We start from the raw sequence: 124763 nt of genomic DNA, 5'->3' as shown, positions 1-124763 counted from the left end.
TAACACAAATTCAGCAAAATGGGAGCTCAGGAGATAAAAAGAATGATACAAGAGGGAGATTATGTTTCTAAGAAAACACTGACTTAATTGTCCCAGTCTTATCAATGCAACACATCCTTTCTTGTTTATCACTTTACAATCTTTTGCATGAATTTCTTTTAGAAGGAAGTGTTAAATCTTTGAGTATAAAATAACTGGTTTTAATTGCCAGATTTTCTCAGAGCAAACCAGGCAATAGCACGCCTACATTATCCTTCATTTACAGTGACAACTGATTTTGATTTTCACATTAAACGAAAATCTATTTAAATTCTTGGAATTCTGAGTAGAGAAAAATTTACACATTTAGCTTTATTAGAGTAATTAACCATAATAGAACTGTTTAAATTGCCAGGGAAACCCAGTCTACTATTTTGTCCCCACCAACTCCCTGGAAGGATTAATTAGTTCATGTAACTGAGAAAGTCCAATGTAGAATTGGCTTCAGGGATTCAAATGAGAGAATCAGAACTCTCCTCTAAATTGGCCTCATTTTCTCCATGAACCTCACCATAATTAGGGAAGAGAGTTGGGGAGGGGGGTGAGAAAGGGGGATGATGAGGAGGGGAAGGGAAGAAGGAGAGCATGGATTAAACTCCCAGAAAAGTACTCTGGTCCAACTTGTGTGTCACATTTCCTATCTTGGAACTTTCTCACTTGATATCTACTCCCTGATCATTTTGTCATCTGTTAACCCCTTTTTCCTTTATTACCACTTCCACCCAACCTCCTTCTCATTCGGGGTTATAATTGTTTAAGACAAGCCTATTGCTTTGTGGTTATAGGCTGCTCAGATCAAGTACTGCTCAGATCAGGTAGCTATTTAACCTGTTTGAGAGTTGTCTAGAATGGATGGAGCCAGCACTTGACTGCTTGGTTAAGAAACAAAAATATTAAGGCCTAGGGAGGTTGCTACCAACACTCCCTTGGGCCACTGGACATACTTGTCTGTTCTGTGTACTAGCAACTCTTACGAGAGGAAAAAAACAATTACAACTCCTTTATTACTCTTGAGTTGCTAAGAGCAGATCTGTTTGAAAGAGAGTATGCTGTTGACATTTTTCCCTAAGCGTTTTAAAAAATAGTATTAGAAAATGCTGATGAATTTTGTCTTTTAAACAGCTCATAAAATTTAGGAATAAAATTAATTTTTAATATATTAAAATATGTAATGTATATAAGCAACAGGTGACTCATAAATGTGATTCTTCCAGTAAAATTGTGTTTTATACAGCTGTATAGGAATTTGGTGTTGAGATCTACTTCAGTACTTCAATTTTCAAATTTAAAAAAATGGCCAAGAGAGGTTAAGTGTCTTGCCCTGGTTATATAGCTTATGACAACAAAACAAAACCAAACAAACCAACCCTACACCCTTGGGGGGTCTTAGGGAAAGCAGAATAACAGCAGAGGACTTTGTCAGGAATTAGGTGGGAAGAAAGAAGACAGTAACAAGGCAGTCTTACAAATTTAATCTCAATTTCACTTCACATTTATGCTTTAGCTAAGATGAGCTGAAATTTTTCAAATAAACTGAAAAGGGCAGGTGTATGTGGTGCAGGATACACCAGAGGAAGGCAAGTTTACGTAATAATTTATCCTAATATAACGAAATTCAGGTTTCAGATTGACTGGGTCTATTTCCCCACTTGGAAAGATCCTTACCCAAAAGCAGGTTTATAAATTGCAGTTCTTCAGACCACTTATCCTGTTCACTGATTACTTGATGAGAATTGAAAACACACAGAGATTACCAGCTATGTGTCCCAGGTAACGTGGTTACCTCACATGTAAGGTAACTTTAAAAACCACGCCTGACCGGGCTCAGTGGCTGACGTCTGTAATCCCAGCACTTTGGGAAGCTGAGGCGAGTGGATCACCTGAGGTCAGGAGTTCGAGACCAGCCTGGCCAACATGGTGAAACCCCGTCTCTACTAAAAATACAAAAATTAGCCAGGCATGGGGGCGCACGCCTTGTAGTCCCAGCTACTTGGGAGGCTGAGGCAGGAGAATTGCTTGAACCAGGAGGCAGAGGTTGCAGTGAGTCAAGATCGTACCACTGCACTTCAGCCTAAGCGACAGAGCAAGACTCCATCTCAAAAAAAAAAACAGCACACCTGCCTCTCAGCTGCAGTTTGGATCACGTGTTCTCTCAACATTCTTGCCGTTTTAATTTGGTGAAATGCTGTGTTCAACTAGATCTCAACTTTGCTGAAGCACTGGCCTGCCTGGGACCATGGCCTAATGTGGCCCATTGCAAAACACAATTTTGTTGATGTCTCATTTTAAAATTCATCCCCAAAACATTTTATTTCAAATTGTTCATTGCTGGATTTAATATAAAACTTTTGTTTTGTTATTCTTAACTCCCTAAATCTTTAAGCAAAATGGATGCTCGGGAAATGCGTTTCTCCTGAGGCTGCGTGTAACCCCTGCATGTTATTCCCCATGGGTTTGGAGGAATGTGTGGAGGAATGTGTGTATGTGTGGACAGCATCTTAAGAAATAAGGTGATCATTATAGAGTCATCTTCAAATTTGTGTAAGTTTTCTAGATAATTTGCAGTACAGCCTTATGCTTAAGGAATATTGCAGTAACAAGGAGATGTGTTTCAGGAACTTTGTTTCCAGAAGATGTATGTGGGAAGATTATATGGAAAATGAAGATAATGAGTTTTAAAATAATACACAAAGTTACAATACCAGAAAAAGCAATTAAATACTGTACAAAGTAATGACAAACATGCTGAAAACAGTCTTGAGGAAGGCTAAAATGGTGATTCCATAAACGTTGACTGAATGAATGAATGAATGAATATGGTTAAGGCAGTGGTCCTCAACTGGGGTTTTACTCTCCAGGCTCATACAGAGTGGCTTCTTTGGGTCCTGTAATGGATCCTGTTCTTAACCACCACCTCTAGCTGGGACCTGGGGTGCAAGAGTCTTATCCTAATCAGTCCCCAGACGGGAGAGGGCAGTGCTTGTTTCCTAGCCACTGTGAAAGGCTGAAAGCTGTTAAGGAGGCTTAGTGTTATTTCAAGCAGTCTCCCTTGCCTCTGTGAGTAGTTTTTCCATATTTATGCTTAAAACAAACAGAGGAAGCTTTTCATTCCAATAATGAAATAAAAGGCTAAATTCAAGGTAACATTTTAGTGGGAAAGATTGTCAAGGATAACAAACCAACAAAGGGGAATAGCTCGTATTAGCTCTTTTCTTCTTTTGATTAGAGAAAAAAGTCAAAGAACTACTTTTGAGGCTTGAAGTGGCTAGACGACTACCCCAGAGGACACAAAGAAAGAGGGTTCACAGTGTTTCTAGGGCCCTTCCTGTTTTCTTTGAACTTGTGTGGGAATGTGAAGCTGTGGTGAGAAGTAGCTTTGAAATGTGACCAAAAAAAATAAAAAAGAAAAGACTGGTTTTAGTATGGTTTATTTTCTTTCAAAGCATTTGTATTAATGAGTTGGATGGTAAGAGGTGATTAACATTCCAGACCAGTAGATTTCAGAAATGTCTTCCAACAATGAAAATAACTTGTGTTAATGCTCCCGGCTTTCACCTTTCCTTAGGCTGACTGAGGGGCGGGAAATAGCTTTGGAATCTGTACTGAGGACCAAGCAAATTTACAGTTCGAAAGTCAATCCTATTTAATTTTCCAACTTCTCCAGAATACCGTTTCCATTTAGCTTCTTGAGAGCATTTATGGAGGGATTACTATGTGCTAGGTACCATAGGGGGTAACCGTTGTGAAGACGTGTGGCACAATTCCTGTATTCAAGGTGCATATGGTATAGCAGAGGAGAGAATCACAAAAATGTTACGGCAAAATGACAAGAAGCCTCATGAGGCCTACAGGAGCAGGAGGGGGCATTGGTTCTAGATGCTTGAGTATATAATTTTCCATAAATGGGGACAGTGCACAGGAGGATGAGAAAGGGATGAGAAAGCAGAAGCACAGGGTTTCTGTGATAATTCCTATAGGGAAGGGGGCTGGACCGTAGTGTATATTGGTGGGGGTTGAGGGAGATACGCTAGGAAACAGGCTGTGAGCACTGACAGCTGAGGTGAGGAATTGGACTGCACTGTATGGATAATAATCAAGGAGAGTTTCTGAGCTGATGATACTGATGAATAAGATCAGATCTGGCTTTTAGGGGTGAATCTGTCTGCACTGAGGCTATGGTGGGCAGAGAGTAGGATGAAGAGGTAGAGGTTCCAACAAAAACATGCTGGGCACTTTCAGCATCACACTCCAGACATCTTCGACCTTGGATTAATAATTTATAAGTAATATATTCAACTTAAAAATTAATGTTCACTTTTGTGGTTACATTCCCCTTGTATCCTCTTGAGTTTTACCGTTCTTAATTCTAGTTTCATCTTTACAATTTAGCTTTTAAACTTTGGATATCATTTAAATTTTTTTCTGATCTATTTTCTGCTCATTGGCTAAGGAGCCTTTTTCCTGTCCTGAGAATATGAGATTCATTGCAATTAAAGAGCCTAGTGGTTGGCCGGGCGCAGTGGCTCAAGCCTGTAATCCCAGCACTTTGGGAGGCCGAGACGGGCGGATCACGAGGTCAGGAGATCGAGACCATCCTGGCTAACACGGTGAAACCCCGTCTCTACTTTAAAAAAATACAAAAAACTAGCCGGGCAAGGTGGCGGGCGCCTGTAGTCCCAGCTACTCAGGAGGCTGAGGCAGGAGAATGGCGTGAACCCGGGAGGCGGAGCTTGCAGTGAGCTGAGATCCGGCCACTGCACTCCAGCCTGGGCGACAGAGCAAGACTGTCTAAAAAAAAAAAAAAAAAAAAGAGCCTAGTGGTTTAATGTGATTATTCCTTCTTGTTTTCTGAGAAGTCATCCTTGTCTTTTGTGGACCAGTCAATCCTGACTTTGATTTCTAGGGAAAATACACTGTGAGTATTTATTTCAGGAAAGACACTGATCCTAGATATTCACTTAGGGGACGAATTTTCCTTATTCCAAGGAAAATTGTATGATGGAAATTTTTTTTTTTTTTTTTTTGAGACGGAGTTTCACTCTTGTTGCCCAGGCTGGAGTACAATGGCGTAATCTTGGCTCACCGCAACCTCTGGCTCCCAGGTTCAAGCGATTCTCCTGCCTCAGCCTCCCAAGTAGTTGGGATTGCAGGCATGCGCCACCATGCCCGGCTAATTTTTTGTATTTTTAGTAGAGACGGAGTTTCTCCATGTTGGTCAGGCTGGTCTCGAACTCCCGACCTCAGGTGATCCACCTGCCTTGGCCTCCCAAAGTGCTGAGATTACAAGCGTGAGCCACCATACCCAGCCTGTACGATAGAAATTAAACTGATTACCCTTGTGGACTGAATGAGAACCTCCACATTCTCATTCAATACAAGCATAAGTAGGACCTAGATATCTTACCTTGCTGAAATCTAGCAAGGCATACGGGCTGCCTGGTATACAGTATATAGGATGCTCCCTCCCACCCCAGGCAAGATGGCATGATGCACTTACTTGTCCTTCTCTGGGAAGATAATGAGCAGTGATGGCAGATTTCTCAAGGGTCCCTAATGATAGAGTTGCAATTCCGCATTCTTTTTCCCTTCTCAGAAATTTCTGAAACTCATTTAGTTAAAAGATTAAAAAAACACATTGCAAAGGGACTTGAAGTAATTGGGACCCAACTCACCTTCCTAATATAAATAACTAGAAGTAGACAAAATATGTGAAACAACTGCTCTCAGAAATTGGACAACAGACAGTACAGGCCTTGATCCCCAAGAGAAAGATAAATACCAAGGAACTACAACAAAATGTTTCAAGTTTTCTCCTTGGAGGCTGTATTAGTTAGGTAGGGCTGTCATAACAAAATACCACCGACTGGGTGGGCTAAACAACAGAAACTTGTTTTCTCACAGTTCTGACAGCCAGAAGTCCAAGATCAAGGTGTTGTCAGGGTTAGTTTCTTTCTTTTTACTTTTTTAATTTAAAAAAATTTTTGTGACACAGTCTTGCTCTGTCGCTCAGGCTGGAGTGCAGTGGTGTGATCATAGCTCACTGTTGTAGCCTTGATCTCGCAGGCTCAAGTGATCCTCCTGCCTCAGCCGCCCAAGTAGGTGGGACTGCAGGTTTGTGCCACCACCCAGCTAATTTTTTTTATTTTTAATAGAGGTGAGGTCTTGCTATGTTGCCTAGGCTGGTCTTGAGCTCCTAAGATCAAGCATTCCTCCTGCCTTGGCCTTCCAAAGTGCTGGGATTATAGGTGTGAGCCACTGCATCTGGCCAGGATTGGTTTCTAGTATGGCCTCTCTAATTTTTGTAGAGACAGGGTCTTGCTATGTTGCCCAGGCTAGCCTCAAACGACTGGCCTCAGGTGATCTGCTTTGGCTTCCTGAAGTGCTGGGATTACAGGTGTGAGTGACCGAGCCTGGCCAAGGGACACTTTTTAGACTAAGGTACAGATTGGGGGATCCCAAGCACAAAACAGTCATCTCACTGAGTTGAAGAAGCAGATTGGAGTTCAAGAAGGTGATTTGGAATTGGCATGGCAGACAACTGTAGAGAAGAGAGCTACGCAGAGAAAGAACTCCAGAAGTCTGCACAGGAGTTTCTTTTGAGTACTGCTGAAATCCCATGAGCTAGGCACACTTTGCCCTATGCATCTCCTCCATCTGGCTGTTCCTGAGTTGTATACTTCATAATAAACCAGAACATTTTAAGTAAAGTGTATCCCTGAGTTTGTTAGCCATTCTAGCAAATTATTGAACTTGAGGGTTGTGGGAACCTCCGATTTATGTCTGATTGGTCAAAAGTTTGGGTGGTCCAGGACCTGCAACTGAGGTGGGAACAGACTTATGGAACCAAACACTTAACTTGTGGGAGCTGACACTAACTCCAGGTAGATAGTGTTATCAATAGAAATGAATGGAATGTCAGGACACTCAGCTGGTTAGTGTGGGAACCCTTCCTCCCTCAACACACACATTTGATATCAGAAGTATAGCGTGAGTAGGGAAACAACTTTTAAAAATTTTTTAAAGTATTTTTTACTGTTTTATTTTTATTTTTTAATTAGAAGTAGAGATGAGATCTTCCTGTGTTGCTCAGACTTGTCTCCAGCTCCTGAGCTCAAACAAACCTCTTGCCTTAGCCTGCCAAACTGCTGGGATTACAGGTGTGAGCCATGTCCAGCCAAGAAAGTTTTCTTTTATGGTTTTAAAACTTTTTCACTTTGAAAGCCTCATAGTGATCCAGAAGTAACCCAACAGCCTCACAGAACAAAGTCTTAGATCCATTGACAAAAATAACAGAATTCAACACTCCTCAATGTAGAATTTGCAATGTTAATCCAGTAAAAAATTACTAAACATAAACGCAGGAAATATGAACCTTAGACAGAAGAAAAATCAGTAAATAAAAACCAACCCAGAGGCCAGATGGTGACTCATGCCTGTAATCCCAGCACTTTTGGAGGCCAAGGTAGGCGGAACACTTGAGCCCAGGAGTTCGAGACCAGCCTGGGCAACATGGCGAAACCCTGCCTCTATTTAAAAAATTTTTTTTGGCCGGGCGCGGTGGCTCAAGCCTGTAATCCCAGCACTTTGGGAGGCCGAGACGGGCGGATCACGAGGTCAGGAGATCGAGACCATCCTGGCTAACACGGTGAAACCCCGTCTCTACTAAAAATTCCAAAAAAAATCTAGCCGGGCGAGGTGGCGGGCGCCTGTAGTCCCAGCTACTCGGGAGGCTGAGGCAGGAGAATGGCGTAAACCCGGGAGGCGGAGCTTGCAGTGAGCTGAGATCCGGCCACTGTACTCCAGCCTGGACGACAGAGCGAGACTCCGTCTCAAAAAAAAAAAAAAAAAAAAAAATTTTTTTAAATTTAATTAATTTAATTATAAAAGAAACCAACCAGAAATGACAAAGATGATGGAATTAGCAGAAAAGGATTTTAATATAATTTATGTATATGTGGTCAGATATTTAAAGAAAAACATGAATAGAACAAGAGAAATTAAAGATATTAAAAAAGAACTAAATGAAACTTCTAGCATTTAAAATACAATATTTTATGTGAATAATTTACTGAGACTTAACAGAAAATTAGATACTGATAAAGATTCATGAACTTGAAGAGAACAAAAGAAACTATGCAAATGGAAGAAAGAGTATAAAGACTGAAGAATCAACAGAGTATCAGTGACCTGTAGACAACATTATGAGCTATAACTTACAGGTAATTAGAATCTTAGAGGAGGCAGGGATCAGGAAAAAATATTTGAAACAAAATAATGAAAAATATTCTGAAATTTTAAAAACTAGAGACAGATTCTCACTATGTTGCCTAGGCTGTTCTTAAACTCCTCAGCTCCAGTGATCCTCTTGCTTTAGCCTCCTGAAGTGTTGGGATTAGAGGTGCAAGCCACTCACTATGCCTGATCATTTTTAAAAAGAATTTTTGTTTGAGACGGAGTCTCACTCTGTCACCCAGACTGGAGTGCAGTGGCGCGATCTTGGCTCACTGCAACCTCCGCCTCCCGGGTTCAAGTGATTCTCCTGCCTCAGCCTCCTGAGTAGCTGGGACTACAGGCGCGCGCCACCACTCCTGGCTAAATTTTTGTATTTATAGTACAGAAGGGGTTTCACTGTGTTAGTCAGGATTGTCTCCATCTCCTGACCTCGTGATCTGCCCACCTCTGCCTACCAGAGGGCTGGGATTATAGGTGTAAGCCACTGTGGCTGGCCAAAATTATTTCATTGAGACCTAATTCACAAGCCGCACATGCTAATTCACTCATTTAAAGTACACAATTTGATGTTTTTAAGTACATTCACAGGTTTGTACAACCATTGCTACGACCTAATTTTAGAACATTTTTGTCCTGCCTAAAACAAGCCTCTCCAATTACCACAGTCAATTTTAGAATATGTTTATTAACTCAAAAATGAAAGCCTGTACCCTTTGGATATCATTTCCCTATCTTGGCATCCCTGTAGCCTTAAGAAACCTCTAGTCTATGTTCTGTATCTACACATTTGTCTATTCTTAACAATTCATATAAATTAAATCATGTAATATGTAGCATTTTGTGGCTGGCTTCTTCCACTTAGTGTGGTATTTTCAAGGCTCATAAATGCTGTTTCAGTTATTAACATTTCATTTTTTTAATTGCAAAATAATATTTCCATGTATGAGTATATCACATTTTATTTCATCAATTGGTGGGCATTTGGGTTGTTTATTTTTATTTTTATTTATTTATTTTTTTAGAGAAAGGTTCTTCCTATGTTGCCCAGGTTGGTCTCAAACTCCTGGGCTCAAGCAATCCTCCCACCTTAGCCTCCCAATGTGCTGTAATTATAGGCATGAGACACTGTGACCAGTCAGGTTGTTTCTTTTGGGCTGCAAGAATAGTGCTCCCATCAGGCGCAGTGGCTCACATCTATAATCCTAACACTTTGGGAGGCCAAGGTGGGCAGATCACTTGAGCCCAGGAGTTTGAGACCAGCCTGGGCAACATGGTGAAACTCCATCGAAAAATATAAAAAATTAGCTGGGCATGGTGGCACACACCTGTAGTCACAGCTACTCGGAGTTGGGGTGGGGGCTGAGGCAGGAGGATCACTTGAGCCCAGGAGCTTGAGGCTGCAGTGAGCCCTGATTGTGCCACTGCACGCCAGCCTGGGTGACGGAGTGAGATCCTCTCTCAAATAAATAGATAAATAAATAACAAAATAAAAATAAAACAAAGTGCTCCCAAGAACCACAGAATGTGCATTCTCATGTGAACAAAGAACATACACAAACATTAACCACATTCTCAGTCACAAAGCAAATCACAGTAAATTCAAAAAAGTCAAAATCATCCCAAGCATCTTTTTGTACCACAGTGGAATAAAAATAGAAATCAATACCAAGAGGAACTGTCAAAACCACACAAATACATGGAAACTAAACAATTTGCTCCTGAAAGTCTTTTGGGTAAACAACAAAATTAAGGCAGAAATACAAAAAATTATTTGAAACAAATGAAAATAGAGACACAACGTACCAAAACTTCTGGAATGCAGCAAAAGCAGTGTTAAGAGGAAAGTTTATAGCACTAAATGCCTACATCAAGACAATAGAAAGATTAAAATTAAAAGCCTAATTTCACACCTAAAGGAATTAAAAAAAACAAGGACAAACTAAACCCAAAGCTAGCAGAAGAAAAGTAATAACTAAAATCAGAGCAGAACAAAATGAAACTGAGACCCTGAAGAACCATACAAAGATTAACAAATGAAAAGTTGGTTTTTTGAAAGGATAAATGAGATTGATAGACCACTAGCTAGATTATCAAAGAAAAAAAAAAAAAAAAAGAGAAGATCCAAATAAGCACAGTCAGAAATGACAACAGTGATAGATATAACAACCAATCCCACAGGAATATGAAAGATTCTCTGAGACTATTATGTACACCTCTATGTGCACAAACCGGAAAATCTAGAGGAAACGAATAATTCTCCGGAAACACACAACCTCCCAAGATTGAACCAGAAAGAAATTGAAACACTGAACAGACTAATAATGAGTTACAAAATTGAATCAGTAACAGAAAATCTACCAACCAAAAACAGCCCTGGACCAGAGGGAGTCATGGCCGAATTCTACCAGATATACAGGAAGCTGGTACCAATCCTACTGCAACTATAAGAGAAAAGACGAGGGATTCCTTCCTAACTCATTCTGTGAAACAAGTTTTTTTTTTTTTTTTTTTAGCAGTATCATCCTGATACCAACATCTGGCAAAGACTCAACAAAAAAGAAAACTACAGGCAATATTCCTGATAAACATAGACACAAAAATCCTCAACAAAATATTAGTAAACTGAATCCAGCAGCACATCAAAAAGATAATTCACTATAATCAGGTGGGCTTTATCCTTGGGATGCAAGAATGTTTCAACCCATGCAATTCAGGCCAAGCACACCGGGTCATGCCTGTAATCCCAGCACTTTGGGAGGCTGAGGTCTGTGGATTGCTTGAGATCAGCCTGGGCAATATGGTGAAACCCCATCTCTACTAAAAATACAAAAATTTAGCTGGGCCTGGGGGCATATGCCTGTAGTCCAGCTACTCAGGAGGCTGAGATGGGAAGACTGCTTGAGCCTGGGAGGCAGAGTTTGCAGTGAGCTGAGATCGGCCACTGCATGCCAGCCTGGGTGAGAGTGAGACATCATACCAAATGGGCAAAAGTTGGACATATTTTCTCTAAGAACTGGAATAAGATAAGGATGTCCACTCTCACTACTCCTACTTAACATAGTACTAGAAGTCCTAGCTAGAGCAATCAGGCAAGAGAAATATATAAAAGGCATCCAAACAGGAAAAGAGGAAGTCAAATTATCTCTCTTTGTTGATGATATGATTCTATACATAGAAAATTTTAAAGATTCCATGAAAAGACACCTAGACCTGATAAATGACTTCAGTAAAGTTTCAGGATATAAAAAAATCAACGTGCAAAAATCAGTGGCATTTCTATACACCAATAACATTCTAGCTGACAATCAGATAAAGAATGCAAGTGTATTTACAATAGCTACACACACACACACACACACACACACACACAACCACACAAAAGTATTTGGGAATACATCTAACTAAGGAAAGATCTCTACAAGAACTAAAAAACACTGCTGAAAGAAATTATAGATGACACAAACATGGAAAAAATATTTCATGCTTATGGATCTATCATTAAAAAGTCCACACTGTCTAAAGCAATCTACAGATTCAATGTAATTCCTATCAAATTACCAATGTCATTTTTCACAGAATTAGAAAAAACTATTCTAAAATTTATATGGAACAAAAAATAGCCCAAATAGCCTAAGCAATCCTAAATAAAAAGAAGAAAATCACACGGGCACATTACTTGAGAGTCTTTCTTTTTTAATATAGGTCTTTACATCTACAAATTTTCTATTGAGCCCTGCTTTAGCTGCATCCTATGTTTTGGTATATTGTGTTTTGTTTTCGTTTATCTGAAATGTATTTTCTACTTTCCCTTGTGATTTCTTCTTTGGCCCATGTGCTATTTAGGAATGTATTGTTTAATGTACCATTACGGCCGGGCGCGGTGGCTCAAGCCTGTAATCCCAGCACTTTGGGAGGCCGAGACGGGCGGATCACGAGGTCAGGAGATCGAGACCATCCTGGCTAACACGGTGAAACCCCGTCTCTACTAAAAATACAAAAACTAGCCGGGCGAGGTGGCGGGCGCCTGTAGTCCAGCTACTCGGGAGGCTGAGGCAGGAGAATGGCGGAAACCCGGGAGGCGGAGCTTGCAGTGAGCTGAGATCTGGCCACTGCACTCCAGTCTGGGCGACAGAGCAAGACTCCGCCTCAAAAAAAAAAAAAAAAAAAAAAAAAAAAAAATAATAATAATAATGTACCATTTACAATAGCATCAAAAACAATAAAATAGGAATAATTTAACCAAGGGGATGAAAAATATGAAAACTATAAGATATCGATGAAAGAAATTGAGGCATTAGCTGGGTGTGGTGGCTGGCATCTGTAATCCCAGCTACTTTGGAGGCTGAGACAGAGAATTGCTTGAACCTGGGAGGCAGAGTCTGCAGTGAGCTGAGATCACACCACTGCATTCCAGCCTGGGTGACAGAGCGACACTCTGTCGAAAGAAAGAGAGAAAGAGAGAGAGAGAGAAAGAGAGAGAGAAAGAAAGAAGAAAGAAAGAAATTGAGGAAGACACACATAAATGGAAAGATGTGCCATGTTCTTGGATTGGAATAATTTATATATATATAAATTATTATATAAATGGGCTATATATATATGTGTGTGTGTATGTGTATGTGTGTATATATATATATATACTTTTTTTTAGAGACGGAGTCTCGCTCTGTCGCCCAGGCTGGAGTGCAGTGGCGCGATCTCGGCTCTCTGCAAGCTCCACCTCCCGGGTTCACGCCATTCTCCTGCCTCAGCCTCCCGAGTAGCTGGGACTACAGGCGCCCGCCACCACACCCGGCTAATTTTTTGTGTTTTTAGTAGAGACGGGGTTTCACCATGTTAGTCAGGATCGTCTCAATCTCCTGACCTCGTGATCCGCCCGCCTCGGCCTCCCAAAGTGCTGGGATTACAGGCGTGAGCCACCCCGCCCAGCCAATATTCTTAAAATGTTCACACTATCCAAAGAGATCTACAGATTCGGTATTATCAAAATTCTGATGGTATTTTCCACAGAAATATAAAAAAGCAGTTCTAAAATTCATAAGGAACCAACAAAGACTCTGAATATCTAAAGCAAACCTGAGGAAGAAGAACAAAGCTGAGGCATCGAACTTCCTGGTAAACAAGCAGGAAGCTATAGTAATCAAAATGGTATGGTATTCATATAAAAAGAGACACATAGACCAATGGAACAGAATCAAGTGCCCGGAAATAAACCCATTCATATACAGTCAACTGATATTTGAAAAGAGCATTACGAATATACAATGGGCCAAGTGTGGTGGTTCACGCCTGTAATCCCAGCACTTTGGCAGGTCAAAGTGGATGGACTGCTTGAGGCCAGGAGTTTGAGACCATCCTGGCCAACATGGCAAAACCCCGTCTCTACTAAAAGTACAAAAATTAGCTGGGCATGGTGGCATGTGCTTGTAATCCAAACTACATGGGAGGCTGACACAGGAGAACTGCTTCAATCAGGAAGGTGGAGGTTGCAGTGAGCCGAGATCGCACCACTGCACTCCAGTCTGGGTGACAAGAGCAAGACTCTCTCTCAAAAGAAAAAAAAAAAAGCATATATATATATATATATGTACACACACACACATATAATGAAGAAAGGATAATCTCTTCAATAAATGGTGTTGGAAAACTGGATATCCACATGCAAAACTATGAAATAGGATCCCTGTCTTACACCACTCACAAAAAATTAACTTGAAATACATTAAATATATTAATGTAAGACCTGAAAATGTCAAATTCCTATAAGAAAACATAGGGAAAAATCTCCTTGACCCTGGTTTTGGCAATGATTTTTGGCTATGACACCAATAGCACAGACAACAAAAGCAAAAATAAACAAGTGGACCTGAATTAAACTAAAATTTTTTGCACGGCAAAGGAAACAACCAACAACGCAAGCTACAGAATGGGAGAAATATCTGTAAATCACATATTTGATGAGAGGCAAGCATCTAAAACATATAAGGAACTCATACAACTCAATAACAACAACAACAACAAAACCCAAAACAAATAATCTCATTAAAAATGGGCAAAGAACCTTAACAGACGTTTTTCCAAAGAAGACATACAAATAGCCAAGTACAGAAAAATAGTGCTCCACGTCACTAAACATCAAGGAAATGCAAATCAAAACCATGATAAGATGTCACCCCACTCATTATGATGGATATTAACAAAATAATAAAAGATAGCTATTGATGAGGATGTGGTGAAAAGGGAACCCTTGTGCACTATTGGTAGAAATGTAAATTGGTACAACCATTATGGCAAAGGGTATTGAGAGTCTTCAAAAAATTAAAATTAAAACTATCATATAATCCAGCAATCCAACTTCTAGGTATGTATCAAAAGGAAATAAAATCAGTATCCTGAAGAGATATCTGCACCCCCATGTTCATTGCAGCATTATGTACAATAGCCAAGATACGAAATCAACTTGTGTCCTTTGACAGATGAACAGATAAAGAAAATGTGGTATAGACTTATACAGTGGAATATTACTCAGCCATAAAAAAGAAAATCTTGCCATTTGTGACAATATGGATGAATTTTGAAAGCATTATGCTAAGTGAAATAGCACAGACAGAAAAGACAAATACTGTATGATCTGAAATCTGATCATGTATTTGTGCAATCTGAAAAAGTCAAAGTTATAGAAATAGAGAACAGAATGGTAATTGCCAGGAGTTTAGGGGTGGGTGAAATGAAAAGATGTTGGTCAAAGAGTACAAACTTAGTTATAAGATAAATAAGTTAAAAGGATCTAATGTACACATGGTAACTATAGTTAATAATATGGTATTAAATACTTGAAATTTGCTAAGAGAGTAGATCTTCAATGTTCTCACCACACAAAACATTGTAACTGTGAAGTGACATATATATTAACTAACTTGATTGTGGTAATCATTTCACTATATATATATATAAAATTATCAGGTTGTACACTATAAATACATATAATTTTATTCATTTTACCTTAATAGACATGGGGGATGAGGAATGACTGAAAGCCATCTCCACCCCAGCCAATTTATTTTTATTTTTTTAGAGACAGGGTTTGTCTGTGTTGCACAGGCTGGTCTCGAACTCCCGAACTTCAGTGATCCTCCTGCCTTGGCCTCTCAAGTGCTGGTATTAAAGACGTGATGCACTGTGCTCGCCCCAACCAATTTAAATTTGGAATCTCTGGTGGTAGAACCAGGCCGTGTATGTGTGTGTGTGTGTGTATAAAAGTGTGTGCATATATAAAAATACGAAATATATGTATGTGTTTTTAACTTACATGGAAATTTAAAAATAAATATCAAAATAGAATTGTATAAGGAACCCTCACGTACCACTCACCTAGCTTGAAAGATGATCAGTTCATGATCATTCTTGTTCCATTGATACTTTCTTCCTCTTTCCTCCCCTGCTGAATTATTCAGAAGCAATTCTCAAATATCATATTCTATTAATTTATCAGTATGTGTTTCAAAAAGAATGACCCCTTACAAAAATAAGCACAAAAGCATGATCACATTTTAAAATTTAATATTAATTTTATCAGTGACATGGGGAGAGTTTCAATTTCCCAGGCACCGGGATTTGAAAGGCTCCTAGGGTGATTCTAATGTGCAGCCAGAGTTGAGAACTACTAGATGCTGATCCGTGCTCCTCAAATTTACAGCGAGCACACATTTCGAGGGTCTGAGATTCCACATTTCTAACCAGCTCTTGCATGATGTCCATGCTGCTGGTTCAAGGGCTACCCTCTGAGTGGCAAGGCTATAGACCACAGGGTCTTTGGGGGAGTTGATGTGGGTGTGTGTTGATAGGACTAACATGCCACCAAAATGGCATAAAAGTTATTTTCAACTGAACATTTTTTAGTTACAGCAGATGCAGAAATAAATCTTATCTGCATGTCCCATATCTAACTAAAGCAAAGCTCCCTGAGAATTCAGTTGCCATAACCCACTGCCTACCCTCTCCAAGAGAGTCTTCAGAGAAGCAATTGACCTTTAAGACAGTGACATTCCAAGAATATTTTGTAAATGAGCCTCTCAGAATCTTCCATATATTCCCACTGAAGCCCCTTCTCACCTAAATCTTTACCCTTAGCTGTTGGGAAGTCTGTCCTTCCTTCCCACCCTCTCTCCTGCTCTCTCTCGGGTGCTTGCACATGTGTAATACACTTTTTTCCAGGTTCCACGCTCTAGGATATAAGGTGGTAGAGAAGAAAGTTTTCCTCCCTACAGTGTGTGCGGGGTGTGTGTGTGTGTCTATATAATAGTCTCTGCTTTATGACCAGAAAGAACCTCCATTTTGCATCTTGCAAGAGTAGGAAAATTGGTTATACTATACGTGGGGTGTCGACTTTTCTCTGGATGTTCAGCCAATGTTTTCCCCTCCGAGGGTGGTCTAATTCAGTGATCTTCAAATGGGATCTGAGGACCTTCAAGGGTAAAGGCTTCTTAGGGGATCAGTTGCCATGGGCTGAGTATCATGCCTTCTCTAAATGTGAGTGGGCAGAGACTGTGTGTGTAATAAGATGTAGGCTCTTTCTTCATCTCCCATTTACAAAGAAAGGCAGACCCCCTCACCGTGGTGTCTCACTGAGGGGCCGTACCAGGTACACAACCCTCCAAGGCTCCACCCAAGGGGTCCATGTTGAGAAATTCAATGACCCTGGTGATTTGGTAACATACATGTTAAGCAGTTTGTAATTCTTTGAGTTTAACCAAATTTAAGGAGAGTGAATCATACATTTCCACTGAAATTTTACTTTCATTAAAATTTGCTATGTTGTTTTGATGTTATGTGCTAATAATAATTGTAACGTTAATCAAAGGATTTTTTTGAACACAGAGCCTTAAAGTCATAGAAAGTAAACTTTTACATTTTAAAATTTTAATATATTATTTTTGTAGTCAAGAAATATGAGATGATCAGTAATAGATTTTCAAGCATAAAAATATATCACAGCTCAAATAAACTTCTTTGGAGGAAGTAGGATGAAACTGTAAATTCAAAAGAAAATAAAAGGAATGTTGCAAAGTTTCTGGCTGTTAAAAAAGAGCTAGTTCATATACTTTTTAAATGGATAATGTCAAATATTATATTACTGTGGTATTTAGATTCCACTGGATTCATTTTGGAAGGTAATGTTTCTTTCAAAATGTCAAGATTTATAATACATTGAAAATGACTTCATGATGAATCATTAAAGATGTCAATTGAAAAATGTGCAATGGGGAACATGCACTAAAATGTTTTCTTAAGGGCATAAAAGGGGAAAAGTTTGAAGATCACTGATCTGGACTGATTGCTTCCTTCTGGGAGGCTAAGTGCCATTCACTAGAATGTAATTTATTTTAAACCATGTCTTTGTTTTACATATGCTATTACAAAGAGAAAATTTAATGAAGTAGAAATTGATCCATACTTTACAATTTTATTTGTTTTAAGACTGATAAACATTAAACACTACAAAAACTTAAATGTGTGCTTAAGGAAATTGTGTGGGTAAGTTTTATGTAGCACTTTCTGTTTATTCTCTGTGAGTAAAGGAGAAACAAATATGTTTGTGTGGTACAAAGTGGGTAAGAAAACCTAAAAGGCACGATGAGGCAAAGGCCTAAGATGAAGGCTGGCTTTGGGATCTGAAATCCGGCCACAGTCCTCCTTGTTTTATCTAAAGTCCAAGAATTGTCAAAAAGAAAATCCAGGAGGGATATTCATTCTAAATTTTAAAACCTTTTCTTCCTGGCCTACCAAGTCCTTGTGTTTGCTTTCTAGGTGCCCATAAATACAACCCCATTATAATTCTATTTGGCTAATAATTTATATTTAAAATACCAGGTAGGTGAAATCTCTTCATGGCTTTTGTGCAAGGGCCTGAAGCGGGGAGAAAAACAACTGATTGGAGATTCCTACCTGGAGCCTTCTCCAGGGAAACTGACAACCAGAGAAATCTGTGGCTAGGATTTCTAGGACATCTGGAAATTCCCTTATTGTTCTTTCTCGACAATATAAAATGGTATATTTGCAAACCTATCTGAATCACCTCAATCTAGGCCGCTTTAAACATTTCATTTAAAAATGTAATCACAGATTTTTAAACTAATTACCCAATTTGCAAACAAATCCCAGCTACTTCTGGTCTTGAACATGGAGCAAAGGTGTGTCAGTAAGGCCAACATTCTTAGGTTGACAGAGACAGGTTAACACATTGGCTGGCTTCATTCACCCGCTGCTGTGCCCACACTGAGTTGGATGACTTGATGGGAAGAGAGGGTCCTCACCTCAGGGTTCACTTCCCCAACCCCAGTGTCCATGGGTTTTCAGGAGGCTCAGCCTGTGAAAAAGAACCAATGACAATGCACACCCTGGCTGAAGTGACATCTGGCCAAAGGATTCCAACAGAATGAATTTCATCAACATGGAGAGGATAATCCATGGCACCAATTCTGTGCTTTTTACAGGCAATGGTTACCAAATGAGTCAAAACATGGCCTAGAAGTAGAGCCACGCCCAATGAAAAGCCTGAGTTCACACGTGCTACGGGCTCCACTGACCGCCCTCAGCAGCCCAGCACCCAGTCCTCTTGCTCTGGGTGCAAGGTGAGGAGGCAGAGTGCACACACTGGCTCCGGTGTCCCCAGCCTCGCTGGCAATGGTAAAAAGGGCTGCCTTTCTTTTGCAGCTTCTTCTAATCAAAATACCAAGGGTTATTGACCTCCAGTCTCAGGGATGTGACTTGCAGTGCAAATTTTACCTCTTCAGTGCAGAGAGTGGTCTTGAAATCTCGCCAGTGTGTGGCCCTCCCTCAGTTCCTGCCACCCTGGAGAGCCAGGATGCTGAAATGCATAAGGTAAAAGCACTGAATCGGATCTGTTCCCCGCTGACCTTTAGTTACGATCACTCTGCCCTGACCAGCTGGAGTTGGGCCTGTGTGAAGCCAGTGATTTCCAACACACTGAAGAAGCTATCTGAGTCCAGTGTGAAAGCCAAATTCCTTCTGAATCTGTGATTTGGTGAAGCTCTATCTGTGAGGTATTTTTTGTGTGTGGAAGACTGAAAGTGAAGGGAAACAACTAAAAAAACAGACAAAAGCAGTGTACCTTATACTGGTTTCTTCCAACATAATGCCTGTGCCAAGAACTGGGCAGGACGGTGGCTCAAGCCTGTAATCCCAGCACTTTGGGAGGCCGAGACGGGCGGATCATGAGGTCAGGAGATCGAGACCATCCTGGCTAACACGGTGAAACCCCGTCTCTACTAAAAAATACAAAAAAATTAGCCGGGCGAGGTGGCGGGCGCCTGTAGTCCCAGCTACTCGGGAGGCTGAGGCAGGAGAATGGAGTGAACCCGGGAGGCGGAGCTTGCAGTGAGCTGAGATCCGGCCACTGCACTCCAGCCTGGGCGGCAGAGCCAGACTCCGTCTCAAAAAAAAAAAAAAAAAAAAAAAAAAAGAACTGGGCAGGAGAGAAACCAACAAAATGAATGTAATAACTTATCCTGAGGCACTCCCTCCATGCTGGCTTAGAGATCTCGCACACACAAAAACGCTCCTGTTTATCAGAAGCTGTCTCTCAGTACGCAGGCAGTTCTTCCCAAAAGCCCATCATGAAATAAGCTAAAAACAGGTGCAAGCGATGTACCGGCATGGGTTCCTGAGACTTGCCTTGCAGAAGTGGCCTTCCAAGTCACTGACTCTTGAAAACTCCAGAGAAAAACAGCGCAAGACGTGGGCAACAAAAAAATCCTGGTGCCTGCACCAAGTTCTTCTCCCAAAGCATGTTTTACTCATATAGGGCAAATTTCTGTCGGGGCCTCAGCTGCCTTTAGGAGAGTAAGGATTTGCAGGGGCACAGAGAATGCTTGTCAGTGTCTAAGGAGGAAACCCTGCCTCACTTATTTCAAATCTTACTTCTGGTTTTCTAAGCAAATTCGTCTTAGGATACAAAGCACATATTAGAGCTTCCTTCTTGCCTTAATGCAATTAAATTTGCAGCCATTCTGCAGAAGAACTGAAGCTCTTGGGTGAAAAGAAGGCTTAAATCATGCCATGAGATGTATGGGGGGAGGGGGCATTTGGGTATAGGTATTTTCCTGAAGGAAGAGAAAGGGGTGAATGTATTGGCAGCTGAGCTGTCCCTTCAAGGGGATATTGTGAAATAAGCTCAATAAGAACCTCTCCTTCAGAAGCGTGAAATGTTCCCAGAGGGGACAGGAGGATTCCTTTGTTGCAATGATGCAACCTCAGGTCATATGCTACGCACGTGCTGGAGCGTTTTCCTGAGTAACCTGAGGAAAATGTGGCAACAGAGAAAAACACTTGGCAAATACACGTAGCAGGCAGGTAGTGTTCACCTCCCTGGTTAAAGGAAAGGCACCCCACACATGCTCTCAGGAACTCTCCCTTCCACCCCTCCTCTTCCCCTACCCCACTTCCACCCCAGGGGCCACCGGAAGCAGCAGCAGCAAGCCCGGCTCCTCATCCCCTGCCATGATGTCTGCAAGTGGCTCTGGCTAGAAGTGGTGCTGATGAAGGGCTGTGGACGAGGGTCTCTTCTCCAGCCTCTTCACGTGGCAGGAGTGACAGAACAGGTGGTCCTCCAGCGGGTAACAGCGGTGGCCATCTTCATCATTGAGCTCCAGACCACAGTCCTGGGAGGAGGCAGACATGTCCAGGGGAAGCAAATCAAAACAGACTGCAAGACTGACCTGAAGGTCACAGTCCCCAAAATCAGCAGAGGGTGCTGTGTTTTTCTGTATAGGCAGGAAATGCCGGTGCAGAAACACAGCTCCCGCCCAGTGGAGGCCTGTCCAACACAGGAGACACAGCCACATAACACTTGCTGTGAACCACTTAAAATGTGCTGTCAGTGTAAACGCAGATTCCCAAGACTTAGGACAAAAAGAGGATGTAAAAATATTTCATGGGAAAAAGGAATGAGAGCATGTCCTCTGCAGGGACATGAATGAAGCTGGAAGCCATCATCCTCAGCAAACTAACACAGGAACAGAAAACTAAACCCCACATGTCCTCACTCACAAGTGGGAGTTGAACAATGAGAACACATGGACACAGGGAGGGGAATAAGACACACCAGGGCCTGTTGGGAGGTGGGGGTTGAGGGGAGGGAACTTAGAAGATGGGACAAAAGGTGCAGCAAACCACCATGGCACACGTATAATGTATACCTATGTAACAAACCTGCACACATATCCTATTTTTTTTTAGAAGAAATAAATTGTGGAGTTACAAAAAAAATCTCATGAGTAATTTTTTTATATTGATTACGTGTTCAAAAGATAATATTTGGAATTTTTTTTTTTTCTTTTTTGAGACAGTCTCCCTCTGTCTCCTAGGCTGTAGTACAGTGGTGCGATCTCAGCTCACTGCAACATCCACCTCCCGGGTTCAAGCAATTCTCCTGCCTCAGTCTCCCAAGTAGCTGGGATTATGCACGCACCTCCACATCTGGCTAATTTTTGTATTTTTAGCAGAGACAGAGTTTCACCATGTTGGCCAGGCTGATCTTGAACTCCTGACCTCAACTGATCTGCCTGCCTCGGCCTCCCAAAGTGTTGGGATTACAGGTGTGAGCCACCACGCCCAGTGAGATTTTTATTTATTTTTAATTTTTATTTATTTATTTATTTTTGAGATGGAGTCTCACTCTGTCACCCAGGCTGGAGTACAATGGCGTGATCTCAGCTCCACTGCAACCTCCGCCTCCTGGGTTCACGCCATTCTCCTACTTCAGCCTCCCAAGTAGCTGGGATTACAGGTGCCCACCACCACGCCCAGCTAATTTTTTGTATTTTTAGTAGAGATGGGGTTTCACCGTGTTAGCGAGGATGGTCTCGATCTCCTGGCCTCGTGATCTGTTCACCTCAGCCTCCCAAAGTGCTGGGATTACAGGCATGAGCCACAGCGCCTGGTCCTTGGTTTTTTATTTTTTTAAGACAGGGTCTTGCTCTGTCACCCAGAGGAGAGTGAGGTGACGTGATCCTAGCTTCCCAAGTAGCTGAGACTATAGGCACAGCATGCCTGGCTAATTTTTGTATTTTTAGTAGAGACAGGGGTCTCACTGTGTTGCCCATGCTGTTCTCAAACTCCTGGGCTCAAGTGATCCCCCTGCCTCGGTCTTCCAAAGTGCTAAGATTACAGGTATGGGCCCATGCCTGGCTGGATATTTTGAACTGAATAAAATAATTAATCTCACCTGTTTCTTTTAACTTTTTAATTGTGGCTACCAGAAAACTTAAAATGATACCATGACTTTAATTTGTTGCTCTCATATTTCTTTCTTTTTTTGAAATGGAGTCTCGCTCTGTCGCCCAGGCTGGAGTGCAGTAGCACAATCTCAGGTCACTGCAACCTCCACCTCCCGGGTTCAAGCAATTCTCCTGTCTCAGCTTCCCGAGTAGCTGGGACTACAGATGTGTGCCACCATGCCCACTAATTTTTGTATTTTTAGTAGAGATGGGATTTTGCCATGTTGGCCAGGCTGGTCTCGAACTCCTGACCTCAAGTGATCTGCCAGCCTTAGCCTCCCAAAGTGCTGGGATTACAAGTGTGAGCCATCGCACCTGGCCCCTTCTATTTCTTTTGGATAGCACTGGTCTAGAAAATGTGGAGAGGCCTGTTGAGCAAATGTCCTCACCTTTTTCTCCTGCAGTGACCTGGGGCACCTGGGGTCCCACAGCAACGATTCCCACCCATTTCTTCAGTGTTGGCAGTGGGACAAGTCTATATGAAGGACACCCCCGTTCTCTACTCACAAGGTCACCAAATGAATGTAATCTACTTCCATGGGTGAATTCACTTAATTGTGGCTGAAGTTTCATGGTCACCCTTCACAAGGGCTGGTGAGGGGCGATCCCTAGCTTTCCTAACCGTCATCAGCTACTAGTGCTTCTTCATCCTGGATTGGGACACGGGGCAGGAAGGGGCAAGCGGACCCCACCTGCCTTCACACCACCAGCTGACATGCCTGTTTCCAGGAGGGCCTTCCTGATTTCCAGGGCTTGGCTGAGAAACGGGCTTCTGGCAGACAGAACAGCCTACAAGCTGGAGGGGAGGGTGTCCCTTCCCCAAATCGCACACCTGCCTGACAATGTGGCCCCCAGACAGGACCTGAAACCCATGCTCTCCACCACCCTCCTAGCTCTGCAGCTTCAGGGATAGTAGCTCCAACAGTTGCAGGACTTGATAGTTCTGAATGTGCAAAAGAAAGACCTTTATACCTTGAGCATTTCCATCTTCTCCTATCTACCCTAAGAACCAGCCTTCACTCCATTTCCTACAGAAGTTCTAGAGGGCTGAACCTTGCCAGAATCTTGTTGACTGCCAAGAGGTCAACCCCAGTCAATGCAGGATGCTCTTCTCTTGGATGTCTACAATGGGCTCTGGGGGCTGGGTGGGGAGGGGCCTACCTCGCAGTGGTAACACTCCACATGGTAGTCTCTGTCCATGGACACGACACGGATGGTCTCATCTGAGCCCTGGGACCAAAGAAAAGCAAGAACACGCCGGAGAGACCTGTTAGGGGCCTGTCGGGCTTGATGTACCACAGGGTGGGGAGGGAAGAGGGTTTTGGGGTAACAAGTAGGTGGCCTCGGGAGAAGGTAATCAGGAGTACTTGTTGGAAAAAGAATACATTTAAGCTGATGAGAGGGAAAGTGGGAGGGACAGGAGCCCTTCCTTCTGGAATGTTGGAGTCAACACTGAAAGAAAGACTTACATGGACATTTATTTTAAAAAATGAATAAAAGACAAGTCTTTCTGCTCACCTGCTAATCTAAGAATTAGTATCAAGTAAGGGAGTTTGACCTGATCATGGGGACAAACCAGCACAAGAAGGGTACTGGGGTGGGGAAGCCAGTCAACAAGGAAGGGTGAGGACGTGACTTCTCTCAAAGGTGAGGTGTTTTTTTTTTTTTTTTTGGAGACAAGGTCTTGTTCTGTCACCCACTGGAATGCAGTAGCACCATCATAGCTCACTGCAGTCTCAAACTCTTGGGCTCAAGCAGCTAGGACTACAGGCACATGCCACCACGCTTGGCTAATTTTTAACAATTTTCTGTAGATATGAGGTCTTGCTATGTTGCCCAGGCTGTTCTTAAACTCTAGGCCTCAAGCAATTTTCCTGCCTGCCTGGGCCTCCTAAAGTGGTGGGATTACAGGCGTGAGCCACTGCACCAGGCCAGAGTTGAGATTTTTAAAAGGATACCTTAAAAGATGTAAGGACAGGACATGGATCTTGTAAATGAGCCCAGGGAGATATTCATGTCTTAGAAGCCCCTGGGAGCATGTCTGGAAAGGCATCTTACCTCAGGTGGAAGGATGGGAAGCCCACAGGCTGCACACTTGGGGGCCAGCACCCTGCGGGGAGAAACAAACCAGCAGTAAATGCACACTGTGTTGTTTCTGGGAGCAAAGCCCAGAGACAGACTTGCACTTGGAATCCACATAGAGCCTTCCTCCATGCTGCCTCCTGCCCTTTGCTCTCCTCCCTCACAGAATGTCTGGAACCTGGCTCACTTTGTGGAATATGCCTTAGTATTTGTTCCCCAGCTGCAATGAGGACATTGGCTGCCTCTCACTCTTTTGGGGACAGCACTAACCTATTTGTTTACACTCCTCATGGTGCCTAGCACAGGCCCAGGCAAACCAAGATTGGTGGGAACCAGCACTGCATAGGGGCCTTGTGAAGTTAGGTAATGCTGAAGCCACAGGGCTTGGTGGATTCCTCCCGAGGCCTAGCCAGGAATACGATTATTAGTTTTTTGTGCTCTGGTTTTTTTTTCACTAAACATGATTCTTTAACCTATTCCTGTCAATGCTGGCATTGACCAACCTCCCAAGATCCCTACTGCACCCCTCAAAACCATTAAGCCTTTGCTGGACTGTGATCTAAGGGCAGCTGGCAAACACAGTTCTGTCAGTTTCCACCGCTCACTCTACTGAGATCAGCTTGGCCTACACGAATGGGTCCTGTCTGCTCCCGTCCCTTCTTACTTGTGGTAATCTCGGACACAGTAGATCTTGTTCTCTGAGTCCACGGTGAAGGGCACCCCATCCAGACACTCATTACAGATGACACAGCGGAAACAGCCGGGGTGGTAGGACTTCCCCAGGGCTTGCAGGATCTGGAGGAGAGGCCAAGACTCAGTGGGGATTATAGGGAAGGATGGAATGGTGGAAGGGGAGAGAAATACATCAGTCCTAAGGATTACATGAGCAGTCACACACGGAGTACACTTACCCCCGAGTTTCACCTAGGAGAAAAGCAAGAGGTGATGGGGTGGGAAAGGCAAATCTGTTTAGATGAATACACAGAAGAGACCACCTAAGAATCTTTTTTCTGCAGCCTCTCACAGGGTCTCTGAGCTGGGAGGGAAAGAGGGCTCCTTTCCAACCCTCACCCAGAGCAGGAAACTCTTGCACAGTTCTTTATACGAAAGAGATGCTAAGGGAGGGATGGGCCAATCCCAGGGCCAAAATCCACCATGGAGAAGTGGGAAACGATGCAAAGCAGGGCCAGAGAAGGATCCATCCTTCCCAGATTTGGGAAGAAGCAAGTACTTGGAAAAATGGAAAGAAATTCCATGTGGAAATGGCAGAGCTCAAAAGGAACCCCTTCACTTCTGCCTCTTGGGTGCCCCTTCTTGCAGCTTTGACTCTGGAGCATGATGATTTAGAAGTTCTGACTCAACTCGATGACCTCAAATCCAAGTGTAATAAGTAAAGTTTCTCTGTTGTTGTTTTTAAATGCAATAGAGAGAAAGCCCCACAAACTTCTTCCTCTCAGTGTCATTTAATCTGGATCTGGATGGGATACCTGGAACTGCCAGAGCCAACCTGAAACCAGGACAGATCCAAGACATGGACAGCAGGAAAGAGAAGAGATGGAAAGAACATCCTTGGTGAGGTCCATAAGTAACTGATTTAACTCATCATGGAACCGCATACTTCCAAGCCTCTTTTTAGGTGAGATAAAATATCATTCCTATGAAGTCAGTGGTCCTCGAAGTGTGGCCCCTGGACACTTGTTAATAATGCACATTCTTGGACCCCATCCCAGATATCTTGAATCAGAAATTCTGGGGGTAAGCCTCGGCAGTTGGTATTTTAATAGGGTGATTCTGATATATATTAAAGTTGGAGGATCATTGGTTTAGCTCGAATTGAGTCTGGGTTTTTTCTATAATTTGCAGTTGAAAGCATCTTCACTGACTTCTAGGAGATTCATTTCTGCAATTGCCTGTGTCATGAAACCTAGCAAAAACAACTGAACTACAGAATCAACACGAGCAAGGTCACACCAAAACATGCATCTGCGAAGAATGTACAGAACGGTCATCAGCATCCAGCAGTGAGAACCACACAGAAAGCCTTCAAACAGGCTGAAGAAAGAGGATTTTGGATTTAGGGAAGACTTGTCAGTATACTGTGAGACCTGTGGGGAAAGAGATGCTGTGTTCCAGCTCCTTCTCCTGGAAGCCTCAGGCAGATAACTCCACATTGCACAAGCTCCAGCCAGGAAGGCAAGAGGAGGGCGTTGTTCTATTCCAGCTTTCCTCTGAATGCTCAGCTTTCAGGCTTCCTCATTCTCTCTTGGGTTTCACTACCCTTTGAGGACCCTCTCAATCTGCAGTAAGGCAAAACAGGAAGAACAACTGGCTGGGCTTCCAAAACCCATTTGGTAGTTTGGACCTTGGAATGAATTTTCCCCAAGATGAATGCTGTCTTGGCAGAAAGAGATCCTTAAATTAATTGAATTCACATTGTGCCTAAAGTAAGATTGGAAAAAGATGCCATTTTGCTGCATTGTGACTAGCTGTAATACTTTTTTTATGTGAGACTATGCCTGGTTCTAACCTGCAAGCCCAGAATGTACCCCTCTATTAACAAAAGGGTTTACAGGGAGACAATTTACACAGAGTTAGACAGCTGGGGTTCTGTCTAGACATTCACTAAAAGTTTTCAAGTCTAGAGAAGACCCGAAAGACTGAAGGTTCAACTTCATACTATCCCATATGGTAGAGATCTCACATCAAGAAATGGAGACTATTTCCCCCTCCCCTTGAATCAGAACTGGCTTTGTGACTTTCTTTAATTAACAGAAAGTAGAAGAAACAATGTTCTGAGATTTCTGAGTCAAAGGCTTAAGAAGACTGGTAGCGGGGGGCGGAGCAAGATGGCGAATAGGAACAGCTCCAGTCTCCAACTCCCAGCGCGAGTGACACAGAAGACCGGTGATTTCTGCATTTTCAGCTGAGGTACTGGGGTCATCTCACTAGGGAGTGCCAGACAATCAGTGCTGGTCAGCTGCTGCAGCCCGACCAGCGAGAGCTGAAGCAGGGCGAGGCATCGCCTCACCTGGGAAGCGCAAGGGGGAAGGGAATCCCTTTTCCTAGCCAGGGGAACTGAGACACACAACACCTGGAAAATCGGGTGACTCCCACCCCAATACTGCGCTTTAAGCAAACGGGCACACAAGGAGAATATATCCCACACCTGGCCGGGAGGGTCCCACGCCCACGGAGCCTCCCTCATTGCTAACACAGCAGTCTGTGATCTAACCGCAAGTCAGCAGCGAGGCTGGGGGAGGGGCGCCCGCCATTGCTGAGGCTTAAGTAGGTAAACAAAGCCGCTGGGAAGCTCGAACTGGGTGGAGCTCACAGCAGCTCAAGGAAACCTGCCTGTCTCTGTAGACTCCACCTCTGGGGACAGGGCACAGCTAAAAAACAACAAAAAAGCAGCAGAACCTCTGCAGACGCAAACAACTCTGTCTGACAGCTTTGAAGAGAGCAGTGGATCTCCCCACACGGAGGTTGAGATCTGAGAACGGACAGACTGCCTGCTCAAGTGGGTCCCTGACCCCTGAGTAGCCTAACTGGGAGACATACCCCACTAGGGGCAGTCTGACACCCCACACCTCACAGGGTGGAGTACACCCCTGAGAGGAAGCTTCCAAAGGAAGAATCAGACAGGTACACTCGCTGTTCAGCAATATTCTATCTTCTGCAACCTCTGCTGCTGATACCCAGGCAAAAAGGGTCTGGAGTGGACCTCAAGCAATCTCCAACAGACCTACAGCTGAGGGTCCTGACTGTTAGAAGGAAAACTATCAAACAGGAAGGACACCTATACCAAAACCCCATCAGTACGTCACTATCATCAAGGACCAGAGGCAGATAAAACCACAAAGATGGGGAGGAAGCAGGGCAGAAAAGCTGGAAATTCAAAAAATAAGAGCACATCTCCCCCTGCAAAGGAGCGCAGCCCATCGCCAGCAACGGATCAAAGCTGGTCAGAGAATGACATTGACGAGATGAGAGAAGAAGGCTTCAGTCCATCAAACTTCTCAGAGCTAAAGGAGGAATTACGTACCAAGCGCAAATAAACTAAAAATCTTGAAAAAAGAGTAGAAGAATTGACAGCTAGACTAATTAATGCAGAGAAGGTCATAAACGAAATGACAGAGATGAAAACCATGACACGAGAAATACGTGACAAATGCACAAGCTTCAGTAACCGACTCGATCAACTGGAAGAAAGAGTAGCAGCGATTGAGGATCAAATGAATGAAATGAAGCGAGAAGAGAACCAAAAGAAAAAAGAAGAAAAAGAAATGAACAAAGCCTGCAAGAAGTATGGGATTATGTAAAAAGACCAAATCTACGTCTGAGTGGGGTGCCTGAAAGTGAGGGGGAAAATGGAACCAAGTTGGAAAACACTCTTCAGGATATCATCCAGGAGAACTTCCCCAACCTAGTAGGGCAGGCCACCATTCAAATTCAGGAAATACAGAGAACGCCACAAAGATACTCCTCCAGAAGAGCAACTCCAAGACACATAATTGCCAGATTCACCAAAGTTGAAATGAAGGAAAAAATCTTAAGGGCAGCCAGAGAGAAAGGTCGGTCGGTTACCCACAAAGGGAAGCCCATCAGACTAACAGCAGATCTCTCGGCAGAAACTCTACAAGCCAGAAGAGAGTGGGGGCCAATATTCAATGTTCTTAAAGAAAAGAATTTTAAACCCAGAATTTCATACCCAGCCAAACTAAGTTTCATAAGTGAAGGAGAAATAAAATCCTTTACAGATAAGCAAATGCTTAGAGATTTTGTCAGCACCAGGCCTGCCCTACAAGAGACCCTGAAGGAAGCCCTAAACATGGAAAGGAACAACCGGTACCAGCCATTGCAAAAACATGCCAAAATGTAAAGACCATCGAGGCTAGGAAGAAACTGCATCAAATAACGAGCAAAATAACCAGTTAATATCATAATGGCAGGATCAAGTTCACACATAACAATATTAACCTTAAATGTAAATGGACTAAATGCTCCAATGAAAAGACACAGACTGGCAAACTGGATAAAGAGTCAAGACCCATCAATCTGCTGTATTCAGGAGACCCATCTCACATGCAGAGACATACATAGGCTCAAAATAAAGGGATGGAGGAAGATCTACCAAGCAAATGGAGAACAAAAAAAAGCAGGGGTTGCAATCCTAGTCTCTGATAAAACAGACTTTAAACCATCAAAGATCAAAAGAGACAAAGAAGGCCATTACATAATGGTAAAGGGATCAATTCAACAGGAAGAGCTAACTATCCCAAATATATATGCACCCAATACAGGAGCACCCAGATTCATAAAGCAAGTCCTTAGAGACTTACAAAGAGACTTAGACTCCCATACATTAATAATGGGAGACTTCAACACTCCACTGTCAACATCAGACAGATCAACGAGACAGAAAGTTAACAAGGATATCCAGGAATTGAACTCATCTCTGCACCAAGCAGACCTAATAGACATCTATAGAACTCTCCACCCCAAATCAACAGAATATACATTCTTCTCAGCACCACATCGCACTTATTCCAAAATTGACCACATAATTGGAAGTAAAGCACTCCTCAGCAAATGTCAAGAACAGAAATTATAACAAACTGTCTCTCAGACCACAGTGCAATCAAACTAGAACTCAGGACTAAGAAACTCAATCAAAACCGCTCAACTACATGGAAACTGAACAACTTGCTCCTGAATGACTACTGGGTACATAACGAAATGAAAGCAGAAATAAAGATGTTCTTTGAAACCAATGAGAACAAAGATACAACATACCAGAATCTCTGGGACACATTTAAAGCAGTGTGTAGAGGGAATTTATAGCACTAAATGCCCACAAGAGAAAGCAGGAAAGATCTAAAATTGACACTCTAACATCACAATTAAAAGAACTAAGAGGCAAGAGCAAACACATTCAAAAGCTAGCAGAAGGCAAGAAATAACTAAGATCAGAGCAGAACTGAAGGAGATAGAGACACAAAAAACCCTCCAAAAAATCAATGAATCCAGGAGTTGGTTTTTTGAAAAGATCAACAAAATTGACAGACCACTAGCAAGACTAATAAAGAAGAAAAGAGAGAGGAATCAAATAGATGCAATAAAAAATGATAAAGGGGATATCACCACCGACCCCACAAAAATACAAACTACCATCAGAGAATACTATAAACACCTCTATGCAAATCAACTAGAAAATCTAGAAGAAATGGATAATTTCCTGGACACTTACACTCTCCCAAGACTAAACCAGGAAGAAGTTGAATCCCTGAATAGACCAATAGCAGGCTCTGAAATTGAGGCAATAATTAATAGCCTACCCACCAAAAAAAGTCCAGGACCAGATGGATTCACAGCTGAATTCTACCAGAGGTACAAGGAGGAGCTGGTACCATTCCTTCTGAAACTATTCCAATCAATAGAAAAAGAGGGAATCCTCCCTAACTCATTTTATGAGGCCAACATCATCCTGATACCAAAGTCTGGCAGAGACACAACAAAAAAAGAGAATTTTAGACCAATATCCCTGATGAACATCGATGCAAAAATCCTCAATAAAATACTGGCAAACTGGATTCAGCAGCACATCCAAAAGCTTATCCACCATGATCAAGTGGGCTTCATCCCTGGGATGCAAGGCTGGTTCAACATTCGCAAATCAATAAACGTAATCCAGCATATAAACAGAACCAAAGAAAAGAACCACATGATTATCTCAATAGATGCAGAAAAGGCCTTTGACAAAATTCAACAGCCCTTCATGCTAAAAACGCTCAATAAATTCGGTATTGATGGAACGTACCTCAAAATAATAAGAGCTATTTATGACAAACCCACAGCTAATATCATACTGAATGGGCAAAAACTGGAAAAATTCCCTTTGAAAACTGGCACAAGACAGGGATGCCCTCTCTCACCACTCCTATTCAACATAGTGTTGGAAGTTCTGGCTAGGGCAATCAGGCAAGAGAAAGAAATCAAGGGTATTCAGTTAGGAAAAGAAGAAGTCAGATTGTCCCTGTTTGCAGATGACATGATTGTATATTTAGAAAACCCCATTGTCTCAGCCCAAAATCTCCTTAAGCTGATAAGCAACTTCAGCAAAGTCTCAGGATACAAAATTAATGTGCAAATATCACAAGCATTCTTATACACCAGTAACAGACAAACAGAGAGCCAAATCATGAATGAACTTCCATTCACAATTGCTTCAAAGAGAATAAAATACCTAGGAATCCAACTTACAAGGGATGTCAAGGACCTCTTCAAGGAGAACTACAAACCACTGCTCAGTGAAATCAAAGAGGACACAAACAAATGGAAGAACATACCATGCTCATGGATAGGAAGAATCAATATCGTGAAAATGGCCATACTGCCCAAGGTTATTTATAGATTCAATGCCATCCCCATCAAGCTACCAATGAGTTTCTTCACAGAATTGGAAAAAACGGCTTTAAAGTTCATATGGAACCAAAAAAGAGCCCGCACTGCCAAGACAATCCTAAGTCAAAAGGACAAAGCTGGAGGCGTCACGCTACCTGACTTCAAACTATACTACAAGGCTACAGTAACCAAAACAGCATGGTACTGGTACTAAAACAGAGATATAGACCAATGGAACAGAACAGAGTCCTCAGAAATAATACCACACATCTACAGCCATCTGATCTTTGACAAACCTGAGAGAAACAAGAAATGGGGAAAGGATTCTCTGTTTAATAAATGGTGCTGGGAAAATTGGCTAGCCATAAGTAGAAAGCTGAAACTGGATCCTTTCCTTACTCCTTATATGAAGATTAATTCAAGATGGATTAGAGACTTAAATGTTAGACCTAATACCATAAAAACACTAGAAGAAAATCTAGGTAGTACCATTCAGGACATAGGCATGGGCAAGGACTTCATGTCTAAAACACCAAAAGCAACGGCAGCAAAAGCCAAAATTGACAAATGGGATCTCATTAAACTAAAGAGCTTCTGCACGGCAAAAGAACTACCATCAGAGTGAACAGGCAACCTACAGAATGGGAGAACATTTTTGCAATCTACTCATCTGACAAAGGGCTAATATCCAGAATCTACAAAGAACTCAAACAAATATACAAGAAAAAACAAACAACCCCATCAAAAAGTGGGCAAAGGATATGAACAGACATTTCTCAAAAGAAGACATTCATACAGCCAACAGACACATGAAAAAATGCTCATCATCACTCGCCATCAGAGAAATGCAAATCAAAACCACAATGAGATACCATCTCACACCAGTTAGAATGGCAATCATTAAAAAGTCAGGAAACAACAGCTGTTGAGAGGATGTGGAGAAATAGGAACACTTTTACACTGTTGGTGGGATTGTAAACTAGTTCAACCATTATGGAAAACAGTATGGCAATTCCTCAAGGATCTAGAACTAGATGTACCATATGACCCAGCCATCCCACTACTGGGTATATACCCAAAGGATTATAAATTATTCTACTACAAAGACACATGCACACGTATGTTTATTGCGGCACTATTCACAATAGCAAAGACTTGGAATCAACCCAAATGTCCATCTGTGACAGACTGGATTAAGAAAATGTGGCACATATACACCATGGAATACTATGCAGCCATAAACAAGGATGAGTTTGCGTCCTTTGTAGGGACATGGATGCAGCTGGAAACCATCATTCTTAGCAAACTATCACAAGAACAGAAAACCAAACACCGCATGTTCTCACTCATAGGTGGGAACTGAACAATGAGATCACTTGGACTCGGGAAGGGGAACATCACACACTGGGGCCTATCATGGGGAGGGGGGAGGGGGGAGGGATTGCATTGGGAGTTATACATGATATAAATGATGAACTGATGGGTGCTGACGAGTTGATGGTGCAGCACACCAACATGGCACAAGTATACATATGTAACAAACCTGCACGTTATGCACATGTACCCTAGAATTTAAAGTATAATAAATAAATAAATAAATAAATAATAAAAGAAGACTGGTAGCTTTGACTTCCTATCTCTTGCTGTAAGGAAGTCTGAACTAGACTACTAAATGATTAGAGAGGGGCCTGGAGGGTGAGAGGTCATCTTGGATGTCCCAGTTCAACTGTGCTACCAGCTGAACAAAGTTAAGTAAGAGACCCCAGTCAATGCCACACAGAGCAGATGAATTGGCCTGCTGAATCCTGACCTAAATCCTGACCCACAGCACGAAGCTTGATGATAAATAAGAAATCACTGTTGTTTTAAACTATAAAGTTTGAGGGTAGTTTGTCATGCAGCAATAGATAAATGACATATCCTGAGGTTATCCAAAGAAGTCGTAGGATTACTAGAACTAAGAACAGGGTATAATCATACTTATAAATTCGGACCATGTTGACTTCATATGCACTAGGTTTGTCAGGACACTAAAAACAAAGTCAGGCCGGGCGCGGTGGCTCAAGCCTGTAATCCCAGCATTTTGGGAGGCCGAGACGGACGGATCACGAGGTCAGGAGATCGAGACCATCCTGGCTAATACGGTGAAACTCCGTCTCTACTAAAAAATACAAAAAAACCTAGCAGGGCGAGCTGGCGGGCGCCTGTAGTCCCAGCTACTCGGGAGGCTGAGGCAGGAGAATGGCGTAAACCCGGGAGGCGGAGCTTGCAGTGAGCCGAGATCCGGCCACTGCACTCTAGCCTGGGCGAAAGAGCGAGACTCCGTCTCAAAAAAAAAAAGTCAAATTCTGCTAAAGAAATAGAACCCTACAGAGTCTAGAAGATACCCGGGAAGGAGCGGTAAGCATATGTAGCTTCTGCCTACCTTCCACTGTGAGCATGGCGGAAGGGCCACGTTTCCCAGGGAAGTCTTGGCTACTAAAGAGGACACGGCTCTAACAGGACTAAGACCTCTGCTGAGGTCTGTTCAAGCCTGGGTGATAGTAGATATTCACCATAAATAGGGAGGACTCTGGGTCACTGATGTTTTATAAACGTTAGCATATAACCAGCAGAAATGAATGTTTATGTCCATGAAAGACATGCACAAGAGTGTTCACAGCAGCTTCATGCATAAATAGCAAAAAACTAGAAACCATCAAATCCCCATCAACATGAGATGGAGAAATAAATTGTGCTATATCCATACAATGGAATTTCACTTAGCAATACAAATCAATGAACTACCAACACAGGTAACAGTATGGATGAAGCTCAAAAACATATGTAATAAGACCTGAAAGCATCTATACTATAAGTTTCTATTTATATGAAGTTCCAGAACCAGCAAAATGAATTTCTGGCAATAGAAGTTGGAATAGTGGTTGCCTTTGTGGGAGTGGGGTCTTAAGTGGGAAGAGACAAGAAGGAACTTTCTGGAGTTTGGGAAGTGTTCTACACCTTCATCTGGGTGGTGGTTACAGGGGTATATGCACATGTGAAAACTCGTTCAGAGGTACACTTAAGATTTGTATCTTTTACTCTGAGTTACTTCTCAATAAAAAGGTAAAATTTAAAATACTAATGATTAGAAATTATCTTCTCTAGAATGAAATTAATGAGTCAGCATAGAGAGGGATTTAACTCTTTCCAACTAAAAGTATGTTATATAATCATTTCCTCTAATCAGTATGTTAAAGAACTTCTTAAAGGCTGATTTACAATGGTGAACAATTTGACCTTGTATTCATTAACCTCATAACCTAACCCTCTAGGGAAAAATTGTCTTCACCGAAGACCTGAAACCCAAGATCACCTCAGAGAGCCAGTGACTGAGCAAGGAATGGAATGTATAAAACCTGGTCCTTGCTCTGCTGTCTCAGAACTAAATGACAGGCCCAAAAAAACTCATCTTAGTAATGGTGTGAGCTGGGCACAACACAGGGAGAAAAACTTTGCTCCTCTGGCTTCCTCCATTTGACTCCAAGGTAGCTGAGATTTCTGCAGTGAAAACCGACCGTATTTAGCATCTCACCTGGGATGCCACAAGGATCACAGAGAAGCCAGAGGGAGGCCAGTGTGATTCAAACAGCCCAGAGGAGGAGAAAGCATTACCGGAAACATGACATCGTGTGCTCTAGATGGTTGAAGATGTTAATTCCAATAAAAGCCAGCAATGTGGGTTCTATTAGATCAAGCAAGCTGCACTTTATAGGGACGTCTTTTTTTTTTTTGAGATGGAGTCTCACTCTGTTGTCCAGGCTGGAATGCAGTGGTGCGATCTCGGCTCACTGCAACCTCTGCCTTCCGGGTTCAAGCAATTCTCCCGCCTCGGCCTCTCAAGTAGCTGGGACTACAGGCACACACCACCACTCCCGGATAATTTTTGTATTTTTAGTAGAGACGAGGTTTCACCGTATTGGCCAGGCTGGTCTCAAACTCCTGACCTCGTGATCCGCCCGCCTTAGTCTCCCAAAGTGCTGGGATTAAGGCGTGAGCCACTGCGTCCAGCCGTAACCACAAATCAAGATAAGAAACACTGTCCTCAATTATTAATATCTTTTTTCTCTAAACGCCACCTCCTCCACCTGAGATGCTGTTCTCCTCTTTGGCTGACCTACTCACCATGTCCATGATCAGATGTCCACAAAGAAAACACCTGTCAGCCGACTGCTGGAAACCAGAGTACTGCAGAAGAAAAAGAAAAGAAAGTTAAACCCAGACTGGGAAGACGAATCAGCCACCTCCCCACCAGCCAAGAGGATTATAAGGAATTTCTCAGAAAGATGTGTCACTCTGTGCAGAATTCTGTCATTCCCCAAGTACAACACAGCTGTGGGCTGAGTCACAGAATATCCTCTGCCACAAAAGCCATCACAAATACTAGTACCACTCACTCTAACAATGACTGTGTCTGGGCACCTACAGCATGCCAGGCTCTATGTAAGGGACTGCATATAGAGATGCTTTAATCCCATCTCAGTAGTTCTCAAAGAGCAGTTCCCTGGCATCACTTGAAAGCTTGTAAAAAATGCAAATCCTTGGGCTCCACTCCAGACCTACTGATTTGGAAACTCGGGGGGTGGGTTCTGGCAATCTGTGTTTTCACAAGACTTTCAGGGGATTCTGATGCATTCTCAAACCACCACTCTAATGCTTATGACAATTCTGCAAGGTCTACATTATTACCCAGAATCCTCAAATAGAAGCAGAGGGCAGCTCAGAGAGGTTAAGTGACCTTTTCAAGGTCACACAGCCAACAAAGGGTAAGGACAGGAATCAAATTCAACTCCGGTTTTGGTTAATACCTTTTATAGTTAGCTTCAAAGAAACTTGATAATTACCTACTTTACCTTACCTAAACACATACACACACAGAGTCTTGAAAGACATGAGGTACTTTCTTCAAAAAACATACTAGATGCTACACACTAGACTAGAAGTTTGGGTATAACAAACACAACTTACCTGGGGGAAACCTAATGAAAGGAAGGTGGGAAAAATTAAAAAGGGAAACTTTCTGCAACTCTACACCATGTGGTGGAGGTTTCTGTCATCTGGCACCTACGCCCCATTCTGGGGGTAATAATTCTTTATTTTCATTTGGGATCCAGCCCCCAGCCCCACACCACGTGGCTCCCATCACCATGTGGGCTGGCTCCACGCCAGGGCCCAGGCAGGGCATTGACAGACCTGGTCCCTCAGAGCCTTGCACTCCTCCAGCACTGATAGTTTTTCCAAGGGCGGGCATGTGGCCCAGTAAGAGCCAATGAGACTCCAGGAGATGTCTGTTAAGGATTCCGAAGGAGGGACTGGCACTCTTGCCCGTTGGATGTGAAACTGAGAGAATGTAAACTCTGGGGTCCTGCCAACATCTGGCCATCACACAGGACCTGAGACTGAAGCTACCACTGAGACACAGGGCCAAAAACTGTGGAGAAAATGACTCCTGAGGCACTGCTGGAATAATTTCCTTTTTACTTAAGCCCGTTTGGGTTTGCTTGTCTGTTTCGGGCCAACAGGAGTCATAATGAATCAACTTTTCAGTGAAAACCAAATAGAGCTTTTCTCCAAGGGAAGGCAGGGAGAAGCTGGCCCTGAGCCCATCTCTGCATCTCACATTCCTCATCCCTGAGATGACAGGGTCATTTCAACCACCATCTATCAAGCACCCACTCTGCATGGCATCGTGTTAGAATCTGCAGGTGTGAAGGTGAAGACACATGTTCTTTCCACCCTGGGAGCTGTCAGTCAATGGAGGAGAGACTTGTAAACAGACATAATGCTCAGGACTAACAGCCCACAGCCCTGCCAGGGCAGGTCCCGGGCGTCATGGCAGCACAGAGGAGCTCCTCCATGGTGGGAGCAGGAGGGACAGGAAGGCTGTTGGGGGGCTCTGGGAAAATAAAGGGGCAAGACATTGCAAGCAGGAAATGGCCCAAGCAAAGGCATGAAGGCATGAGGTTGCACAGGTATGGGAAGCTGAGGAGTCCAGACCTTGGAGGGCTTCTGAGCGTGCTTTCTACCCTACACATGCTGGGACCAAGCAGGCCAGGTTTATGCCCTATAAGGCCTCTTGATGCGGGGGTGTGGAGGCCGTTAAGCTAGGCTGGCTGAGCCATGCCGGAGGTATGAACGGAGGCAGAACTGTGGAAGACATGGCAGCACAGAGTTCAACGCCTGGCTGCATTCAAGGAGGTGGGGTTGAGGACACACCTAGGAGGCAATTCTCACAGATCAGGACCCAAGGCAAGGGTCTTGGTTCACACAAGTATGGTGAGAGGCTGGTATGTGAGAGGCTGGGACACAGCCCAGGGGACATGTCCAGGGGCCAGTGGGATGCCAGCCGCTGGCCTCAGAGGTGCGGTAGGGCTAGAGCTCAGGTCTGGGAGTCACTGGCACATGGATGAACTTTCAGTCCATGGGAGAAGCTAGATTCCCAGAGAGAGTGGGATGAGAAGAAGAGAGCCCAGGTCTCAGTCCAGAGGTCTAAGAGGAGGAGTCCAGGATGGTGGAAGAGGCAGAACTGCAGAAAGCAGCAAGAGGATAGGCCAAGTGACCCCACAGTTTCTTCAAAGTACAAGGCTGTGTGGTTTGCCATTGGCCTCAGGAACACGGCCACCCCCATGTATCTACAGAAGGAAAGGCAGGGCCCCTCTCTCCAGCAGTGCAGCTTCCCTGTGCGCTAGCCCAGGTCCCCCCAGGCCCCTGCCCTCTGACTCTGGCCAGGACATGCAAGGAGAGGCTTCGGTGACACACTCACCAGGAAGTCTTCTTCACAAAACACTTTGCCGTTGACAAAATAAAAGGCTTTTCCTCTCAGCTTCCGGCCTAAGGAAAAACACACAAAGACAGAGCAAAAAAGAAAAATTTTAATATGCAGTGGAAAAAGTGCAAAGTGAAAAGCAAAATCTTTAGGCAGAAATAAACACGTAAAAACCGCCAACTGTCAATGACACTTTCCAGTTCCTAAAAGATGCCGTGGCCCTCGGCGAGAGGCAGGCAGGCTGAGGCTGGGAGGTAGGGTGCCCTGGCAGGTGCTATTTGGCAAAAAGACTCAAGGGCTGACTTGGAAGTCATCCTACGCTCACCTTCCAGCACCTCCTCTCTGCTTGGAAAGACACCAGCAAAGCATTTGGTGGCGGGACAGCAGAGGCAACACAAGAGGGCGTCTGGGCAAGTCTCTGGTGAAGATGCAGTTTCCCACAGGCATTTAGGATAGTCACCTTGGACATACGCTTCAGGACCACTCTGACCGCCTATCAAGAGAGTCCTATACATTGGTTAACTATGATTTTCCTATCTTTTTCTCGCCTAAACTGTAGAAAACACACATTGTTGGAAGGATATTTTTGTTTTCTCTTGACCTAAAATGAGTGAGCAGGAGTGGGAGAAGTTCAAAGCACCCTGATTCCTTGGAGGGAACTGTTGCTTCCATAAGGCTAACACAGGTAAACATCCTTTATCAGTCCCTCTCATCTCTTATGGAAAACACAATGGGGCTGTGAGCTCAAGGTCGGCAGAGGCATCATTAGGGTGTCCCGGGATCCCCTACTTGGCAGTATTCACAGATCTGAGGGCATTTCCAGTGCCAGGCTCAACACATACTCAACAGGCAATGCGGGGGCTTCGGAAACTGAATGAACTCTCCGCGAAAAGTTAAACAAGCCCTTTGGGCCAGGGTCCACAACATGAAAGTAAAATCACCAACGTCACAAACAGTGCCCGAGATACAGAGAAACCCACCAGACAAACACTGGCTGCCCTCACCTGGTGACGCCCACAAGAGGCAAAGCAGCGCAGAGCAGATAGCGACAAGACTGTCAAAGAACACTCCTCAGACCTCAGAGAGGACCCTGAAAGCATCAATGCAGCGGAAAAGGCATAAAAAAGGAAGTAACTTTAACTACAAATACAAAAACCTCCAGATGGATGAAAGCCCTAAGTATAAAAAACAGAAACTAGTATAAGAAACTACAGGCTGGAATCCCAGCACTTTGGGAGGCCGAGGTGGGTAGATCACAAGGTCAGGAGATGGAGACCATCCTGACCAACATGATGAAACCTCACCTCTACTAAAAATACAAAAATTAGCTGGGTGTGGTGGTGTGTCCCTATAATCCCAGCTACTTGGGAGGCTGAGGCAGGCGAATCGCCTGAACCCGGGAGATGGAGTTTGCAGTGAGCTGAGATCATGCCACTGCATTACAGCCTGGTAACAGAGCAAGACTCCGTCTCAAAAATAAATAAATAAATAAATAAATAAATAAAAAGAAAAAGAAAAAAAGAAACTGCAAGCTTTTTAATTTTCTATTTTGTGATATTTTATTTATTTTTATTATAAGAAAAGAAAGTCTGACTTCAGCATGGAGAATGATTTTGTAGATAAGACATAAAAAGCACATCACATGAAGGCTGACTGAACAATAGACATCGAAAATGTAAACTTCTATACAAGAAAAAAGAGCATAAGCAAGGTTTAAAAGATGAAAATGCTGAAAATCCAGCCTGCTCCCCAGCAGGGAGGCAGAGGCAAGGGTCCCAGGACAGGGCTTGAGGCCGCATGGAGAGCGTGGAGAAGGAGGTGGCAGAAGTGCTCAGCTGTCCTGGCTGCAGGTAAGACATGGAGGCAGGAACAGAGGTGCTGAAGAGCCAAGAGACTAAGGCTAGGAAAGAAATGAGGACTCTTGGCTGATCACCCACTTTCATGCCTCTGTGCTTTGCTTAACTGGATGGCCCTTTCCTTCAGACCTGGCCAGACCCTTCTGATATAGTTTAGATATTTGTCCCCCCGCAAATCTCATGTTGAAATATAATCTCCAATGCTGGAGGTAGGGTCTGGTAGGAGGTGATTGGATCATGGAGTGGTTTCTCATGGTTTAGCACCATCTCCCTTGGTGCTGTTGTGGTGATAGTGAGTTCTCGTGAAATCTGGTCGTTTAAAAGTGTACAGCACCTGGCCGGGCGCGGTGGCTCAAGCCTGTAATCCCAGCACTTTGGGAGGCCGAGACGGGCGGATCACGAGGTCAGGAGATCGAGACCATCCTGGCTAACATAGTGAAACCTCGTCTCTACTAAAAATACAAAAAACTAGCCAGGCGAGGTGGCGGGCGCCTGTAGTCCCAGCTACTCGGGAGGCTGAGGCAGGAGAATGGCGTGAACCCGGGAGGCAGAGCCTGCAGTGAGCTGAGATCCGGCCACTGTACTCCAGCCCAGGCGACAGAGCCAGACGCCGTCTCAAAAAAAAAAAAAAAAAAAAAAGTGTACAGCACCTCCCACTCTCCCTCTCTTCCTCCTGTTCCAGCTACATGAGGTGCTTTGCTTGCTCCCCCTTTGCCTTCCGCCATGATTGTAAGTTTCCTGAGGCCTCCCCAGAAGCCAAGCAGATGCTAGCATATGCTTCCTATACAGCCTGCAGAACCATGAGCCTCTTTTCTTTATAAATTACCCAGTCTCAGGCATTTCTTTATAGAAATGCAAGAATGGACTAATACATCTTCTTTGCTGTGGTGGTCATTGCTACCAGATCTAGTGTTGTCTGAATGTTTCCCCGGCCCTCCTGTTGGTTCCTATAGGACTTTTTAATACTTTGAGTATATGCTACATTCCTTGAGGATATAGCTAAGTCAGCGTCATACTTGGAGGGGAGAGCTTGGCAATACTCTAACAGAGTGCAGTACATGTTGAGTTAAAGAAAAAAGGAAGAGTAAGCCATGGATCAGAAGATGGCCAAAGCACATATAAAATGATAGTATCTGGCCGGGCACAGTGGTTCATGCCTATAATCCCAGCATTTTGGGAGGCTGACACGGGAGGATCACTTGAGATCAGGAGTTTGGGACTAGCCTGGCCAACATGGTGAAACCTCGTCTCTACAAAAAATACAAAAATTGGCTGGGCGCAGTGGCTCAAGCCTGTAATCCCAGCACTTTAGGAGGCTGAGGCGGGTGGATCACCTGAGGTCAGGAGTTCAAGATCAGCCTGGCCAATATGGTGAAACCCCACCTCTACTAAAAATACAAAAAAGTTAGCTGGGCATGGTGGCATGCACCTGTAACCCCAGCTACTCGGGAGGCTGAGGCAGGAGAATTGCCTGCACCTAGGAGGTGGAGGTTGTAGTGAGCCGAGATCGTGCCACTGCACTCCAGCCTGGGTGACAGAGGGACTCTGTCTCAAAAAAAAAAAAAAAAAAAAAAGCCAGGCATGGTGCCATGCACCTGCAGTCTCAGCTACTTGGGAGTCTGAGGCAGGAGAATCATTTGAACCCAGGAGGTGGAGATTGCAGTGAGTCAAGACTGGGCAACAGAGCAAGACTCTGTCTCAAAAATAAATAAATAAAATAAATTAAAATGCTATTAGTATCTAAGACACAAAGAACACCAATGAATCAATAAGAAAAAGATAAATAACCCAATGGGGGAAATGAGCAAAGGGCAGGAAGAGAAAGTGCATAGAACAGAAAACCTGTTATACCTTAGGCAATAACCAGGATTATTAATCATAACCCCAATATCTATAATAAAAAGATGCTCTACCCTATCAACAATCAGGATAATGTAAACTAAAACCACAATGAGATTCTATCTCACTTTCATAGACTGGCAAAAATTACTAAATCTAATAGCATGTCTTGGAAGGTGTGGGACAAAAGGAGCCCTTTCACACTGGTGGGAGTGTCATCCACTGGGATGACTACTTGGGAACAATTTGTCAAGGGCCAATAGATCTGAAAACCCACATAATCCACAAGACTTCTAAGGTTACCCCTTGAGAAGATTAACCAAATATGCATGAGGACACACATGTATGGATGTTCACGGCAATGTTGTTATGGAAAAACTGCAAGCGTCTTCAGTGTTCACTAGATATGAGAATTGATCAACAGACAAAGAAACTGGAGCTATATTTACTGGATGCGATACCAGACAGCAGCCAAAATGAAAGGACTAGATCTATGCATATCATTATTAATTGAACTGAACACCAGTGCAAATAAGGCAAAATGCCTGAACATACACCAATGATTGTATATGTGTAAGTTTGAGTGTGCACACACATACACAAACTAGTACTGTTTTTTTGTTTTGTTTTGTTTTGAGATGGAGTCTCGTTCTGTCACCCAGGCTGGAGCACAGTGGCACAATCTCGGTTCACTGCAACCTCTGCCTCCCAGGATCAAGTGATTCTCCTGCCTCAGCCTCCTGAGCAACTGAGATTACAGGCACTCACTACCACATCCGGCTAATTTTTGTATTTTTAGTAGAGATGGGGTTTTGCCATCTCTAAAGAGATGGTGGCCAGGCTGGTCTGAAACTCCTGACTTCAAGTGATCCACTCACCTTGGCCTCCCAAAGTGCTGGGAATACAGGTGTGAGCCACCATGCCTGGCCACAAACTAGTACTATACGTTTTTTATTGATAGTAGTATATATGGTAACAGTAGGAAAATTTCAATTCATAATAGCAGCTGCCCTAGGGAAGGAAGGGAGAGGACGGGAAAAGGAATCAAGATGATTCCAATTTTTATATAACATTTTATTTCCTTTATAAAAATACAGAACCAAAGCTACAATGTAAAAAGGTCTGTGCATTCTGAGTGATAGGTAAATAAGGATTATTTCCTATAGTACTTTCCAGTAGGTTTTAAAATACACACACAATTTTTATATAATATTTAATTTCCTTTATAAAAAATACCAAACCAAAACTACACTGTAAAAATGTCTGTGCATTCTGGGTGATAGGTAAATAAGGATTATTTCCTATAGTTCCTTCCAGTAGGTTTTACACACACACACACACACACACACACACACACACACATTTTCATGAAACACCATAAACCAAAAGGCAATAACAAACTAGAGCAAACATCTATACTATATGACAGAAAAGGATTTAACTCTAAGATGACAATAACTCAGGTAACATTCCCATATAAAAAATGGGTAAAGAATAGGCAGACAAACCACAAAAGAAGTATAAATGATCAATAACTATAAAATAAAATCTTTAGCTTTCCTCATGATTTAAAAAATATTGCTGCCAGGCACAGTGGCTCACACCTGTAATTCCAACACTTTGGGAGGCCAAGGTGGAGGGATCATTTGAACCCAGGAGCTCAAGACCAGCCTAGGCAACAGAGCAAGATCTCATCTCTACGAATAATAATAATAAAAAAACATTAGCTAGCTGTAGTGGGGCATGTCTGTAGTCCTAGCTACTTAGGAGGCTGAGCTAGGAGGATCACTTGTGCCTAGAGATTGAGGCTGCAGTAAGCTGAGATCACACCTGTGCACTCCAGCCTGGATGAAAGAGACTCTGTCCCTCCAAAAACAAACAAACAAACAAAAACAAAAAACCCTATGCTTTACCTATGGGACTAGCAAAGCTTAGAAAGAATGATAACCCCAGTGTCAGTAACGACACAGACAAACAGGTACTTGTTCACACTCTGCAAGGGATAGCAGAAGCTGAAACAAGCTCTTAGGAGAGAAATTTGGTATTAAAAGTCAGTGGAATTTAGAAAGTTCAGATATTTTCTCCCCAAAAATTCTGTTTCAGGAATTTATCCTAGGGAAATCATCATCTCAGCTTTATTTATAATAGCTTGCTAAAAATGAGCATCAAATGTCCAACTCCTATTAAATCATGACCCATCCACATGTTGGAATATTATGCAGCCATAAAAAGATTGTTTTCAAAAAAAGATTTATTGACAGGGAAAAATACTTAAAATATTTTAAAGGAAGTATGCAAGTATGTGGGTTAGTTATGAACACACTTACATGTATGATGGCAGAATTATGTGTACACTCATACACATAAGATGTAACAGTTATGAACACACTTACATGTATGATGGCAGAATTATGTGTACACTCATACACATAAGATGTACACCAAATTTTAAGTCATTATCTTTGAGTGTAAGAAATAGGTGATTTTCAATTACTGTTTTTTCCTGTAATAATTATGCATTATTTTTACAACCTGAAACGCAGTTTAATGGAGTAGCGGAATGTGGGTGGGGGTGCGAGGAAGGGGCAATAGGACTTACACAGAAGGCCACAACTCTTTAGGTCTCCAAAGCTGCTCTCCTGTCCTCCCCTCAAAGTTACTGTTGCCCTCTCTTCTAGAAGGTCCCCATCCTTGAACATTCGCAGTATTTTCTGACTCTCTAAACTGGGGTACCGAGAATGTCTACCTACAGCTGGATGATCTCAGGGTTCATCAGCAGAACCCCCTTGACAGCCATGGACATTAATTTGTTATTAACTTAAACTTTCCTCTCTATAAAGGGACTCCGGAGAACTCAAAGTTTTAGAAAAGAAAATGAGAACTAATTAGAGTATCTTTCCCATGTTTTTCCCACATCGGACACCTACCCAGGTGACAGCTGATCTGCTGCCCTCCGTCCCTCCCCAGGAACAAGGTGACGAGGACACAAACAGCCCACCTGGCTGGGTGCGGTGGCTCACGCCTGTGATCCCAGCACTCTGGGAGGCTAAGGCAGGTGGACCCCTTGAGGTCATGAGTTCGAGACCAGCCTGGCCAACATGGCAAAACCCCATCTCCACTAAGAATACAAAAATTAGCCTGGCATGGTGGCGTGCGCCTATAATCCTAGCTACTTGGGAGGCCGAGGTAGGAGAATCGCTGGAACCTGGGAGGCAGAGGCTGCAGTGAGCTAAGATCGTGCCATTGCACTCCAGCCTGTATGACAGAATGAGACTTCGTCTCGGGGGAAAAAAAAAAAAAAGACAGCCCACCTAAGACGAGCTGCTCAACCAGAAAGCAAAACTATTCACACACTATCTGATCACAAACAAAGTCCAAATCTTTATTTGTGGAGCTCCCCAGTTTCACCGCTTCCTTCTCGGAACTCCGGCAGGGTAAACTCATTTCTGATGAGAGGAAAGGAGGTGGGGCTGCAGTTGCAGACGGGGTCCTTAGAGGGAGCGAGGAGGCCACCAGGAAACGGCGCAGGACTTCAGAGCTTGGGCTTCTGATCCAGTGTATGGAGAACACAGCAAACAGCACTCTGGTTCCAGGAATGGGGTTAGCAAGTTCTAAGGAATCTGAGTTGGAAATCAATGTTTTGTGTAATAGGGTGAAGATCACCTCTATTCCAAAAATCACAGAGGAAGATCACTGAATAAGCAGAAGCACTGAACCTTCTAGTGTTAAGAAACAAATTAAACAGGAGCTTTTTCACCCATGAGATCAACAAAGATTTTTTAAGAGTTTGTGATGGTTGTCACTGCATATTTTCATAAGCTACTGCTGAGAGTGTAAGATGATAAACTCTCCCTGGAAGGAAACTTTAAAATGTTTATCTCTGACTCAGTAAGGTTATCTGAGACAGTTTTGTGAAAGAATTTTAAAAAGTGAATAAATATTTACTTAGATCCAAATTGGCAGCCCTAGAGGAATGGTTACATAAACCAGAGTACATATACATGATGAAACGTTACATAGCTATTTAAAATGTTGTTTAAATAGTGTTTTAGTGATACTGGAAAATGCTTATACTACAGAAGGATAGCATCTATATGTTTGGGGTTTTTTTGAGATGGAGCCTGACTCTGTCACCCAGGCTGGAGTACAGGGGCGCAATCTGCAGCCTCAGCCTCCCAGGCTCAAGGAATCCTCCCACCTCAGCCTCCTGAGTAGATAGGACTACAGGTGTGCACCACCACAACTGCCTAATTTTTGCATTTTTTGTAGAGACAGGGTTTCTCCCTGTTGTCTAAGGCTGGTCAACAACTCCTGGGCTCAAGTGATCAGTCCATCTTGGCCCTCCAAAGTTCTGGGATTACAGGTGTGAACTACTTCACCCACACTGAAAATACATTAATAAGTGAAAAAAGCAAACTTGACAAGTGTATTTATAAAGTACAATTCCATTTCAGTAATTTGCAGATACCATTGATATGCAAAAGGGAAAAAAACCAAACAGTGGTTAACACTGGTAGAAGTATAACAGTGAAACATCACTTTCTACTCCATATACTTTAATATTTTAAATTTTCTTTCTAGTATTAGGTACAGTGACAGATGGTAGTAGAGAGAAATTTCACTTTACTTCATACATTTCTATATTAAATTTTTCTAGAGATATGTATAATATGAAAAACAATACTTTTAATTTTAAAAGAAAACCCTTACGTTATAATGTGAAAAGTAAAAAAGCAAGATTTAAAAATTGTGTATCTCAACTATATAAAGAAGAAATTCAAAGAAAAAAGACTAGAAAGGAAATCTGCCCATGAGTGGCAGCGCCTCTGAGTGGACATATTTAGAATCTGCATGGTAAGGCTGGGCATGGTGGCTCATGCCTGTAATCCCAGCACTTTGGGAGGCCAAGGCAGGCGGATCACCTGAGGTCGGGAGTTCAAGACCAGCCTGACCAACGTGGTGAAACCCCGTCTCTACTAAAAATACAAAATCAGCCAGGCATGGTGGGGCATGCCTGTAGTCCTAGCTACTCAGGAGGCTGAGGCAGGAGAATCACTTGAACCCAAGAGGTAGAGGTTGCAGTGAGCTGAGATCAAGCCATTGCACCCCAGCCTGGGCAACATGAGCAAAACTCAGTCTCCCAAAAAAAAAAAAAAAAAAAAAGAATCTGCATGGTGGAGGGGATGGTTTATTTCCTAGTTGTTTGCTTCTATATACTTCACTACACTTTCCCAAACATTTACCAATGAGCAGGTGTTGCTCTGATTATCATTTAAAAAACTGCCCAGCTGGCTAGATAAGTCCTCTTGCTGCCAGCTCCCACAGCTGCAAATTCCCATGTCCAGACATAGGAGGCCAGTACAGGGGGTTGGGGGACTACGATGGATTTTCCTTTATTCCAAATTTTAAAAAACTGAGACTCCCCGACTGACCTAAGAGGGCGGGGCTTAGTTTGCTCTGAAGAAGTCACACTTCATTTTTCACTTCAGTTTTGAAAGACCAACTGAATTTAGAAACTGGACGGTGCATCAAAATATATTTGTTTGTATTCTAAGTGGGAGAAAAGCCTAACATCTACTGAATGTCTTCTGTGGTCTAAGTATTATGTTTAGGGCTTGCACATATATTTTTAAATGCTTGAAAGCTTTGACGCACAGGTTATTGCATCACCCCACCTTCTGGCCCTGTACTGCCACATGCCTTTTACGGAAGAAACTCACGAAGTCATTTCCTACTCAAAGCCATCACCTACTCCAGCGAGCATGGGAAGGGTTCAGTAAAGAGTGAGGCAGAAATCAAACACATCACATGTCAATGTCAAGGAGCAGCCCAAGGATACAGGAATTGATTATTTTTGGGAATCACTTGAAATCACACCCAAGGATTACAACTAACTTTCTGGAGTTAAAAAAAAAAAAAAAAAAATTATGAGTTACACATTATCATTTTCATTTCATAAGTGAGGAAATTGAGGCTTACCCAGGTAGCTGTGCTTGTTCCACTGCACCATGAGGCCATCTAGCAGTATTTAATGCTTGTTGGATGCACACCTATACGCAGAATCCAGTTTCTCTCTTTTGCCAGGAAATGGGACAGGGCTTTCTTTTTTTTTTTTTTTTTTTTTGAGAGAGGGTCTTTTCTGTTGCCCAGGCTGGAGTGCAGCGGTGCAATCATAGCTCACTGAAGCCTCGAACTCCTGGCCTCAGCAATCCTCCCATCTTGGCCTCCCAAAGCATTGAGATTACAGGTGTGAGTTACCACATCTGGCCGGAAAAGGGAGTTTTCATTCAAGCACTTTCTAGGTACTGGGCCCTTTGCTTGCCTCATGTCTCACTTAAGTGTCATCAACAATTCTGTAAAAACTCCTTGTGATGACAGGCATTTGGATGTAACTTGACAGGTAACCTTCCACTTGGAGACAGGCTGAAGTTTGTATCTTTGGAGAAAGGGGGTTGCTGAGAGGAGGCTGAGGCCAGGTAGGAAACAGCAAGCAACCTGGTGCTGAGAAGCAGGGAGGCAGAAAAGGTATTCTCCAGGCTGAATCACCCTAGATCTGGCCAATGGAACAGATGCCAACTGACCTGAAAATTCCTGGAATCACTGCCACTGTCCTGAAAGTTCCAATCAAGAGCAGGATCCAGAATCCTTACTGATATTTAAGCTGGAGCACCCAACCGCCACTAGGTGGTGCTAAACCACAGCCAGGACAAGGACAGACTGAGGCAGCACCACTTTCCCCAAGCCGGCCAGCCCTGAAGGCCTGCTTGAGTCATTTCATTAATCTTGCAATAATGTGCCCTGATGTTTGGGCAGCTGAAACTCACTTGTTGGCCGGGCGTGGTAGCTCAAGCCTGTAATCCTAGCACTTTGGGAGGCCCAGGTGGGCGGATCACAAGGTCAGGAGGCTGAGACCGTCCTGGCCAACATGGTGAAACCCCGTCTCTACTAAAAATACAAAAATTAGCTGGGTGTGGTGGCGCGTGCCCGTAATCCCAGCTACTCGGGAAGCTGAGGCAGGAGAATCGCTTGAACCTGGGAGGCAGAGGTTGCAGTGAGCCGAGACTGCACCACTGCACTCCAGCCTGGCAATAGAGTGAGACTCTGTCTCAAAAAAAAAAAAAAAAAGAAAAAAGAAAAGAGAAAAAGGAAATTCACTTATTGCATTATGGTCAAGTTACTGATGCTTTTTTTTTAATGATGGAGAAACAAAAGCTAAAGAGGTTAAATTTACCTATGTAGCTAAAAATTAAATAGAAGAGTTGAGATTCGAACCCAAGTCTCTCTCGTGCAAGTCAACACTCTTTCCACCACTCTATACTGTCTCTCTTGTTGTCTATTCCAAAAGGAATATCTCTCAGACTAAGGGGAATGTCTTAGTCATTTCAGGCTGTTAGAACAAAATACCATAAACCGAGTAGCTTAAACAATAGACATTTATTTCTCCCAGCTCTGGAGGTTGGAAGTCCAACATCAGGGTGCTAGTAGGGTCAGGTTCTTAGTGAGGATTCAGTTCCTGATTTACTGATGGCTGTCTTCTTGCTGTGTTCTCACATGACGGAAAGGGAACTAACTAAATCTCTGAGCTCTTCTCATAAGGACACTAATCCCATTCATGAAGTCTCCGTGACTTCCTGATTCATTAAGTCCTCATGACTTAATCACCTCCCAAAGACTCCACCTCCAAATACCGTAATGTTAGGATTCGAGTTTCAACATCGGGATTTACGGAGGGGCAGTATAAACGCTCAGTCCTTCCAGGGAAGAAGACGGATTTCCTGGCATTCCCAATTAAACTTCCCTCTGCTCCCTTAAAGAGGCAAATTTCACTGTCCTCCCTGACTTGCTATGGCGGCTCATATGTAGAGGCGTAACACTAGGGAGCCGCTGTGGCTATGGCAGAGCTAATAAGGACAGAGGACAAAATGGAATAGCCAAGGGATAAACACCAAAAACTGAAGTGGTTCTCAAACCTTTAGCATGCTTCAGAACCACCAGGTTGGTTAGTTAAAACACAGACTGCTGACTTAGTACGTGTGGGAAGGGGTCCGAGACTCTGCATTTCTAGTTAAGTTCCCTAGTGATGCTGATGGTGCCAGTCCAGGGACCACACGTTGAGAACCACCAAGTCAGGCTATGCCTCAGGCATGTCTCTGAACTGGCACTTTCATTTGATGCTGTTCATCTTGGTCAAAAATGTGAAGACCTAAACCATCCCTGGATAATCAGCATCAAACATAACGCTGCGGTGGGAATGTCAGTGCTAAATCTTTACAATTCTAGTTTCAGAATCGTCCTGCTTCCAGCAGAGGAATTCCCTCCACTAGGAAATAGCTGATGATAGTCACACTAAATATAGAATCAATAGACCATTTTTACAGTTTTAGAATACAGTAGTCAGAAGTGCTCTTTATTTTATTTACATCAGCCATGTATAAAATATTGACTAATAGGCTAGGCATGGTGGCTCGTGCCTATAATCCCAGCACTTTGGGAGGCTGAGACAGGCGGATCGCTTGAGGTCAGGAGTTCGACACCAGCTTGGCCAACATGGTGAAACCCTGTCTCTACTAAAAATACAAAAATGAGCCTGTAATCCCAGCTACTCAGGAGGCTGAGGCAGGTGAATCACTTGAACCTGGGTGGCAGAGGTTGCAGTAAGCTGAGATCGCACCATTGCACTCAAGCCTGGGTGACAGAGTGACAACTTGTCTCAAAAAAAAAAAAAAAAAAGACTGATCAATGTGCAGATTCACAGAGAATCCACTCCAAAAAGACACTTTCCACAGATGTAGTGAATTATTATTATTATTATTTTTGAGACAGGGTCTTATTCTGTCACCCAGGCTGGACTGCAGTGGTGCAATCTCCTTCTGGGCTAGAGCAGTCCTCCCACCTTAGCCTCAAGTAGCTGGGACCACATGCGGATGCCACCATGCCTGGCTAATTTTTTGTGTGTATTTTTAGTAGAGACGGGGTTTCACCATGTTGCCCAAGCTGGTCTCAAACTCCGGGGCTCAGGCTATCCACCTGCCTCGGCCTCCCACAGTGTTGGGATTACAGGCGTGAGCCACCATGCAGGCTGTGAACGAGTATTTTATATTTGCCTTCAGGCCATCTTCAGCTGAAAAGAGAAAAATGCATCTGATAAAGCTGGTGTAGTTTAACAAAGAAAACAAGAGTTGGGGACATTCTAAAAAGAGGTCAGCCATTTAATCTGACAAAACTAAAACTTGCAATAATACTCACCTTTCTTCCTTCCCTATAAAACAGAAATGAGCTGTAACCTATTCTAGAAACATAATTGGTCCTTGGTGGTAAGACTCCACCACAAATTTCAGTTCCAAAATATCTCCCTGAGAAGTAAAAATGCAAGGGTTTCCCAACAATGAGAAGAGTTCCCGAGAAAAGAAAGCAAACATTAGCAGTCACTTGGATTGTTTTGGTCGTACTGTCCCAGTTAGTGACTTCTACCTGTACTGTCCATGGTGGCTACCAGCCACATATGGTCATTTATATGTAAATTTAAATCAATTAAGATAACATTACAAATTTAGCGCCAGGACTTGAACAAGTATATCTTGAGTACTTAATGGCCACTGTGACTAGAGTAGCTTTAGAATATCTGCATCATCACAGAAAATTCTACCCAATCTACTTCTTCAAACAGCTTTTCTAGAATAGGTTTTTTTTTTTTTTTTGAGACAGGGTCTTGCTGCGTAGCTCAAACTGGAGTACAGTGGTGCAATCTTGGCTCCAGCAACCTCTGCCTTCTGGACTCAAGCCATCTTCTTGCCTCAGCCTCCTGAGTAGCTGGGACTACAGGCATGCACCATCACACTCAGGTAATTTTTGTATTTTTAGTAGAGATGGGATTTCACCATGTTGGCCAGGTTGGTCTCAAATTCCTGACCTCAGGTGATCTAGCTGCCTCAGCCTCCCAAAGTGCTAGGATTACAGGCATAGGCTGCCACACCCAGTCCCAGAATAGGTTAACTCTTAAAAGACATTGCTAAAAACAAATCAATTTGGTTTGGCTCAAGTGAAGGAAAGATCCAGCCTTCATTGTGCAGGCTTGCCCAGCCTCAGTAAGCCAAGGAGCACAGCAGAAAGGGGCAAGCACTTTCTGCTGTGGAAAAGCACTCAGGCTTGGGGTCCAACCTTGCCTTTGCCCCTTCCCTGAAACGACACCCTGGCTGCCACGGAAACCCTTCAGGTTCCCTGGTGAGGATAAAAGTGGGATCACAGTGGGGAACACAGCCCAGTGCACCTCATACCAGGTATCTGGTGTGACTGTTGCCAGCATCCCTACCTGACCTTCCGTTTCCTCAAATGACACCCACCAGAGCTAAAAATCACAACCACCACCCTCTCTCCCTCCTCATCCAAATCCCCTACATCACTCTTTCCTTCTCAGTTTATCTGTGGCAAAGGACTAGGTATGGGAGGCTTTTGTTTTTAATTTCCATCTATCAGACTTATTAATCTTGTAAAATACAATAATATAGAAAAATGAAACATAAAATCCAAGCCCCAAATGTAGTTATTATCCAATTCAACTGACACAAAGCCACTCTGTCAAACTCTTAGGAAGGTCTCTACACGTTCTCGTCTCTTTCTCGGCCTTTGTCGGTGCTGGCCAAGGACCATGATCCGAGCAGTGCTGTCTCATGCTCCAATTCTCTTCTCACGTGCCGCTCCAAAGTCTTTCTTTGTCTTATAGTTAGTTTTCCATTTCCCCTATTCCAGGCTATTACTGTCTGGATCAGGGATGAGAATACTGCACAGAGAGACAACCCAGAGATGTGCAGAGGGTATTCAGCAGAGCACCGATCAGTTCTTGCCTGTGAGGAAACTAACCAGAGTCAGAGGACAAACATCTGCAGAATTAGCAAGAACAGTGCCTGGCACCCACAAAAGCTAGAAACAGTGCCTATTCCCACCAGCCCTGAAAATGAGGAATAACAGAGCCCTAGACTGAGCTCTGCTCTCAATTCATCTAATAAATCATAAAAGCAAGACTGGAAAGGATCACTGTTCCTAAATAATTTAACTGCATCCCAGAACAATGCTGAGAAGATTTAAAGAATACAAAATATCCAAGACTCAATAAGGTAAAGTTTACAATGTCTGGTAGCCAATCAAATATTGCCAGGCATGCAAAGAGGCAGGAAAGCACAACCCATAGGGAAGAGAATAATCAATCTATGGAAATCAACCCCGATCAGACACAGATATTAGAATTAGCAGAGAAGGACATTAAAAGCTATTGTTTTGATATTCAATATGTTGGATATAGCAACATGGAAAATATCAAAAAGGCTCAACTGAGCTGCTAGAGATGAAAACCAAAATGTCTGAGATAAAGAATACATTGGCTGGCCAGGCATGGTGGCTCTCACCTGTAATGCCAGCACTTAGGGAGGCCAAGGAAGGCGTATCACTTGAGGCCAGGAGTTTGAGATCAGCCTGGCCAACATGATAAAACCCCATCTCTACTAAAAATACAAAAATTAGCCAGGCATGGTGGCTCATGCCCACAATCCCAGATCCTTAGGAGGCTGAAGCATGAGAATCGCTGGAACCTGGGAGGCAGAGGTTGCAGTGAGCTGAGATCACACCATTCCACTCTAGCCTGGGCAACAGAGCAAGACTCTATCTCAAAATAAATAAATAACAGGCCGGGTGCAGTGGCTCACACCTGTAATCCTAGCACTTTGGCAGGCCGAGGCGGGTGGATCACCTGAGGTCAGGAGTTTGAGACCAGCCTGGCCAGTGTGGCAAAACCCTGTCTCTACTAAAAATACAAAAATTAGCTGAGCGTGGTGGTGCACGCCTGTAATCCCAGCTACTTGGGAGGCTGAGGAAGGAGAATCGCTTGAACCCAGGAGATGGAGGTTGCATTGAGCCAAGATCACGCCATTACACTCCAGCCTGCACAATGGGGGTGAGACTCCATCCTAAAAAAAACAGACATCTGATCTTTGACAAACCTGACAAAAACAAGCAATGTGGAAAGGATTCCCTACTTAATAAATGGTGCTGGGAAAACTGGCTAGCCATATCTAGAAAGCTGAAACTGGATACCTTAACACCTTATACAAAAATTAACTCAAGATGGATTAAAGACTTAAATGTAAGACCTAAAACCATAAAAACCCTAGAAGAAAATCTAGGCAATACCATTCAAGACACAGGCACAGGCAAAGACTTCATGACTAGAACACCGGAAGCAATGGCAACGAAAGCCAAAATAGACAAATGGGATCTAATTAAACTAAAGGGTTTCTGCACAGCAAAAGAAACTATCAGCACAGTGAACAGGCAACCTACAGAATGGGAGAAAATTTCTGCAATCTATCCATCTGACAAAAGACTAATATCCAGAATCTACAAAGAACTTAAACAAATTTACAAGAAAAAAAAAACCATTAAAAAGTGGGCAAAGGATATGAACAGACACTTCTCAAAAGAAGACATTTATGCCGCCAACAGGCATATGAAAAAATGTTCATCATCACTGGTCATTAGAGAAATGCAAATCAAAACTACAACGAGATACCATCTCACGCCAGTTAGAAAGGCGATCATTAAAAAGTCAGGAAACAACAGATGCTGGAGAGGATATGGGAAATAGGAACGCTTTTACACTGTTGGTGGGAGTGTAAATTAGTTCAACCATTGTGGAAGACAGCGTGGCGATTCCTCAAGGATCTAGAACTAGAAATACCATTTGACCCAGCAATTGCATTATTGGGTATATGCCCAAAGGATTATAAATCACACTGCTATAAAGACTCATGCACACGTATGTTTATCACAGCACTATTCACAATAGCAAAGACTTGGAACCAACCCAAATGTCCATCAATAATAGACTGGATAAAGAAAATGTGGCACATATACACCACATAATACTATGCAGCCATAAAAAAGGATGAGTTCATGTCCTTTGTAGGACATGGATGAAGCTGGAAACCATCATTCTCAGCAAACTATCACAAGGACAGAAAACCAAACACCGCATGTTCTCACTCATAAGTGGGAGTTGAACAATGAGAACACGTGGACACAGGGAGGGGACATCATACACTGGGGCCTGTCAGGGGGTGGGAGACTGGGGGAGGGATAACATTAGGAGAAATACTTAATGTAAATGATGAGTTGATGGGTGCAGCAAACCACCATGGCACATGTATACCTATGTAACAAATCTGCACATTGTGCACATGTACCCCAGAACTTAAAGTATAATAAAATAAATAAATAATAAATAACAAAAAAGTTTTTAAAAATTTTAGAAAAGAGAATACATTGGATAGGATTAATGGCAGATTACACCTTGCAAGAGAAAACATTAGTGAATTTAAAGGTACAGCAATAGAAAATGTCCAAAATTAAATGAGAGGAAAAGAATTTTTAAAATAATGAAATGGGCATAAGTGAGCTGTGGGGGCTGGGCGCGGTGGCTCAAGCCTGTAATCCCAGCACTTTGGGAGGCCGAGACGGGCGGATCACAAGGTCAGGAGATCGAGACCATCCTGGCAAACACAGTGAAACCCCATCTCTACTAAAAATACACACACACACACAAAAACTAGCCGGGCGAGGTGGTGGGCGCCTGTAGTCCCAGCTACTTGGGAGGCTGAGGCAGGAGAATGGCGGGAACCCGGGAGGCGGAGCTTGCAGTGAGCTGAGATCCGGCCACTGCACTCCAGCCTGGGTGACAGAGCAAGACTCCGCCCCCCCCCAAAAAAAAAAAAGTGAGCTGTGGGACAACTTCAGGGTGCCTAAGATTGAAGTAATTGGAGTCCCTAGTGGAAGGGGAGGAATATAAACAAACAGATTTGATGAAGACTACAAACCCGCAGATCCAAGAAGCTCAACAAACCTCTAAGCACAAGAAACATGAAAAGTATATCAAGGGATATCATAATCAAATTTCTGCAAATCAATGATAAAATCTTAAAAGCAGTCAGAAGAGGGGAAAAACATGTTACATACAGAGAATAGAGATATCAGATTTCTCATTAAAAACAAAATAAGTGAGAAAATAGTAAAAACAAAAACAAACAAACAAAAAAACTTTAAGGAACTCAAAAAGTATCAAGCTAGAATTCTATATCCAGCAAAAAAATACATATTTCAAAATAATAAAAATGAAAGAAAGACAAATTCAGATATACAGGCCGGGCGCGGTGGCTCAAGCCTGTAATCCCAGCACTTTGGGAGGCCGAGACAGGTGGATCACGAGGTCAGGAGATCGAGACCATCCTGGCTAACACGGTGAAACCCCGTCTCTACTAAAAAATACAAAAAACTAGCCAGGCGAGGTGGCGGGCGCCTGTAGTCCCAGCTACTCGGGAGGCTGAGGCAGGAGAATGGCGTAAACCCAGGAGGTGGAGTTTGCAGTGAGCTGAGATCCGGCCACTGTACTCCAGCCTGGGTGACAGAGCAAGACTCCGTCTCAAAAAAAAAAAAAAAAAAGAAAGACAAATTCAGATATACAGAAGTTTAAAGAATTCATCAGCAGATCAGCACGCAAAAAAGAAAAAAGAGAAGTCCTTCAAGCAGAAGGAAAAATGGTACCAGATGAAAAAACTGGAATCTAAACAAAGGGATGAGGAGGAGCAGAAATGGCAAAAGTATGGACAAGTGAGACTTTTTTCTTATTAGTTAAATCTCTTTAAAACTTTTAGAAGAAAACATGGACGTGAATCTTCATGACCTTGGGTCAGCCAATGTTTTCCTACAAAAAGCATCAAAAACACAGGCAAAAAAAGAAAAAAAAAGTAGATAAATTATACTGTATCAACGATTTGTGCCGTAAACAATATCACCAAGAAAATGAAATGACAGTCCACAGAATGAAAGAAAATTTTTACAAATCCTATATCTGACAGGAGATTGATATGTAAAACATATAAAGAACTATTAAGACTCAAGAATAAAAAGACAATCCAAGTAAAAATGAGCAGGGAATTGAGAACACATTTTTCCACATAAGACATACAAATGGCCAATAAATGTATGAAAAGATGCTCAACATCATTAATCATCAGGAAAATGCAAATCAAAACCACAATGAGATCCAACTTCACACCAAATAGGATAGTTAGAATAAAAAAAACTAGATAAGCATAAGTGTTGGCAAGGATGTGGAAATACTGGGACCCTCATACATGGCTGGTGGGAATGTAAAATGGTAAAGCTTCTTTGAAAAACAGGTCCTCAAAAGGTCATAGTTACCATATGACCCAGCAATTTCACTCCTAGTATTTACTCAAGAGAACAGAAATGATATGTTCACATAAACACCTGTCTAGGAATGTTCATAGCAACATTATTTATAATAGCCAAAAATAAAAACAAGTATCTATCAACTGCTGAATCGATAAACAAAATATGCTACATCATCTGTACAAGGGAATAGTATTCAGCCACAAAAAGGTATGAGATACTGATTCATGCTACAACGTGGATGAACCTGGACTGTATGCTAAGTGAAAAAAGCCAGACATGGAAGATCATATATTATATGATTCCATTCATATGAAATATCCAGAATAGGCAAATCTATAGGGATAGGAAGTAGATCAGTAGTTGCTTAGGGATGAGGCAAGGCGGGTGAGGAGGTGAAGTGATGAGTATCAGGTAATGGGGAAGTGTCACCTTTATTTATTCCAACATTTATTCTGTGTTCAGAATTATACCAAAGGTGCTGAAGGGTTATAAGGAGTAAAATCATGATCAGTTAAACCCTGTCCCTATTCTCCCAAAACTGATCATCTAGGGGGAGACAGAGATCCCTGCAAACAGTTTCAATCCAATCATAACTGAAAACACCATAGGGCAGGCAAATGAACAAGGTACACATGGGACCCAAGATGAGGGGAGCCGCAATGGAGATGGCATTGGAAGACAATGAAGGGACAGTGATGTTCACCTGGGTGGTGATGAAGGGTAAGGGTGACAAGGTACAGAGGTAGAAAAGGACAGGTGATGTGCCGTGTGGCCAGGGGCTTCAGCGCTTCAGGAGGCTGTAGGGCAGCGGTGGAGGGGGGTAGTTTGAAAGAAGACAGGAAAGAAGTTAGAACTAATTAAAGGAATGTCTTAAACACCAGGCAAAAGAACTGGACTACAATGTTAAGGCAAAAAGTAGCTGAAGGTCTCTGAGCTGGAGAGTGGCCTCCTCACTGCTGTGCCCAGAGACCAGACTGGAGGTGACAGCAGTGATCCATGCAAGAGACAGAGATGGTCTGCCCAAAACAGGGTATCTGGGACCCTGCTGGCATCCAAATGCCACCAGTGGTGACCACTGCAGGGCTGCTGCTGACGTGGAGAGGCAGCTGTCACCCTGCCCCTGAACACAGGGAAGGGTCTGCATCCTCTGGCCAGGCGTTGGATTTGCCAGACCCCCAGGCTGACCGGTGCCCTGTCATGCATCTGGTCCTCGAAAACCTGGCCACAGGATCCACACCCAGCCAACCTCAGTACTCCTGGGAAGAGTCTGGGAGCTCCCATGGTAAGAGTTCACTTCCCCTTTAAACTTTAACTGGCAGGAAGGTTATGTTGGTTTTGAGTCATCAAATCAACAGGATCTTACGCAGCAGATGGTTATGAAGGCTATGGAGCAATGAGGGAAAAGGCATATGATATATCTGTAAGTGGAAAAAGCAGGGCATAAAAGCAAACATACACTGTGAAGACAACCAGGCAAAAACGTCTATGCAGGTACAGCATATGTTTTTGGGGGTTCTTTTTGGTATTGAATTATAGGTGATTTTCTTCTCCCATATATATTTTTTGACAATGTGACTATATTGACTTGGTGATGTATAAAGTATCAAAACAAGAAACTTCATGAGTAATTTCCTACTAATAAGTGAACTCTGGCTAAGAAGATTTAGAGGCTGGGCATTGTGGCTCGCACTTGTAATTCCAGCACTTTGGGAGGCCAAGGCGGGAGGATCACTTGAGCCCAGGAGTTTGAGACCAATCTGGGCAACATAGTGGGACTCCATCTCTACAAAAATTAATTTAAAAAAAATTAGCCAGGGGACTAAAGGGACTGAGGTGGGAGTGATCATCACTTGAGCCCATGAGGCAGAGGTTGCGGTGAGCTGTAATCGTAACACTGCACTCCAGCCTGAGTGACAGAGTGAGGCTTTGTCTCCAAAAAAAAATAAAATTTAGGAACAAGAGGCTTTATATGCCATCCAATACAGTAGCCACAAGCTGCAGGTGGCTACTAAAATAAATTTAAACTTTAATTAATTAAAATGAAATAAAATGGAAAATGCAGTTCCTTAGTCACACTAGCCACATTTCAAGTGCTCAAGAGACCCACGTGGCCAGTAGCTGCTGTGTTGGATGGTGTAGGTCTATAGGTCAGAGAGAGGCCAGAGGACTGAAGTCCACAAGAAGGTCACGTGGGCTGGTGGTGAGGCCCACTGCAGGGCCACAGCTAACTTCCCAGCTAACTTCATCACATCCCCCAGGATGCTCCCCCTGCACACACAGATCTCAGAAACCGGGATCTCTGCAGGCAGAGCCAGAGGTCGGCACCGCAAAAGGCTCCTTGTGATGGTGACTGACTGATGCACAGTGAGGGTGAAGGACATGGATGTGGTGGCAAGCATATACGCAGTGGCCACGTGCCCCTGGGCACGAACCCACTTCCCCACTCACCAGCTGGGCAACCGCTCTGAGTCCCCATGACCTCTTGTGTAAGATGAGTGTGGCTGGAAGGCAAGCAAGGGACACAAGAAGACAGCCATGTGCAGCTTGTGTCTACTGTATTGGACTGCATATGAAGAGTCTAGTTCCTAAATCTTTTGTTTTGTTTTGTTTTGAGACAGAGTCTCACTCTGTCACTCAGTCTGGAGTGCGGTGGCACGATCATGGCTCACTGCAATAAATGCAATAAATGCTCCACAGACAGCAGCTTGCATTACACTGACTTACAGGCATGGATCCACTGATGGGCAACTATGAGTGCAAACAAAACTGTCAGTGAAAGGAGGAGAGAGGAGGAAAAGGAAAGGGAAGGAGAAGGAAGCTGAAGAGGCCAGAGCCAGGGGCAGAAATGTAAGAGAACAGCTGAGAGACACATGAAGAAGGGATACTCTGAGTGAGATGAGAGGGCCACGGAAACCTGGGGAGTGCCTACGATGCCAGAATACAGTCAGACCTGGGTAAAAGAGTTTACTCCCTAACCCAGAACTCTGGCTCTGAGATGAGGCACTGTGGTGCAACATCTTCCTGCTAATTACGATGTGACGCTCCTGTCGTATCGGAGCTGCTCTTCATTCTCCACTTAGACTTGAGAAGACAGATGACACCCTGGGCACCACCAAGTATCACCCTTGGTCTGGGACTACCACGGGGGAAAGGTGCAGACTTCCAACAAAAACCAGACATGTGCAATATCAGGAGCTTACGATGGAGACATGGCAACATAAGGTACAGGTTACACCAAAGTTAACCTCTACAATATGCTGCAAAACCCTCAGACTCTGTTCAGACGATAGGAACAAAGGAGTCTGATGGTCTCCCCTGTCAGGGACTTCCTGGCCTCTGACTGAACCAGCAGAGTCTGACCTGAGAAACCAGGTTTGGCCCCAACTCCAGTGCACTAGCAGAACTAGGCTTGCGGGAGACAGACACAAGAGACCCTTTGATAACCAAAGCAAGTGGCCCCTCCACTCTCTTCTGACCCCTGAGGCCCTCTGGCTAGCTCCAGCCTATTTTGGTTGCTTCCTGATCTTTCCCATGCCCACTGATTTCCTTTAGCATCTGCCCACTCTTCCTTTCTCACGTTCTTGATCTTCAGCTTTTTCCTTAGGTCCTGCTGACTCATTCAGCTCATACGGAACTGCTGAAAATGATGAGAAATATTGGGATAATTCAACAGCTCAGAAATTCGGGGATCAAAGCCCTTAGTCCATTTCTCTACTTTGGGTGCATCCCACTGTTGAATTCTAGCCCCCCATTCCCAGCCCCAGGCCACTCCTGCACTCACAACTCAAGGGTGGCCAAAAACCCAGTCTCTGTTGTCACACAACCCCAGGGCAGCTGCTGAACCTGAAAAGGCAAGGCAAGGCCCCATGGCTAGAGCCCGGCTCCTGTCTTTGGCAAATACTCTCTCAATTTAATACAGTGGATAACAGCGAGAGCTGTGGATCCATGGGTCTTGGGTCCAAGTGCTGACCACACCACTTAACAGTGACGTAACCAGCCACAAGCTAAACTTCCCAAGCCTCAATCTGTACATCTTAAGTTAAGAGTAATAATAATAACGAACGCTGAACTCACTGAATTGTTACAGGATTTAGTGAGCCGCCATGGGCGGAGGAGGGCTGCGTGGTGTCAGGCCCACAGTAAGCTAGAAAGCTTACCTATAAATTATCTATAAATACCACGGTGACTGTTTCACAGAAGCAGACCTGCATGAATTAAACGAAGACCTCCCTAGTTCAGGCTTAACTAATTCAAAATGTGGAAGCATTTTCAGGGGCTGAGTTGATGAGGTCATTTACAAAGTCAACAAAAAAGGGGAAGGATTTCAAATGCAGTATTTAGACTGTAAGAAAAACAAAATAGCTGACAAGAACCCTCCAGTTCAGAGGGGTGAGTCAATCACCAAGCACTTATTCATTTGCTAAGAACTTCTGTTCCACAACACTAGGCTTGGTCCTAATTGTTTTATCTATCTCAAGTAACAAAATGGCATTTTGTGAGTGTTCTAGATGCAGGCTTTTTACTAAGAAAGGCTTTCTTCCAACTGGGTCTCAACAAGTGAGATTTTACTATAAATCCCATCCGCAATCTTCAACAGGCATGGACATTAGGTCTTTGGAAGGTGAAATGAGCAATGGTATATACTCTTAGTTTTGCTTTTTCTCCCCACTAAGGCATGGCTGGCAGGTCACAGTGCATCTTGTACCCAGGAATATAAACAGTAGGTTACACCACTGCAATTCATTCTGGCCTTGACTTACACATCCCAGCACTATCCCAAGTGGACCCTGTCTGGCCCTCTGCAGCCTTCCACTGGGCTCGGGCCTGCACTGGGCATAATTTCTGTCAGCTGTGGGACTGGCTGCTTCCCAACTTCCATCCCCAAGGTAGGCACCCCCATGCTCCATGGGCTTCTGGCAGGGAGAGTGTATTTACCTAGTCCATCATTTTCCATCTTATATCATCGAAAAACTAATAGGAATCATGACAATGACATGGCAAGCAGGTTTCACCTGACTGTAGGATGCAATTTGTTTAGTCTATGAAATGAATGTCTTACTTTTAAACCTTAGTCTGCCTGGAGTGAGGACACAGGACCTTGCCTACTTCTCCCTCATGGACCATTCTTTTTTTTTTTTTGAGACAGAGTCTCACTCTGTCGCCCAGGATGGAGCACAGTGGCGCAATCTTGGCTCACTGCAAACTCCGCCTTCCGGGTTCAAGTGATTTTCCTGCCTCAGCCTCCCAAATAGCTAGGATTACAGGCACGTGCCACCACACCTGGTTAATTTTTGTATTTTTAGTAGAGATGGGGTTTTGCCATGTTACCCAAGCTGGTGTCAAACTCCTGACCTCAAGTGATCTACCTGCCTCAGCCTCCCAAAGTGCTGGGATTACAGGCTGAGCCACCACGCCTGGCCTCACAGACTATTCTTGAAGGTGCCAAGAAGTCCACTCAACCCCACATGTCAGCACATTGTTCCTCCTCTCACATTGCTGCTTCTGAGGCACAGGTGGGCACCAGCCTCCCTCAGACAGGCCACTTGACATGTAAGTGGACACAGCTGCCAACAAAGGCCACGCCTGCCCTCTCCAAGGACCTCCCTCCCACTCCAGGGTGTGCCAACAGCTTCCTGAGAGCATCCAGAGCCAGTGGGGGGCATGGCTGCCTGGGGTGGACAGAGCCTGAGAGGGGAGGAGGGAGACCCACAGCACTCATCTCTACGGCAACCAAACATTCCCAGCCCAAGGAGCACAGCAAGAAAGAAGGGAACTTGAACAAACCACACAAACGCCCACACCAAAACCTGATGCTTACTGCTAGCGCGAACACCAAGGAAACAATCCCACAGAGGGAAGGAAAGATGCTGCACGAAGATGCTGGCTGGGGCTGTGTGTAACAACCCACAAGCCAGCCATTAACGGTGGCACGACTCAGTCGATCACCAAGTAACTTAAAATTACTATTATGAACTATGACATGATGTTAAATTAAAAAGGATATAATACTGTTTATATACTATGATCACAACACTAAAACGTGTGTATAAATTTGGAGAAAAACTGGCAAGGAAAACATAAAAGTGACAGTAGCTGAGCTACAATGCTAACATAACAGGTTTCTGTCTTTAAAATTTTATTTGCAGCAGCCAGATGTGGTGGCTCATGCCTATAATCCCAGCACTTTGGGAGGCCAAGACAGACAGACTGCTTGAGCCCAGGAGTTCAAGACCAGCCTGGGCAACATAGCAAGACCCTGTCTCTACAAAACATAATAAAAAATAGCCGAACATGGTGGTGCATGTCTGTAATCCCAGCTACTCAGGAGGCTGAGGTAGAAGGATTGCCTGAGCCCAGGAGTTCAAGTCTGCAGTGAGCTGTGATCACACCACTGCACTTCAGCTTGTACAATGGAGCAAGACTCTGTCTTAAAATAAAATAAAATAAAATAAAATAAAATAAAATAAAATTGTTCTCACAGCTTTCCCCATTGCTGCTTCTTATCAGCAGATGGGGAAATGTGCATATCCATGTAAGGGAACCTGCCTCGGTGCCTGGGAGAACCTGCACATAGCCATGTATGCAAAGGTTTGCCTGGATCTTGGTGGAACACCTTGTAGGCTTCCAGAACACAAAAGGATGCATGGCTCTCTCTCATTCACCTCCCTATTCCCCAGGAGCCTGTCACCAGACAGTGTCTTATCTCTAATGAGGTATGGGAATTTCTGCCTGCCCCTCAGAACAGAGCTGTGGGCTCTGAGACCACTTAGCTGCAGTCTAAAATTGCTTCTCAAAATCCCACTTGTGTGGCAGGCATCCGCCTCTTTTGCTTCAGTGTCATCCTCTGCAGTGTATGGGACAAGGACCCAGGAAGAGGGTACCTTTGACATATTCTTTGTGTTGCCTATGTAAGTAATAAACAGCCTGCCGGGCGCGGTGGCTCAAGCCTGTAATCCCAGCACTTTGGGAGGCCGAGACGGGCAGATCACAAGGTCAGGAGATCAAGACCATTCCGGCTAACCCGGTGAAACCCCGTCTCTACTAAAAAAATACAAAAAACTAGCCGGGCGTGGTGGCAGGCGCCTGTAGTCCCAGCTACTCGGGAGGCTGAGGCAGGAGAATGGCGTAAACCTGGGAGGCGGAGCTTGCAGTGAGCTGAGATCCGGCCACTGCACTCCAGCCTGGGCGACAGAGCGAGACTCCGTCTCAAAAAAAAAAAAAAAAAAGTAATAAACAGCCTGAAGTAACAGAGACTTGTTGTATCTTTACCAAACTAGTCAGGCCCTGGACTTGCCCTGTAATGTGTGTGAGCTTAACAGTATCCCAACACTATGTTTTAATGCAGTATCAATGGACCTCAAGAAGTATGTGTGTATACCAACAGATATCTCCATATGCCATATGTTATATATAAAAATATAAAATATAAATTAAATAAATATAAAATCTGGCTTTACATACTAAATATAGTGTTTTAAACTAGATTTTCATAAATGAAATGGGAAAATAGAAAAGATACATATACAAATATGTTCAGAAATATATACAGTAAGCAGACTCTATCAATAAACAAAATAAGATAAAGAACAAAGAAAATACACTTCTTTTTGCTTGACTAGGTGGAATTAATCAGAGGAGGGAGAACCAGAAAAACAGGGAAGTACAGGTGAGCACAGATTCAAGAGGCCTGGATTCCGTGCCAGCTCCATAGCCAGGTTTTTGACCTTGAGAAATTCTCTTTCCCTGTCTGCCCCCATTTTCTCTTCTAAGAAGGAGGGGATGCTCTAGATGCACCCAGACCCCCAGCTGTGCCGTCTCCATGGTGCTGAGGCTCACAGAGACACACTCAGGACCTGCAGGGCTGAGACACATGAGCTCCCAGGTGCCTCTTCCGCTGAAAGCTGAGGTAAAGGGCAGCAATCTGGTAACTGAAAAAAGGCAAGCTGCTGAGACACATGCCCAGTCTCCAACATTCCAACTGTTCTTTGGAACTGGAGAGGAAGTGGGACATTCACACAGCAGGAGGGTGTGCAGCCCCAGGGCAAACAGCAATGCCCCTGTACTCACATTTTGACAAAATCCGAATCCTCATTCCTTCAGCAACTCTGTTCTAGGGCCTGGTTTGCTGACAATGGATCCACAGAGAGTATGGTTCATCGTTTATGTAATAACACCAACAAAGGTCGGACATGGTGGCTTGCACTTGTAATTCCAGCACTTTGGGAGGCCGAGGCAGGCAGATCACCTGAGGTCAGGAGTTCAAGACCAGCCTGGTCAACAAGGTGAAACCCTGTCTCTATGAAAAATACAAAAATTAGCCAGGCCTGGTGGTGCATGCCTGTAGCTCCAGCTACTTAGGAGGCTGAGAGGCAGGAGAATCGCTTGAACCCAGGAGGCAGAGGTTGCAGTGAGCCGAGATCACGCCACTGCACTCCAGCCTGGGCAACAGAGTGAGATCTGTCTTAAAAACAAACAAACAGAACAAAACAAAACAAAACAAGAAAGCAGAGTGCACCAAATTCAGAAGAAGTCTCTTCCTGCTAAGGAAACAGGGAAGGCTTCCTGGAAGAGGAGGCATTTGAGCTGAGTCATAAGACTGGACAGATAAACATATTAAGTGAATGGGGAGAGGCTGTTCTAGAGAACAATGTGATCAGAGGCATGGAAGTGAAAAAGAGAAATTCAGTTTGACTGGAATAGGAAGCAGGAAGTGATAAGACAGGGACAAGACCACAAAGGCCTTCAATGCTAGACCAATCAAAAACCAAACCGGATCTGTCTTCCTTAAGTGTCTGTGCTTGTCACAATTTGAAGAAAGAGAAACTCACTCCATTAAGAAATAGACAGTCACACAAGCAGCCATGGGTGGAACCCACAGACTCATCTGTAATGGGTTGAATGTCTACGTCCCCCTAAAATTCCTATGTTAAAATCCTAACCTCTGGCCGGGCACGGTGGCTCATGCCCGTAATCCCAGCACTTTGGGAAGCCAAGGCGGGTGGATTATCTGAGGTCAGGACTTCGAGACCAGCCTGACCAACGTGGAGAAATTCCATCTCTACTAAATACACAAAAATTAGCCCGGCATGGTGGCGCATGGCTGTAATCCCAGCTACTTAGGAGGGTGAGGCAGGAGAATCGTTTGAACCTGGGAGGCGGAGGTTGTGGTGAGCCGAGACCGCACCATTGCACTCCAGCCTGGGCAATAAAAGCGAAACTCCATCTCAAAAAAAAAAAAAAAAAAGTCCTAACCTCCAAGGTGATGAGATTAGGGGGTAGGGCCTTTGGGAGGTGATTCTCATGAGGTAGATCCCTCAAGGAATGGGATTAGTGCCCTTATAAAGGAGATCCCAGAGAGCTCCCTTCCACTGTATGAGTACCCAGGAAGCAGGCCCTTAACTGACACCTCATCTGCCAGCACCTTGATCTTGGACTTTCCAGCCTCTAGAACTGTGAGAAATACATTTCTATCATTTATAAGCCAACCAGTGTATGGTACTTTGTTATAACAGTCCAAACAGACTAAGATGCTCATCAACTGGTTTTCCCTCACCAACAGCTTCCCTAATTCAAATGGTAATTGCTTGAGGTGGAAAACAGCCTCTCCTTAATATTTATTTTCTTTTTCCTGAAAAATAGAGCAAGTATTGAGAAACGTTGCAGGAGTCAAAGGTCAAACATAAACTGTAAAGGAAGATCTGATACAAGCAGCCAAGAAACAAGAAAAAATGCTCAAGGGCCAGGTGTGGTGGCTCATGCCAGTAATCCCAGCCCTGTGGGAGGCTGAGGTGGGAGGATCACTGGAAGTCAGGAGCTCGAGACCAGCCTGGGCAATACAGCGAGACCTCTGTCTCTACAAAAATTTTAAAACATTAATTGGGCATGGTGGCACATGCCTGCAGTCCCAGCTACTCAGAAGCTAAGGCAGAAGGGTTGCTTGAGCTCAGGAGTTCAAGGCTGTAGTGCACTACAATTACATCATTGCACTCCAGCCTGGATGACAGAGTGAGACTCCATCTCAAAACAAAACAAACCTCCACATCATCAATGATCAAAGAAATGCAAATCAAAACCACAAAATGGCCATTACTAAAAAGTTAAAAAGTAGATGTTGGCAAGGTTATAGAGAAAAGGCAATGCTTATACACAGTTGGTGGGAGTGTAAATTAGTTCAGTCACTGTGGAAAGCAGTTTGGAGATTTCTCAAAGAACTAAAAATAGAGCTACCATTTGACCCAGCAATCCCATTACTGGATATATATGCAAAGAAAAGTAAATCTTCTACCAAAGATACCTGCACTCGTATGTTTATCACCACACTATTCACAATAGCAAAGACATGGAATCAACCTAGGTGCCCATCAGCAGTGGACTAAACAGAGAAAATGTGGTACATATACACCATGGAATACTACACAGACATAAAAAAGAATGACATCATGTCCTTTGCAGCAACATAGAAACACAAGAAACAGAAAACCAAATATTGCATGTTCTCACTTAGAAGTCGGAGCTAAACTTTGGATACACACAGACAAAAAGATGGGAACAATAGACAGTGGAGACTCAAAAGGAGGGAAGAAGAGGAGCGGGGAAAGGGCTGAAAAACTTTCTACTGGGTACTATGTTCACTGTCTGGGTGACAGGACCAATAGAAGCTCAAACTTCAGATTCACACAATATACCCTTGTAACAAACCTGCACCTCCTGAATCTAAAACTAAAATTAAAATGTAACTAACTAACTAAATAAATAAAAGAGGGCCTAAACACAACTCCCATACAGATAAAATACAAACATGTGTCCAAGGCTTTATTTAACTCATCAATAATAAATGAACCAATTAGTGGTATAATTGGGAGAATTCAAAGAACTATAGACCATCAGGAATGTTGAAATCAATTTTGCTTAATAGATTGCAAAACTGGTCAGTCTCCACAGGGCAACAGTCATCAACTGCACCTCCACCGGACAGTCTGCATTGCTATAGACAAGAATCGTGTTTGTTACCATTAATATTCTACAACTTACAGAGTGCAACATAGCTCAGACATGGAAAGGCCCATAGACCCAGAGAATTCGATAACCAAACCACTCCTAGATTTCCACTGCAGACATTCACTAGGCTTTTTGATTCACCTCAAAGTCTTTCCCTACATAGGTGAACACTGAACAATGGGTAAACCATAAATTCTCAGGCATGTGTTCCAGGGGAAATTGCAGTGAGGACTGAAGCATGAGGTTCAGAACTCAGGCATCTGCCTGGACCATGAAGGCTCAGCAAGTTAGGAGGCAACTGGTTAACCATGTGCACTGGTTAACTTTATACTGAGAATTAGGATCTCTGGCTGTGAACAAGTTCTTCCCCTTCCCTTCTCCAGGAGGATCCAAAATGAGGAGTCCCAAACTAATGGTGGTCAGCCCTGACCACACCCTGGAAGAATCCGAGAAACTGTGAAAAAATACACTTGCCCCTCTTGGGTGGACGAGGTGGCTCACGCCTGTAATCCCAGCACTTTGGGAGGCTGAGGAGGGTAGATCACAAGGTCAAGAGATCAAGACCATCCTGGCCAACATGGTGAAACCCTGTCTCTACTAAAAATACAAAAGTTAGCTGGGCATGGTGGCGCACACCTGTAGACCCAGCTACTTGGGAGGCTGAAGCAGGAGAATCGCTTGAACCCAGGAGGCGGAGGTTGTAGTGAGCCGAGATTGCACCACTGCACTCCAGCCTGGCAACAGACGGAGACTCCATCTCAAAAAAAAAAAAAAAACCACACACTTGCCCCACTCTAGGAATTCCAAGGGTGATGCCCTGGCCCCACCCTTGATTAGCAGAATCAGAGCTAAATCCTAATCTGATAGGATTAGCTAGGAATCTCGATAATCTGATTCTGCTAATCAAGGGTGGGGCCAGGGCATCACTGGGTTTTAAAGTCTCCACAGGTGACTCTAATGAGCAGCAGGATTGCAAACCACGAGGCCAGATGGTAAGAAAGACCCCTTTGTCCCTGACACCCTGTGACTCTGCTGTAACGTTCCCTTTTAGTTGAGAGCTGCTAGCCTCAGGATAGGACTGAGAATATAAGCAGGACATTTTCTAAAAATACTCCTCAAAAATAATACTTGATAGAGACCAGAAAACAAGCACAATCCATAACTTGGTCAGACTTGGCAAGCATGCAATGTGTTAGAATCTTCCACAGGGAGCTGTTGCCATCCATTCAATCCAGACTCCTGATGGGCTGCCTGAATTATAATGCACGTACTGGAGTATAAAGATGCCCACAGGTGTGTGCTAGGTAGGCACCAGCACACGGGTGGCGTGCACACACACCTCATGCTCATATAGCAGCCTCCAAATCAAAGATGAGGTGAGGGAGTTGGTTACAGAGTAATAAAGGACTCCCCCCACCTCACACTGGGGTAGCTGACTGACTCATCACTTTTGGTTGGCTGGTCCCCACAGTGGGGGAGAGAACTGACACACAGGGTAGACATGGTGAATCCCAGCACTTCCTCCCAAATCTTCTGAAACCTCTTCTTACGTATTTCAAACCTGATGTGATTAGGGATAACTCTGAACTCCTTCAACTTATCACCAGAATCACAGGCAATCTTTGGTATTGTGTGAAGTCACCGTGCCCTGATCGGCCTCTGCTGGTGGTAAGAAATCCTGCTGTAAAAGACATTGTCTGGCTTTTCTGTGGGGCCGAGGAGGGCCATGGACCAACTGTCTCCGGAAAGATGATCTTCTCTCTCCTCCCTTTCTCAGTCCCCATGTTCCTTACCCATCCCCCACACACCCGACACCCACACCCACACTTACTGCAAGCTGCACAGGTGAAGCATGTGTCATGGTAGAGGTTCCCCATGGCCTGGCAGGCCTGGCCAGCCCCAAACACCCCTTTGCTGCATTTCACACAGGCTCCTGCAAGGACAAGAGAAACATCAGTGAGTCAGGAGGGAACCAATGTAAACTGAGTCATAAAAAAGCCAATGAACAAAGCATAATACCATCCCTCCCCATGGCCAGCCCACCACCAAATCCAGTGGATGACTCATTTGAAGTGTCTTTCTCTCCCTCTCCCTCTGTCACTCTTCTAACTGCAGAAAACAGCTACCAGGCTGGACTTTCCGTCCCACTTTTCCTGCTCCACTGTTATGCTAATGTTCAGAATACCTGGGCTTGGTCAACTCCCTCCCTCACCTGACCCAAAGCTTTCGAAGGTTCCCACTGTTGTTAAGACAGTTCAGAAAGATTGCACCATCACTATAATACGCCAAGCATGCAGGCTGGGCAATTTCTTTTTTTCTTCTTCTTCTTCTTTTGAGACGGGGGTTCTCGGTATGTTGCCCAGACTGGTCTCGAACTCCTAGGCTCAAGCGCTCCTCCCGCCTCAGCCTCCCAAAGTGCTAGGATTACAGGTGTGAGCCACCATGCATGGCCAGACAATTCTAACTAAATTATTTCCTTTATTTTTCAGTGGGAACCACCAACTAGGATTTAGTAACTTCAAGTTTTACAAAAAGTATATAACACCCCAAGCCCCGGGTTTGTCACACTGCAAGCAAGTGCTCTTCCCTGCCCTTCCACTGGCAGTTCCTCACCCCCTAACAAGTCCCACAGGGTCTTAGCCCAGCCTTTGCTGATGAGCCCCTACCTAGTACATTCTACTCCTGCCCTTCTATTCACTCAAGTCCTGAGGCTTTCATCTCAGCCTGCTCCACGATTCCTTCCTCAGCCTCTTCAGCTCTCTGACTCCGGGGGCAACATGATGAATCAGAAATGTAAAGAGCCAGCCAGGTGTGGTGGCTCATGCCTATAATCCCAGTGCTTTGGGAGACCAGAGCAGGAGGATTGCTTGAGGCCAGGGTCAACACCAGCCTGGGCAACACAGGGATATCATCCATCAAAAAGAAGGGAAAGGGAGGGGGGAAGGGGAAGGGGGAAGGGGAGGGGGGGAAGGGGAAGGGGAAGGGGAAGGGGGAAGGGGGGAAGGGGGGAGGGGGAGGGGGAAGGGGAAGGGGGAGGGGGGAGGGGGGAGGGGGAAGGGGGGGGGGGGGGAGGGGGGAGGGGGAGGGGGGGAAGGGGAAGGGGGGAGGGGGAAGGGAAGGGGGGAGGGGGAAGGGGGAAGGGGGAGGGGGGAAGGGGAAGGGGGGAGGGGGGAGGGGGGAGGGGGGAGGGGGGAGGGGGAGGGGGAAGGGGGAAGGGAAGGGGGAAGGGAAGGGGAAGGGGAAGGGGGGAGGGGGGAAGGGGAAGGGGGGAGGGGGAAGGGGAAGGGGGGAGGGGGAAGGGAAGGGGACGGGGAAGGGGGGAAGGGGGGAGGGGCAGGGGAAGGGGAAGAGGGGGGGGAAGGGGGAAGGGGAAGGGGAAGGGGGAAGGGGGGAAGGGGAGGAAGGGGGGGAAGGGGAAGGGGAAGGGGGAAGGGGGGAAGGGGGGAAGGGGAAGGGGAAGGGGGAAGGGGGGAAGGGGAGGGGGAAGGGGAAGGGGGGAAGGGGAGGGGGGAAGGGGAAGGGGGGAAGGGGACGGGGGGAAGGGGACGGGGGGAAGGGGACGGGGGGAGGGGACGGGGAAGGGGGGAAGGGGAAGGGGGAAGGGGGGAAGGGGGAAGGGGAAGGGGGAAGGGGGAAGGGGGGAAGGGGGGGAAGGGGGAAGGGGGAGGGGGAAGGGGGAAGGGGGGAAGGGGGAAGGGGGAAGGGGGAAGGGGGGAAGGGGGGAAGGGGAAGGGGGGAAGGGGGAAGGGGGAAGGGGGGAAGGGGGAAGGGGGAAGGGGGAAGGGGAAGGGGGGAAGGGGGGAAGGGGGGAAGGGGAAGGGGGAAGGGGGGAAGGGGAAGGGGGAGATCATCCATCAAAAAGAAGGGAGGGGAAGAAGGGGGGAAGGGGAAGGGGGAAGGGGAAGGGGGAAGGGGAAGGAGGACGGGGAAGGGAAGGGGGAAGGGAACTTTTTTTGAGACAGAGTCTCACTCTGTCACCCAGGCTGGAGGGCAGTGGTACAATCTCAGCTCACTGCAACCTCCACCTCCCAGGTTCAAGTGATTCTCCTGCCTCGGCCTTCCAAGTAGCTGGGACTACAGGCGTGCACAACCAAGCCCAGCTAATTTCTGTATTTTCTTTTTTTTTTGAGATGGAGATTCGCTCTGTTGCCCAGGATGGAGTGCAGTGGCGCCATCTCGGCTCACTGCAAGCTCCGCCTCCCGGGTTCATGCCACTCTCCTGCCTCAGCCTCCCGAGTAGTTGGGACTACAGGTGCCCGCCACCACGCCCGGCTAATTTTTTTGTATTTTCAGTAGAGACGGGGTTTCACCGTGCTAGCCAGGATGGTCTCGATCTCTTGACCTCGTGATCCGCCCGCCTCGGCCTCCCAAAGTGCTGGGACTACGGGTGTGAGCCACCGCGTCTGGCCAATTTTTGTATTTTCAGTAGAGATGGGGTTTCACCATGTTGGCCAGGCTCGTCTCTAACTACTGACCTCAGGTGATCTGCCTGCCTCAGCCTCCCAAAGTGCTGGGATGACAGGCATGAGCTACCGCGCCTGGCCTGAAAAAACAAATTTAAAGAGCCAGGTTCTGAGCTTGAGCCTCCCACCTACCCGTGACTCCTGTAGTTTGAGTTAATGGTGATCAGCTCTCTGGGTGTCCATTTCTTAATTAGGAAATAGAGGTTTGTTCCATCTGCCCTGCACGCTCCCAGGAGCAGCAATTAAAAGGGTTGCTTTGTAAACCAAAAAGTTCTAAAGAGTTAATCTGCCTCAACTACAAAGTGCTTATTGGGACACCTGGTCTAGAACAGCTCCACAATTTACCAGCTATGTGACGAGGGCAGACTAATTAAACTCCGACATTGGGCTAGAAAATGGGGACAACAGTGGTCCCCTCGTAGGGTTACTGTGAGAGAATATGTGCAAAGTACTTAGTGCAGGGCCCCATACTTGGGAAATGCTCAATTAACAGGCAAATCAAAGGATGACAATCATGTTACTGCCTCCTGCGAAAAGTGCCTTCAGCTTACAAAGAGCTGTCTAAGAAGTTCTGGGCCTCTCAGGATCTCACAAGGGCTCTGTGAATAGGCTGGAGGTTTCTCAGGCTAGGCAAGCCCAGAACCCCTTCAGCAGCAGCCCAGGCTCCGGGCCCGTCCACATCAAGGAGGCTCTGGAGTCTCCCTTCCAAAGAACTCCTCCATTACAGTCAAATGAAAGACAGCACAATTATGTAAACAATGCACAAGATGAAAAAAGATTCACGGAGGAATATATTAAAATATAAACAGTGGTTGTTTTACATTGTAAAACTGTAGCTGGCCTTATTTCTTTATATTTCCTGTAGTTTTTTATAAGACAGCAGGCATTACTTTACAGATTTTAAAAGGTCATCTCAAAAAAGTGTTTGAATATGTTCAGGTATACTATATAATGTTAAAATTTTTGAAAAATCTACTTTACAGACTTTATAACTATAAATTGCTCCCCCTAGCACCCAGCAAGGTAGCCAGCTGGCATCCTTTGGTCAGGAGGAGCTCATGCATCCTTTTCTAACTCTGGCTCTAATCTGTCAGGCTATTCTCAGGCTGCAAATCCCCAGCCTTCTGCCCACAGGGTAGAAAGCCCTGTGTTTCAGAGTTCATATCATTTTAAATTGATAAACTGCATCACCATCAAAGGAAGTCCAAGCTAACACATCCTTCATGAAATTCCCCCACACCAACAGGTTTAAGGAGAAAGCCCCTCTGCCAACATCAGGAAGCAGGGTGAAGCAGTGTGTAGGAAACAGACAAGAAATTGACCATTGGAGAAATTCATTTAGAGAAAGCTCAAGAGAGCACAAGTATTGGTTATCTGCAGTTCTTCTTCTGTTTCAATATTTTATTATAAAAATGTTCAAACATACAGAAAAGTTGAAAGAATTATACAGAGAATATCCATATACTCACCATCCCAATTCTGTAATTAATGTTTTGCTATCCATTCCTCAATCAATCCAACAATCCATCCCATTCTTGATGCAGTTCAAAGTTGCAGGCAGCAACTTCACCCCAAACACTTCAGCCTCCCCATCATTAACTAGAGTTCATTATTTATTTGCTTAGGCTTATTTTTTCCAGGTAAAATTCACAAACAGACATGAAAAGCATAAGTCTACCATTCAATGAGTTTTGACAAATGATCTATGTAAAGCAAACCCAAATCAAGATATAGAATATTTCCAACACCCCCAAAAAGTTCCTGCATGCCTCCTCCCTTCCATCTTCTCTTTAATGGCTATGAAATGTATGTGTGTGTGCCTGTGGAGGGGGAGGTGGCGGGCGGATGAGATTACTGCACAGCTGGCATTTCTGTACCTTGCAAGCAGCAAAGTCAACAGGGAGCCCCCATCACTATGAAACGAAAGCATCAAGTAATTCAGAGGCATCAGCATTGCTTTCTGTCTAACGATTTGTATATACAACTTAGGTACCTTAGCCTCTCAAGGTAGAAAATACAGTTCTGGGCAAACTGCATTCTTTTGCTGGTACACATGGAGCTGTGGGGCCCACTTGGCAGCAAGGCATAAACACAACAGGGTTCAGGCATTACCACTCATTTTTAAGGCTCCTTTAAGCAGGCTCGTCACTCTGGAAAGCAGTGGTGTTCATGGCTGCTGCTAGGGGCCCGTGGACAGTGGCCACTGGACCAGGCCAGGCCAAATGGGGCCTCTAGTATTTGGGATGGGGCAAACGTGGAAGTGATGGTGGTGGCATCCACTGGGCACAGCACCTACCATGCTGTGGTGAGCTGCTAGTTACCTGGGCATTTGCCTGCCTCTCCTAGTGACTTGCAATTGCCTTCAGAGTAAGGGCCACATCTTAATTGTGGCCTCCATAAGTGCTCAAGGAAACAAGTGTGAGTTGAATCAGATTCCACATAGCTCCCTGCACAGTCCTTTCCTCCTTCCTCCTTACCTGGCACCCACTTCCTTGTATCTTGGGCACACGTGTCTATTCCCCCACAAGCACTTCAGACCAAGGCCCAGGTCTTACTCATCTCTGAACACCCCCAGCCACAGACAAAGTGCACTTAGTATCCCCTCAGCAGACCTTAAACAGAGAAATGGATTCTTTTTTTTTTTTTTTTTTTTTTGAGACGGAGTCTCGCTCTGTCGCCGGGCTGGAGTGCAGTGGCCGGATCTCAGCTCACTGCAAGCTCCGCCTCCCGGGTTCCCGCCATTCTCCCGCCTCAGCCTCCGAGTAGCTGGGACTACAGGCGCCCGCCACCGCACCCGGCTAGTTTTTGTATTTTTAGTAGAGACGGGGTTTCACCGTGTTAGCCAGGATGGTCTCGATCTCCTGACCTTGTGATCCGCCTGTCTCGGCCTCCCAAAGTGCTGGGATTACAGGCTTGAGCCACCGCGCCCAGCCGAGAAATGGATTCTATGGATATCTATTGGGAACTGGCTATGACATAATTCAAATGTGATGATGGGGGAGAAATCTTTCTGAAAAATGCTGAATATCAGGCCATGGCAAAATGTCTAAGTATGAGTTGTTTAGTAGTGCCGAGATTCACTTCCAGATTACCCATCGTAAGTCCCCCGGTGGAATTGACCCTCAGCCTTTACAATGAGCAAGAAAAGCTAGTTTGTCAGGCATCAACCAAAGCAGGCTACAACTCGATGTCAGGCATCAACTCGAAGCAGGCTACATGTAATGTTAAAGCAGTGCACTCGTGAATACAATTCTGCTCACAAACATGGTGTAAAACCACTCCCAAATGCTGTGGCCTCTTTGTTTAACCCACTGTAAAACGGTGGCTACAAAGAGCAGAGGGGCACAGGGACTCAGCAGCTTAGCATGGCATGCCCACGCTTTCCACCACCCACATTATGAGCACATGAAGAGGACCGTCCTGCAAGACAGCTCACCAAAAAGAAAAGGTGAAATGAATTGCATGTGTCAGTGCAATGCTGCTGGCCCAGACTGCAGAAGCGAATGCATCTTATTAGGGTTTGGGGAATGAAATCCAGCACCCTCTCCTACCCCCGTCCATAAGATGCTGGCAGGACGGTCAGCATCTTCACATGGATGCTCTGACAACAGCCAGGGCCTCCCTGGACTTCCTGCCACTTTATCTCTCAACGGCAGGGCTTCCTCCCCTCTCTCTGCACCCTGCTCAGCTACACTCTCTTCTGGTTTCCTCTCTCTGAGGCCTGTGACCCTCTGCCTTCAGCTGTCCCTCACTTTCTGTTCCTGCAGCTGAGTCCTTCGGGCTGCTGACATCCTCTCTCTCCACCGTGACCACGTAGCACAGATACAAAATGAGGAAGGAAGCCACCTGTGTTCGAAATCATGGGTCGCAGAGTGAGGAAGACTCCACAAGAAGCCAAGTAGGTAGGAAAAGATTTCATCCTTGTGGCTAAATGGATCTAAAAGTACTTCCTAGACACAAAAAGTAGGGAAAACAATAAACTGAATTTTACATTCTACGAAATCATGTGTCTACTACGGGCCAGACCCTAGACTTAGTTTTTTTTGTTGTTGTTGAGACGGAGTCTCACTCTGTCACCAGGCTGGAGTGCAGTACATCAGTATGAACTTACATTTTATTCTTTGGATTTATTATTATTATTATTTGAGACAGCCTAGCTCTGTCACCCAGGCTGAAGCGCAGCGTGCGATCTCGGCTCCCTGCAACATCGGCCTCCTGGTTTTAAGCTATTCTCCTGCCTCAGTCACCTGAGTAGCTGGGATTACAGGTGTGCACCACCATGCCTGACTAATTTTTGTATTTTTAGTAGAGACGGGGTTTCTCCATGTTGGCCAGGCTGGTCTGGAACTCCTGACCTCAGGTGATCTGCCCGCCTCAGCCTCCCAAAGTGCTGGGATTACAGGCGTGAGCCACCGCACCTAGCCAGACTTGGGGATTTCAACCAGTGAAGGGACTGCTGCCATCTCCTGTCTAAAACCCAAGTTCCAGAAAGGTCCTGTCACTTGCTGAAGGCTGCACAGTGGGCAGGTTTGAGAGAGGGAATCAGAGCCCCAGTTCCAACTCAAAGGTTTCATTATGACTATCTGGTTGGCAGCTGTGGCTATTCCTGCCACACATGCCCCCCGACTCCCATAATGAGGGGAGCTCCTTCCTCACCCCGCAACACACCACCTGCTCAGGGATTCAGACCCCAGACCAGCCCTGCCCCCAATCTCCTACTACCCACCCTGGCCCACCTCCCATTCTACCTTGTCCCTCACACACACGACCATCTTTCTGCCTGGGACCTCAATCACAAGGCCTCTCCCTGGGGGGCGACCCGCAGCTCCTCTTGCCCCCGCAGGTACGTGCCTTCTGATTGCCCTTCAGGAAACCGTTCGTTGCCCCCACAAACACTTCCCTCTCACTCATTTGGAGCCAGCCCCTCTCCAGACGCTGGCTACGGGGTGGGGAGCAGGGTGACTGCACTATGGCCCTGCCCTTGTAGAAACCAGACCCTGCCACCGCTGGTGGTGAGCTGCCCAATCTCATCTGTGCGTTCACTAAGTGGTCCGGGCTGAGGAGAGGCTCAGGCTCAACAAGAAGAAAAAGAGTAGGCTCTTAGCCTCCCTTGGCTTTGCCAGGGCCCCCCATGCCACAGGATTTTAAAGAAATGCCCCACAGAGGAAAGAAAAAATATCATCACATGTTACTATAACAACCAAGCTCAAAAATCAGAAGGGAAGTGAGAGGAGTAAGGAATACACTTTTAGGAGCAGAGAGGAAGGGATGGGCATTTTCCCCTGCCATTAGACTTACTGCCCCTTTAGCCCATTCTCCAAATTGTAGCCCAAGCGATCTTCTTATAAAACAGCTTTAATGAAATGTAAGTAGCATATAAAAAGCTGTACCTATTTAAAGGGTGCAATTTGGTACCAAAATGGGAAAAGTTCCCTTGCCCCCTCACAGGGTGTGCAATGGGAGTGTGGCTCGCTTCTTCAGTGTCCCACTGCTCAAACCTCTAGGGGAGCATACAGGCTCTCTTCTGACTGCCCCAGCCAAACTCCGCCTCGTTCTGCCAGTTGATGGCCTGCTGATGTGGTACTGTCTGTCAGTGTGCTCCCGGCGTCCTCTCGCCATCTAGTCGCTTGTATCTTCTTCCGCTGATGTGTTCCTCTCACTGTCCAGCAGCTTCTGTCTTGCTAGGGTCTCAGGTTTTTATAGGCCCAGGATAGGAGCAAGGAAGGCTGGGGTGGTCTTGGAAAATGTAATATTTGGGTGTGAAGGCAGAAGTGCCTGTCCTCACCTAGGTCCCTGGTGGTAGAGCCCTAGCCAGGGACCATGCCCTCCTCTACCCAGCACTTCCCTTCCCTGCTTCCATATCAGTATGTTGTGACATTTCTTTTTTTTTTTTGATGGAGTCTTGCTTTGTCACCCAGGCTGGAGTGCAGTGGTGTGATCTCGGCTCACTGTAACCTCTGCCTCCCAGGTTCAAGCGATTCTCCTGCTTCAGCCTCCTGAGTAGCTGGGATTACAGGCACGTGCCACCACGCCTCGCTAATTTTTGTATTTTTCGTAGAGACAGGGTTTCACCATGTTGGTCAGGCTAGTCTTGAACTCCTGACTTCGTGATCTGCCCGCCTCAGCCCCAGAAAGTGCTGGGATTACAGGCGTGAGTCACCGTGCCTAGCCCCAGGTTGTGACATATCTATACACCTGTAAAATCATTACCACAATCAAGACAATTATCAAATCCACTGCCCCAGAGATTCCCCATGTCCTTGTGCCTTTTGCAATCCCTCTCCTCTTCCTCTTCCTCTCCCCAGGCAACCACTGATCTGCTTTCTGTCATCATAGATTAGCTTGTATTTTCTAGTTTATATAAATGGGATCTGGAGTATGTACTTTATCTGGTTTATGTACTTTATCTGGTTTCCTTCACTCAATATAAATTGAGATTCACACATGTTGTTACATGTAGCAGGAGCTCATTCCTCTTTATTGCCACGTGGTATTCCACCACATGGATGTATTAGTTTGTTTATCCATTTGCTTGTTGATGCACATGAGTTGTTTCCAGTTTGAGGCTATTACAAATAAAGATGCCATCAACATTTGTGTACAAGCATTTGTAATGGACATACATTTGCATTTCTCTTGAGTAAAGGCCTAGGAGTGAAATGGCTGGGTCTCATGGTAGGTGGATGATTAACTGTTTAGGAAATTGACAAACTGCTTTCTGAAGAAGTTATATCATTTACATTCCCACCAGCAGTTCATTAGAGTTCCAAATTCTCCACATCCTTGCCAACACTTGGCATGAATAGTCTTTTAAATGTTATCCATTCTGTTGCAATAGGTTATACAGTAGCATCTCATTGTAGTTTTAATCTGTACCTCTCTAGTAACTGATGTTGTGTGTGAGTATCTTTTCATGTGCTTATTTGTCATCCTTTTCTTCTTTAGTGAGGTGCCCAAATCTTTTGCCTATTTTTTTTCTTATTGTTATGAGAACTCCTTATATATTCTGGATACAAGTTCTTTATCAGATATTACTTCACAAAAGTTTTGCTAGAGTCCTACAAACTAGCTGCCTTGGTCCCCGTAGACTCTCAGCTCCTTTTCAACTCAGGGAGTCCACCAGGTTCTGCTTCTCTTCTCCCTCCCTGTGCCAAGGCCTGGAAATTCTCTCAAGGCAATAAGCTGGGGCTGTCACCGGGCTCACCTCATTTGCTTCCTGTCTCTCAAGAATCACCTTCTTGATTTCTTGATGTCCAGTGTCTGAAAACCTTGGTTCATATATTCTTTTTTTTTTTTTTTTTTTGAGACAGGGTCTCGCTCTGTCACCCAGGCTGGAGTGCAGTGGCACCATCTTGGCTCACTGCAAGCTCTGCCTCCCAGGTTCAAGTGATTCTCCTGCCTCAGCCTCCTGAGTAGCTGGGACTACAGGCATGCGACACCATGCCTGGCTAATTTTGTATTTTCAGTAGAGATGGGGCTTCGCCATGTTGGTCAGGCTGGTATCGAACTCTTGACCTCAAGTGATCCACCCACCTCGGTCACCCAAAGTGCTAGGATTACAGGCATGAGCTACCATGCCCGGCCTATTTTTTGTTTTGTTTTGTTTTAGGCAGGAGGTTCATCCAGTCCCTCATGCTCCATCCTTAGAATGGGCGTTTTCCTTTTTTATTTTATAAAAAAGAGATGGGTTCTTGCTATGTTGACCAAGTTGGTCTTGAACTCCTGGCTTCAATTGATCCTCCCATCTTGGCCTCCCAAAGTGCTGGGATTACAGGCATGAGCCACCACGTCCAGCCCAGAATGGGCATTTATTAAACATCACAGTGCTGGACAGTTTATATGTGTTTCTTCATTTAACAACAATTCTATAAAACATCATCTTTTTATACATGAAGAAACTGAAGTTCAAAGATTAAATCTAATGTGCAAAGTCAGGCTGACTTATCTGTGTCCTTTCCAGTCCACCCCACTGCACTTATAAGAGGGGCTAAGGGAGTACGGGGGAAGAAAACGTCCAGGAGTTCTGCTTATCCCCAAAACTTAGTATCTTCATGGTTTGGGGGCACCAGCGAATCCCCAAATCCCAGCTCAGTGATGGGAGCATAGCTCCTTCTTGGCTGTAGCTAGGAGATGAAGGCCAAGCCCACCCCTACGCACACAGAAATGTGGCCCTTGGAACCCTGGGCATGGAGCAGCCCCAGAAGAAGGTGTTTGTGTGCCCAGGGCCTCTGCTTCAGGGACACCAAAGGAGCTGGGGGAGCACGGTGGATTTCTGAAGATCATTAATAGTCAATAGGCCAATAGACTTCAGTGGGAATTATTATTTTAAAAAAATGACATTATTATTTTGGCCTATTTCTTCTGGTATTTTTTCAATGAATTTACTTTTATATATATATATTTTTTTTTTTTTTTTTGAGCAGTTTTAGGTTCACAGCAAAACTGAGCAAAAGGTACAGAGAATTTCCATATATCCCCTTCCCCACACATGCACAGCCCCCCTCCCTATCAACAGCCCCCACCAGAGTGGTACACTTGTCACAACTGAGGAACCTACATGGACACATCATTATCACCCAAAGTCCACGGTTCATGTGTGGGTTCACTCTGGGTGTTGTACATTCTATGGGTGTGGACAAGTGTATGGCATGTATCTACTATTACAGTAGCAAACAGACCAATTTCACCGCCCTAAAAATCCACTATGCTCCACTTATTCATCCTTTCCTTCCAAAAACCCCTGGCAACCATTAATCCTTTTATTTTCTCCAAAGTTTTGCCTTTTCCAGAATGTTGTATCTTTGGAATCATACACTATGCAGTCTTTTAGATTGGCTTCTCTCACTTACTAACATGCATTTACGGTTTCTCCATGTCTGTTCATGGCTCAATAGCTCATTTCTTCTTAGTGCTGAATAATATGCCATTGTCTGGATATACAACCATTTATTGATACAGTCATCTACTGAAGGACATCTTGCCAAGTTTTGTCAATTATGAAAAAGCTTCTATAAACATCCGTGTCCAGGTTTTTGTGTGGACGTAAGTTTTCAACTCATTTGGGTAAATACCAAGGACTGTGACTGCTGGATTATACAACAAGAATATGTTCAGTTTTATAAGAAGCTGCCAAACTGTCTTCCAAAATGACTATACAAGATTCTTTTAAAAATCATAATCTTCTCACAGGAAAGGGCAAAAACAAGGGACAGTTTCCTGTTTTAAAAGACGTGCAGCAGGAGGCAATGATCCACCAAGGATTACTCAAACATTTCTCCCGCCTCTCTTTTGTGGCTTATGGTTTTATAACAGGTAGGGTTAGCAGTATATGTCTCCTCATACTGGTCAAACAAATAAGCTTGCTGAGCCAAATAAGGCAGGGCAGGGCTCTGACTGTATATTTTAGTATCCCTATGACTTAATCCGTTTTGTGCTGCTATAATGGAATACCTGAGGCTGGGTAATTTACAAAGAGCAGAGATTTATTTCTTACAGTTCTAGAGGCTGGGAAGTCCAAGGATGAAGAGCCCGTATCTGCCAAGGGCCTTCTTACTGCATCATGGAAGGGCGAAAGCACGTGCAAGAGAGAGCAGGGAAGGGAGATAAATCCATCCTTTTACCAGGAACCTGCTCCAGAGATAACATCATTAATCCATTCACAAGTGCAGAGCCTTCATGACCTAATCACCTCTTAAAGTTCCCACCTCTCAACACTGTTGCCTTGGGGATTCAGTTTCCAACACCTGAACTTTGGGAGGCACATTCAAACCCTGAAGGATCCCAAACAGGAAATGCTGAGTGCCTCACACACAGTAGAAGCCAAATAAGCACTGAACACATTCAAAAACCAGAGTCAGCGGGACGGTGTTCTAGGGAAGTGAAGGCACAGAGACAGGAAAGGCAGAGGCACATACACAACCATGATCCATGCTTATTTGGCATGTACTGGGTGTGAGGCACTCAGCATTTCTTGTTTGTTTAGGCTCCATATTAAGGGCATTGGTGAGCTATATAAACCAGGCTGACCTAACTTTCTCTGCACACAACAGTGGTTCTCAGACGGTTTAAATGGGTAGAAACTTTTCTTTTAAAAAGTATCAATGGAACCTCAACTATATGCAACACACGTAAGAGAAACCACTATGGTTTAGTGTGGGACAGAGCCCACTCTGCCTCCTCGGCTGTCCTGGCCCCCGGCAGTGGTTCCAGGAAGATTATTTGAAAACCATTAACACACAGCACAACTGATGAACTACAGATACAAACCTGCCTGGGCAGTGTTCCATGTGAAATAAGCTACTCTGAATTGGTATTAAATCATCTTCTGCACACCCAAAGCCAAAAAGCAATTTGAACTTTGGGGGACACCTACTCTACTCCCCCAGCAAAGATAGGATTTACAAAAAAAAAAAAAAAGGAAGATAGCAGAGCATCCTTAGCAAGACAGTTGGCTAGAAGAGAATTCCTGCCTCCTTCCTGCCCACAGCCAGGCTGAGGACACAGCCAACCAGGGTGATGACCAAATCGGCATCTCCTGTTATGATGGAAAGGTTTTAAACAAAAAGGCTTCACCAGGCTAGCCAACGAATGTGGCCCTGCTCCCACCCCCGTCTCACATCTTGACTTCGTACTGTGCCACCTCCCTCTCAGTGAAGAAGGGAGGCCTCCCAGAGCAGGGCCCCCACCACACCACCAGACATCATGCAAGATCACACAGCCATGGACCACCTACTGTGTGCTGAAAGGGGTTGGGGCAAGGGTCAGGGCATCCAGTCAGGGTCTGCAGGAATGCTAGAAGGATCTGCCTGGAACATAATGTTATGAGTTATCTCAAACACAGCTTGAGCAAGGCTCTTTCTTCGCCAAAGGTTGCTGCCTGTGCACCTGGACAGCTCTGGGCATCAGCAGGTTCTGAAGAGGAGCCAAGTCCTTGGGACAGAGGTAGACCAATGATCACAGCAGCAGTCTTCCCCCGGCCACTCTAAAAGCTCACACAAGATCTCCAGGGGTGGCTGCTGCTTGGCTCCTGACTAACACGCATATCACATTCCCACTTCTCAAGTCTAGCTGTACAGAATCGATGTGCGAATGCCCAACACTACCTCCAGAGACAGGGTCCCATTTTGGGGGTAAGGCCAAAGCTCTCCAGCTGATTCTAGTGCGCAGCCAGGGACGAGAACCACAGATGTAGATAACACAACACCCTGCACCCTACCTGGCATCCTGGACATCCCCTGCCTCTGCCCTCTCCCCCCCACACTCTGTAGTTCTCACATCAATGGGTAAAGCCATCACCAAGCCACAAAGGAAGTATTTAAGACCACTCTGGGCTATGGGGTCATTGCGCCAGCCTACTTTCTTCACTCCGAACTTGCCATTAAAACACACATGGTCTCAAAACCAGCGACGGCCTTACTTCATCACAGTGGGAAAGGAAGTTTCTAATGCAATTTCCCAATCACGGTGAGCTTGGGCTCGCCCCGCCAGACTGCCTGGAGGTGGACTTTTGCCCAAGGACACTACTATTCCCTGGCCTAAATGATTCCTGGCCTCCACTCTACAGGGAAACAAGGAGCTCAAAGTACCCCTGAGCAAGTCCTGCACCCCACTCCCAACTCCTACATGAAGCTCTCCTCCAGCCATTGCCAGGGCAGCCCAGCCTGCAGCCTCTGGTTATACCCTTCTCTCTGGTCTTCCTTTTTCCTCACAAGGGTCTTCACTTCGAGTCTCTCCACACAGAGGCTGATGAGCTTTCTCAACTCTAATATGAAATAGGAATGGCCAAGCAGCATTCAAAAAGGTGTTCCTTGCTAGGAGTCACATGCAAAGAGGGGATGCCACTTGTCACTAACCTGATTGACAAAGATGGAAAATAAGGATGATAACAGAGTCACTGAGATGTAGAGAAAAGGGCTCTCTCATACATTCTTAATGGAAGCATAAATGTGGACAACCTTTCTGGAGGGCAGTTTGGCATGATGCAACAAAAACCTTTAAAAGGCTGGGTGCAGTGGCTCACGCCTGTAATCGCAGCACTTTGGGAGGCCAAGGTGGGTGGATCACCTGAGGTCGGGAGTTCGAGACCAGCCTGGCCAACATGGTGAAACCCTGTCTCTACTAAAAATACAAAAATTAGCCAGGTGCAGTGGCCACGCCTGTAGTCCCAGCTACTTGGGAGGCTGAGGCAGGAGAATTGCTTGAACCTGGAAAGTAGAGGTTGCAGTGAGCCAAGATCATGCCACTGCAATCCAGCCTGGGCAACAGAGTAAGACTCTGTCTCAAAAAAAAAAAAAAAAAAAAAAGAAAGAAAGAAAACTTTAAAAAAGTTCACACTATTTGACCCCATACAGCAGTCTTCCTTTCCTCGGTCTCAGTCAACCATCGCCAAAACATGGGTGAGTATAGTATAGCAAGATATTTTGAAAGAGAAATACCACATTCACATAATTTTGTTATAGTGAACTGCTATAATGCTCTATTTTTTTTTTTTTTTTTTTTGAGACGGAGTCTTGCTCTTTCGCCGGGCTGGAGTGCAGTGGCCGGATCTCAGCTCACTGCAAGCTCCGCCTCCCGGGTTTTACGCCATTCTCCTGCCTCAGCCTCCGGAGTAGCTGGGACTACAGGCACCCGCCACCTTGCCCGGCTAGTTTTTTTTTTGTATTTTTAGTAGAGACGGGGTTTCACCGTGTTAGCCAGGATGGTCTCGATCTCCTGACCTCGTGATCCGCCCGTCTCGGCCTCCCAAAGTGCTGGGATTACAGGCTTGAGCCACCGCGCCCGGCCGAATTGCTCTATTTTATAATTGTTGTTGTTCATCTCTTACTGTGCCTGATTTGTAAGTTAAAGTTTATCGTAGGCATGTGTATACAGGAAAAGTCACAGTGTATATAGGGTTCAGTACTACCCACAGTTTCAGGCATCCACTGGGGGTCTTGGACCATATCCCCCACGCATGAAGGCGGACTACTGTAATTTAACAGAATTTTTCCTAAGGAAAAAAATTAAAAATTCTCCCCAAAATGGATGTACACAGAGACAGCAAGTAGATTCCTGGTTGCCCAGGGCTGGAGGAGAGTGGAGCAGGGAGTGACAGCTAGTGGGAGTAGGGTTTTTTTTCTGGGATAATAAAGATATTCTAAAATTAGATAGTGGTGATGGTTGCACAACTCTGTGAATATACTAAAAACCACTGATTACACAATTTCTTTTTTTTTTTTTTTTTAGATGGAGTCTCGCTCTGTCACCAGACTGGAGTGCAGTGGTGTGATCTTGGCTCACTGCAGCCTCCACCTCCCTGGTTCAAGTGATTCTCCTGCCTCAGCCTCCCGAGTAGCTGGGATCACAGGCACACACCACCACGCCTGGCTAATTTTTGTATTTTTAGTAGAGACGGGGTTTCAGCATATTGGTCAGGTTGGTCTTGATCTCCTGACCCCTTGATCCACCCATCTCGGCCTCCCAAAATGCTGGGATTACAGGCGTGAGCCGTGGCGCCCAGCCTGAATTGCACAATTTCAAATGATGGATTTATGGTAATGTGAAGTATACCTGTTATTAAATGCTGTTGTTTAGAAAAGAATGTGCAAAAGTACTCATCAAAATATTAAACACTTAAATATGAAAAATAGGAACTATAAATATCCAATGCAGAGATAAAGTTAAGTAAATACTACACAATTTTAAAAAATCATAGAGTAGCACTGCCTAATAGAAATGTTTCTATAATAATGAAAATGTTGGCCAAGCACAGTGGCTCACACCTATAATCTCAAGACTTTGGGAAGCCAAGGTGGGAGGATCTCTTGAGCCTAGGAGTTCAAGACCAGCCTGGCAACAGAGTAAGACCTCTGTCTCTACAAAAAATAAAAAAGATTTTAAAAATTAGCCAGGTGTGGTGGTGCAGGCCTTAGACCCAGTTATTTGGGAGGCTGAAGTGGGAGGATTGTTTGAGCCTGGGACTTCATGGCTGCAGTGAGTCATGGTCACACCACTGCAGTCCAGCCTGGCAACAGAGCAAGACCCTGTAAGAAAAGGAAAGGAAAAGGAAAAGGAAAGGAAAAGGAGAGGGGAGGGGAGGGGAGAGGGGAAGGGAGGGGGGAGGGGAGGGGGGAGGGGACGGGAGGGGAGGGGACGGGAGGGGAGGTGGGGAGGGGACAGGAGGGGAGGGGAGGGGAGGAATTAAATCCTGGAACTAAATTGATTGCATTTAGTGGTTGTCTCTCTTGGTCTCCTGTAACCTGGGACCACTCCTCAGTCTTTGTCTTTCTTGACCTTGGTACTTTGGAAGAGTACAGGCCAATTATCTTGCACGCTGTCCCCAAATGGGGTTTGCCTAAATGTTTCTTCACGATCAGATTGAGGATATGCATTTTTGGCAGGAATGTCCCAGGAGTGATGGTGTGCCCTCCTCAGTGCATCATATAAGGGTGTACATGATGTCAACATGAAGAACAGAACACTTTACTGCTGGTGTTAACTTGATCACTTGGTTAAGGTGGTATTGGCCAGATTTCCCCACTGTAAAATTACTCTTTTTCTCTTTCGAATTACCAAGAGCTTTATGAAGAAATATTTGAAATTAGCTAAATATCTTGTTCCTTATATTTTTGCCCACTACGCAGCATCCACTGATGATTCTTTTTGTTTGTTTGTTTGTTTGTTTTTTGAGACAGAGTCTTGCTCTGTTGCCCAGGTTGGAGTGCAGTGGTGCAATCTTGGCTCACTGCAACGTCCACCCCCCAGGTTCAAGCAATTGCTGCCTAATTTTTGTATTTTTAGTAGAGGCAGGGTTTCATCATGTTGGCCAGGCTGGTCTCAAACTCCTGACTTCAAGTGATCCACCCGCCTTGGCCTTCCCAAGTGCTAGGATGACAAGCATGAGCCACCACGCTCAGCCCCACTGATGATTCTTGCCAGCAACAGTTATTACAGTGGTCTTTCCAAATGCTGACCTCTTCATTTTCATCATTCTTTCTACATTTTATTAATGGAATCCTCTGTGCAAAAGTTTTCCCTTCTCCTCATTTATGTATTAATATCATTGGTAAGGACTTGTGAATATTTATTTTATTCTCTGGGTTACTATACACTTCTATCATTAATTATTTTGTTGCTCAAATTGGCCCAGATTTTGAAGCCAGTTTCTCAAGTGAGCTCACTTTTAACACCACCCTTCCTTGTGAGAAGGCTCAAAATCATGCATGTTTCCCAGGATCTTTGCATCAACATAAACTACTAAAACAAATGTCAACCTCCAGCAGAAAGTGTCTTGACCCCATCATGCAGGTTGAGTAGTGCAACATTCATATCGCTTCTCCCTTTCCAGATCACTCCACGTACCCACTCTTGACATTGGTTCAGTTTCCCACCAGCAATTTAGAATACCCCATCCAACATCCTCCACCAATTTGCTTCTCTCCTGGATTATTTCCTTCCATCTGGCTGGGAAATTCTCTGATCTCTCAAATATGGTTCAGTTGTACTCCTTACTCCCTTCAGGTCTCAGCTTAATTTAGGGTTGCCAGATAAAATATAGGATGCCCAGTAAAATGCGCTTTTTTGGGGGAGGGGTGGTTATTATTATTATTTTTTTTAGATGCAGTTTCACTCTGTTGCCCAGGCTGCAGTGCAATGGCGCAATCTCAGCTCACTGCAACCTCCACCTCTCAGGTTCAAGTGATTCTCCTGCTTCAGCCTCCCGAGTAGCTGGGATTACAGGTGCCCATCACCATGCCCAGCTAATTTCTGTATTTTTAGTAGAGATGCAGTTTTACCATTTTGGTCAGGCTGGTCTCAAACTCCTGACCTCAGGTGATCTGCCCGTCTTGGCCTCCCAAAGTGCTGGGATTACACGCGTGATCCACCATGCCCAGCCTTAAAATGTGAATTTAAGCACAGCAACAAAAAACTTTTTAGTGACTGTCCCACGCAAATTTGAATATCAGATAAACAAGTATTTTTAGTATAAGTACTATCACACGGTACATATTTATACTAAAAAGTATTTGTTTATCTGACATTCAAATGTATTTTTATTTGTTAAATCTGGCAATCTAAGCTCAAGTATAAAGAAGAGCTCGCGGCTGGGCACAGTGTCTCACACCTATAATCCCAGAACTTTGGGAGGCTGAAGTGGAAGAACTGCTTGAGCTCAGGAGTTCAAGACCAGCCTGGGCTACAGTGAGATTCTGTCTCTACAAGAAAAAAAATAATACATACATAAAGAAGAGCGAGCATTTATTATACACGCAATTGGTAATTAGTTTGGATAAGACAAGCAACAAAAACATTTTACGACTTCCAAAGCCATTACCTCATTATCCTTTTCTAGGGAGTATAGTTTTTTAAAAAACATTTTTAGTGATGCATACATAAAGAAAAGCCCAAATATTGCTAAGTTTACAACGCAATAATTTTTAACAAAAGAAGCACTCCTGGTAAACACCAAGCAGATCAGGAATCACAGCATCACTAGCCCCAGAATCTGGGTCTACTCTTGCTGAGCCTAAGGACCACCCTGCAGTCCTGGTGGGTCCCAGTGGCAAGACCTTCCTCCTGCATCCACAGCCTCCCTCCTGCAGTGGAACTGTAAAGAGTGGGTCGTGGTGTAAGCACTGGGTTCAGATCCGACCTCGGGCATCATTGTAGCTTCTTCACCCACGAAATGGGCTGTGATAATAACGCATCTCACAGGGTAGTGGTGAGAATTAAGTGAGATCATGTAAGCTCTTACCTCTGCTCCTGGCACAGAGGTGCCCCCATAAAAGTTCATTTCCTTCCCTCCCTTTCCAGGAAAGGTGTTTTCTTCCAGGCCTTAGGACAGTGAATTCATAAAAAGATAAAACCACTCTCCTCACAGACACCCACATTCCACACACTGCACTTCCCAAAACCTCCTGAGTTCTTCCCCAGGCCTCCCAGACTCTTCGGACTGAGCTCCCTCCTTCCCTGCCCCACAACCCTCCCCACTTCTCCACTGGGTAATGACCACACTGTATTGGAACTGTCCCCATAGGACAGCAGGGCCCTTGAGGACTCAGCCACCCTTTTGACCTGAGCAGGTGCCAAGCCCACAGCAGGCGCTCAGTAAACGTCTACCAAGTGAGTGAGGGAATGAATGAATGAATGACGCACGTAATCTGCCCTTAGCGTCTCTCCTTCTGGCAGCTCCCTGCTCCCATCTCCCCACTCAGCACGCTTTCAACTGCCCTCCTGCCTTCCTCCAACTATGGAAACCACAAACTCCAGCAGGCGGCTGAGCATGTACACGTGGGGCAGAGATGACTGGAGTGGCAAGAAGGGCTCGGAGGTCAGTGACCTCAGGCAGTGAGGTGCCCTGCCACACAGAACCAGAAGGGAACCAGAATGAAAATCCTTTCATTTTTCCAGAAAAAACAAAATCCCGAATTCTCTTCAGAAATAACACAGAGTGGATTTTAGAGATGCTCTGAATCTGCATTCACCAAAGAGGAGGAAGGCTGTGCCAGAGAAGAAAAAGAGGCAAAGTGAAAATCGTTGGCAGAGCCTGCTAAAGCTGAGGCGAGGTTTTGTATTCTTTCCAATTTCCCCACCAACAGCCCTTCCCGTCCTCCCGCTCCCCAGCAAGTCAGAAGCAGGAGGCTTGGTTGCTGCCAGCCAGGCAAGGGACAGCCTCCAGCAGAGTCCACCCACCCACAATTGTCTCCTCAGAATAAACAGAAAGTCTCGCAAGCACACTTTGTTCAGTTCTGCAGCTTACAGGTGAGTGACTTTGTGGCTCTCTGCTTTAGTTTTCCCATCTTCAAAACAGGAGAGAAAATTAGCGGGCACTTTGCAGGGCTGCTGGGAGGAGGAGAGATGGAGCAGGTAGACACCTGGCACAACTGTGCTTGACAGGTGGTCATGAGCCTGGTGTGGGAGGAATGGGTAGGGCACTGGACAGGGTTCATGCGATAAAATGGAGAGTTTAACATCGGTTCTGTGCCTGCCTGGGAGTGTAATGCAGGGCAAACCATCGGGGCCCTTTCTTAGAAAAGACAAAAACATCGCTCTTTAAGACTATCTTGGATGGGTGCGGTGGCTCACACCTGTAATCCCAGCACTTTGGGAGGCCGAGGTGGGTGGATAACCTGAGATCAGGAGTTTGAGACCAGCCTGGCCAACATGGTGAAACCCCATGTCTACTAAAAATACAAATACAAATAATAATATAATAATAATAAATTAGCCAGGTGTGGTGGCACACCCTGTAGTCCCAGCTACTCGGGAGGCTGAGGCAGGAGAACTGCTTGAACCTGGGAGATAGAGGCTCCATTGAGCTGAGATCATGCACTCCAGCCTGGGACTCTGTCTCAAAAAAAAAAAAAAAAAGAAAGAAAAGGCCAGGTGTGGTGGCTCACGTCTGTAATCCCAGCACTTTGGGAGGCCAAGGCGGGTGGATCACGAGGTCAGGAGTTTGAGACCAGCCTGGCCAACATGGTGAAACTCCGTCTCTACTAAAAATACAAAAATTAGCTGGGCGTGGTGACACACACCTGTAACACCAGCTTGAATCGCTTGAGCCTGGGAGGCAGAGGCTGCAGTGAGCCAAGATCGCGCCACTGCACTCCAGCCTGGGAGACAAAGTGAGATTCCATCTCAAAAAGAAAAAAAAAAAAAAACTTTCTCCTATCAAATCTGCAAAGTGAGTTATCTGCAATGCACACACAGGCATGATTTTCTTGTGAATCTTGAAGAACCAATACGTCTTTCAGGGAGGGGCCAGAACAACTACCAAACTGGAATAGTGATGGACTCACAGCCAGGAGGGGACCCGGGTGCAAGCACACGGCAGGGACTCGGGGTGGGGCAGGCAGGACCTCCAAGGCTACTTTCAGGACTTTGGCTCCAACTCTGCGGGTGAGGAAGAAGGTGTCGGGGGCACTGAAGGATTCTTTCCAAGCCCAGGAGGGAACGTGACCCAGTTTTGTTTTTACAGGATCCATCTGCCTGCTAACTAGGTCATGTTTTTGGGAAGACTGCTGGCTAGAGAAGAAAAACCTTCTAACAACCACAACTCACTGACACTTGTCCAGCTGTCCCTCGAGAGAGTGAGAGAACAAGGAACAGAGGTTTGTCAGGAAGATGCTGGCAAGAGATCCCTGTTGGGGGCAGGAGGAAGGGGGCCCAGTTCCCAGAAACTAGGGTGACACAAGTCTCCCAGAAAGTTTCTTAAACTAAAGGGAAGCAGCATTGCCAACAAGTAGCAGAAAGGGAAAATGTTTCATATGCTGGCTTCTGAACTCTATTTTAATCCCTAGACGCCCCTGAAGGTTGGCAGAATATGCTGCCCCAAAACATGCCACTTTGACACAGGATTATATCAAGCTAAAGACACTTGAAAAACAGCAGATGCAAGAAGAGCATTTCATCTTCAGGAGATGAAAACTCCCATGTAAAAGGTGCCCCCTCCCTATGGACATAGAGTATGGAATGACAGACATCTAAGGCTTAGAAGGGAAAGGGAGGAGGGTGGGCGGGAAGTGAGGGATGAGAAATTACATTTTTTTTTTTTTTTGAGACAAGGTATCAACCTACCCAGGATGGAGTACACTGGCGTGACTATGGCTCCCTACAGCCTCGACTTCCCAGGCTCAGGCAGTCCTCCCATCTCAGCCTCGGCTAATTTTTCATATTTTTAGTAGAGACAGGGTTTCACCATGTTGCCCAGACAGCCTCAACTTCCCAGGCTCAAGATACCCCAACTCCCCTGAGCCTCCCAAAGTGCTGGGATTACTGCCCAGCCAGAAATTACTTAGTGGGTACAATTTACACTGTTCAGGTAATGGTTACACTAAAAGCCCAGATTTCACCAGTAGGCAATAGATCCACGTAACAAAAGTGCACTTCTCCCCACTAAATCCATACAAATAAAAAATAAAATAAAATAAAATAAAAGGTACCCTCCCTGTACCAGGAGAAAAGAAACACTCTTCAGTGGAGAGTAACAGCAGAGATAATTCTGTACAAAACAGACCTCGTTAAAATAAGGCTTACTTTCCTTTAGCCTCCCCACATAATTTGGTTACTTTCCCACAAATGCCTCTCTTTGTTCAACCTCATATAAAAACATGTGTGTTTTGCCACTGCTTTGGGTCTTCATTTGTTTATGAGGGCTCCCATGTCACATAGAACTTTTATTAAATTTGTATGCTCTTCTATTTATCTCTGTCAATTTCGTTTTCAGATCCCACCAGGACCCCAAGAGGGAAGAGGGGAAGTTCTGACTCCCCGACATCCTCTGTTGGCCCAACTTTCACTAAAGTCTCCAAATCTACAACAAAGTTAATTTTAGTTCACTCAAATTATTTAACATTAAATATCTATGTGTAAAAGAAAAACAGTCTGTCCTAACAGTGATTATCCCTAGAGTAGGATGATGGGTGACCGTTCCAATTTTTTTCTATACTTTCTGACTTTTCTAGTTAGCTGTGTTTAAGGTTTAAAAAATGGCAAACAAAACAAAACAAAAAAAACCACAGGAATTTATTTTTTATTTTATTATTAATATTACTTTTTTTAAGATAGGGCCTCATTCTGTTGCCCAGGCTAGAATGCAGTGGTGTGATCATGGCTCACTGCAGCTTTGACCTCCTGGGCTGACATGATCCTCCCACATCAGCCTCCCCGGTACCTGGAACTATAGGCATGCACCCCCACGCCCAGATAATTTTTGTATTTTTCATAGAGACAAAGTTTCACCATGTTGCCCAGGCTGGTCTTGAATCTCTGAGCTCAAGCAATCCCCCTGCCTCAGCTCCCAAAGCGCTGGGATTACAAAGTGGGTGAGCCACAGCACCCAGACAAAGGATTTCTTTTTATTATTATTATTATTTTTATTTTTTTTACTACAGGCGCCTGCCACCAAGCCCGATTAATTTTTTATATTTTTAGTAGAGATGGGGTTTCACCATGTTAGCCAGGATGGTCTCGATCTCCTGACCTCGTGATCCACCCGCCTCAGCCTCCGAAAGTGCCGAGATTACAGGCATGAGCCACCTCGCCGGGCCTGAGAGGATTTCTGTACTAGAGAAAACTGGTAAAAACAAAACCAAAAAAACTTTTTTTAAATCAAACTCTTAAGAGAGCAAAGAAGCAAAGTAAAATAGTGATGGGCTCACAGCCCATCACTATCAAGAAAGGAATAAAATATCTTGTGAAGATAATATTTTAACAGAGGAAATTGGGAGGGTATCAGCCAAGCATTGCCAGCTCAGAGAACAGGTGGCTTAGAAAGCAACAGGTAGAACAGAGCCCCCAAGAAATTCTAAAAACAGCTCGAGAATCAGAGGAACTTTCGTACTGCTGTGGGAACGCTAAGCGGCACGGCCACTTTGGAAAAGTTTTTGACAGTTGCTAAAAAAGTTATACATACCTCTACTACATGATCTAGCAATTCTACTCCTAGGTATTTATCCAAGAGAAATGAAAGCCTGTGTCTATTACAAACACTCATACATATAAGGTACAGTGGCTCACGCCTATAATTCCAACACTTTAGGAGGCCAAGGCATGAGAACCACTTGAAGCCAGGAGTTCAAAACCAGCCTGGACAACATAGCGAGATCCCATATTTACAAAAGAAAAAAACAAACAACAAAAAAACCCAAAGACTTACATACCAACAATCCTAAGAGACTTATTCATAATAGCTGAAAATGAAAAAAAAAAAAACTCAATATGGAAATGGAAAAACCAATCTAGTGGGGGTATCCATACAATGTAATATTACTCAGCAGTAAAACAAAAGCACAACTGATAATGCAAAACAGCACAGCTGAATTTCACAGACATTATCTGAGTGAAATAAGCCAGACAAAGGAGTACTATAGTTGAGTCTCATTATTTGCAATAGTTATGTTCTATAAAATTGGCAAGAATACTGAAGCAGTCAATACTGAACTACTGCTTCTGGCAGAAATACAGGGTTAGGTTTCTGAAAACTTCTGACCACAACATTTTCATCAACTGATTAATATATGACCTTGTTTTATGTGTATTTCTATTTAGAGACACCTTCCTTAGTATATATTGTTGGTTCATTAACATTGAACTCTCAGCCAACAGCCCTGTAGCTTATGCCTGAACAAAGTTTCTCTAATACATATTCTCGTTGTAAAGCACATCACAGTCCTCTTGCTTTTAGGAACACTAGAAAGCACTCCAGCACTATGCCTGGGGGTCATCTGAAACAGCAAAATTATCAACAAAAACCACAAAAATGCAAAAACCATGGCACTAAATAGACCATGAAAAGGACACCTGTTTACTGTATGAGCTGAAACAAGAAGGTAGAGCATTGCCTTGTTCGACTTCAGCTGGGAAGACAGGTGTCAGGGGACTCAAACTTTTTAGCACTCTGTTATACTTGTGAATGATCACAAAAGAGCTGTGAGTATTAATTTTGGGGTTACAAATAAATTTTAGCAAATAAGCTGATTCACAAATACAGAATCTGTGGATAATGAGGATCAACTGTATATAAATACTATATGAATCCATTTATATTACATCTTAGAATGGGCAAAACTAACAAACGATTTTAAAAAATCAGAATTGTAGTTGCCTGGAGGTGAGCACTAACTGGAAAGAAGCATGAGGGAACTTTCTGGGGATGGAACTATTCTATATCTTGATAGGAATGTGGGTCACACAGGTGCATGCATCTGTCAAAACTCACCGAACTACACATTTCTCTGTATGCAAATACAGCATTTTGAAAACAATTCCTAGACATTCCTCCTATCAAGAAGTAAGAGTGTGGGAGGGCTTGTGACTGCTTAAAGTAATAGAGCACAGCAGAATGATACTAAGTGACTTCCATGGCTGGGTGAGCAAAAAGTAGGCACTGGCAGGCATTGAGCCTGACCCCAAGTATCCAAGGCAGACATCAAATAGCCTGCAAACGGCCTGGCACAGTGGCTCACACCTGTTATCCTAGCACTTTGGGAGGCCAAGGTGGGAGGATCACTTGAGCCCAGGAGTTCAAGACCAGCCTGGGCAACACAGTGAGACCCCGCATCTATAAAAATTTAAAAATTAGCCAGGCATGGTGGTGTACACCTGTGGTCCCAGTTATTTGGGGAGCTGGGGTGGGACGATTGCTAGAACCCAGGAGACCAAGGCTACAGTGAGCTAAGAAGGTGCCACTGCACTCTAGCCTGGGTACAGAGTGAGAATCTGTCTTTAGAGAGAGAGAGAGAGACAGAGAGAGAGCGAGAGAGAGAGAGCCTGCAAACCATGACAGAGCTGGGCGGAAGCCATGCTAGCTTCCTCAACACCATCTCCTTTCTTCCTCCTTGCCCTCCTCACTGCCCCCCCACCCACTTCACTTCCTCTGCTCTCTGGCTATAAATTTGGGCAGAGATGCTTCTCCCCACACCTCACACACCCACCATCAGGCACGGGCAACCCAGAGAGGTGGCAGCTGTGTGCTGTGGGCAGAGGAGGGGCTGCCAGCTCCAGTCCATTCATGGCTTCTAACTGGCCTCTACGGCCGGCCAACAAAGGGCCTCTGTGTAAGCCCCTACCACCTGCAAGCAAAGCCTCAGTGATGTCAGGACAAACCTCAGACAAACAGGCCTTTGCAAGCTGCCTGGAAAGCCACCTCCCAGCCTGCCCCTGCATTGGCCACAGGCCTATTGGGAGGCCCATATCCAGGAAAGGGCTCCAGAGCCTAGACAGAGGACAGGACACAGGCATCCCAGTAGCCTGTGGCCCCTGATAAGCCAAATCCCAAACAGCCTTCCTCCTACCTCCTGGGACAGGAAACACCATCGTTCACTTCTCTACCTCCCTCAAGGGAATGGGCCATCTCTCTGGGCTTTCTGCCTGTATTTGCTAAACTGAGTGTATTTTTTAAGGTGCTGGAAAATTGGCTCAGCTGCAGTGACCACCTGCTCCATCAAGCCCTGTGCACAGAGCAGCTTCGGACCCCAGAGCCCCCTTGCTTCTGTGGGAGCAGACTAGTTCTAAGACTGCATGGGAGCAGCCTGCCATCCCTTGCATCAGGCATTTGGCCACAGTGGGCTCACCTGGTGGCTGGCAATCACGAACTCAGCCTCCCTTGAACAAATTATGATCTTTTTGTTTAAGCATTTGTGGTTCTGAACAAATTGATTGGGCTTGGCTTTCAGATGGGACAAGGTAAAGACGCTTCCATGCTTTCGAGAAAATGACAACAGCAAGAGAATGTATACAGCATACCACCATGTGTCACAGCCCGTTCTAAGTGCTTTGTAAGGCACAGCCCTGCCCAGCAGAAAAATATGCAAGCCACGTGCGATTTTACATTTTCAAGTACTCATACTTACAAAGTAAAAATAGGTGAAACTAATTTTAATAATGTTTTACTTAGGCCAATATATGCATAAGTCTCATTTCAACATAGAATCAATATAAAAAATATTAATGAGCCACTCTTTTTTCCATATCAAGTCTTCAAAATCCACATGTGCTTCAAAAGCACATCTCAATTCAGAAAAGCCACCTGTTAAAGTGCTTCGCAGCTGCACGTGGCCAGTCTCCCGTGCTAGACAACTTAGATCAGACACTAGTTAATTGAGTCCTCACAACCATACGCACATTTTACTGATGGGGAAACTGAGGCACAGGGATGTTGAACAACCTGCCCAAGGTCTCACAGCTGTTGGCAGAGCCAGAGGGTGGCAGATCCAAAGCCCATGTGCTTATGAGGTTTTTCATTCCCATCAACAGCTCCTCAAATCAAAGGCACCATGCATGCCTGCCAGCATCTCTACCTGCTCCCTGGCAAACCTGCGCAGGCCTTTGGTGAGCTGGCCCCTGGAACTCTATAAGTTTCTACCCAGACAAACCATGGTATCCCAACCCTTTCTGGCCCCTCTCGTCACCACCTACCAAAGGCATCTCCGACCCACGAGAGAGCGCTTATCTGAGTAACTCTGATCAGGGTGAGGGATGTAGACAGCAGCCCAGTGCCCCTGCCTCCCCAGCACGTCAGTGTAGGATATGGACTGATGCCAGGCTGTGTGTCCCAGCTAAAGGTACTGATACTCAGGAGGAAGTCAGGGAATATTTGCTCCCCACATCTGGCCAGAGTTTTCATGTATTCATTGAGAAGTCTTTTTTTTCTTTCTTTCTTGAGACAGAGTCTTGCTCTGTTGCCCAGGCTGGAGTACAGTGGCACAATCTTGGCTCACTGCAAGCTCCGCCTCCCGAGTTCAGGTGATTCTCCTGCCTCAGCCTCCCGAGTAGCTGGGACTACAGGCATGCACCACCACACCTGGCTAATTTTTGTAGTTTTAGTAGAGATGGAGTTTCGTCATGTTGGTTAGGCTGGTCTCAATCTCCTGACCTTGTGATCCGCCCACCTCGACCTCCCAAAGTGCTGGGATTACAGGCATGAGCCACAGCACCCGGCCTCATTCAATAAGTTTCTATTGGGTAGCTGCTGTGTGCCAGGCACTGCCTTGGGCCCAGGGGATACAACGGTGAACAAAACAGATAAAAAACCCCACTCCCATGGAGCTCAGATACAGCAGGAGGAACTAAGCAACACCTGTTTGTGACAAAAGGAAGCCCCACTAGTCCTAATTCAATCTCTTGTACATAGTAGGTACTCAATAATAGCTGTTGAATGAATGAGTTATCCTGCCTTGGAACTATTTTTTCTGGAGGTGGTAATGCAAAAATAGGTCTGGGGCAGGGGCAAGTGAGGGCTATGGAACCCCACTGGAAAGCCAGTGACCCACTTGGGGTTCATGCCCACAACTCCAGCTTCAGGAACTGGAGCTTCACCCACCAAGGAAACCAAGGAACCATTCAGAGCCAGGCGCGGTGGCACATGCCTGTACCCCAGCTACCTGGGAGGCTGAGGCAAGAGGACTGCTTGAGCCCAAGAGCTTGAGGCTGTAGTGTACTATGATCACACCTATGAATTAAAAAAAAAAAAAAAAAAAAAAAGAAGAAAACATCAAGAGGCTCCCCCAGGTTATATGCTAACCGACTGAAATTCCCTTAACCTCAAAATGTAGTCAAGTCTCAAGTTTACTGCAAGAGACAGGACTTCTCCAAGTTAACTGAAACTGGAGGTCCGGCACTTCTAACATTCAACTTCCACTCCATGCTTGGCCCTCCTCCCACAAGCAATGTCACCCAAGTCCTCACCAGACAAGATCTCCCTTCAAAACTCTAACAGGTAATCAAGGTCTGGTGAAAACTGGCACAGCTACCACCAGAAAGAAGCTATGGAGAAAGTACGTATGTAGCGTCCGCTGTTTCTCAGCCACTACTGCCGAGCAAACAGCAGCATTGCCACCAACATATTTCCCATTTTTATTCTGATTGGGTAATACTATAAATACACACCACAATTCATTCATTCAGCAAATATCTCAAAACTTCTACAGACCAGGTCTTGTGCTTTCTATTTTGAATCTTGTCGCTAATTCAGTGTTTGGTTTTGGTTTTATTTCTTCATTCTCCTTACTTTTTTTTTTTTTTTTTTGAGACCAAGTCTCACTCTGTTGCCCAGGCTAGAGTGCAATGACACGATCTTGGCTCACTGCGACCTCCACCTCCCAGGTTCAAGCGATTCTCCTGCCTCAGCCCCTCGAGTAGCTGGGACGATAGGCATGTGCCACCACATCCAGCTAATTTTTGTATTTTTAGTACAGGGTTTTAACCATGTTGGCCAGGCTGGTCTCACACTCTTGACCTCAAGTGATCCACCCACCTCAGCCTCCAAAAGTGTTGGGATTACAGGTGTGAGTCACGCGCCCAGCCTCATTCTGCTTACTTCTTAGAGACAGGGCCTCACTTGCTTTTAAACAAACTTTGTCATTGTGCACGTTTTTCACACCCACCCCATCTCAGCCTTCTCCACTCCATCAACGGGCTTCTCTGCAAGCAAATGAGGGAAAGCTTCCAAGTTCAACCAATGTACATGCCTGGGATGCCCCTGCCCATACACACATGGTGTCCGAAGCAACTTCTCCCTAAATCACCGTCACCCGCAAAGCCAAGAGTCTTCTCCCAACCAAGAGGCCTGAATCTAAACTGGCTCTGAGGCTCAACGCAAGGGGAAGGAAACAGAATTACAAGCAGCACAGGACCTCCAGTCTCCATAAGATGAAGAAACTGAGCGCAGAAAAGTGAAGCAGAAAAGTCAGGCTTACAGCCAGAAAGCAGCACAATCAGGCCTGCAATGCAATCCTTGCTGCCCGTATTTAATGTAAAGATAACTGTCAGCAAATGCCCTGGAACCTAGCCATGGCCAGCAGCTGAGCTGCCCCCAATTCCATTTCTGTCTAAATTTACTACCTCACTGCATCATCAGGAAAGAATGCAAACTGAGGTAGGGGGAAGGGAGGGAACAGGCGACATTTTGGCAGATGCAAAACCTCAGAGCCAGCCCTGACCATCACGCGAGCAAACGCAGCAACAACTTGGTTCTACCCTGCTGAAAGGAAATCCATCAACCCAGCTGACAGGGAGATGCAGGAGAACAGGGAAGCTGCTGTTATTGTCACAAGGCGTTTCAGGCAACAAAAAGCAAATCTGCTCTTGCTTTACCACCTGAAATGACCATCACATACTGGCCAGCCTGGGCCTGCTGGAATATGTGCTCACCCCCTGACTTGGAGCCTGTCTGCTAAGAGGGGTGCCTTTCCACTAGGTCCTCTAAGTACCTCAGTCACTATCCTTCCAGAACTAGCTGCAGGGCGGACTCATGCTAAACGCAAATTCCCTCCCTGGAATGACAGACAGCATCATGGCAGGCTTCCAGAACTTTTTGTATACTACAAAACATGTTTGTGGGGAGGGAGGTAAAGACCCCTGAGATGCTCCCCACCAGCTTTCAGTAACCGGGAGTAACCATCCTCGCTCCCCCGGGACACAGCGACAGTCACACAACAAGAAAGATGAGGAAGGAACTTGGCCAAGTTTAAACTCATGGCTTTCAAAACTTAAAAATAACCTGGCTGTGGATCCTAAGAACTCCCTCTGAAACATTCAAGCAGAAAGTCTCCTGCCTTCCAGTGTGACCCTGAGACCTTGTGTCCAGTTGGTTTCCCTGTAAGGGGAAAAGTGGAAAACAAAAACTGGAGTGGATATAAATATTCGCTGGCAAGTGCTACCCTGCTGTTGCCACGCCTTGGAAATTTTGGTGACCTGTTTCGTTTTAGGACAAGGTTTCTGTTCAGATTGCTGGATGGACTCTAAGGACAGTGTCAACCAAAATTTGGTTATGGGCTAGGCATGGTGGCTCACACCTATAATCCCAGCACTTTGGGAGGCCGAGGTGGATGGATCCCTTGAGGTCAGGAGTTCGAGACCAGCCTGGTCAACACTGAAAAACCCCATCTCCACTAAAAATCCAGAAATTAGCTGGCCAAGGTGGAGTGTGCCTGTAATCCCAGGTACTTGGGAAGCTGAAGCATGAGAATTGCTTGAACCTGGGAAGCAGAGGTTGCAGTGAGCTGAGATATTGCCACTGCACTCCAGCCTGGGCAACACAGCGAGACTCAGCCTCAAAAACAAAACAAAATAAAACAAAATTTGGTTCTAGCACCTCTGCACACAGCCTGGTGTTGCTCCTGACCCCCAGACGAGGCATCTTGCTCACGCTCAAGGGAAGTATGGGTTGGCGTACCCCTACCTATGCCTGCAGCACTTGGGGATGTCACACAAGCACCCCTGAGGGCATGGTCCACTTGCCCTAACCCACACCCCTTCAGAGGAACGAAAGGCAGCCCATGTGCCTCTGAGCCTCTGGGGCTCTGTCCACTGCCCTGCAGGGAGGCACTTGTGCAGGCACAGGCTCCTAGCCAGAAGAGGAAGCTGGAGACAGCCTCTCGTTGCAAGAGTGGCACCCAACTCCTCCAGTCGGCAGGCACACCTCCACACTCTGCCTTCTTTGCTGCTCCTGGAATGGCCCTGGCTCCACCAGAGTACAAAAAGACCTCAGCCTTGAACTACCCATAGCCACAGTAGCCCCTGAAGTTTCTTCTTTGTTAGAAAGGAGAAACTTACAAGAGCTAAGAGGCAGCACAGCACAGTGGTCAAAATCTCCAACTCAGCAGCCAGACTCAGCAAAGCTACTTCATAAAAGTACTAGGCAGGCCACTTAACCTCTGTGTAGCTCAGTTTCCCCGTCTGTGAAATGGGGATAATAAAGTAGGGTTGTTGGGAGGATTGAACAACTTAATACAGGCGAGAAAAGCATAAGAAGTGCTCAGAAAAGTGTCTGGCAGAGAGAAACTGCTAGACAATTTTAGTAAAACTGTCTCAGAGCCATAACCCCAGCTAAAATTATCTTATTCCACCTTCACAGCCTAATGGAAGTCCCTCCACTCCTTCAACAGGCATCCACAAAGCCCACAGCATGGGGGCACTGGGACAAAGAAGGGAGACTGGCCCAGACACTGCTGGGCCTGAGGCCACTATCCTATGACAAATGATCCAGCAATGCCCAGGGTGCCACAGGATCCCACGGAGAGGACTGGGTCATGCCAGCACAAACAAGGACAGTGAGTGCCACAAACCAGAGCTCCCAACTGCCCCCTGCCCTAAGAATGACAAGTTTAATTGGAATGAGCGCCTCAAAAGGCCTGCAGGGTTGGTGATCATCATCGTACCAGTGGCTTGCCAAGTGTGGTTGTTTCCTAAAGGACACCTTTAGTCCTTTCTAATCTCACTTTAATCGGATGCACTCTTCCAAGCAAATTGGCCTCTAGCTCAGTAAATGATTCTACATTTGGCCAGAGATCCAAGAATCACAGTGCCTGATACATTCTGTATCACTAACGGGCTCAGCCACTACCTTTGTACTGGATACTTTCTGCAGACAATCTTTTTTTTTTTTTTTTTTTTTTTTTTTTTTTTTTTTTTGAGGCGGAGTCTCGCTCTGTCTCCCGGACTGGAGTGCAGTGGCCGGATCTCAGCTCACTGCAAGCTCTGCCTCCCGGGTTTACGCCATTCTCCTGCCTCAGCCTCCCGAGTAGCTGGGACTACAGGCGCCCGCCACCTCGCCCGGCTAGTTTTTGTATTTTTAGTAGAGACGGGGTTTCACCGTGTTAGCCAGGATGGTCTCGATCTCCTGACCTCGTGATCCGCCCGTCTCGGCCTCCCAAAGTGCTGGGATTACAGGCTTGAGCCACCGCGCCCGGCCTCTGCAGACAATCTTAAAGCTGATTATTCTAAGGATGGCAGGGACATGAGTGATTCATGTTTCTTCTTTAATTGTATGTATTTTCCAGAATATCTAAGGTAAAAATGATTACCACTTACAATTGCAAATGTAACCATAACTAAAAATAAAAATTGTTTTTTAATTCTGTGAAGGTCTGGGAAGGGGCTGGAATGCCAGGGCGCTTGGCCTCTGCCTTTCCAGGCTCTCTGTCACTGCCAACAATATTGCTGCCCAGTCCCTGTTACTTGGTTAGCTGAAATCCAGGCATCTAATTATACCCAATGCCACTGTCACAGGACTTTGGGCCAGGAAGGACCCTGAGAGGTCATCTGGGCTCAACAGAGCCAGAGGGACTTGCCCAACATCACACCCTGAGCTCATGCCTGTAATCCCAGCACTTTGGGAGGCTGAGGTGGGAGATCACTTGAGGCTGGGAGTTCAAAACCAGCCTAAGCAACATGATGAGACTCTGCCTCAATTTTTTAAAAGAATGCACACAGGCTGCCCAAGGTCTAAAGGACTGGGCATCCCCATATCCCAGGGTGTGCATCTGCAGGGCCAGACAGATTAGAGTCTTGAATGTCACTGCTAAATGTTACCAGCAGAATCAGAAATGTACTTCCATGTCACTGGAAACCTGGGTTCAACTGGTTCAAATTATGGCACATCTCCAAAAGGCATTCTGGTGGCAGTCCCCAGGTCATCACATCTAGTCATGCCAGTCACTCAGACACAGCCACATAGCTATGGACCTTCTGTCACTTTCTTCCCCTTTGGCACTTGGTTTGGGTTTAATGAAATGCCTGATATGGGAGGAGGCTGGTTAGCCAGTGCCTCTGGGAAACACAGGCAGACCTCTGTCCTGGAATTCTGGAGGGGCTGCTTTATTACCAGACTAGCCCATGTTGTTTCCTTTTATGTAAAAAATGCTCACTTTTTTAATCTAGGCTAGAATTAAGCACCATATTTCAAGCATCTACTGCTAATAAAGTCTGATAAATAGTAATTAAAAAGTCATGAAGGGCCAGGTGTGGTGGCTCACGCCTGTAATCCCAGCACTTTGGGACGCAGAGGCATGTGGATCACCTGAGGTCAAGAGCTCAAGACCAGCCTGGCCAACATGGCAAAACCCCGTCTCTACTGAAAAGACAAAAATTAGCCAGGCACGGTGGTGTGCGCCTGTAACCCCAGCTATTCAGGAGGCTGAGGCAGGAGAATCGTATGAACCTGGGGCGCCGGTGGCTGCAGTGAGCCAAGATCGCACCACTGCACTCCAGCCTGGGTGACAGAGCAAGACTCTATCTCAATTAAACAACAAAAAAAAGGCCGGGCATGGTGGCTCACACCTGTAATCCCAACACTTTGGGAGGCCAAGGTGGGTGGATCACGAGGGCAGGAGATCAAGACCATCCTTGCTAACACGGTGAAACCCCGTCTCTATTAAAAATACAAAAAATTAGCCGGGCGTGGTGGCAGGTGCCTGTAGTCCCAGCTACTTGGGAGGCTGAGGCAGAAGAATGGCGCAAACCCGGGAGGCGGAGCTTGTAGTGAGCTGAGATTGCGCCACTGCCCTCTAGCCTGGGCTACACAGTGAGACTCCATCTCAAAAAAAAAAAAAAAAAAAAAGGTCATGAAGATGAGGAGCAGCTCAGTGTGCAAGAGACTGATGGAAGGGCATCTGTAGTCATATAGACAGGACATGTAGACATGCAGATAGGACATCTGTAGTCATGCAAATAGGACATGTAGGTACGTAGATAGGACATCCACATGTTCCTTGGTTGGACTGCTCATTTAACCCTGTGCATTGCCAGGAAAGTAAAATCAGGTGAGACAGGCTCCCTGGCCCTGGTCAGGGCAGGGCCATTCTCAGGAGGAGTCACACCTGTTTTCAGGCTCCCAGGCTAAGCTGTTAAGGTGGGTCTGCCACTGCAGTTTTCTGGATTAGGATACTGCTGAAAGGACATCCACCAAGGACAGAAAGACTAAACACAATGCCAACCTTTCCTCTCTCCCTGCTGGTGAGGAGCAGGTCTGTCGATTCACTTCCTGGGTACAGGAGACCCTGGAACCTTCTTATTCTTGCCTTTCCCACCCCTTTGGTCGTAACGAAGTGTGTCAGAGCCTTCTCCCCAAGTGAGCAGAATGTGGCTCTCTCTTGGTTAGCTTTAGCAGTGACAGATCACCCAGGCCCACCCACAGCAGGGAGGGTGAGCACAAGGGCTTCAGGTCCAGGGGACACAAAAGTCCACAGTCCAGGCTGGGTGCAGTGGTTCACGCCTGTAATCCCAGCACTTTGGGAGGCCAAGGCAGGGGGATCATGAGGTCAGGAGATCGAGACCATCCTGGCTAACACGGTGAAACCCCATCTCTACTAAAAACATATATATAAAAATTAGCCAGGCATGGTGGCGGGGGTCTGTAATCCCAGCTACCTGGGAGGCTGAAGCAGGAGAATGGCATGAACCCAGGAGGCAGAGCTTGCAGTGAGCCAAGATTGCGCCACTGCCCTCCATCCTGGGCGACAGAGTGAGACTGTCTCAAAAAAAAAAAAAAGTCCACAGCCTGAAATGTGGGGGAAGGAGGCATGGAAAAGGCAAGGAGCCCACAAATGCTCCCTACAGCACTTGGGTGCAGAGTGAATCTGGAGGGGCAATAGAAGGCATCCACTCACATGTGAGACCACCTGGTCCCACCATGCAAGTGGTCAAGCAGAAGGAAAATCCCAACTGGTGTGGGAGCACCACTACTGGTACCCATGTGGTCTTGAGCAAGTCACTTAACCTCTCTGGCCTCAGTTTCTCAACTGTAAACAAAGAATGGTGCCTACATCAAAACTAAGTGTGCAGGTTAAATGCCAATAATGTCCACAAAGCACTGAACCCCAGTGCCTGGCACACCGCTGGCACTTGACACATGGTAGCTATTATTAGAACCATAATGCCCAAGTCACCCGCTCCTACCTACCCTGAGAAGGGGGAGGGGCTGTGGTGACACTGCAAAGGCCCTTCGATGGAGAGGACGGGGGAGGGCGCAGCTGCTGGGGTGCAGCAGGCAGGTGGCCTCCTGTCAGCCCCTGGGGAGACTGCCCCAGCTGCACAGAGCTGCCTTGCCCAAAGTCACCATCTTCCTGGGCAGCCCACAGCCAACAGCTGATCCTCGAGGGAGTGTGAAGGCTGGGCCATGTCAGGCCAACTAGGATGACCCTAAAGGACTTTTCCAGATCCCAGGCTCCCTGTAGGGTCAGGCCCCAGCAGCTCAGCTCTCTTCTAGCCACTCCTGATTCCTTCTCCACTTTACACAGGTGGGGACCCCAAAAGCACCTTTTAATAAGCCCTTGTATGGTAAACTCTGTCTCAGTCAGCTTCCCAGGAAACCCAGTCTATGACAGGTGGCTTATTTGTGGGGTTTTTTTGTTTTTGTTTTTGTTTTGAGACAAGGTCTTGTTCTGTCACCCAGGTTGGAGTGCAGTGGCATGATCATGACTCACAGCAGCCTCACCCTCCTGGGCTCAAGCAATCTTCCCACCTCAACCTCCCAAGTAGCTGGGACTACAGGTGTGCACCACCATGCCTGGCTAATTTCTGTGTTTTTTGTAGAGATGGGGTCTCACTATGTTGCACAGGCTAGTCTTAAACTCCTGGGCTCAAACAATTCTCCTGCCTCAGTCTCTTGAGTCGCTGGGATTACAGGTGTGAGCCACCACACCCAGCTTGGGTCCTTTTTCCTTAGAAAGGGAGAAGAGGACCAGTGTGAGGAAGACAGGTGGATCACATGGAGAAGACAGTGGGGCACAACTAACAAAGGCACGGTGCCCTCTGCACCCCACCTCTGCAGTGTCAGCAGTGGTACTAAAACAGAAGCCACACTGCACTAGGTGGTATAGGCCAGGAGCAACGCCTAGAAGACCAAAAACCCAACGCCATGGACAGAGAGACACAAAGAGGCCACGGGGGCATGGCTGGAGGAGGAAGCAGGCCCAGCAGAACAGGGAAAGAGACACACCTCTGTAGGATCTTATTTTATTAAACCCACAAAGATCAGCCATGGAAAGTGCCAGGAGAGTTTCCGTGCCAAGTTAATCAGTAACTGGAAACTGGGCATCTTGAGACTCTAAGGGCTTACAGAGGTGGCAACAGGGATTCACAAGCTCTTCCCACAAAGTCAAATACCCAAAGGGGCACCTTTGACCTAGGAAGGGGACCAGGCTAACCCAAACATCTACTTTGCTTTGCTTTTGGCCTGAGTGGCATCGCCTGTCACGGGGACTTCTGTCACTCTGACTCTCACTGCCAAGTGCTCTGCACCATTAATCATTCTTCTATTTGGAAGTGGAATCTAACCATCATTTAACAAATGTAGCATGTTGGGTAGACAAAATCTTTCCAGTAATAGCAGATGTAGGGGAGGGAAAAGTATCTGCGGGGGTGAGCCCCTCAGCTGTCCAGCCTCCTCAGGCTACTGACAAGGGAGGAGCCGTCTGGAGGAGCACGCGGTCTGTTCAAGGTCCCCACACAGGGGCCAGGCAAAGACTGCCATTGCTCAGACCGAAAGACTTCCTCCTCTGCCCCAAGGGAGGTCGCGGAAGAGCAGATGGAAGCTCTGCCACCAAAGCAGGCATGGGGCAAACCCTCTCCTACACAGCTGGCAGCTGGGTCCTGGCATGAGCGCTGCAGGGAGCAACCAAGCCACACCTAAAGGACACAAACCACACAGCCCCACAGTCCCACTCCTGGGAGCTGATCTTGCAACTACGCCTGTCCCTTGTAGATGGGTACATTCCAAAGGCCCATCAGTGAGCGCTGCTTAAGTGACCTTAGGTGACCCGGGCACATCGCACAGCAGCCACGTATAGCCAGCTCAACACACGCTGACGTACAGCCATTGTGGAGACGCTGTGCAGTAGAACAGCACGCCACCACTGGGGCTGGCAGAAACACATATGCTCATTACACCCAGGACACTCGACCAGACAGGCTGGGAAAAGAGGCTCGGTTTTCACCGTGTGTGCTTGCTTATCTGTGAAGTTTATACAAAAAAGGAATAAAACACACGATTCCATTTCTAAATGAAATTCCAGAATAGGTAATGCCACAGAGACAGAACGCACATCGGTTGTTGCCAGGAGCTGGGGGAGATGGGGGGAAACAGGGAGCAATTGGGTTAGGGGTATGGGGTTTCCTTTTGGGTTGATGAAAACATTTTGGAACTAGACAGAGGTGTTCATTGTACAACACTGTGAATGTATTAATATTAAACAACACTGAATTGTTCACTTCAAAATGGTTAATTTACCTTATGCGAATTTCATCTCAATTAAAAATAAAAAATAAAAATAAATAAATAAAATAGGCTTCCAAATCTCTGCTTGGGAGACAGTTTGGCAATGCTGGTTAGACGCGTGAGCCCTGAGGCTGAACTAAACTGTCAAGCTCAAGCCCCAGCAGCACCCAATATGATCTGTGACACCGCCAGTAATTTAATCTCCCTGAGCTTCCATTTCCTCATCAGTAAAATGGGCATAATGGCAGAATCAGCTTCCGAGGATGCTGTGACCAATTTAATAGTCAGCACCAAGTGTTCAGTACAGTGTCCAGCACAGACCAGGCCTGCAGGGCCTCTGTGCTTGCTGTCTGCCCTGCCAAGAACACCATTTCCCTGGGAAAACACATGGTCCAGTCTCCTGCCTGCCTTTGCTCAAATGCATCTTCTTGGTGGGACATTCCCTGGTCACCCAATTTAAAACTGGAGATCTCTCTGCAACCCCCAGCCCCAGGGCTCCATTCCCTTTCTCTACCTTGATTCTCTCCCTAGTACTTGCTTATTTACTTCATTCGCTCCCTGCCTCCTTCTACTACATTGTCTGCTCCAGGGAGGCAGAGGTTCCTGTCTGTCCTGTTCACTATGTATCCCCAAGATCTGGAACAGAGCATGGCCTCAAGATAGGTGCTCAATAAATTTTAATATATGCTGAATGGATGAGTAGCATTAGCTAATACCGATGCTCTGATGCACGGCATAAACTTGCATCCCAAGATAAATAAAACTGCTGTTTGTGTTGTCCAATGAGCTTGACATTTATAACTAAACAAAAGTTTAAATTAAAAGACCCACAGTATTTCCAGCTAACTATTACTCCCAAACGTGGGAATGTGCTGAGGAGGAAAGAGTTCACAGTGAGATGGTGCCATGTGCTTTAAAAAATAAACCAGTAGGCCGGGCACAGTGGCTCACACCTGTAATCCCAGCACTTTGGGAGGCTGAGGCAAGAGGATCACTTGAGCCCAGGAGAACAGCCTGGGCAACCTAGAGAGGATGCCCCCACCTCCACGCCCCCTTCCTCCCCTGCTTCCTCCTAAGTAGTCCTAGCTACTCAGGAGGCTGAGGTAGGAAGATGCCTTGAGTCCAGGAGGTCTAGGCTGCACTGCACTCCAGCCTGGGCAACAAGGCAAGACCTTGTCTCAAAATAAATAAATAAATAAAAATAAAGTTTAAAAAAGCCGTAAACAGTTACCCTGACCTCAGCCTGCTGAGTATGGGGTGAGAACTGGCTCCCACGAGGTTCTCATGAGAAGCAAAACACAATGCTACCATAAGTTGCAAACATCCAGCAGCCCAGTGCCTCAGACCCGGGTCCCTCAAAGGACCTTGGGACACTTGTTCGTTCACGGAGAACAAGGGTAGGCTGACAGCAGTAAGCCAACTGTCTTCCTCTCCCAGGGCCTTCCCTGTCCCTGCCCTCCATTTGGCAGAGCTGCTACCCCAGCAGAACGCAGGCTATGGGGAACACGTGAGCTCAATTACTCAAAGTTAAAAAATGAAAAACCCCTCCGATTCTCTACGAATAGGCTGTCTTTCTAGTTAGCTCTCCTATGAGACAACTAATCATTACTCAACAGAAAGATACAGCTACCACTAAACCCTGTGCAAAGAAAATAAGTTGAAGCTAGCAGTCTCCAAGAGTTTGTGGTTTTAAAACAGAGAATAAAACAAAACTTGCAAGTTTGAGTAAAACCAGGAAGACACATTTTCCATCCTAGTTTGAGCCATGGCTGTGGTGCTACCTGGCTGTTGGCTGTTACCTGGGTGTGGGCTGGGTTAGGAGGCTCACGGTGCATGCAGCAGGGCTCAAATCTCACCACACAGCAGGGTCACAGCTTGCTGGGTCCCATCCCACAGTTTCTGATTCAGTAGGTCTGGGGTGGGGCCCAAGAATTTCCATTTCTAATCAGTTTCCAGGCAAAGGGATGCTCCTGATCCAGGGACTACACTTAACGACTGCTCTGGCCAGGCGCTGAGGCTTACGCCTGTAATCCCAGCACTTTGGAAGGCCGAGGTGGGCGGATCACGAGGTCAGGAGATTGAGAACATCCTGTCTAGCGCAGTGAAACCCCGTCTCTACTAAAATAAATAAATACAAAAAATTAGCCAGGTATGGTGACACGTGCCTGCAGTCCCAGCTACTCAAGAGGCTGAGGCAGGAGAATTGCTTGAACCCAGGAGGTGGAGATTGCAGTGAGTCAAGATTGCGCCACTGCACTCTAGCCTGGGCTACAGAACGAGACTCCATCTCAAAAAAAAACAAAAAACAAACAAATAAAACCACTGCTCTACAAGTCTTTCATGGTAGTGTTTGACCTGCCTCAACTGCACACAAGTACCCACCTACACACAGACACACATACATGGCAGTCAAGAGCACCTGCCTCAAATCACTGGTCCCTCCAACAGCCAGAACAAGCAGATCTGCCAACTACAGACTGAATGCTCAGGGGTACCTTCCCCCTAAGATAGCTGGTCTCATTCAAGTCCTGCATGAGCCTGTCACTGCAAGAGGCTCTAAAGTCACACCCAAAACCCTTGAAATCCAAAGTCACAGCATTTCTCTTTTCTGAGAGCAGTCACGAGCAATCCCACCCTGCTGCACCCTTCACACATGGGTAACCCCAGCTGCAAGGTCCGCTTTCTGCCCCAGGATGCTTTCAAGTTTCTGAATCAGAAAAAGCAGCTGAAAGAGGAAGCCCAAAACAAAAAACAGAAAAATAAAAAAACAGGCCACTCAAGGAGAGGTAGCTACAGCCTATAGCATCCCTGGTAGGCAGCATGTTCCCCAACCTCAAGAACCCTATCACCCCACCATAGGCAACTCCACCAGCCTCTCACTCACCAAAGTAATCGGCCTTCGGGTGAGCATCCATCTCTCGCTCCAGACGTTGGGTGAGGGCTTCTAATTTCAACTCAGCTGCAGAGGGTCTCAGCTCAGGACCTGGGACCAGGGGCTGGCAGGGCAGCCTCACCCTAGGGGAGCTCGGGCTCTCCAGGAGCACAGGTCCCAGGCTACCATCAGAAGACCAGCCCAGGGTACCCTCTTTACAAGACAACTCAGGCAGGGTGGACATCACTGGATGGACAAGACTGGTGGGGCTGAGCTTGGGACCAGTGCCAAGGTCTGTGCAGCCAGGCTTCAGCCCCAGCCCAGGGACCGCACCCGGCTGTGAACTGTCCAGGCCAGTTGGCGAGGATGACGGGGCAGAACTGGAAAGGTAAGATTTGGGCCCATCCTGGAACCAAGGTTGGGGGGCCACATTGGGTTTGGACATCACACCTGAAACCTCACCCCCCAGCCCCGAGTTTGATCTTGGAAGACCTCCTTGCCTGGGGCAGCTCAGGGCCAGGGGTGCTGACACAGAAGGGGTCCTGGGCTGAGCAGGCCCCAGAGCTGGTGCTCCGTTCTCCAAGTTTGGGGAAGGCAGGCCAGGGCTCACCCGCTGGGAGGAGGCAGTGGACCAAAGGCCTGTTGGCTTCTCGCTGCTGCGGCCACCAATGCCACTCTCCTGACCACCCAGGCTACCCTCAGAAGATCTGCTGGAGCTCAGGGAGAGCTGTCGCTGGTTTAGGGGATGGTCCCCGCAGGGTTTGGGCAGTAGTGGGTCACTCCCCAGGGAGCTAGGCCACCCACTCCCTACACTCAGGCCGATGCTAGGGGACACTCCTGGTTTGTCACCCCACTTTGGGCTTGCCAAGGAGAGGTTGTCGTAATAGTCTCCGTGAGTGAGGCAGGATGGATCCTCGCAGGGGCCTGGCTGGTGCAAAGCAGACATCTCAGAAGTCGCCGGGCTCTCCCTGGAACCACAGTCCTGGCTGCCATGCCTTGTGCCATGCAGGTATGGCCTGGATCTCTGCTCCTGCGGTGGGTACAGGGGCTGCCCAGCAGCGAAGGTGGTGACTGCCCCAGGCGGCCCTGTCGAGGCAGCAAGAGGAGGCTTGGCAGCACCATCCACAGTCAGCTTGCTGCCCACACCAGCTTCCCGACGGGTTTGTGGGCCCAGGCGGCCCCCTCCATTGACAGGGCCTCTGCTCCCCCTGGGCAGGGTCTCCTCCTGCAGCAGCTGCTGCTGCTGCTGCTGGAGGTGGATTTTGGCCATCTTGGTGGCGAACACCCTGCGAGTTTCCTCAAACTCGGGGTTGTTGCCTGCACCCTTGTCCACTCGGAAGAGCCCATCCTTGGAGGCCTCATACATGTTCAGGTCCTCGATGAATTTACTGGCCTCCAGGCCCAGGTCGTCATACTTATCCATGCTGCAGACAGGTGTCCCAGCCTAGCCCAGGTGCCGTGTGTGTGTGTGTTGAGGGCAGCGGGGAGATGCTGGCGAAGGGTCGGGGCTCAAGTCCGACCCAGTACAGGTAAAGACTTCCACCTGCCTAGCGTGAAGGGCATGACCCCAGGACTTAGGGGTCCAGCCGAAGTTGAGACCTCAGCGACAGCTGGACCAAGTTGGCTTCCAACTCCCTTTCCCCCGGAGACCTCCTTGTTGGGGTAGCTGATGGCACTTCGCTGTCCCGGGCCTGCTCAGCGGAGTTCTTTTCTCCTCTTCAAATTATAAAAGGAAAAAGAAAACAGCAAAAAAGTAAAATCACATCCTCCTTAGGCAACCAAACGCGGAAACCCACAGCAAGGCAGCAGCCGACTGGGCCGGGTGAAGCTGAATCGGCCAGGAGGGCGCCGAGGCCGCGAGTCGGGCCGGAGCAAAGGCGCAGAGGCTGAGGCGCAGGTACGTCCCGGGCGCTGGGTCCTCCGCTGCTTCCCCGGAGCTGCGATCCCGGCCGGCGCCTGGCGGGAGCGCCGTCCGGGACGCACGGGCGGCCGATCAGCGGCAGGAAGTTCACGGCAGCTGGGGCTGGCGGCCCATTGTCCGATGGCGGCGGCGGATCGGCGCGCGCGGGCCGGAGGGCGGCGGGACGCGGAAGTGAGTGCGCCAGGAGCAGTCCCTGCTGCTCGCTAGCCGGCTCTGCACGTCCCGAGCCCGCGCGGGGGCGGAGGGGGCGGCCGAGGGGCGGGGACGGCGCGCGGGCGGGCGCCCAGGGGCAGGCCTGCACACGGCAGCGTGGCTGGGCCTCCCGCCCCTAGTCCTGGCTGGAGAACCCCGAGGGGTGCCCCGCAAGTCCGTCCCACGCTCTAGCACTGGGACTGCACGGGAGTTCGCCGCCGCCACTGCCGCCCCCTGCGAGTCCTGGACCGAATTGGGTGCTCCGACCTCCCTTCCAGTCTCGGGTCCTCAGCCCGGCCCCGCCCCTGGCAGCGCTGGGCGGGGTCCTCCGCTCGGAGACTGGCGGCCTGGGTAGCCTGCATGGGCCCAACACTGGCGCTGGGAGTTTACGAGGAGTTTGGGGGATGCCATTCCTCGCTCCACTGCCTCAGTTTCCCCGGTGGAAAGCCAGCCTTGTGTGCCTTTCGAGGCCGCCACTGTCCAGGCTTTGCCCGCCGCCCGGCTTGCCCGAGGTGCACTATTGGAGAGGCGCACGGGCATGTCACCCTGGCTGGCCCACCGTCCTCTTTGACAGATCGAGAGACTGAGGCAGAGAGGGGGAAATGCCCAGGATGTCAACGTAACCAGCAAAGCGTAGATGGGAGCCCGGGTCCTCTGAAAGAGCGGAAAAGAAGAAAGTCTCGTTGTGCCCGCGCGCATTTCACGTCCTCAGTGCAGCAGTAAAAGTACGTGCCCTAGTAGGCTCGTTATTCATAGAGGGACCCATCTGCAAGTGGATCCGCGCGGCTCCAGGGACACCAGGCCTGACACCTTGGCGCCCCCGCATGGCCCGGAACTCCCTATACCACTCCCTATACCAGTTCCCAGGCGATCCTGGAGAGGTTTCATTTCCCACACTACAGCCATCGTGATCCTAAGGCAAATACTAGACCAGACACTTCTCTGCCTAAATCCTCAGCGCTTACCCCAAACTTAAATTGAAATCGGCCCCTTGCTGCAGCCTTCCGGGCCTGATCTGGGGATCTTCCCTCCCTCCCTGCACTCTAGCTGCAGGAGCTTCCTGGTGTCTGCCCAGAGCTTGCCCCTAAACTGAGTGGCTCATCTTTCCCATCCCTGCTGAAGTCACCTCCTCTTAGAGGCCTTCTTGGAGTGGTTCCTGTTGTTCTTTTTCAGCACCCTCTTTACTTCCTGCTCAGTTCTGGTAACTATTTATAATTATTTATTTGTTGGTTAACGTGCGTTTTTTTGTTTGGTTGGGGGTTAGGTTTCCCACTCATTAGACCATATCTGTATGCCAAGTGCCTGGTATATATTAATAGTAGTACCTAATGGTCAAATAAGTGAATTAGTGAACCCCTATCTGCCAGAGTTGTCACAGAGAACAAATAAGACAATATATATGAATGTGCTTTATATTCTGTAAACCAGGGGTCCCCAACCCCTGGGTTACTATCCAGTACTGGTCTGTGGCCTGTTAGGAACTGAGTCGCACAGCAGGAGGTGGGAGGAGGCAAGCCAGCAAAACTGTATCTGTATTTACAGCCACTCCCCATCACTGGCATTACCGCCTGAGCTTCGCATCCTGAGGACTGCTGCGGTAAGCCCAAAGTGTGGTTAATAGACTCCATATCACCAGGGAGCTTGTTGAAAATGCAGAATCTTAGGCCCCACTGCCAACCTACTGAATCAGAATCTGCATTTTAACATTTCTGGGCGGTTTGTTTGTACAATAAAGTTTGAGAAGCACTGCTATAAAGCACTATACTAAAATGAAGTATTTTTATTAACAAAATTTTTTTGGTTTTTTATTTACAAGTAATACATGTTTCTATAACAATTTTGAACAATACAGACATATATAAAGTTTTAAAAGTTGCCCACCATCCCCTTTCTCAGAGGTAATCATAATTAAACACCCCTTAGGTACTGGGTAATACTTATTAATTACAAACTGGATTTAGGCTGGAGACCAGCCTGTCTAACAAAGCAAGACTCATCTCTACAAAAATTTTTAAAAATTAGCCAGGTGTTGTGGTGCACACCTGTAGTCCTAGCTGCTGGGGAGATTGGGGTGGGAGGATCACTTAAGTCCAGGAATTCAAGGCTGCAGTGAGCTGTGATTGCGCCACTGCTCTCCAGCCTGGATGACAGCGTGAGACGATAAAACAACTGGATTTACTCATAAACCAAGTGATTTGCTTATGAAATTTCTAGAACAGTAGTTCTCAAAGTGTGGTCCTGAAGCCAACAACATTAGCATCTCCTGGAACTGGTCTAGACTAGTGCTCCCAAACTTGAACATGCACCAGAGTTCCTTGGGGAGCTTCTTAAAACACCAATTGCTGGACCCTACCCCCAGAGTTTCTGATTCTGCAGGTCTCAGATGGGGACTAAGAATGAGTGTCTCTAACAAGTTCCCAGGTAACGCCACTGATGCTGCTGGTTCAGGGACCACACTTTGAGAAACACAAGTCTAGGGTCCTGATTCCATGCTTCCCTAGGCACTGTGTGGCAGTGGCCCTTGATATACATAGGGGTGCATTTTCTTTTGGAGTGGAAGACTGGCTCACTTTGCCTGACCTCCAAATATGGCGGCTGTAGCTGACAAAGTGCTAGGAATATGTGGCCATCCCTGTGCAAAGTCCAGTAAGCTCAGAGCCAGCTTTCTGGGTTTTCAGTTTGGATAGTTGGGACCCTGGTGCAGGAGCCACAGACACCAACCAGGGCTCTCATATTTGTTTTCTCTTTTCATCCTGTCTTGGCGATGGCAGCAGTGGTCCATCTGGAACAGCCATTGCCATGACGCTGGCTGCAATGGCGAGTTGTGACCAGGACTGCATGCTCCACGGAGCTGGTAGGAGTTAGGAACAGGCAGGAGCCCCACTCCCTTCTGAGTTGGTGGGGCAGGAGCCCTCCCTTCCCAGGCACAGCTGCAGCCACCCAGCTGTGGCTGCAGACGTGGGCATCCCTGTGTTCCCAGGGACCTAGAAAGCCATCCTACCCCCACAGGCTCAGAAGTGCCTGCTCCTCCTGCCTGGCCTCTCCTGGTGTCCACTCTGATTTTGGAGCAAAGTTGAAGCTGAGCCCAGGCACTGTCGCAACCCAGTTGGGGGTGCATGCACTCAGGGCAGCAATGACATGCCAGTCCCCTGCTGCCTCGGCCCCCTTCAGACTTTGGGTGCCGATGAGCATGGGAGCTCCCTCCCAGGGTGGGGCTGAGGGCAGCTCGACGCGTACCTGCAGGCACCCCTCAGCATGAACAACCTGGGTGCCATGGGTGCCATGGACAGCAGGTCGATGGCAGCAGGAGGCAATCAGGCTCCTGGGTCAAATGGGATGGGTCCCCGGTGAAGCCCACCTTCAAGCCAGGGACAGCCTGAAGCCCACGGGCTGGGCTATCAGTCCTGTGGACTGGAGTGAGAACTAATGATTCTTTTTCTGGGCTTGCCTATGGCTGCCCATGGACCAATCAGCACACACTTCCTCCCTTCTGAAGTCTGTAAAAAAAACAGACTCCGCCAGACTCAGGCAGACAATGGGATGACCTGCCTGCAGATAGGAGCTGCCCCCTCTGGGTCTCTCTGCTGAGGGCTGCAGAGATGTCAGGGTGACCTGCCTGTGGAAGGCAGCTACTCAGTGTGGGTCTCCTCTCCACTGAGAGCTGGACACTCATCAGGACAACCTGCCTGCGGAAAGGACATACCCACTGAGCACTGTTCTGCCACTCAGTGAAGCTCCTTTCTGCCTTGCTAACCCTCCAGTTGTCTGCATACCTCATTCTTCATGGACGCGGGACAAGAACTTGGAGCCCGCTGGGCAAATGGTGGCACTAAAAGATCTGTAACACAAACAGGACTGAAACACACCCCTTGCTTGCCACGTTGTGGGCACCAAGAATGAGAGAAGAGAGACGGAGAGAACAGAGAAGAAAGGAGAGAAGAGAGAAGGAGAGAAGAGCTGCAGCCCTTTGGGGAGCCCAGACCTAGGAGCGCCCCAGTTCAGGGCTATGATACCCTCTTTGGGGCTCTGTGGTTCCCGGTGTCTCCAAACTTCCAGGTGTCACCGCATTCCCCAACGCCAGAAGTGGAAGTTGCTTGTGGTACGCCTGGTCCAGCCACAGCCTCGCTGGGAGCTGTGCCTGTGCTGGCACCTGGAGCTGCCTGTCCTGCCACAGCTGGCGTGCCTGGCTGTGTGCAGTGGCCAGACTCCATGCTTGCTTGCTCACACACCTCTCACTGCTCCATGGCTGGCTTACCCTTGGCAGGCATTGGATCCAGGCCAGTAGCACGAACTGAGCGCAGCCTGTCAGGCTAAGTGGGAGAAACAAGCCCAGTGGGCCTGAGCAAAACTCAGGCAAAGGCACCATTGGCCCCATTGGCCACAGAGGTTTCTGGCTAGAAAAACAACAACCCAAGTATCCTGTGACATTGGCACCTATGTGAGCCCACAATACTTGATGCCCTCCTGCCTCCCTGTATCTTGGCTTAGCTGAAGTGCTCAGCATTCCAGAAGCTTGTAGACATTATTCTCCACCCCAACTGCCATTCTAGAACAGTTGCACCATCTCCATCAACTAAACACAAACCTAAATCCACAATCCATGTATTTAAACTGGCCTGTCCTCTCTCAGTCAATGGAGCACCTTACACCGTTACAAAATAGCTTATAAAGATGGCATCCCAGCCGGGCACAGTGGCTCCCTCTTGTAATCCCAGCACTTGTGAGGCCAAGGAGGGAGGAATGCTTGAGGCCAGGAGTTTGAGACCAGCCTGGGCAACAAGCATAGTGAGATCCCATCTCTACCAAAAAATAATTTTTAAAAAATTAGCCAGGCATGGTAGCACATGCCTATAGTATCGCACCAATGTCCTCCAGTCTGGATGAAAGAACAAGACCCTGTCTCAAAAAAAAAAAAAAAGATGGTATCCCATGGCCATCAAACTGAATAATATACCACTGTGAAAGAGTACTTAGAAATGGCCAGGAAACAAGGCCGGGCACGATGGCTCACGCCTGTAGTCCCAGCACTTTGGAAGGTCGAGGCGATCAAGACATTCCTGATCACGAGGTCAGGAGATCAAGACCATCCTGGCTAACACAGTGAAACCCCGTCTTTACTAAAACTACGAAAAATTAGCTGGGCGTGGTGGTGGGCGCCTGTAGTCCCAGCTACTTGGGAGGCTGAGGCAGGAAAATGTCATGAACCTGGGAGGTGGAGCTTGCAGTGAGCCAAGATCACGTCGCTGCACTCCAGCCTGGGTGACGGAGTGAGACTGTGTCTCAAAAAAAAAAAAAAAAATGGCCAGGAGACTACTGATGTTTTATTGCTGCTGTTTAATACTTAAGAGGCAGAGGTCTTTCAAATTCTGTGCATGGCATTTACAATCCCAGTGGTGGTTATTTAATATAGGCTGTTTTCGTCTGTTTCATGTGTGCTTGGAAACAACTTTAATATCTCAAAAGAAGGTGTTTATATTTGCATAACAGTTGTTTAAGAAGCAAAATACTGAAGTGCTAAAAAATTTTATCAGTGGGTAGGCAGAGTGTAAATGTTTTTGTTTAAGTGTTTACCAATAATGTTTTATTTTCTTTTCTTGAATGAAAACATGTTTAATATTCTATTTTATTAGTGTCTTGGTCCATTGGGGCTGTTATAGCAGAATACCACAGACTAGGTGACTTATAAACAACAGAAATGTATTTGTCACGGTTTGAGAGGCTGGGAAGTCCAAGATCAAGGCACCAGCAAATTCAGGGTATTAACCAAAAATAAAATCCTAAGGCCCCCCAACCATCTAAATGTACTTCCTCCTCAGCCAGGGCACTCTAAAATTTAACCTGAAAGTGAAGGTCAGACATGCCTCCTTACATCTCTCTGGCATTAACATCAACCCAGACCTGAAGTCTGATGAGAAACATTCACAATCTATTCTGTTTGGTTTTGTTGTTGTTATTGTTGTTTTGTTTTGAGATGGAGTTATGCTCTTGTTGCTCAGGCTGGAGTGCAATGGCATGATCTCAGCTCTGCAACCTCCGCCTCCTGGGTTCAAGTAATTCTCCTGCCTCAGTCTCCCGAGTAGCTGGGATTACAGGCACACGTCACCAAGCCCGGCTAACTTTTTGTATTTTTAATAGAGACAGGGTTTCACCATGTTGGCCAGGCTGGTTTGGAACTCCTGACCTCAGGTGATCCACCCACCTCGGCCTCCCAAAGTGCTGGGATTATAGGCATAAGCCACTGCGCCCAGCCCAACAATCTATTCTCTCTGAAGCCTGCTACCTGGAGGCTTCATCTGCATGATGAAACTTTGGTCTCCACAATCTCTTATCACAACCTAGACTTTTTTTATATTGATAACTCTTTCAACCAATTGTTGGTTAGAAAATTTTTTTTTTTTTTTTTGAGACGGAGTCTCACTCTGCCGCCCAGGCTGGAGCCTGGCTCACTGCAAGCTCCGCCTCCTGGGTTTACGCCATTCTCCTGCCTCAGCCTCCCGAGTAGCTGGGACTACAGGCGCCCGCCACGTCGCCCGGCTAGTTTTTTGTATTTTTTAGTAGAGACGGGGTTTCACCGTGTTAGCCAGGATGGTCTCGATCTCCTGACCTCGTGATCCGCCCGTCTCGGCCTCCCAAAGTGCTGGGATTACAGGCTTGAGCCACCGCGCCCGGCCAGAAAAATTTTTAATCGACCTATAACCTGGAAGCCTCCACCCCCACGACCCCTCTCTTAGAGTTGTCCCACCTTTCTGGATGCAACCAATATATATCTTAAATGTATTTGATTGATGTCACACATCTCCCTAAAATGTACAAAACCAAACTGCGCCCCAACCACCTTGTGCACGTGTTCTCAGGATCTCGAGGGCTGTGTCACAGGCCATGGTCGCTCGTATTTGGCTCAGAATAAATCTCCAAATATTTTACAGAGTTTGACTCTTTTTGTCAATGGGCGTTTGATGAGGACCTGCTCTCTGGTTCATAGATGGTACCTTGTGCCTGTGTCCTCACATGGTAGAAGGGTGACCAAGCTCCCTCAGGCCTCTTTTTTAACAGCACTAATTCCATTCATAAGGGCTCTACCTCTCTGAGTCCCACCTTGTTGTTTTTTTTTTTTTTTTTTTGAGACAGAGTCTCGCTCTGTCCCAGGCTGGAGTGCAGTGGCGTGATCTCGGCTCACTGCAACCTCCCCCTCCCGGGTTCAAACGATTCCCCTGCCTCAGCCTCCCGAGTAGCTGGGACTATAGGTGCACGCCACCATGCCTGGCTAATTTTTTTGTATTTTTAGTAGAGATGGGGTTTCACTGTGTTGGCCAGGATGGTCTCGATCTCCTGACCTCGTGATCCGCCCGCCTCGACCTCCCAAAGTGCTGGGATTACAGGTGTGAGCCACTGCACCCGGCTCCATTCTAATACCATTACCTTGGACGGTAGTATTTCAACATATGAATGTTGGGGCAGTGGGCATAAACATTCAGTCCGTACGTAGCAAGCTATAAAGCATGGAGCCCCTGCAAAGCAGTGATCATTCCTTCCCATGGCCCTGCCTGTGCAACAGGTACCATTTTCAACACCCAGCTTTCCTTTAGGAAAGCTTTAGGCTGAGGTAGGACAATTGTTCATGATACACAGATACAAAAACTGCCTGTCACAGGGACACACTCATGGAACGTGAGTTTTTTTACTTGACCTGCCCAGAATCTCAGTAACATCCGTCAGATCATGACTTTCCCTAGTGCAAACCCTCCAATGGCATCCTGAACCACACTTAGATCCTTTCCTTGGCCCTGTGTGATCTGGTCCCTTGCCGCCTCTGCCTCCAAATTTTCCACTATCCTTTCCTATTGCTCCATTCAGACACATGGACTTCTTTGCTGTTCCTTGCCCTTGCCCTTATCATGCATTCGTTCACTCACAGAACAAATGGTACTGAGCACCTGTAATGCCCTGGGCTGTTTCCCGGGTGCTGGGGATACAGCAGTGGACAAAACAGATGAACATCCCTGTCCTATTTGGACTTCCATTCTAGTACATTTGAGTGGGGAGGACAGACAATAAACAGAATAGATGCATGCCTTACAGTACATATTAGAAAGGGATGGGAGCTATGGCAAAAAATGAAGCAGGGAAGAGGACATAGGGAGGGGTGCAATTTTAAACACAAGGGTCAGGGACAGTCCCACCGAGCAAGTGACACCTGAGGAGAGACCAGAAGAAGAATAAGTGCAAGGAGACACGTTGGAGACAGCTATCTACACAACTCTTTCTAGGAGTTTTGTTGGGTAAAGTGAATTAGAGGGAAAAGTGCCATGAAGAGAGGGTTTTTCAATTTGTTTAAAATGTGGGCCAGGCATGGTAGCTCACGCCTGTAATCCCAGCACTTTGGGAGGCCAAGCCACGCAGATCACTTGAGGCCAGGAGTTTGAGACCAACATGGTAAAACTCCATCTCTACTAAAAATACAAAAATTAGCTGGGCATAGTGGTGCGCACCTGTAATCCCAGCCACTTGTGAGGCTGAGGCAGGAGAATCCCTTGAGCCTGGGAGGTGGAGGTTGCAGTGAACCGAGATCGTGCCACTGTACTCTAGCCTGGGTGACAGAACAAGACTCTACCTTCAAAAAAAAAAAAAATAGGCCGAGCATGGTGGCTTATGCCTGTAATCCCAGCACTTTGGCGGGGCTGAGGCAGGTGGATCACCTGAGGTCAGGAGTTTGAGACCAATATGGTGAAATCCCATCTCTACTAAAAATACAAAAATTAGCCAGGCACAGTGGCGCACACCTTTAGTCCCAGCTACTCAGGAGGCTGAGACAGGAGAATTGCTTGAACCTGGGAGGCAGAGGTTGCAGTGAGCTGAGATCACACCACTGCACTCCAGTCTGGGCAACAGCAAGACCCCATCTCAAAAAAAAAAAAAAAAATTAAACATTAATTAATTAATTAATTAAAAATGTGGGAGATTGGCTGGGAGTGGTGGCCCACAACTGTAATCCCAGCACTTTGGGAGGCCAAGGTAGGAGGATCACTTGAGCCCAGGAGTTTGAGCCCAGTCGGGGCAACATGATGAAACCCTGTCTCTAGAGAAAATACAAATATTAACCAGGAATGGTGGTGTGCGCCTCTAGTCCCAGCTACCTGGGAAGCTAAGGTGGGAAGATTGCTTGAGCCTGGGAGTGGAGGCTGCAGTGAGCTGTGATCATGACACTGCCCTCCAGCCTGGGAGACAGAGCAAGACCCTGTCTCAAATAAATAAATAAATAAATAGTAGCAGGTGGTAGGGTATATTTCAACACTGGTGGGAATGACGCGGTGAGACAGGGTCATGGGAGAGAAGCATTGCTAATGTAGAAGGGAGAGGAGAGAGTTTTCTTTGAGTAGCAGAGAGGGGATTGGACTTCAATGCATGTTTCATCCATAGTAACAGGAAGGAAGGTTTTGGGCAAGAATCAGGTAGGTAAGTACATGAGGTGTTGGAATCTTAGAATGATAACTCTTCTGATTGCTTTAATTTTCTTGGCGACACAAGCAAGTCAGGAAGACAGTTGAGAGGGAGGCTGGCAAAGTTGCCATGGGCATTGGTTGTCTGGGGAGTGGGAGGATGAATGATCCAGGGAAGCATGAAGGCACCCCACCCCAAGATTCTGAGCATGGGTCTCAGTGAGGTCAGCCAATACAGTGGCATGTTTTTCTCTAGCCAGGGTTTAGCTGCACAGATGTGGGTATGGAGTAGGTGGAGAATTGGGTCTGACTAGGACTGGCTTTTGTCGAGTGAGTGCAGTATATCCGGAGTGGGCAAGGGGGTAGCCATTCCTCTGCCTCGAACCCACTGTCCCAGATATCCACGCAACTCCCTCCCTCACAACCCCCAGGTCTCTACTCAGCAGTCACCTTCTCAGGAAGTCCTTCCTAACACCCCTCTCTCTGTCCCTCTCCCTATATGACACACAGTGAACATCTGTTTCATTCCTTGTTTGCTGTCTGTCACCTCACTAGGATGCAGACCCCACAAGGCCACGGATCTTTGACCATTTGGTTCAATGCTGTATCCTAGGAACCTGGAACAGTGCCTGGCACATGGTAGGGGCCCCCCAAAAGTGTGGTAAATGGATCACATCAGAAAAGGGAGCACTGGTGTGGTGTTGCCATCTATAAGTAGAAGAAATTAATTGGGCTAAATGGTGACCCAGATTTGGAAAAACAAAGAAGAGAGGGCCAGGCGCAGTGGCTCACGCCTGTAATCCCTGCACTTTGGGAGGCCGAGGCAGGTGGATCACCTGAGCTCAGGAGTTTGAGACCAGCCTGACCAATATGATGAAAGCCCATCTCTACTAAAAATACAAAAATTAGCCAGGCGTGGTGGCATGCACCTGTAATCCCAGCTACTTGGGAGGCTGAGACAGGAGAATTGCTTGAACCCAGGAGGTGGAGGTTGCAGTGAGCCGAGATTGCGCCATTGCACTCCAGCCTGGGCAACAAGAGTAAAACTCCACCTCATAAAACAAAAACAGAAACAAAGACAAAAACAAAGAAGAGAGGCTGTATTGTTACTCTTGTAACTTTGTATGTCTCTGCAAACCTTCTGTAGATCTTGTTTGAAAACTTTATACCAAATATTTAATCTTTTATCTATATCATATTTGATGAATATTAGTGATATATAACTTAATTAAGAATATGACTACATATAGGCCAGGTGCGTTGGCTCACGCCTGTATCTCAGCATTTTGAGAGGCCAAGATGAGTGGATCACTTGAGGTCAGGGGTTTGAGACCAGCCTGGCCAACATGGTGAAATCCTGTCTCTACTAAAAATACAAAAATTAGGTGGGCGTGGTAGTGGGTGCCTGCAATCCCAGCTACTTGGGAGGCTGAGGCAGGAGAATTGCTTGAACCGGGGAGGCAGAGGTTGCAGTGAGCTGAGATCACGCCACTGCACTCTACGCTGGGTGACAGAGTGAGATAACATCTCAAAAAAAAAAAAAAAGTATGACTACATATATACGTGTGTGTGTCTGAGTGTATAAAAGATACTTGACTTTAGAGTATCTGTTTACA

At 46.0% G+C, this 124763-nt stretch overlaps 1 protein-coding gene and 1 long non-coding RNA gene across 5 annotated transcripts; one reads left to right on the top strand and one right to left on the bottom strand.

The window, feature by feature from the left end:
• Positions 1-19756: 19756 nt before the first annotated feature.
• On the bottom strand, positions 19757-113376 carry LIMD1 (LIM domains containing 1). 2 transcript variants are annotated; one of them, XM_033212321.1, is made up of 8 exons: positions 111610-113376; positions 70621-70722; positions 38854-38921; positions 36216-36278; positions 25315-25445; positions 24627-24678; positions 23730-23798; positions 19757-20951 (listed from the first exon to the last, which is right to left on the bottom strand). In XM_033212321.1, exons 1-8 carry the CDS (start codon positions 113018-113020, stop codon positions 20814-20816), a joined length of 2034 nt encoding a protein of 677 aa, XP_033068212.1. In that variant the 5' UTR covers positions 113021-113376; the 3' UTR covers positions 19757-20813. The 2 variants fall into 2 exon arrangements, with proteins under 2 accessions (XP_033068212.1, XP_033068213.1); XM_033212322.1 differs by lacking the exons at positions 70621-70722; positions 111610-113376 and adding an exon at positions 65859-66090.
• LOC117084021 lies at positions 111645-118628 on the top strand. Of its 3 annotated transcripts, none has more exons than XR_004437290.1 (3): positions 111850-111985; positions 113372-114435; positions 114758-118628. It is a non-coding gene; the product is annotated as an uncharacterized LOC117084021 (long non-coding RNA). The 3 variants fall into 3 exon arrangements; XR_004437289.1 differs by having other exon boundaries at positions 113372-114911; positions 115253-118628; XR_004437288.1 differs by having other exon boundaries at positions 111645-111985; positions 113372-118628.
• Positions 118629-124763: the final 6135 nt, after the last annotated feature.

Source organism: Trachypithecus francoisi, unplaced genomic scaffold (genome assembly GCF_009764315.1).
Source record: "Trachypithecus francoisi isolate TF-2019V2 unplaced genomic scaffold, Tfra_2.0 Lachesis_group0, whole genome shotgun sequence".
NCBI classification, from domain to species: Eukaryota; Metazoa; Chordata; class Mammalia; order Primates; family Cercopithecidae; genus Trachypithecus; species Trachypithecus francoisi.
Note: the sequence above shows the minus strand (reverse complement) of the source record. Positions and strands in the feature narration are given on the sequence as shown.

Excerpts from the sequence above, each read along its gene's own strand:
- LIMD1 (XM_033212321.1), bottom strand. The coding sequence starts at position 113,020 with ATGGATAAGTATGACGACCTGGGCCTGGAGGCCAGTAAATTCATCGAG. Across the intron at positions 70,723-111,609 it reads CCCGAAGGCCGATTACTTTG|GAGCCTGTGTGAAATGCAGC; the intron begins GTGAGTGAGAGG and ends TTGTCCTTGCAG. Across the intron at positions 38,922-70,620 it reads CTTCACCTGTGCAGCTTGCA|GCCGGAAGCTGAGAGGAAAA; the intron begins GTAAGTGTGGGT and ends GTTTTTCCTTAG.